Source organism: Rhinolophus hipposideros, assembly GCF_964194185.1.
Source record: "Rhinolophus hipposideros genome assembly, chromosome: 10".
Lineage (NCBI taxonomy): Eukaryota > Metazoa > Chordata > Mammalia > Chiroptera > Rhinolophidae > Rhinolophus > Rhinolophus hipposideros.
The window spans coordinates 22214475-22358653 of record NC_138056.1 but is presented as its reverse complement, the minus strand read 5'-3'; the positions used below and the strand labels follow the sequence as shown (position 1 = coordinate 22358653).

The 144179-nt window shown below is 37.6% G+C and overlaps 2 protein-coding genes across 3 annotated transcripts; one reads left to right on the top strand and one right to left on the bottom strand.

The window, feature by feature from the left end:
- Window positions 1–25560: 25560 nt before the first annotated feature.
- Window positions 25561–44576, bottom strand: APIP (APAF1 interacting protein). Of its 2 annotated transcripts, none has more exons than XM_081062937.1 (7): window positions 44346–44576; window positions 36344–36444; window positions 32132–32180; window positions 30864–30981; window positions 29384–29519; window positions 26499–26666; window positions 25561–25887 (listed from the first exon to the last, which is right to left on the bottom strand). In XM_081062937.1, the coding sequence occupies exons 1-7, from the start codon at window positions 44400–44402 to the stop codon at window positions 25788–25790; spliced, it is 729 nt and encodes a 242-aa protein (XP_080919063.1). In that variant the 5' UTR covers window positions 44403–44576; the 3' UTR covers window positions 25561–25787. The 2 variants fall into 2 exon arrangements, with proteins under 2 accessions (XP_080919063.1, XP_080919064.1); XM_081062938.1 differs by lacking the exon at window positions 44346–44576 and adding an exon at window positions 44123–44294.
- A 287-nt stretch (window positions 44577–44863) lies between these two features.
- On the top strand, window positions 44864–106565 carry PDHX (pyruvate dehydrogenase complex component X). The gene is made up of 11 exons (XM_081062936.1): window positions 44864–45122; window positions 60513–60593; window positions 71007–71107; window positions 78973–79172; window positions 82887–82985; window positions 84793–84967; window positions 87172–87319; window positions 93787–93845; window positions 96859–97017; window positions 101940–102004; window positions 105665–106565. The coding sequence occupies exons 1-11, from the start codon at window positions 44891–44893 to the stop codon at window positions 105921–105923; spliced, it is 1578 nt and encodes a 525-aa protein (XP_080919062.1). The 5' UTR covers window positions 44864–44890; the 3' UTR covers window positions 105924–106565.
- Window positions 106566–144179: the final 37614 nt, after the last annotated feature.

Below are 144179 nucleotides of genomic sequence, written 5' to 3'. Positions count from 1 at the left end.
TAAGCATGTTACAATGATTTTCCTCTCTAGGTCATGTTCTTATTTATAAAATATGGAATTTGTGTTGGTTCAGCATTTCTTAACCTTCTTCTGTCAGATAACAGACATAACAGATAAGATTTACATGCATGACACACTCCCAAGGGTGTGTCCCTCGTCACCCATAAGAGAGGCTGCGGGTTCTGTGCAATTCTCAGCAGGCTGTCTGTAACTCCACCCTGCCCACCTATTCTTTCTTCCCACCTGAAGAAAGAATATCAGAATGCAATGGGGTTGAAGTAGAATAGTGTGGTACGGATAACCTTGATGTTGTTCCAGTACATTTTTAAAAAAATCATTCATAATCTGCAGTACTTTAGTGTGTTTTAAAAATTACTTTTAACAAATTTTACAATGTCTTGACAACGTGATTCAGAACTGGTGGCTAAAAATGCTCTTTAAGATTACTTTCCACCTCTAAAGTTTTAGATTCTGAAAACGAGTCCCCCCAAAAGGAGTTTCAAAACATTTCTGTGTCAGTGCCCCTGTGATACTTGAAGCAAGAGCCCTCCTTTTATATGTAAATGTGAATATAAGTTGAATGTGTATTTAATAGGGGCTTCACCTATTATGTATGACCTTTATATGGAGTCATTCACCCTAATTTACCAATTGCCTACTCTTGTTTTATTTCTAATATTCTAGAAGTCTAAGTTATGATGAGTTGATTAAATAAAATGTAATTCCATTACATTACAGTGGCATTTCAAAAATATAGATAATAACTGTTAAGAGAGGAAGGGGTTCGGTGATCAGAGAATTTGGGGTCAATTAAGGATAATCAGATTTCTTTACTGCAGAACTTCTTAAATCCTTCAATCTAATCTGTTAATATGCCTTGTAAATCTCCAGGAGAAAAATTTAGTCTGCACTGTTTCCCAAAGATTTTAAACATGAAACCCCCATATGACAAATGTTTCTAGGAAAACACTTTGGAAAAGTCTGCCTTATAGCAATACCAGGTTTCATTGGTTCCTGAGTAGTTTGAGATCATTCTACAGTGATACTATCCATGCTGGCTTACCCACAACCAATAGCATTATGTCCCTGAGTGATGGACAGTGCTGTCTACTAATCGTGGTTCACACCCTTCCCCCATTACCTCCTCCCCCATCTATAGTCCAGGTCCCATGAAAGCAAACATACAGTGGCTCCACTCTAGGAAGTGTATTGCTACCTTTCTCAGGTACTGACAGACATTTGTTGGGTAATGAACCAGCAGTCAAAACACCCAGTTAGAGACCTTGCTCTGGCACCCAACAGAAAGGTAACCAGGGATGGGAGACTAAGATTTAATGAGAGCCAATAATTAAAATAGGAGTGATTATGTTTTTGAAATGAGCTGATTTTTTAAATGTTGCTTAGAGATGTATTTTTTAAAAATAAAATAAAGAACCTACCACCTATCCAGGCACATAGTTTGTGAGCATCTTAAACATGAGAAATTGGAAAGTAATATTATTAATGGTCTGATTTATTGATCACTGTAGGTCTGAACTATGCTATGTGTTTTACGCTCAGATCTTTGCCCATATGCCACCTCCTCCAAGAGGCGTTTCCCGACTATCATCTCTCAAATAGCCTCCATACTCTGTCACTCTCCATACCCTCATCAAGCTTTATGCTTTATAGAATTTATCCCTGCCCAACATTGTATTATTTTTCTTCTTATTGTTTCTCCAACTAGGATTTGAGCTCCATGGGGACAGAGGTTTTGCGTATTTTAGTCCATGCTGTATCCCTAATATCAAGAAGAACAGTGCTTGGAACAATACAGACCCTCAATAAAGTATTCATACAGGGAAGGCATAAACTAATAATCTCGTGGGATTCTAACCACAACCTTGTGAGCTGAGTCCTATTATTACCTCCATTTGGTCGTTGAGGAGACTGGACCACAAAGAGGTTAAGCCACTTGCTTAAAGACATAGTAAGAGGCAGAGCCTGTATTCAGATCTAGGTATGACTTAGGGCACGGTGTCCCTTCTCAGAGGGTGGTAACTGGCCTCTGTGGGGACTCATTAAAATGTAGATTATTGGGATTTACTCTGATATATTGAAATGGAATGGGTGGAGAGAAGGCTGGAGAATAAGGGGTAGAGAAAGGGATGAGGTGGAGAGAAAAGAATCTTATCTATCATAGACATCAGTTCCCAAACGGACCAGTGTGACCCCTTGGGACTCCTGTCTGAACCTTCCCAGGGAGAGGCTAGAAGGAGCTGTTTTCAGAAGCACCTCTGTTTGAGACCTGGGACACTTTGATGCCCAGGTAAACAGATAGTACCAATGTGGCCCCTCTCAGGTTAGCAGCTCTGGCAGCACCATGGCCCAGATACCAGGATTGTCATGGAGACCATGGAAGGAATCTTGGGAACTGGACATCATCAACACAGAACTAGAATAGAAAACAACAGGGCTGTATGCAAATGCCTATGGAAAATCACCTGGGGACACCCAGAAAACCTTGGGAGGCGGGCGGAATTTTCTAGGGTCTGAGGTCCCTTGTTCAAGGAGGTGTGGGCAAGGGCTAGCTACTGACATTTGAATTGCTATTGTAATAACAATTCCATTAGTTCCTGCAAATATTGTTTTTTTCTCTTTCAAGATCCCTATTTCTCTTGGTCTGGTTGAGCCTGGGTGGTTCTTCTCCCTCAGGTCTTGCTGGACTATTGGGCTTTTACCTTGATGTGAGCCAGAAGTCATGACAAAAGTGCAGCATTGATTTTTTCCTCTCTGGGGCAATCTATAATTCTTGGTGGTTTTTCAAATAGGAAAAATAATAATGAAGTTCAGAATAGAAACTACATGGAAGGATTCAGAATCAGCTCTGGAGTCCCACCTCCGGGCGTCCCACCTCTGTGGACATGGGTGAGCTCCTAAGAGAGAAAGGAGCCTTTTGTCCTCCCCTTGGTCCAGGCCCAACTACCTTGCTCTGCCTAAATTCCACAGTGTCACAGGATTTGAGTGAAGTTGCCCTTGATTTCTAGTAGCTGAACTTTCTTGAGAGGCCCCTCCAGTACTGAGCTGTTCACTCACCAGTCCTTTATTTATGTATTAGTTAGATGAAGTACACCCACTCAGATTGTGAAACAGCATTCATTGTTTTTGGCGAGTTGCTCTTTAGCTGTAGTCAAGAAGTCTTATTCTTGGGGGTTCAAAAGTGTTTCATATCAGTGTCAACTCTGTAGTTATGGCCCTGAGTTAAATCCTTGACCCAAGAAATGAGAAAAACTCCCAATAGGTGAGGTAAGTAATTAAGCAAGGGACCGCATTTTATTGTGTAAATTACACTACATTTACTGTAAAGCTAAACTTCCAATAACCCTTATAAAGTCCTTACAGGTAATGACTTAACCATGAAGAGCGAGTTCCAGGGCTGCAGAACAGAACACGTTTGTACTTTAAATGCTGTTGGGAAAGAAAAACTAGATTAAAATTGAAAAAAGCAGTTTTCCCAGTCTCCAGTCATTGGCTGGGGTTCGGGGGTGGAATCATGGTTTTCCCCTCAAACCTCCCCAGCACTGGGTTATGCAAATCTTAGGTGTAGCATGAAGTGAGCATGGAATCGATTGCAGTATGGAGTGTTTGTAGCATACGTGCAACTTGGCAGAATGTTCTCTCTCTTCTCCTGGGCGATTGCGCTCTTCATTTCCCTAGAAATGAAAGGCATGTGACCATGGCTTTCAGGCCCACAAGGTTACACACAACTCCAGGAAGTATGGTGACCATATGTGAATGCTGCCCCCTAGAGCTGAGCACAACACTGACCCCGAGTCCTTTATAATGGGGTCATTCATAAACCTGCCTGCAAAAGTGATGCTCTGTCCAGCTGGATATTCCATTCCAGTATCCTTTCCCCACCACCTGGTTCAGGTTAAATGATATTTGATGTTTTTAACCTCCATCGATTTTTACCTTTTCCTGTTCATCATGCAAAGATGGGACCTTTCATCCATGATGAAGGGTTGTGATATGTAACATCTGGCACAGGAGAAGCTGGGGAGTGAAAAGGAGAAAAGGTTCCAAGTGGCTCCAAGAAGCTGAAAGATGTGTGAGAATTTGTTCCGGAAAAGGTGGGAGAATTGGCTTTGTGATAGAAAATAGTGTTTTAGGTCCCAGATCTTATGTCTGGTGTTGAGTGGTAATAGACTTTGAGATGAAATGAGGGCAGGCCAACTAATCCTCCACATAAATACTTGTCTTCAACAGAGAAAATAAGTTTGCTATATTCAGCATAAAACTTGATTGCACTTGTCTCCTGGCCTTGAACATGCAGGGCTACTTTGTCCATTAGGCATTACAGGGATAGTGCCTAGGCAGGGGCCCAAGAACATTTCAAGAGCTGATTAAAATACCTGAGACCTGGGGAAGAAAAGAAAGGCAGAAAGGCAGGGAGCAAGGAGGCAGGGAGGGAGAGAGGGAGAGACGGAGAGACAGAGGGAGGGAGGGAAGAAAAAGAAGAAGAAAAGGAAGGAAGGAAGAAAGGAAGGAAGGAAGGAAAGAAGGCAGGAAGGAAGGAAAAAAGGAAGGAAAGAAGGGAGAAAGAGAGAGAAGAAATGTTTGGCTCTCAAATATGGAAATTGTGAAATCAGAATTTTAAAATGTTTAGTGACATAGCTGCAAATTATAACATACGACAATTTCATCAATTATTAAATTCAGTATTTATAAGCATCTTGTTATAATGAAAAATAATTTCTGGATTAGATTTTAATGTATCCAATGATTGTTGAGAAATCATAACCAAGTGTGAATCAAAAGAATTATTTGTAGAAAATAATTTCGGAAGCCAAATTAGAAAACACCTTTGAAATTTTTTTGCCCCTGAATTATGGTGGATGTGGGTATATTTAAATGTGTTTGATAAGATATAGGTGGACTTAAAAGGATCTTCAAGTGGCCCCTTGTGTAGATTATTTCCCCTCTCTGGGTTTAATTTCTCTACAATCCATGTTCTTTCTCTGATTTAAACCTTTAAAGGAAATTCTCCCCCAAACATTTCTTTGTTCTGCTCCACTGGTCTCCTGGACTATTTCTTTAGCAATCACACATAGAAGGATATTGTATTGGCTTGTGTTACAAACCACTTACATTCCTTTATTTATATTTTAGCTGAAGTAAGAGCCTTGGAAGGGAAAGCATTTATTCATTCATTCTTTTTTTTTGATTTGACAATGCTATTAATACCAGGGGTTGGGTGCTTGGGATACAAAGTTGAGTGACACACAATATCTGGCTCCTTCCTTCAAGATGTTTACAATCTAGGAAAGAAGACAGATAGGAAAGCAGATAAATTATTGCACAGCTGCTTCCTGGAGGTTGATTCTCTGTTGCTTCAACGGAACCTGGGTCCAATAGGTTTTCATTTATTTCATAAGTATTTTCTATGTATCAGTTACTATTCTCAACACAGGTGCTGTTTAACACTTTTGCAAATATTAATCCATTTAATTCTCAAGACAGTCCTGTGTAGTATTGTTATTATCCCCATTTTACAGATGAGGACATTGAAGCACAAAGAAGTTAAGTAATTTGCTCAAGGTCAGTTGCACACCAGGCTACAATAAGTAGCAGAGCTAGGATTTGAATCCAGACAGCCTGGCTCCAGTGTGCACGCTGCTGGTATCTAGGGTATGACCAGTACCAGAAGGGCGTGTAGAAAATGCGACATAACTAATTATGCACAGGTAAGATGAAACAGGCAGGGAAGGCTTCACACAGATGGTATTTGAATTGCTTTGTATGAAACAGGATTTTGCCCCGCAGATAAATTTGGAGTACAGGATTGAAAATTGCATTTCAAGTAGAAAGAATAGTTTGTGCCGTAGTGTATACATATGAACAAATAGACAGACACGATGATTTGTTTTAGCAGATACAAAGAGTCTACATGGCTTGGAGAGGATGTATAAAGATAGGATTTCAAAGGGAAGCAAGAGAAACAAACCCTTGGTCATTTTGAGGAGTTTGACTTTTGGTCAGTTTTGACTCTGGTGGGTTAAATGTCTGTGGTTTCCCTTCAATTTCACTCCTTCAAACCCAGGGAAGGGAAACCTTAATAAATTCAATTATGCAAAAGGAAACATTTTGTAAAAATATGCAAAAGAAAAATATGTGGAAGAAAATAGCACAAAGTCAAAAGTCAAGCAATATCTTTGGATAAAATATTTGCACCACACAGCACGGTCAATTTTTCTTAATGTACCTAGGGTGTTTACAAATCAATAGGGGAACTGTGTGTGGTGATGGATGCTGACTAGACTTATTGTGGGGATCATTTCATGATATATACAAACATCGAATCATTACATTGTACACCTGAAACTTACACAATGTTACATGTCAATATATGTCAATAAAAAAAGTAAGGGGAAAAATGTCCAACAAATCCAGAAACAAAGGACATGAACAGACAGTTTAAAGTACAGGCATCTAAGCATCTGTAAAGGTGTTCTGCCTACTTCTAAGAAGAGAAATGCAAATGAAAACAACCATAAGGTATAATTGTCACTGTTGCTTTGGCAAAGATCAAAAGGTTTAATGATACACTGGCCCGGCCGAGGTTTGGGGAAACAGCCGCTCTCATATATTCCTGGAGGAGTGTAAATGGGCACAACCTCTATGAGGGCAACTGGACAGTATCTATCATGCCTATGCATTTGTTAACCTGACAGTTCCACTCCTAGGAATTTATTTTGCAGATATATGAACACATGGATATGATGTTGTAAATACAAGGATATGTATGTGGCAACATTTTTTGTAATAGCAAAGGATTGGGAGAAAAAACCCTAAATGTCCTTCGGTAAGGAACTGGTTAAGTCCAGTTGATGTCTTTAAAAGAGCAAGTCTGTCCTATACGTACCTATGTGGCAGAATCTCCAATACGTAGTGAAAAAAGCAAGGCATACAAAAGTGGGTTAGGTTTGTTACCATTTACGTGTGCATGTGTGATTAAGGAAATATATACACATAGGCTTGCATATGCATTAAACACTTCTAGAAAAAAAAATCAAAAGAAATTGAGAACACCGGTTGCTTCTAGGGAAGGAAACTAGGTAGCCGGGGAGAGAAAGATTATGAATATCTAATTTTTATGGTATAATTTTGGTGTCTTTTGAGTTTCTTCTTTTTTTTCTTCACCATGTGTTTCTGTCTTTGATTTTTTTGGCCATGTGTTATCTTATTTTTGTTAACTTTTGAAATATTGGTTGACATCCCCCGCCCCTTATATCATTGCATTATTATGCATTTGGTAGGAGGATCGATTGATATGTTTCATAGATTTAATTTTTTATAAAACTCCAAACTCAGTTATCTTCTTGTGGGAAGGAGAGGAGGGAAAAGGTTGGCCAACCATAATCTGGAACTCCACATTGAATTTGGCTTGGGGAGGTGGCTGCTTCTGTCTGCCTCCTGGTGTGAGGTCCGACCCTTGGCCTCCCTGTGGGACTGGCAGGTGGGAGAGATCTGTGTCTAGGCGAAGGTGTGCTGCAGAGCCCGTTGGAGGACCTTTGTCTAAACACCTTCCCGAATGCTGGCTTTCTGGTTACTTAAGCCCAGAGATAAAGGTTGTGAAATCCTGTCTGGTCTCAGTTTTGGTTACAACGCCAGGTATGTGTTCACTGACGCATTCCAGCGGGCACATAATCTTTATTGACCCTAAGTAGAGCAAAACTCAGTTCTGTTGAAAGGGAAACATTTATACATCTATTTTTAGTGATGTATCTGGGATCAGTCAGCTTTGTTTTAATGTGCTTATGTAACCTTTCGGAGGACTGATTTCCTCAGTTAAAAAAGGGTGAGGGCAGAAGACCCAAGTGCCCATCTAAACAAGCTTGTGTTTAGACCTCCTGAGGATAATTAATAAAGAGAATAAAGGATCAAAGATGATTTCAACTGACAAAGCTAGGCCCTTCTAATTAATGAAAAGTGCCCAGTTGCCCTGCAATATTTGTTTTGCCAGGAGACAACTCCTATACTAAATGTTTAAGCGACTTCTTGTTGAGCTGGTTTCGGAGGATTAAGCTCAGTGTAACTTCATCTTTCCCAGGTGTGAGACACTTGTGTGTGCAGTAATACGATTCTGTACTGTCAGGGAAAACAGTGTGTCTTTGTCAGCACTGTTTGACAGTGTCAACCCCCTGAAGCATGACCTCACTCCCAGCAGGCCTAAATCCTGTGTGGTTACCACTTGCCCTTCTGCTGAGAGATGCTGTTCAGCCGCTGGCACCCGGTTGCGCTGGTCAGCAGAGTGGAGATGATGTGTGCCAGCCACAAAGCTGGACCTCAGAAAGCATCTCCTGCCCAATTCCTATGGATTCGGCTTTTAAGTGTGGGGCCATATGACCTCTGTTTTCATCAAGGGTAAAACCAAAATGCTCAGTAAGGAATCTGTGTTTGTTTTAGCTAGTCCTTGGGTCAATTCGTTCTCAGATTTTTTGGGTTGTGTCCTCCATAATGGTTTCCTGCCCAATGTTTGCCTTTTTTATATGTAATATGTACTCTAATGTGTTAAGTGTTAGCTACCATTTATTAATCATAATAGCTGATTTGTACTGAGTCCTAAGTAAATTTTATGTACTGCTCTATTACTGACATGGATTATTGCATTTGATGCGCACCTCTATGTCATGTTCATTTTACAGACTGGAATCTGAAATGCAGGGGTCATTGAGTAACCTGACCAAGGGCACATGGCTGGTAGATGGTAGATGTAGGATTTGAACCCAGAAGTCTGACGCTGGCACTTTTGCATATAGCCGCAAAGTTATCTACCTTCATTTGTTATATGACAAACGTATGACCACCCTGAGAGGCAGTGGTGGTCATCCCCATTTTATGGATGGGCAAGTAGAGTCTCAGAGAATTGAAATAAATTACGCAGATCACACAGGTAGTAAATGATCAATGCTAGCTAACTCAGATCCAAATGTGAGCTCTTAACTCACAAATAATCCGACCGAGGAAGGTGAATCAATCCCTATCTTGGTCCACATGGCACCTATCACATGTGATGGGCAGACAGATACAGGCCATATTGCCACTTGTCGGCACATGTCCACACGAAGAAGTATCAGAAATGAGCTGGGGATTATAGAAACTTGTTACTCTAAGTCTTGCTGCAAGGAGCGAGAAAAGAGTCCTGAAGGGATGGAATCTTAAATATCACAGGTCAAACCCCCAAATTTCACAGATGAGGAACTATTGCTTCAGAGACAGAAAGCAACTTCCACAAAGTCCAGAGGAGATGTTAGTGACCTTGCTGGGGGGTAGAGCCAGAGTTTCCTGACACACAGCCTAGTGGCCTTTTTTTACACCATTTTGTGACTACAGAGTTTTTCTGACCCTCGTATTGCAAAAATGCCTTGGGCGTTGTTCCTCATTGTATGGTTTCGATCAGTTCTCTTCTTCAATATGGCACTTTAAAGTTCTTTGTCTGAAGTCTTTATGCAGTTAACCCAAAGCTTATGAATTTGCTGATTTTTATGGTACAAAAACATTGAATGTAATGAATGTCTTATATTTCTACCCGATAGTTTTTCATTTAGGAAGTAGCAACTACGTACCATAACCTGCCTTGAATTTAGTAAATTAAAAAATCAGAAATCATATTCTCTCATTGGATTACTTGTTTATCCAAATGTACTCCCGAAACCTATGTGGATACTTTCTAGTCTTCCCTTCCCATTCAGATGGAAACATGAAACAACTCAAGAAGAGCAAACGAGGGACATCATAGCTAAGACTAAACCATAAGGTTTCCACATGTGATGGGCTGTGACTATCTTCTGTGTTCTTAGCAATTAAGCTTTGATATTCCTTAACTCCACCATCATTACCACCAAAACGAAGTCAAATGTCTTTATCACACGTTCTCATAGCACCCCATAGCTCTCTTTTGTAGCACTTACACTTTTCCATTTACTTATAAGATGATGGGACTAATTTCTTCTGGCTCCATTAGGGCAGGAACCTGACTGGTTTTCCTCGTACTGCTTCTCAGCACTTAGCACAGTGTCTAGCACATAGTAGGTGCTCAACAAATACATGCTGAATAAATGAATGAACAAAAATAAAAACATAATGCTTTGTTTTATTCCTGTCTTCACAATCCAGCAACCTAATGTCAGAATGTTTTATTCAAATTTAAATTGAGTAATAGAAATCTATAGAAAGATTTCATGTTATCATTTTGAGAGATTCACCTGTCCCATGCAGCTAATAACCTATATGAGGTATCAATGTACTTAGAAAGCAGCTCTAGCAAGGACTCCCCTTGAAATTTCTTTGTATGGCCATGAGGCTGGTATACAGTTTAACTTAAAATTTGCATCTCAAGCTTTAGGAGGCTTTAAAACCCAACAGCCAGACATCAGCAACAGTTGGTCATTATACTTTCTGACCATCGGGGTGAACATTCTCATAATTTCCATAACTACCCTGGCTAGCACATATGCACACATAGCAGTCCAAAGGCAGGCTCTGTGGTAAATCCAGCCATGTGGACATGGGCTGGTAGAGCCACTTCAGCAAACAATGGCAGGCATTAGAAGAAAGAGGAGCATAAAGGGAAGGTTCAGTCTCCTCCAGTTCACTCGGGTTAGAGATAGGACAAGTTGGGGCACAGCAGAAGAGGCTCTGGAGTAGATTTGGGATGTGAGGGAGGTCTTAAGGATTTTGAGCCAAATCATAGCGTTCACCCACCATCCCTGAGATAATGATCTGACCCTAAAGTTAATCCATAGTCTGTCAGTGATTTGGAAAGCCAAATCCACACAGATAGCTGTTGCCCTACCTGCATCCAGGAGTAGGACCTGACATGAAACCTGGTGTCACTACAGAGAATGGGATTTTAGTGACTGCTTTGTTTGTTTCAGCCAAGGCAGTAGAAAGGATGATCTCTCCCCAGTTGCAATAAAGACGGTGTAACCTGGCACCTTAACTGCTATTAACTGCCTTGCAATCTTCCGGTCAAGATCATTATCTGTAGGCTGGGTGTACTAGAAAGTAGAGTCTTCTCTCCTGACATCTCAGCAGGGATTATGATCCTTTCTGCTTACGGAACATGAGAAAGCCAGCCCTGGCAAATAGCTGAGACAGATTGCTTGCTTGAGAAACCAACTCATCAGACAGGCCTTCGTTTAAGTAATTGGTCTAACCTTGGGTTGACAGCGGCACAGCCAGAATTCCCTGCGTCTCTGTCTTTTCATACCAGACTTCTCCAATCAGTGGTCTATGCCTGCTTCTCAAGGTCTTCCCCTTGATACTCTGATATCTGGCTTCCATTTTTCAGTCTTCCCCAAGATAAGCCATCTCCCCGTCTGGATCTGGATTTGTCAGCACTGTCTACAGTTGACCCTGCTGTTTCTCTTAATGGTTCCCTACTGCCATACTTGCCTCCAAGGTCCAAACAGGGGCAAGAGGAAAACACTTTGTAGGCTTCTAACTTGAGGTGAGTCTGATGATGGATTTATTTATATGCTGCGCTGCCTGTGGGAGACAGAGTCCAATTCAGCCCCAAGTTCTTCATTGTGAGATCCTGGGCATATGCTTTGCTTACATTTCCAGCTCTGTGACTGACCACATTCTTCAAGCCAAAAGGTTGAGGCATCTGGACACCAAATGGCAGCCCTAAATGATTATCAAAAATGTCCCATTTATTACCCTTCTCCTTACATCTTATCAGAGGGGTGCATAGCGGAAGACTGTTGGTCGGAGATGCATAGACCCTGTAAGGTTTTATGAAGAACATGTTGAATTTTAAAGTTTAACGACTTTAGGCAAATTTCCTAGAATTCACCAATTTTCCTTTTTGCAAATTCAAAGGTGCCAAAAAAATTAAAAGCATAAAAAAACCAAACCTCTCTATATTAAGAAGTATACTTGACACTTTGCATACATGATCTCATTTACACAAACCCTTAAAGGAAGGATTTTCATCCCCACCAAAGTCACGTCACCAAAAAATGGTGGAGGAAGGACTCCACGTGATGTTTTTCTGAAGCTGGAGTCCATATTGTTAACAAGACTATGCTACACATATGTTTTCCTCAGTCTTACTCTTGATTTTTTTAGCAGCAGGTAATATTTTATCTTCTCTCTCCTTTTGAAACTCTCATATCTTAAACTAAACGTTATGCTCTTCTGATTTTCCACCTATTTCCTCTTTCTCTATTTCCTTTGTTGGTTTCTCTTCTTTTATACTCTAGAACATGCCCCAACATGTCGTGTTTCTTCACACCATTGGAAAGATCATCTATCCTCATGGCTTTAATGAACACTTTTCCACAAGCCCACCAGATTCTAAATACCAGGAGAAGGGAGACCAGATCTGTCTTATTCACTGGACGATCACGAACATCCAGCAGAATGCCTGACACGTGGGCGATCGATAAATATTGTTGAATAAATGAATAGATGAATGAATCACTGATCGGCCGAGATTTCTCAGATGCTGTTTTCCCGAAAGTCTAGACCTATAGTTTCCACTACCTGCAGGATATTAGTTTCCTGCCATTGCTATGAAATAGGGGTAAGAGTTTGGTGGAATCGGTGAGGGTTTCACCAATTTTCTTGGGCAGCCACACCTGTTGGACTCTCTCATGTTTTCCTTTGGGAGACAGGTATACAATCAAAGTGGAATGTACACCTTCTACAGGGGAGACCAGGAGCCTGGTTCCATCCAGTGACATGGGTTTGAGCTTTTCTGGGAGTGTTTCAGTGCAGCTACTCACTGGCATCCTTGCTAAGTAAACATGGATGGAGACGGATGGCTCCATCTGAAACAACTGGTAGCTCCTTTGAGGGTGACAATATCCCCACACTTATTGTGTAAATGCATCCTAGTGTTGAATACCCAGAGAGACTTAATTCCAAGTCAAGTCTGGGCATGGAAGAATAATGAGCTCATAGCTCTGAAGAGTCATGATCCTATCAGGGCCTCCAAATCTGTCTCTTAGTTGTCTCCTCCTACTGTCAGTCCTCAAATGTGCCCATAAACTTGGCTCTGAATGCCAAGTTGGTGGTTGTTCTTAGTTACTAGGGGTGTGGCCTATTGAGGATTTATTCAGTCTGAAATAATTAATCAACTGGCTTGTGGGAGGGATTACTTATCAGAGAGAGATTTAGAGACTGCATGTCATCTATTGGCTGAGTCATCCTGTCCATTTGTTTCATACCTATTGTATAGTATGTGCTCTGTGGTGGGCATTAACATGTGATTCAACAATCTTCACACTTCGTGCCCACTGTCATATGTCTACCTTCATGCTTCTATCCTAGGCCAATTCCATCCCAATGTGCCAGTCTTTCTCCTTTCAGGTACCTGATCAGACAGTTAGACCATTTGACACTGCCGATGAGTCTGTGTGTATTTTAACACTGGGCCACTTTTTCTGTCCATATGAAGTGTGTGTCCAGATTCATCACAAGATACTCTGCCCACTGGAAGTATTTTCATATCACCACTATCTTTCAAGGCCACCCTTGGGTGGAGATGTGGTACAGCTGCTGGCCATTTTGGGCTTGCACCCAGACTTCTCCCTTCTCTGCCAGCTGGGGAAGGCATCCACCACATGAATGTAGGTGTGAGCTAATGGAGAAGTGCTGGTGCAAGAATTACAAATGGCATGGAAGCCTGAGCTGTCTGCTATTGCAACTTGCTTGTGACCTCTGGCTCAGCTCATGCTTGATCCAAGGTGTACCACTGCCATCTTATGAATTATGGCTGGGCCTGTCTGAACTACGATTTGGTGAGTCTGACAAAACCCAGCTCATTATTCTGATGGGTGTGTTCCAGTTATATGGTAACTTGGTGTATTAGTCATAATTCTCCAGATAAATAGAACCAATAATATATATATGGAGACAGAGAGAGAGAGAGAGAGAGGGAGGGAGAGAGAGAGTTTATTTTAAAGAATTGGCTCACACGATTGTGGGGATGGCAAGTCCAAAATCTGCAGAGCAGGCCAGCAGGCTGGAGGCACAAGGAAAAGTTGCCATTGCCATCTTGAAACTGAAGGCAGCCTAGAGGAAGAATTGCTTCCTCCTCAGAACACCTCAATCTTTTCCCTTAAGGCTTTTAAGTGATGAGAGAAGGCTCACCCCTACTATGGGGTGTAATCTGCGTTACTCAAAGTCTACTGATTTAAATGTTAATCACATCTGAAAAATACCTTCAGAGAAACATCTAGGCTAATGTTTGACCAGACATCCAGACACCATAGCCTAATCAACTTGACATGCAAAATTAACCACACCCTTGGTATCTCCTTGGCAAATTCCGTCTCTAGCAGGGCCCAGGAGAACACCAGCGTTTTTCAAAAGGCAAATTTTCTTCCATTGCAGAAGCCCAGGACCTGCATAGTGATTGTCCCAATGGGACTTGCCATAAACGACATTGACATATTTCCCCACCACAGACTCTCAAACACTTGGTTAGTCTATGATGTCTAGGTGTCTGGACAAACATTAGCCTAGATGTTTCTCTGAAGATATTTTTCAGATGTGATTAACATTTAAATCTGGGTCTTCTGGGTCACATGGCCCAAGCAGCTGGGGCTGCTTGCCCTACAGTCTGGAGCTGCTTCAGAATTCTTTTCTGCTTTGAGTCCCACTCAAAGCTGATAGCCCTTTAAGACACTCAGAATATACACTGGGAAATGCTGCCTCAAGAACATGAGGAGATCTTCAAGGCATTGCGCCTCCTTTCTAGTGGGAAGTACAAAATGTAATAATTTGTCTTTCACTTTTGAACGGGATGTCCTAACAGGCCCCTAACCATTGGACCTTCAAATGTTTTCCTCATGTGTCAAACCCCAGAATCTTCAGAGGGTTTATCTCTCAACCACTGAGATAGTACTAGCAACTTTCTGCTCTCAGCTCATTTAGGACGTCATCGATGTGGTGGATAAATACATGTTCTGTGAGATATACAGAAAGTTCAAATTTCTTTGGACTATATTATGAGAGTGTGAACTAAAACCCCTCTGGGGGGAAACTGTAACTATTGCCTATTTCACATGAAGGCAAATTGTTTCTGATCCTCTAATATAGAAGTTGATGTTCCATGTTATGTGTCTGAGGCCATGTTAACCTTCTCTAGCAAAGATACCATCACTGGCATGGCAGCTGCAGTTAGGTTTGTGATCGTCTATTGTCATCCCCCAGGACGTCTGTCTGATTTCTGCAGGCATCCATCCTGGTGAGTTAAGTGGAGATAAACTGGGAATCACTACCCCTTCCTCTCTCAGATTGTCAAGAGTAGCAATCATTTCTATCACCCCTTCAAGGAAGTAAATTTCTTTTTATTTAGTATCTTGGCTGGAAGCAGGATGAGAGTAGGTGGCAATAAACAGCCTTCTATTTTGCATTCTCTATTACGATAGGTAGCTTTTACTTTACAGGCCAAGGATACAATGTGGGGCTTCCACCATCTTCCAACTATAACTATTCTAATTATACATTTGGAAATGACCAATAGGTGGGTCCATGGACCTAGTGGGCCCACTGTGAGCCAGAACTTGGGCAATAATCCACTTATAACGTGGCCCTATCTGACCCCAGATGGGGTCATGGGCCATGATGGCATGTTGGGTCTCCAACTGTCAATGTCACCTCCGACCCTTTGTCCTTGGGTATCCATCCCCCTTCTCCCTAAGGAAAAGAAATCAACTCTCCCATAATCAGCCTATGCTCCAGCTTTCTTGACGAGGCATCCTTGATTTGTTCCACTAGAATTCCCCTGGCTCCTGCCGGTAGCTGTAGCTGGGTGTCCCTTTCCTCTCTTATCAAACCTAGCACAACCCTTGCTGGGTTATTCTGTGACTGAACACTAGTTTTGCACCCAGTAGCCAGGAAGGGAGTTGGGAACAGATCCTGGGGGATTGTGTCTTAAGGGAAAAGGCAAGGAAGGACTACTAGCTCCTAATAGGGCGGGGAGTTCACTTCTGCAGGCTCAGACAGTTCAGAGAATTTGGGAATGAAAGATTTTCAGGGACATCAATGCTGATTTCTCCATCCAGTGTGTTAACATCCCATTGTTTCCCAACAAAAGCCTTGTCCTTGTTATGGCAGACTGGCTTTAGTTGGGAGTTGAACATTCTTTGAATCTCAGATACTCTGACAATGAAAACCCTCCTTGTTCTTCAGCTTTCTTTGCTGTCCTACTGCAGGAGATGAGAGTCTCTTGGCTACCAAGGAAGCTCTCTGGCTTTCACTGTTGGCTTTCAATTGCCTGTTCATCACTCTTAGCCTTTTGTTATCTTTTTCTAGAGGAACAATCACAGTAGCCATCCAGTTTCACTGTCATGATAGTGACTATTTCTTCCATAATTTTCAAATGCCTGATATACTGGGTACACTAGTGTATTCCCTTCCTCGGTACACTATCCCCCTTTACCATGAGTGAAAGTGTTAACAATTGGACCACCACGTTGAGGCAGGGACTATCGCCTCTACTACCACTAGATCCTCAATGCCAACGTGGTGGTAAGAGATTCAGCTCCCAAACTCTATCTTATTCCTACTTGTCCTGACCACTCTTGCTACTGTCACAGGCTGAGTCTCCCAGGAAGTAGACTCTGAGACCAAGTTTAGTGTACAGTATGTCTATTACGTCACGGTGTCTTTGGGATCAACACATGTGGATAGGGTGAGCAATTCATCCTGGTTTTCCCGGGACATTTTTGGTTTTAGCACTGAAAATCCAGCATTCTGAGAACTCTCTCAATCCTTGGAAAACCATGACAGTTAGTAACCCTACTTGTGGAAGGGAGAGGCAGAAGCAGGACTGAGCAGAGGGAGAAATCAAGCTGTACTGCAGGCTAATGGCCTCACTGACCCCATGGAGAAAGAATTCTAGAATTAAATTGCTCCATCAGACATGTCCAGCATCAGGCTGAAATGGCCAAGCCTTTATCCTCCTGTTTCCTCAGTCACTGGACACTGGCTGCCCCAGGGAGAGCATGGCCTTGGGTGAGAACAATCTCTGTTCTCTGCGGCTAAGACAATCTCTGACTGGGATTGACAGCTAAAGGCTGTTGACCGCACTCCAAGTCTTTCCATGAAAAGGGATCTGGCTGGTGCATTCCTCTGTCCAGTGCAAATGGATATAGACATATTCTTATAAGTGCACAGATCACCTGTGGAGGGGCGCACGAGACATCGGTAACCGTGGTTGCCTCCAAAGAGAGGAAGTAGGTGACCAGGAGAATGGAGTGGAGAGATGAATTATTCTAAGAATATGCTGCTTTGTACATTTTGAATTTTTCTATCATATTAAATGTATAGGTACATTACAAACATGAATTTAAGGTGAAAAATCTACTCAATACATAAATAAACATGGAAATAATTAAGAAATAATTCAGAACCTAAGGATATAAACTCTTTTTTTAAATACATTTTTTGGCCAGATATTTATTGAGCACCTATTATGTGCCAGGATCCAGAAGATCCTAAAATGAAAAATATAAAAAAACTCTTGTTCTTATGGACCTAAAAGTTTATCACACCCCTTCTTAACCAAACAGGGTAAAAATACTTATATTCTACCACGTTTATGCTCTTATTTTTCAATTTAAACTAACACAGCCAGCTAGGTAGAATAAGATGAATATTGTTATGGGATTGCCTCCCAGTTTTAAACAAAATCTGAATAATATACCCTCCAGCATAGGGCTAAAGAACATTCAGATTGTTTTAGCTTTAACTTTACCCTTCAACATTAATGCCTATACTTCTATTTCTTCCTTTCCTTCCTTGTTCCCCCCAATCATCTTTTTATGTAAATTTTTATATGGTCCTCAATCCTTTTCAGAATGAGTGTGGGTATATAGAAATAAAATATAAATGCTATAACACCATATACATGTTCCTGAAAAATCCATGCTGTGCTGAAAATAATAAGGCATGTGGGATCGACAAGGCGGAGGCAGACCAAAAAATTAATAGGACTATGTAACCAGGATACCAATGAAAACAACAATGTTACTAATAAAAATGGGAGTGCAGTTTGTTATCTTTCAGTGTTTGCAGCTAGCATCACTGTTAATCATTGGCTTCTTTATAATTCCAAGGGTTGTGGTTCCTCCTTTAAGATGTAGGTCTTAGAGGGCATTGTTTCTTAAAGACTATTTTCATCCAATTTGGAAATCTGATTCTGTCTGAAACCGTCTTCATTAATCCATTATTTGACATAGGGGGAAGTGTCTTCTTAGTGTCTTTATTCAGACCTGCCCCAGACAGGTTAACAAGAGTGAAAACACTGAGGGCTTGTGAAGCTACTAAATCAGCTTTTTTTTTTTCAATAAAGAATACATTTCTGGTACATGTGGGGTGCCAGATGGGCACTGGACTTATTAGGGAGACCACTTCGTAGACTGTGTGGATGCCTGACCACTGCGGTGTACACCTGAAGCTGAAGTAGAATAATAGTGAATGTCAACTATAATTAAATATATATGTATGTGTTTCAATAAATTAATTAAATAAACATATATAAATACATATTTATATAAAATATATTTATATATTTAATTATACATATATGTATATGGTTATGGGATGTAAAGTACAACATAGGGAAGAGAGTCAATGGTATCATAACAGCTATACACGATGTCAGAGGGGTAGTAGACTGGGGAGGTTATCACTTTGTGAGGGGTGTAAATGTCTAACTATTACATTGCTTTGTACACCTGAAATTTAAAAACAAAAAAAAAGCTTTTGCAGATTTTCAGCTTGCCACCCAAAGTTTTCATATTTTTCCAAGGTTTCTCAATTGTGAGAGCATGCCGACTGCTCTAATGTAACGCGCTGAGAAAAATTGTGAATGAACCAACACAACTTCCAGTTACACCAATATACCAACATCATTTATCTATTCATCAATTCTGTAGGAAGTAAGGTGCCTAACAGGCTGCGGTCTCACCAATCTTAATGTGAGTCAGCCTTTCATTTCATACAGTTGCGTAGCTTCTACTTCAGGCATTGTTACCAGTTAAGACTGTTACTGTGAAAGAACCCACCTCAAAATAATTTAAGTCAAAAAAGGAAAGTGTGTTAGTTCATCCCTTCCGACACCGAAGGCTGAAGCTGAATCCAACAGCACTGTTGGATCCATGCACTGAAACACGTTTTCAGTAGACTATTCTCTATTAGAATTCTCTATTTCTATAGCTGCTTTTTCTGCTTCTCTTTGTACGTTGGTTTCATTCTCTTCAACCAGAGACAGGTTTTCTCTGTGTGGCCAGGAGTGGAAGAAGGGCCTTGACCCTTCCGAGTCAGGAGCCTCATACTTGTAACCACCCCTGTGGGCAGGGGACTGGTGTGCCATGATTGGCCAGCCTGGTCATATGATTGGAGCCAGAGCACAGGCAGCACACTGTGATTGACAACGTTCCAGAACTTCATGGAATGGGGGGTGTTGGGTGAAAGTGGGTCAAATGAATGAGGGGAGCGGGGCAGACTCCAACAACAGTTGATCACTACATATCTACCAATACCCAAATACTAAAGAAGTACTGAGTATAAAAGTAGCTGAAATTAGGAATTACAAGATCCTTAGGAAACAGCCACAACATGGAAGGAAGTTTAAGTGATTCTGTTCAAGGTCAGTGTCATAATATTAAAAATGCTCACACGCTGAGAATACAGGCCTCAGGAGAGAAAGTATAAGTCGGGACAAGAGAGTAAAGGTATAAAACAAAAGACATGTGTTTAAAGAATAAAAAGGAAAACAAGAAAAAGGTAAAAGGTCTAAAAAAGTAATAGAGCAACTAAAATTTCCCTAATTAAGAATGGATGGATAGAAAGAATTGAAGTAAAAGGAAAACTAGTAGGAAAGCCTCAGTCCCCGAGTGTAAAAGCATTAAGAAAGATTACGAGTGATAATAGAAGCTTTAATATAATGGGAATTTGGTTTACGGTAAAATTTTCATTTCATATTGGAACTATAGGTGGTGATTTATTTCTTAAGTAAATAAGAAACATGCCTGAAGAATATGTGAATGGCATTGAATGATTGAAGATTAACAGCTAGAAGTAGTTAAGGCCTGGGTTAAAATCACTTTTTTGTAAGTTTCATGAGTCACAATCACTGTAAATGCTAAATGGTAATTCTTATGAAGTTACCTGGGGCAAAAATAATATCCTTCACAATGCCAGCTTTCACAACACAGCATGGTTTTAACAATGTCATTCTAGGCTCGGAAGGGAAATCAGCAACTTGAAGTGAGAGTTCAATTTTGCTTTCTGGATAAAAAATGGCCAAAGAGAAATTACAATAGGTTCTTAAACTCAGGAAAATGAGAGAAGACGCCTTTTTCAGAAAATTTCTATAAAAAGGACTCACGGATTGCTGATAGAACATTGATAAATGTAGATCAAAATGAGTTAATTCATTCCATTGTGTGATAAAATCACTAGAGATGCCATGCAATTAAATTAACTGCAATAATTGCTAAAAACAAGGGAATTTAAAAGGCAGAATTATACCTGACATCCTGTAAAATGGCTTTAAAAGTGCTGTTGGAAAGTGTCACTTAGGTACAAAGCCCTTAGAGATATGAATTTAAAACAGAATCAACACATTTCTAAGTTACATGACACAGGTTATCAAGATCCCATATCCGTGAAAAACTACTTGAACAAAGTGGAAAGGCAGAAATATGCAGGTTTCTCAGTGTGTATAAGTTCTTCTCAAGAATTGGAGAGGGAGATAGGGAAATAATTGCTTCTTTAATAATATCTTAATATTCTAACATTTTGATGTTAATCATCTCTATAAATAGTTACAATGTTTTATTAAACAGAGTTTTAGTAAAATGTCAGAGACTATACTTGAAATTGACATAAGGAATGAAAACAGATAAATCAAGCTGAAAATGTCGCTATGTACATTATCATGAACAATGTAAAAACTTACCAATCCAATGCATAGACTTGCCTTTGCGGAGAGGTATTTGCTCATCCAGGCTGGGCAAATGCCACAGAATTTAGAGCCAAAGGCCTAAGACAAATTCCCCCCTCTACCACTCAATGGCATTGCACAGGTTAACCTTACTGAACCTAGTATTTTCATTTGTAACATGGGTGCTTATTCGAAAAACAAACATTTCTGATAATCTACTACTAAATGTGGGCATGGGGCGATGGAAATTGATAGGACATGGCTGTGGTTCTCCAGAAGCTTGTATTGTTTGGAAGATGGTGATAACACTGCCATCACAGGATTGTTGAGAAGTTGATTAGACGAGTGAAAGTGTTTGCTAAACTACAGATTTTATGCTATTATTAAATATAATTAGTGAATAAAATGATTAAGTATATTAATAGGAAGACTCATTAAAAAAAATTAAAGACATTCAACAGATACCAGATAAGCTTGCTTTCTTTCTCCTTCCTTCCGTCCTTCCTTCCTTCCTTCTTTCCTTTAATTTTATTCTTCCCAATCCCTTCGTGATGTAATATATTACTGACTTGTTTATTTGTAACTCCCCCTCCCACTTCTGTTCCAAAAAGGGATTTAAGACTTTTCCAGTCCTATTTCATTAACTACATGACCAATTATACCCATAATATAAAAGCTAATATGACATTCATTCTTCCCGGGCGCAATTCTCTCCCAGTGAAATTGGAGAAGAAAGTGAGGCTGACATTTGATTTTATTCCTGATACCTATGTGCTTTAATATTGCCAGGATGCCAAGAGTCATTCATTCAACATCTGTTGACATCTCCTTACTATCCTAGGTTTGCAGCAATATCATTTGAAGGGTAAAGATTGCTCACTGGGTGTTGGGCAGGAACAGTCAGTGCCCTGGGGATGTCGACTCCATTCTCTCACTGGTATCCTTCTTGTGGTGTCTTTTGGATCGTTTATATCAAAGTGATAAGCTTATAGGTGGTCATCACTGCTTCAACTAGGGAGTCTTACATTTGACAACAACACAATAAGTGCCAACAACACAAATAAGTGCCTGCTTCAAGAGTCTGTCACACTAACATATTGTATTTCTTTGGGATAGCGTATTTTGCTTTTCATCCAGTTTTTACAAAATAATACAAGCCTAAATGAACATAAGATTTTCACACACACACTTTTTATATTTAGAGTATGGGAAATAAAAGTTTATTAATTAGAAGTTCAACTACACATGAGGAAAGAGAACAAATCTTAGCTAGCTAGTGAGTTCCAATCAGTGGTATTGAATGTTAAAGGTAATTGAAAGGGTGTACAACAGGTCACTATCTCTTTTCCTTATTTATATTAAAAGTGCTAGATAAAATTAAACCTGAAATCAACAATGAATATTTGAGAGACCAATGGAAAAATCTGTGGGTGATTTTAAAATACATTGTTCTAAATGAATGATGGCTTGATGGATAACCTCAAGAAAGTAAAAAAGTATGACTGAGAGCCATCGGTAAACACAATTGAAAGAATAAAAGAAACTAGGTTAGTCACAAATCACATGTGTATTTTATTTGTAATTTAAAGGGTTTATTTTTAAGGCCATTTTTGAGTTGGAGATTTCCACTTTACTCACTAGCTTTCAAACCTGACATACAGCTGTACCATAAATCTAAAAAAAAAAAAAAAAAAAAAAAAAAACGAAAAAGACCCCTTGGTTTCACTTGCAAAGATGTGCCCCTTATTGCAATAAAAAGTGTCAGGTAGGAAAATAAAAGGTACTTAGAAAAATGAAGTGCAGAGGGTTTATTGAGTGATCTCGGTACGTTTTTTTCCTTGGGAAATTTAACATCTGAATTTCATTTTCGTCATTTGTAAAATGGGGATAATAATACCTTCAAGGGTTATTATAAGAACTGGATGTAATGTACTGTATTGACCGGTGCTTCTCATAGTGCACAGGTTCCTAAAAGTAGAGACTGCTATGATTACAATTACACCTGCCCTACAATGGCTGCCATTCTAACGACATGAATACATGCCTTTTACCCTCATAACTTGTAACTACTTCTAAATCAGAAAGTTTCAAGATCACAGAGGAGATTAATACAGCGTTGATGATAAGAATGGGCTTGTTTATTCTCCAGCTTCTCAAGGCCAACAATGAAAAACTTGTAGAAGCTTATACAAGGAGGTAGTAAATGGAGAAAAACTGTTATTTTTCTTAAGTCAGGTTTATTTCATTTTCAGGAAATATACTTTGAAACAATAAAGTAACGCAATCAGATATCTGTGAAAGAGATGAACACTGCTTATAACCGTAAAAGAAGACCTATTTCAGTGATTATCCTCTAAAATATGATGATTCGGCTTTTTTGAGCTTTTCAGTGGGGGCCCGCTCTAAACTCTTTGGAACGTACTTTTTCCTCCTAATGCCACCTTTGGGCCTTTGTCCCCTTGTTGCCTTGCCTTTCCTTGGGGCTCACTCCAAACTCTCTGGAGTGTATTGTACCATTAATAATGGCCCTTGAGCCACTGCTTTCTGCCGGGGCCTGCTTCTATTTCTCTGAAGTGTACTTTTTTCTTCTAATAAACTGTTCTTTCACTACTTAAAAAAAAAAAAAGTGATGATTCACTGATTATAGATTACAGATCGATGGAATGAAAACCAAATTCCCTTTCTCTTGTAGTCCTGCTTTAAAGCATCATGGTGGAAGAATTTGAATTGCTTCTCGAAAAGTGCTATCATTGTTACCAGCCCCATATATGACCACCTTGACTAGAATTGTTGATGAGACATAGCAGTTTTATCAAAAGCACTTGAGCAAATTGAAACATAAAATGAAATTTTCCTTCAGATTATGATTGCCTTTCTGAATTGGGACACTCTAGGGAACTAGATTATTTTGAGGTACCTCTCATAAAAGAGAGCTGGGTGGGACCAAATGGCTTTAATATCATTTGCGAAACAAATGACAGACTCTTAACTAAAATATGTTAATCCCTTATTTAATCTGAGAGTGAGTGGAATGTCCTGTACTTAATGAAATAAAAGTGTTTGATCTAGATCTCTTACCAGTTTAATTCTTCATTCATAACCAACCCTTCCCCTCTTATTTAAAGAAGGAATAATTGAGAGAACAACAGTCACGAGTCACGAGGGTGTGTGAAGAATGCCCACTGCCCCTTTCCACAAATATGCACTGAACAGCCATGAGCCAGACACGGAGAATAAGCCAGCCCTCCCCAAGCTGGATCTGTATTCACCTTTAGACCCCAGCTCCTAGCAATCACATGGTAGAGATCATATTCTCCTTTACATTAAAAAAAAAAAATTAAGTAGTAGCCTTCCACCAGCTATTCCCCCACCTTGATTTCAGGCTTTGCAAATCTTTTCTGCATTTCCAGTGGTGAAAACACATACAATCGGAGAAGTGCTTTAGTATAGTTTATATGACTGACTTGTATGACAATTACCTTGCAGATGAGGAAGTGAGGGGTGTTTAGGAAAGGAAGTTCAGAGTTGGACCTCATTCTTAGTATATGACACACTGTGGTGAGACCTTTACATACTTTCTCTTAAATTCTACGTATTTATTATTCCTATCTGAGCTTCAATTTTCTCATCGAAAAAAGTGAAGCTTTTTTATCTAAAATAGCACCTACCTCAAAACACTCTTAGGAGGATTAAATGAGACTTATAGAAAGGAGGGTAATTAACATTTATCAAAGACCTACTACAGGTCAAGTACTGTGGTTTATTGTTTCACATACTTTATCTCATTCATTATCACCATTTTAAAAATGAGGTGAGGCAGAAGTGACCCAAACTATATTCCCTCTGTGGAAGAACCTCCACCAAGAACCCAGAAAACGGGTATTAAATATTGAGTATTTACAATGTGTCAGGCATTTTTCTTGGTTGTAGTGACAGACGTCTGTCTCAGGGAGATTTTTGGCAGAAGCATCTAGAAAAGGTTTGGGAGTTGGGGGAGGGTAATGACTTATAGGGAAGAAAAATCAATAGCATTGTTTTGGGCATTAGTAGGTTTAAGATAGCAATTAGACATCCAAATGGTGATAGAAAGTGGGCAGATAAGTGTGGATTGTAGAAGAGGTCTGGGCTAGAGATAAAACACTGTGAGTCATCAGTATGTAGATAATATTTAAAGCTATGGCACTGCATGAAAGTTCCTAGGAAAAAAGATGAAGAGCCTGGGTACCAACGGAGAGCCCTGAGGGCCTCCAACGGTTAGAAGTCTGATAGAGAAATATTCAAGAAAAGAATCATAAAAGTGAGCGATGAGGTAAGCAGAGAAGCACGAATCTGGTGTCACAGAAGCCTAGAGGAACATGTTTCAAGGAGTGAGTAATCACTACTAATGCTCCTGTAAAGTCACATAAAATAGAGAGAACGGATCACTAGTTTTGGCAAGAACAAGGAAGTGCTCATTCCATAATTAAGTGGAAAATTTTCAATGAATTCTAGTATCACCAGCAACTCTGAAGAGTAAGAGGAATTCCTCTGGGAGTGTATGCTAAAAAGGGAATTCATTTAAAGGGAAATATGTTGCTGTCATGAATTTTTAAATAAACATAAAAATATTCATTATAAAATTTTATTCCACTACAGTGTTGTTTAAAATTACGAGAATTGAAGCAAATGTCAGCCAATATCAGATGAGATTCAGGGCGATCATCTGTAGAGCATTTAGTGGCAACTTAATGGCATCACGGAAATTTTCAATTCATTTAAAAATACAGTCAAGTTTCATTTACGTATAACAATAATTAAGATAAGCTTTGTCTCTGTATATAAACTCCCATTTGGCTTATGCAATTCCATTTTCTCCAACTGGAAGCTGTGTAGGATCCAGTCCTACTTTCTTCATTGATACAGCAATATCAAACAAATAGTCGTAACACTCACACCTAAGAAGGAAAAAGCAAAAAGAACTAAAGGTGTTTAGTGAAACAGAGTTCTCTAATAATTACATTTCTCCTCCCCATTAAGTTAACCCTGTTTCCAGCACATTCTTTTTCTCAATTGTAGGCCAAAATTTCTTACTTTCCCCCCAACATTATTAAAACATGGAATGGAATCCTATTGAATCATGCAACCATATTATATATTTCTCAGGATATAAGAGGGAGTTTAAAATATACTACTAACATAAATTTAAATTTTTTACTATGTGTCACTTTTTGAAATAAATGTAACAAATCATTACATAACTTGGGTTAGCTTTATATTCCCTTCGGCCTTAACCTCCCAGAACTAGACCTGTATCTTTTTCTTTGTATCAAAGTGCATAGCACCTTGCCAAATAATAGCTTATTCAATAAATGTTTCTTAATTACTGAATACCCAATACAAGTCAAATATCTAGAAATAGTAATGACAAACCATTTAAATTTAAACCAATCTGACCAATAACACACACAAAAAATCACACTTCATTAACAATCATAAGACATATTTTAATCTCTTTTACATTTAGAGTGTGGTGACTTGTCCCAAATGTTCTCTGATTTAAACTTACATGGTTTTAGCCTTCTCCCATGTTTCTCCCCAGACATAGACTCCATGACGTCTGACCAGTACTGCACAGGAGTCTGGGTATTCATTCATTGCACGAGCCATTCGTTCTTTGAGGTCTTTCTCCTCCGGTGTATTCTCAATAATGGGTACCACCAACACATCATCATATCTACAAGATAAACAAGCCATTTTTTCCCCATGAAAACAAATAAAAGTATACACTTGTAAAATTTATAATTTTTTCAAGCAACCAGACATTCTCTTTATATCTGGAAAGCTACTCCAAATAGTGAACAAGATGTTGCATGTTATTCTGTGTATCTTGAACAAATATCTGTATCAAAAGACGCCTTGGGAATTTGGCAGGCATTATTCTAATCCTAAGTATAAGTGGCAGAAATCTGTACAGGATACCAAAACCTAACAAAGAAATTATCAAGATCATACAAGTATTTCCTTGAAGCAGAGACAATCATATTTTTAGCAGGAGATGGGAAATGATGTATCTCAGAATCAGAACTGTAGGAAGGATTAACAATTGAACTTCTAATTAAGAAGAAATTTTCCAATGATACAAAATCATTTTACTTCATCTCTGCAGGACCCCAAAGGTCAAGTAAATAAATACAAGGGTGATTTGTGGCACTGGGTTAGCAAGAAACCTCTGGAGATAACTATTAAAGGTATGATAGTTTTCAGAACATTCTTAAATCTGTATCTTTAGAACTTCTTTTATTTCCAACCGTTTTAGTAAACATATGTGACAAAATCAGAATATGTGTGTTCCGTTTTGTTCGTGTAATAACATTCAAGCAAAACACTTAATTACTGGTAAAGAGTAAGTCTATCCCTGAGGTTATTTATAACCCGTCAAAACTCAGACATGTTTTCCTTTATACAGGACAATCTCTTGCTTCGGTAATATAATATCTGCTTTTTCACTCCCTTTGTAATAGCTACACCAACACTCCAAAAATTCTAGCTGAAGTATTATCAGAAATTACTACGTTAGGGCAGGTACAGGCTAAGTAGCTGTCCTGTGTAACGTGGCCAACCATTACATTAACGTATGGAGTTGCTCATTATTTCACTTAAGTAAAATAGAGATAATTATAAAATATTCTTATATATGGAAGGAATGAATGGCTAATCTAAAATTTGTCCTAATATTGGCCAGGAGAACCACAAACTTATATTTTCCTATAGCATATAATGACTAGTCAGACATATTTTCAAGTGGCAAAATAATTTCACAAAAAAATAAGACCTCAAAACTAATTCAATTCAAGCTACCCATTTTACAGATAGGACACTAATAAGTTAAATGAGGAATAAAGCCAGGATAGTCCTTTGGCCATCGAACAGCGTTCTTTTCACTCTACCATATGCATGTTGCTTCCAAAAGGGAGGACAATTATATTTAAATATGGTAACTTCCTCTGGTAAGAATTAAGCATTTGAAAGGTGTTTTTTTTCTGAAGATGGACTTAAAAAAATAAAATAGAGAATATCAAAACACTCCTTTCTTACTTCATCCAGCCTTTACTATCCCTTCTTTTGAAAACTGGACTCAAGATTTTCCCCAAACTCTTATAAAATATTACTGCCCCTGAGCTATAATAACATCACTGCCCCTGAGCCATTACTGATTTCCCAGCCAGGCTCAAACAGAATCTCAAAGGACATCTCAAAATAGATTGTATTTTTCAAATTCTGAAACATTCAAAATAATATACCAAATGTATAAGTTACAATGAATAAGACATGACATCTTTTCATTCATGTCCTTTTTATCTCACAAAATTCCAAAGCTCTCTACTGTGCTGTTTCTCTACCCATCCTTTTACATGTTCTTCTGAGCTATTTTTATTTTTTCACCAAAGCAATCAAATGCTGATAAAATTGGTATCATACATAATGCCTTTCCTTCAAGGCCCAGATGTGGAAAAGGCAACATGGGACTATACTTTCTTTACGATGTCCTCTTTCATAATATAAATATTTAACTTTTGTAAATAGGTATTTCACAGGACTGAGGAATGCTTTAGGCACACAATAAATATTAACTATAATCAAATCAAATTAATTCTCAGCACGCTAGTTTAAACACGTCCATTCTATTACATGCAGTAAGACATTGCTGTAAGAACACTTTACAAAAACTGGCACCCTTTTCCTCTGTACAAGGCCCTTCAGGAAATCAGGAAGGGAGAAGACTCAGGAGTAAAAATGCCGATACATTCAAATGAAATGCTCTGCTTATACCTGAGCACCGAGAACATGTTTCTTCACATCGCTATCGTCTAGATTGATGAATAATTACTGCTTCTTTGTGGGCTGGTGGATTTATTTGATTTTATCCAGACCTTTGTTGTATACTATCTATGCCACTTTCCACAAAGAAAAAACTATAAAAATATAGATATCTACTTACATTGAAATAATGATAAAACTTTTACAAATATGAAAATATTCTAGAAATACTAACTTAAATCAAAATGAAGTAAAGACTTTAGTCAGGTCTGAAATTTCCTTCAGACAAAGTGAAGGTGGGGAGCTCTTGTTCTTTGGGTGCTTTAATACGGGGACATAATCTTTCCTTTGCTGTAGATGTCTCAGCCAAGGTTTTTTCATTTTGCTCTGACAAACATTTCATTATTTATGTTGCTAATGATTTACCAAGGCTGGGGTGAAAGTGGGGGAGGAAGAGGGGAGGCATCTGAGTTGTAACTGAGAATAGATCGGAGTATAAAATTAGGTGGGGTATTACTTAGCTTAGATCTCACAACAGTCCATAAAATGCATTTAAAAAACCCATAGTCTGTTTATCAGAAGAAGGAAAAATACTTTTCAAATTATTTAAGCAAAAACAGAAAAAGACAATACCTATAATACCCTCCCGAGGTACATTTCCTTATTCCTTTTATCATCTCTTGATGTGTAATTTTAAACTCCCGTCCTGGAAAGAGAAGGGTGGCCATGACAGCAGCTTTAGAGTGGGTATGAATCACTGCGCCTGCTCCTGGAGGAGGAAGAAAAAAGCCACATGCTCAGTGAAAACTAAATTATACCTTTTAAAGGAAAACAAATAATACACACACACATATTTATATACGGTTAGGGACTTGTTTTTCTTGGCATGGAATAAGCAATTGGCAGTTGGTAGGAGAGAGGTATGAAGAGAGAAATACTAATAGAGTTGGAAAGCTAAAAAATGAAACTTTATCCAGCATCAGGACACTTCACAATATTTTACACGTGCCCATGAAATATCTTTTAGATGGTCTGAAGTATGGCCATAATAATCATGGAGGCACTGGGCAAACGCCCTTTATATATGTTATCTCTGCATCATCTCAGCAATCTTAGAGGTAATTCTACCTCCCCCATTTAATAGTTAATAGAAGCTCAGAGATGTTAAATAAGTTGTCCATGGTCCACAGACAGTAGTGGCAGAACCTGAATTTGAACCCAGGTCAGTCTGACCCTTAATTACCAAGTCAGGCTTCAGAGCGCAGACCATATCTTGGTAGCATGAGGGATGGTAGGGATTTTAAGGTATAGATGTAATGAGTTTACCTAAAAAGGATTTGTATGCTATAAAATTCAGTAATGGCTCTTTTTGCAACTGGAAGTTTATTTAGCTTTATGCTGGGAAAGGTCCTTCATGCTATTAGAATCTGTTCCTGAAGTTTTATCATTTTCAGCAGTCACTGATAATTTCCTGGAACAGAACATAGCATAATTACTTACTCAATATTGATTTCATTCAGTGGTTATAATAAAGCATGCTGCTAATGACTTTATTGCTATGGCTGAGCCAGTACTTCAGTTATACTTTCTATTTTCACATTGCCTCCTAGGTTCAACCTTTCTAGGCTGGTTTTCTTCCACAATTTCTGGGAATCAAGACTCCTTCTTTTTATCACACCGCCAATTTTTCAAAAAGAGAGGACCCCTCCCACTGAAGTGAAGAAAAGGTCATGATTCTCCCTCATCTGTAAACTGATTTACTTCTACTACAAGTTCCCAGAGGTATAACTCTAAACTAAGAGCAGGAATCTGACTGTAAACATATTTAGTCAGTCACTTTGGCAATCTTAATGGAGTCAGACTGACCTAGGTTGGAATTCTGGCCCCTGTACTCACCAGCTGTTTAATTTGGGAGTATCTTCCCAGAGCTCTGTCCTCTCCTATGTAAAATGGACCTTCCACACAGGATGATGTGAGGACTCAATAGGTTAACATATTTAAAGTTCTTGTACATAGTAGGTATGCAAGAAATGTTAACAACAACAATAATTATTATTATTTAGGAGAGCCTACTCTGCAAATATTCTTTATGTCGAATATATTTTCTGCCTACCTCTCATTGTGTAAGCATTCATAAAAAGAGGAGTACACTGGCTTTTTTTTAACTTCTTAGAGGGTGGAGGTCCACTTATGTCCTGTTCATTGATGTCACAAACAAACATGTCTTCCGGCTATTTATAGAAGGCAGAAAAGAAAACAAGGCTTATACAATATCAATTAGAAATGTCGCCTTTTCATATATACATATATATATGTGTGTATATATACACATATATACACTCACACACATGGAGAGTGATAATATATATGTACATATATTCAACTCATATTTTAAATATTCGTATCATTATAGTTTCTCTCTCAAAATTTTTTAGCCATTTTGAGAACAATAATGTTTCCTATTAATAAAAATATTTTCAAGAGGGCTAAAGTATTTTCCTTTACAATTTGAAGAAAAAATTGATATGGAAAATTTAACATGTATATAATGACCCTGCTGTCATTTCATCAATTTAGCTTCTCAACTGTAATTTCATAACTATATTTCAGAGATACTATAGAAAGAAATCACCATTCTAAGATGGGTGTTACATTTTTTTTCACATTTCATAATATAAGAGTAAAAATATAGAGCAAAATTTTCTTATCCCCTGAGAAAGTTAACTGGCACTCAGAAACCATGGCAAATGAAATGAAATGAAAAACCCCAGTAATGCATGCATATTTCTGACTTATACATTTCATTTGCCAGGGTTTATTACAAACTACAGGGTCTATTACCAATGTTTTATGAATGAAGCATTTTATTAATTAGATAGAAGTTAAGTATTATGTGTTTGTTTTAACTAGATTTTCAGTATTATTCTAGCATTAATACAGAACGAGTCTTCTCAAAATTTTGAAATAAATTGAAATAGATTTGCTATTATTAAATAGGAGTCAGTTTGGTCCATTTGAGACCATAAGTCTGATTACTCTACTAGCCTGATAAAGACGGCGTTATAACACTGCAAAGTTATAATTCCCTGTTATTATGAATCAAAGTTGCACTATTCAATTTTGTCCTCTAGAGGTTAAATGAGAGTTCAAAACATACTCGATGCACAGAGGATACTTACTACCTTAAAAAAAGTTAACAGTTACTCAAAAAATGTTTGTTGATTATTTAAATGGTCACAATATTTAAATGGTTATTTAAATGGTCACAATATAACTACTCTTCAAAACTAGTATTTCTTTTAAAATGAATTCCATTTCACAAAACAATAGTCAAGTAGAGAAGAAAGACATTTGGGTTTAAGAAGAATCTCTTTACCGTACCCGAATCCGTTCCTTTTGCACTCCTGAAGGAGCAATGTAGATTTCATTGCTGGGAACACAAAATGCGGAAATTGGTATTTATTTCACTCTAACGTGCTTCTGCACAAAGAAAAAATATCCTTGCAGTCCAATCATTAATGTTCTTTATAAATCAAGTCATACGAGGAGCTGCTTGATTTAATTAATGGTACTAGTTATAGAAAGAATACCAAATATTTGAATGCCTTTGTAATACTGATGATACAGTAAAATGCTGATAGTTGCTGTTGTCTTCTATGTTTTCAGATATATTTCTTTATTTCTGTTTATGGGGCAAAAGCATTGGTAACCACGCTTTTATCTGGTTAGGAGAAATAAAATCTGAAAACACAAGTCTTTAGCATGAATTGTTAAGCATGAGCAAGCAGAGCTTATCCTAGTATATATGGCATACAGTTATTCCAATCAGGGGGAAATACGCTCACTAGAAGTATGTGTAGGTATCTGTCTTGCCAGGAATCAGGCAGGTTTAATTTTACTGTTTTAAATGCTCTTATTAGAAAACATGAAGTTTAGAGACCTCTGCTGGACAGTTTATTAAATCATTACAGCATTAACACTAGGCTACTTTTTGGGTGGAATGGTATGCTTCCTGTTTGAAAAAACACATCTATCTTGTGAAAATATTGGTTAATAAACCTAAAACAATTACAAAAAGTTAAAAATATAAAAAGAATGGCTACATCTGGAGATCTCCGTGCTGCAGAATGTCATGTTATACTCCACCACAAGGTGCTCTGAAATTTGATTTGGAAATCAATTTCAAAATCGTCTCTAAATTCTCTCCACCCTCAACAAAAGTCCTTTGGCTCATTCATCAGTTTCAGTTGCTGCCAGAGGGTATTAAAGAGCTGCCCCATGTAGGTAAAGGAAGGAAGTGCATGTGCATGCATGCTCCGGCTTCTGCCACTGAGGCACGGCCACAGGGCCACTGAGTAAATATCAACTGCTTCATAGTGAAAATGACGATGATAGCCTGTAGCGAACCAAGCTACCAAACTTGGGGTCACTAATAAACCTATAGACTTGGAACTGACAAAAATGTTAGGTGAAATAAAAGTTCCTTCAAGGGTGCAGTGGTAAATTAAGGTCTAGAAAATAAATGCTGGACCCGATAATGGGAGTGAAATCTAAAGCACAGTAAGTAACATTCAATCGTTTGTTTTCACAAAGTAGCTAGCGCTTTTGAGTTCTGTTGCATAAGAAAACGATAGAGTGACATTCCTCTAGAACCAGTGGGAATGAGTAGGGAATCATACTGTTAAAAAGGGCATTTTACCAATACCAGGGATCCAAATCTTTTGTCCTTGTGTAATATGGAAGAAACTCTAGAATCGTGTATGGTACGTGGTCCAATCACCTTCCCTGGTAAGTGGACTTGTAAGTCTTCTTATGTGGGAGAAATTTATGCAATCCTGGGAACAGACCCAAATAAAGTACAAAACAGTCTGCTAGTAAATAAAATCCATCTACAAAGAAGGAAAATCCAGGGTACTTATTCAGTTTACTTAAGTAATTTGGTACTCCAAATCTGCTTTATTACTGCCCTTGTAAAGTGGAAATTAGTTTAGACTTTGATCAACTTTGGGTAATTAAAAGATTAGGAAAATAGGTTTTGAAAAAATACATTCACACCTACAAAGAAGGAGGTCTCTGGAAAAAAAATACAAAAATGACAGAGTTTTTATGCTAGGAGGGAAACACGCCAAAGACTAAAAGTGAAGTAATTACTTGGTGCTGTAAGCCACAAACAAAAAGCATTTTGAATTTCAAGGTATTAAGTTTTGGAACTTATTTCTCTATTCTCCCTGCTCTTTCACTATGTGGTAAGCAGGGGACAAAACCCAAGAGTTCAGAATACATCTATTTTTACTTACTGTCTAGTCATTTTTAAAAAATCATTTAAATCTTACTATGCGTTAATTATTTTGTCTACGATATGGGTTCATTAACTTTAATTCTAATAGCATGCAAGAGGATTAGCATCTCTAACACATAAGAATATTACACTGCGGAAACAGGAAATGCTAAATGTAAATGGCAGGGACCTGCTAAGTATCCTAGAATTGCCTTCATTACTGTCATTTTCTTGGTCCTCTGTTTCCTCCTTCTGATTTAACTCTTATATGTGACTTACGCTCTCTTTTATATACATCTTTCGGTACTATATGTCAGTAACACAAGCTGAAATGGTATCAGCCAAACCAGGGAATCAGTAAATAATTTTATATTTCCAAAGAGTTTATTGTCAGTATTATTCTGGAAACATAATTAATCATGGGGTTTCTACTTCATTCCAAATTTATTTGCTCTAAGCATCAAAGAAAACCAAACTTTCACTAATAACATGAGAATAATATTGCTGATAAAGTATTTGATGTGGGCTTATGAACTCATTTAAATATCAGAGAGAAAAAAATCCATATTTTACTACAAGTTACCCATTTTACTGTGTAAAACACCAATTTAATAAGATTCCAAATACAGTGCCATAAAATTGTGGCTGTTTCCACCAGTGACCTCCAGGAGGAGCTCCTTACCCATTAAGAATCTAAGGAAAAAGCATTTTACATGCAGGATACAACTGTCCTGTACATTGATTGTAGTGCAGTACAAGCCATTTAATTTAAAAGGTGACAAGTGAGTTTTTTAGGGTGACCACACCCATTTCAGTATATAGATTAGTAAAATTCTTTTAGAAAGAACATAGTATTTTATGTCTTTATGATTAAAAAAAATTCTCTCTTGAGATCTGCAATGGCCCCTTCTATTTTCAGCTTCGCTGCTTTTTCTTTTCTTTTATAAAGAGCCAGTTAAAAATGGTTATTTAAACTCAGTTTGGTAGGAAGTTATATTTTGTACATACACAAACTATTTCTGCATGTGCAAACAAAAAGTTAACTAAAGGCAATGTTTAGAATATGACTTACTATAAATAAAACAGCTGAGAAACCGATACTGGGACTCAACTCTTAAATGGATTCAAAACAACAACAAATATTGTTTTCATAGGAGTTTGCTGGAAACAGGTCAACTCAAAAATTTTGGCAAAATAATGTGAAATCCTGCAAAATGCTGAGTTGACGCATTAGTACTGGTTTGACGGTAAGAGAAGAGAGCCATGGATGGATGGACAAGGTACCACATGGAATGTGACCTTTCCAGTGCATCCCTGTACACATAATTGTGACAGGTGTTGACTAAGGCCCCTCCTCTCATTTCCCACATTTCAATTAATATTTCCTGAGTTACTTGGTAATTTGAAGCAGATGAAATTACAATGGCATTATCCTGTGGTATGCTCTAAAATTCCTTTTGTTCCAAATGTTTTTTTTCACATTCCATTTCCTTTTACACAATATAGCGTCCTTGGGGGACATCACTATATATATACTCAATATTATATAAATATAGTAGTAACCCAATTTTTGTTAAAGAAAATGAATTAGGATAAAGAAATAAATCAAGCCCCTCAGTTTATACTCAGCCTCCAGACAATAGTATTCCAAAAACATTTCAAGAGAAAAAACACTTGAGAGAATGAAATTCCACAACCTCTGCTTTCACTGTAAGCTACTTATTTCTTCATCCTTTTGGAGGAGAGACACCGAATAAATCTAATGAACCAGTAAATACTATTCATTCCTTCTGTTTCAAGCCCAGTACCTGTTGCTTTGTCCTCTGAACAACATGGACCAGCAGCTGCTATGTCCATTAATAATGACACACGTGCATAGAGAGTCATATTGCTTTTCCTTTGACTCAATACGATGTAATTTTCAGGATTTCTGACGGCTAGTAATGAGTAGTTAAGTGACTTTAAAATATGTATGTGAACCTTTGAAACAAATCCGGTCTACCTACAGGGGACCCTTTACAATTCCAGACATAGGTATGAACATATTTGGCAGCATGTTATTTAACGTTAGTACTCCAAAGGCTGAGGACCAAGTTATTCTGATTAGAAATTGTGGCTCTTAAATCCTTAGGTTTTATTATATCTGCAACTTCTCTACACTTGTTCCACTCCGTTATGCAAATGCCTATTTCTCCAAGTAGAAATGAAAATACCTTCAGTATCACATAAAACTGTGCATCAGTTGTTCATTGGACGTAATGCATGCTAGGCCCTGTGTGGAGAATTCCTGGAAATGAAACCAGCCAGAAACTTACCCATGCTTCAAGCTAATGCCTCCTCCAGTCCCGGTGACCCAGCCCAAATGGTAGAACAGTTTGCAAAGCTCTGGAATCAGGTATCTGGGATGTTCCGTGTCCTTAAAAAGACAAGGGTTTTAAAAACACATCTTATTAAGTGATTATTCTAGCTGACATCTCTATGAAGCCAGTGTGAGGGAGCTTAAGAAAATCTACCATAGAGGACTGTGAAGGAGAAAACTATTATAACACATACTTTGTTTTTAATGTTTAGAAAGTGGATCTACTGTGCTAGTTGGCACCCTGGAATTATTCAGTATAGAGCCATGCAGTCCAACACAATTGAACAGGCTGCAAGAGCAAAGTGGGGAAATGCCTGGCATTTCTATCGAAATGGCTGAAATAAAATAGAATCTGGTGCTTAATGGAACATGCTTGTCATCCAGTAAATTTATTTACACAAAAACATCTCATTCAATTAAGGCATGATATGTATGATATACTATGATAGCTATTTGTTCATATTCTGTGTGTTGATTCAATTTTTTTTATTCTAAAAATGTCTTTTTCTCAAAATGAATGTATCGTTTTCTCTTATTACCAAAGCAACATATAGTCATTGTGGAATATAAAGTCAAGAAAATAACATAGAAAGCACTCACTCAGAAACAATCAATTAATACTTCCTGGGCCATTTCTATAAAGATGTGTGTGTACAGGAACACATATATGGTGTATTAAACCACCATATATGGTGGTATAAACCTCAAGCCTTATTTATTTACTTTTATTGAGGTAAAAATGACATAGAACACTATTTTAGTTTGAGGTGTACAACATGATTCATTATTTATATATGTATATAGTGAAATGATCAGCACAATAAGTATGTTTAAAATAAGGGCCTTATTTTTATATAACTCTAAGTTACTTCTTTAGAAAAAAAAGTTTTTCCATTCTTTTTTAAAGTTAAAATTAATGAAAACAAAAACAATAAATACCATGAATTCCATTTTTGCCAGGATGGAAACAACTGAAAATGCTGAATAAATCTGCTGAGCTGTCAAGAAAGTAACATCTCACAGGGGCCATAAAAGTAATGAGAGTAAGGTACTTGGGAAGGAAGTGTGCTCTAACACCATCATTTCCCCAAAGGTATTTCCAAAACTCCGATAACCTAGAGCTTCACTTCTGATAGCTATGCAAGCCACTAGAAAACGAGATAAAACTAGGGTGTGCTCAAAATGGGGCATCCATAGCTTGAGATGCCAAGGGACCGTACCCGCCAGGGGAAATCTACCCAGTGGGCAGAAAAGCACAGCAAGGAAGCTTGCCCATATAAATCTTGGCACTGGATAAAGGGGGAAAATATCTAAGTCCAAAGTTGGATTATTATTGAACAGACTGAATTTTCAGCTACTTTATACTGGATTTCTGAAATCACAGTGTTTTTCCAAATTCACTGTTAATATCTGACATATACATTTTAACTATAATAACATGATAATTTAATGGAGCAGACTTCAAAATATAAAATTAAAAACATGGGAACATGGAAATTTTTTAAAGTTCTGATTCAACACAGGCTTAGGAGTTAATGGACATAAAGTGAAATCCATTACTACCTCATTTTTTTGTTTACATGACTTTGGGTCTCAGTTTACTCACCCATAAAATGTGAACATTATGAGGATTAAAATGAGATGTAATGGATATAAAGCAGCCAGCACAATGTGTGACACAATGTCAGTTTTCCTTCCCATTTTAAAGAGTAAAAATTCTTGAATTAACGTTAATGGTAAAGCTATAGTGGTTTTTCTGATATCTGTTCTTACAAAATCCACCCAAGTTATCCGTACCCTGTATAATTTGCTATTTCCTTTCCTAGGGCTATAAATGATATTTAATTATATATTAAAGTACAGCTAATGAGAAGACTCCTGCAGTTTTCCAATCCTTAAAACCATCAATTTGCACAGCAAGTTGCAAGCATTATAGAAAATGGTCTGTTATTATGGGTCTCCCTTTGCCCTTTTTGTTCTTTCCAGCACTGAGGTATTGTAGCAATTAGTCAGCTTCATGCTACAGAAATAACAGTGGTAAGGCGGCCATTGCTAACAAAATTTCATTCAAGCATTCAAACCCACAAAATTACAATTTCAAGAAAAATAATCACTTAGCAGCGGGAACCAATAGAGACATTTGGTAAAAATCCAGTCATTCACATTATCCAGAGTAAAAATCTGAATAGATATTTTTAACAAGAATTGACAGAAAGTAAAGGTTTAGTTAGCATTTAGTTAGGAATGATAATTCCCATGAATGTCAATAACACTACTTGTCTATTATTGTTACATCTCGTTTTCAATTAGAATAAGAATTTTGAAAGATGTTATCTAAAGATGGGTTATAATCAACTGCTTACAGTCGAGATTCTACTACAAGTGATGGAGAAATGGTTAACAGTATACAGTATTTTGTATACAGTATATAATAAAAACATTAAAGTTTAAAAAGTTTTTGAATTGGTACTTTATTTTTCCAATTTTTCAATCTACTTTTTAAGGAAATCAGCCTCAATTGTCAGTGAGATACCCACTCATGACCAACCATGGCTCTAATCTCTTCCTCTACCCTTTCTTTCAATATAGGCATAATAGAGGCATGTATCGCTCAGACAAGACGTTTTCCTGGATTGTAATACAAACATAAAATTAACATGTGTCAAAGATATTATTTAACCCATCAATTAATGAGGGAACCAGAAATATGTTACAACTGGTTCCAAAGAGAATTCAAAACAAACACATACCCATATAAGCAATCAGGAATCCTGGATTTACAAATACTGTAAAACCGGACAATATCCATCAGGCAGCAATAGGTGAATCTTCGTAACACAACTTGCATTTTTATGAACAATATCCATCTGCATTACTGTCAGTATTCCACAATTTACAGAGTTGTGAAATAGTTCAAAGATAGTCCCCAGACACCTAGTAGTTTTTTTGGCTCATTTCAGTCTTTCACAATTTTTCCTGACACTGGCCTCAGGAAGGGACTGGATGCAGACGTAGCAACGTCGTCAGCATTTAATCTGTCTTTGTTTCCTGTTTCTTTCTGTACATCCGTTTCACTCTCCTCTCTGTGCATATTGGTTTTTTTTTTGCAACTTCACCTCTATTCAAAGGCCTAATTCTCCGTTCTCCCTTCACCACACTTCATTATTAGTCAAGCACCACCTAGAAATCGGAAGATCCTAAGGAAAGTCAGTGACCCTTTCTGGGTATCCGTTTCCTGGTACAACTAATCATCTGGATAAGTGATTCTCAGACTTCTGAATTTGATGACCAGAAGTTTTTGTTGTTATTTTTTTAAAAAATTTTAGAAACTTACATAAGTTTGCCAAGTTACAATATTAATTATATTTAACAACTACTATTGCCTTCTTCAAAAAATAAAGTACATTTTTAACATAAAAAGAGTAGGAAGGATAATCTCAGAATAAAAGGTAATCTTTTGAATGTAATTAACTTTGCAAAATTAACGTTTTCACTGTCCTTATATTGCAGAAGTCGAGTAAAAACTTTCAGAGACTGACATTTGGGGGAGGGTTAAGGTTATCTTTTCCTATTTGATCTCCTTAACTACAATTCCTCCTTCTTCTTCTCCAGCTACCATTCACTCTATTAGTACTAAAACGATATACTTTGATCACTGACTCCATTGTTCACAACATCGTATGCCCAAATACCACCTCCTTGGTCTGTTAAGTCCTGTTTTCTTGCCATAATTTAAATATTTCTTTTCATGTTTTTACATAAGTCTTTCAATTCTATTCAACCTACTAGTGGACGTCAACCACCAGGATGGCTCTTAACCATCCGCTGGTATTTACACCAGGACATACAGTCCCTTCCCACACTGTACCGGGGTTGGTCTGTATGACCCACAGACTATTGTAGAAGTGACAGTAGGTCACTTCTGAGATTGGGCTATAAGACGAAAGCTTCCACCTTGGTTGTTCTCTCTCTCAGATCACTTGGTCCGGGGAAAGCCAGCTGCTCAAGATGTTCCGCTAGCCAATGCAGAAGGCCATGAGGTGAAGAACTGAGCCTGTGGCCCACCATCAGTGAGGGGTGGAGGCCTGCCAACAACTCTGTGAGTGACCTGGAAGCTCACTCCAGCTACAGTCAAGCCTTGAGGTAAGTGTAGCTCCAGCTGACAGCGTGACTGCCAGCTCATGAGAGACCCTGAGCCAGAACCTGGAGCTCGGCTCTCCGGGATTCCTAATTTTCAGAAACTGTGTGAGACAATAAATGTTTGTTTTAAGCTTAAGTTTTGGGATACTTGTTATGCAGCAATAGGTGACTAAGACATATTTTCTGGCCAGCCAAGAATACGTTTTGTTTCTTGGCACGGCTATTGTTCATCTGCATGTCCAATGGTCCCAACTGTAGCTGTCAAACTCCTGCTTGTCAGCCCTTACACCAGGCTCTCTGCCCACTTCACCTGTGATTCCTTTTCTCCATCACAGCAGGAAGTGATCACTCTTTCCTTGAACTCTGTGCCACGGCATTTGCTCTATGTACCTTTCTTCTGGTATTTATTATAGAGCCCTCTCATTCATTCATTCAGCAACTTATACTGAAGGCCCTGAAGAAATGAATAAAAGCCTTATCCTGGAGGACCTCATAGTCTAGTAAAGAAGTTAACAGTTATGAAACGACAAAGCAATGTGTAATACAAGACAGTCCAGGGCATTACAGGGGCAGAAGCTACAGGTGGAAGGGAGCAGAAGTTAAGAAAAACTTCATAGAGGGGGGGATGGCTGAGCTGTCTTAATGAAGGACAGTGGTAATATGCCAGGTAGGTTAAGAGGAAAAAGGGCATTTCAGAGAGAACGCTCAGTAGTTGGAACAGGTTATAAATTAGGTTCTTGGAGATGGAGGGGAAAGAGAGGCAGAGTATAGAGGCTCTTTCATGCCAGGCACAAGAGTTTGGACTTCACAGATGACCGAAAACCATTGAGCAGTTTTAAATAGAAGACGACATGATCAGATCTTGTTTCTGGAACATTTCTACAGTGACAGTGGGGAGAAGAGGATGAAGGGTGGTGACCACGGAAGTAAAAGACCAGGCCAGTAAGAAGGCTGTGCAGAGTTTCAAAAGAAAATTGCAAGGGAGTGATGGTGGCGATGAACTCAAATGACATTTTAGAAGTTAAAAAAAGAAGGATGAACTTTGGGTGAGAAAATTAAGCGGAAGGCTTCAAGGACTTCCAAGTGTTAAGTTAGCTGGGTAGCTAAGTGGATAGTGATGCCATTCACTGGCAGGTGAGTCATCAATATTTATTGAGTACTTACTATTGGCAAAGCACTTCCTGGAAATTCAGCCGTGAACAAGACCAAGTCCTTGCTCTAAAGGAATTTACACTGTAGGGGATAGTTTTTTATAAAGTGAACAGAAGAACAAATATAAAATTAATTGTAATAAGTCGGGGGAAAAACCCCAGCAGACATAAGAGAAAAATAGCAGAGATCGACTTTGATTATGGTGGTTAAGGAAGGCCTCTCAGAGCAGGTGACCTTTAAAGTCTAACAGATGTGAAAAAAACAGTATGTAATGAATGAGTATGTGTGCACAAACAGTTGTGCTGGGGAGAGGCAAGCACTCCAGGCAGAGGAAAGAGCAGCTGTGAAGGCCCTGCAGTGAGAAAGTGCTTGTGGAGCTTAAGGAATAGAGACCGGTTGGCTAGAGCAGTGATGAAGGGTTGAGTGGTAGCCTATGAGTAGGGGCCAGATAGGGGCTTGAAAGTCATGCTGATGAGAACAGTCCTGCCAGAAAGGGAATTGATTCATGGTAAGAGAGACAGGGAGAGGGAGAGAAACAACTTCGGAAGGTGAGGGGATGGATCCTGAGCATAGGTGGAAGGATTAGCTTCTTCCATTTTGTGAAATAAGATGGGTTCAAGTTTAGGCAGATCTGCGGGTCTTGTGGTATGAAAGTGAGGAAGTTCATATTTAATGATTCCTGTTCGCTTAAGTATAAATAAAGTCATCAGATGAGTCAGAGTGCGGGGACAGAGTATGAGAGCTTTGGAAAGACAATAAAAGGTATCAACTAGTCATCTCCGGGCGCAGGACAGTGAACTACGTACCAGGGAAACAGAGGGTTGTTGGGCGTGTTAAGTGCCAATTTGAGGTTGAAATTTTGAATGTGAAGTGAGGCCGTGGAGCACAGTTGTATAATTTTCTCTAGCAACGTTTAGCTGCACAGTGCAATTACAAAGAGGATGGATAGTAGGGTTCATCTTGGGTTGGGGTTTTGCTAGGCTAACTATATTTGTAAATGAGGTCAACTGTAACTTTAAGTAAAACTGTTTCAAGAGACTGGGTATGGAAGCCAGATTGAAGTGGGTTAAGAAGTGAATGAAACTTAGAGGCCGAGCATTCTAAGAACTCTTTCAGTAGGGCTGTTATGAAGAGCTGGAAAGGGAAATAAAAGGGAAAACTGGTTAATAGTCTTCTTTCACATGTCAGGAGGTAAAATTAGGAAATAGGGAGATTAAAGGTACAGGAGAGCAAAGGCCTAGCTAATAGGTCAGTCTTTGTGGAGACAGAAGCTGGAATTAGAAAAACAGGGGAAGTATTTTATTTCCCTTAGACAGGAGGAAGAGTAAAAGCACAAGTAATATATAATACAATTGATATCAAGAATAGCTACACTCTCTTGAGCGCTTACTTTGTGCCAGGCACTATTCTGAAGGCTTTCTATGGACTTTACTTAATCCTTATTATTAAATGTATTATACTAAGGAAGGTTAATTTGTCCAAGACCACCCAGGTGGAGAAGCAACATTTGAACCCAGGCAGTCTGATTCGAGAGTTCTAGGTCCTTAACCTTTTCCATTATGATGTAGGTGGGAAGCAGGACTTGACACCTACTGGCTTCCATTTTCTTTGCTATTTTGGAGGCAAGGCCATCTGTGAAACAGGTCTGGGGTACAGGATGAGGGAAGACCGTCAGGTTTCAGGATAGCCACTTAGGGGAATGGGAATGGAAGCTTCCCCGAGGACTGCTGTGAGGTGCTCAGGGGCTAGCTGCAGAGGACATCAGAATACTTGAAGGGGGTCAGAACAGGTTCCCCCGCCCAAGATGTGCTACTTTGGCACGTTAATTATCCTGAGCTGAAGGCAACGGAGACCCTGTGGACTCAAAGAAACTTTTACCTCTCCCTTAAAGAACTTAAATTTGGAGTCTTGTCCATAAATTACCAGAAATAACTTTCCATGACCCATCCATAGGGCAAGGCACACTTCTAACGACTGAACGTCTGCTTTTCGTATCATCCTAAGAATGACCATCCTCCCCAAGGCGTCTTACCTCATCCTTGGCTCAGAATGTTCTACATACCTCATTTCACCTGTCTCTGAACCTGTCAGGTACGTGTGGTTCCCATACATACTATGTAATTAAATTTGGTTATTTTCTCTTATTAATTTCTCAAATTGATTTCATTATTAGACCAGCCAGAAAAAGAACCTGGAAAGCAACAACTTTCATCCTCTCCCACAACAAGTATGTCACAATAAGAATCTCTTGCATTTTATTAATTGATTGGGACCTTCAGCCCTCAGAAAGAACAAGGGCAGAGGAATAAGGGGGCTAATTCTCATCCCGGCCTCTTGGGCGGGGTTTCTCATGTTGTGTGACCACTGCTTGTCTAGTTTCCCTCTAGCCTCTAGGCCATCTCTCTTAACCACCCCTGTATCCCTGCCTTGCTTTACAACTCACACATCAAACGCTCTCCTCCTTATTTTCTCTTTTTGCCACGTCTGGATAGCCTAGTCCCGGGGACCAAGCGCCCCGGGCCTCGGCCTCACGTCGGCCCGCGGAGCGGCGGGGGCGGCGCGCAGGGATGGCGTGGGGACACGTCCGGTCCGGCCCCACCGCGCTGCCGCGCCCCACGGGCGTCCGGCCCCCCCAGGATACAGGGCACCGGCGGCCCCGCCCCTACCTGTGCGCCGCCTCGCCGCGAGCAACAGTCTCCGTCCGGAGCGCCACAGCCAGACATGGCCCGGACTGGGTGGCCCCCGCGGCCTTCTGTGTTTGCGCGGCTTGGCTCCCCGGCTTCCGCCTGGGCTAACGCGGCGGGGCCGCAGGTGCGATCAGGCTGCGCTGAGGGCAGCCCAGGGGCGGGGCGACACGGCGAAGGGCGGGCCTGGGAGGGCTTCGGGGACGGAGAGCCCGCCGCGCAGCCGCCAGACCGGGAGGCGGGCTCAACGAGGTTGGGGGCGGAGCTCGGGGGCCTCGTGACTCGGAGACTCCAGGCGCGGCTGGCGTCCATGGGCGTGGCCAACAGGGGGGCGGGGCTTGGGGGCCTCGTGACTCGGAGACTCCAGGCGCGGCTGGCGTCCATGGGCGTGGCCAACAGGGGGGCGGGGCTTGGGGGCCTCGTGACTCGGAGACTCCAGGCGCGGCTGGCGTCCATGGGCGTGGCCAACAGGGGGGCGGAGCTCGGGGGGCCTCGTGACTCGGAGACTCCAGGCGCGGCTGGCGTCCATGGGCGTGGCCAACCGGCTGGGGGGCGGGGCTTGGGGGGTCTTGACAGGGAGATCCGGCTGTTCTGCTAGGGCGGGTAAGATGGCCGCCTCCTGGAGGCTGGGCTGTGACCTGCCGATGCTGCGCTATCTCCTAGGCTTCGGCGGCGGGAGAGGCCTGGGGCTGGTTAAGGCGGCTCCCTTTGGCCGCGCAGCTAGTTGGAGATGGTTCCACGGCACGCAGTGGATGCGGGGTGAGTGACCGGGGTTCGCTCAGCTTCTCTCTGCAGCAGTGGGCCTGGGTCAGGGTCTTTCTATGGAGGTCCTGCGTGTGGGTGAGGAGGTGCTCGTTGCTCCCTGTTCGCTTGGCCTTTCCTCGGGAAGAGGTCCTCTGACTTGGGCGCCTGATAAGTGCGTGCCGCCAGGGGCTTTCGTGGAAGCTGGGAGAATCTGACTCCGTCCCTGGCCCCCTGGTGGGTATGGCTTCTGTGACCTTGCCTTGGCATTTTTGGGGAGGTGCGGGGATAGGTCCTTAAGGCCCTTCTCTCGGGTACTTTCTTCGTCACGTCCCAGGTCCCTTTAGGGTTGTCAAGCATCTCTGTCGGGGAAAAGCCGCCCAAGGTTGCCGAGATTCAAAAGCCACTCTTAGCTGTCATTAGTCATTCTCTTGGCCCGGCTCTGTTGGAAGGTCTCTTCCAGACCACTCTGTTTCCCCGACAACTAATAAAGGATTTAATTCGTAAATGCCTATCTCATCACAGACAGGTCTGGCAAAAAACATGAGCATGAAAGCAGGGAAATTTAGGAGGGGAATCATACCATGAAGTTTACTATAGAAAATTGGCCTTTAGTAATGATATTGACACAATTAACAATTCTTCCGGTATTTTATGGTAGGTAAGACAATGTTTTTCTTTACATGGGGTGGGGTTATAGGGATAATATTTTTTAAAGTGATGCATTCATTACCTGCCATACATTGTCACCCCACAGAATGAATTTTAATCTGGAAAATTATGTGTAGTAAACATTGCCTACATATTCTGGGCTGTCTGAGGCTCAGAAAAAATAAGTTACACCAAGTCACATGGTAAGAGGAATGCACTGAGATTTCTAAAGATTTGGTGATAGGAACAATTTATTTTCAGTTTTTTCAGATTGTTTCATAACATACTACTTGGAACTAACAGTAAATACTTCTTTAACTGTCTATAGCATTCTCTTTCCTCCCTCCCCAGTTTGTTAAATATTGAACTTTCCTACAGCTCTCAAGAGATTCTGTCTGGGGTGGGGCTCAGCAGTCTGCATTTTACACACAACCATGGATGAGTTTTGATGTTTTATGTTGTTTTTTGATGGGCTACTCTTTGAGACTCACTGCCTTAGAAAATCATGGAATAGTAAAAGTTCAATGTTGGAAATAATAGAGGAAGAGTGTTCTAACCTTGTTTGTACAACAGATCCTTTTGAGATAATTTGAAGGCTCTAGCTCCTCTACAGAGAAAGGGGCATATGTGGTTACACACAAAAATGTTCATGCAGGTTCAGGTGTTTTCCTTAGACCCAGTTTAAGGACTCCTGTCTTTAGAAACTCACTTAAGCAATCCTTATCTGATGTATCATGACATTTTACCTACCCTCTCTCCCCCCACCACACACAAGATGAATAATTTGTGTAACTCTGCTTGAACATCATCCGCGAGGGAGAGGGCACTACTGCATCCCCACGAAGCTGTATTGGTTTCCTAGTGCCTTCCTCTTTCACATATAAAGACTACATAGGCCCCACCTGGATAGTACAGGATGTTCTCCCCATCTCAAGGTCAACTGTTTAGCAACCTTAATTGCCTCTTGCTATGTAGCATAACATTCACAGGTTCTGGGTGTTAGGACCTAGACATCTTTTGGGGGTCGGGCGTGTTGTGGACATTAATTCTGCCTACCACAGAAGCTGTGTGTTGTTAGGTAGCTCTAAATTATTTGGAAGTTTTGGAATTTTTTCCTAACACTGAGCCGAAATTTGTCTCCTGACTTTCACCTACAAGTTTTTTATTTTGCCTTGCTGAATACATGTGGCTGTTCTTGAGCTATTTGTTTTACGAAGCATGACTTTACATGCTGTTTGTTAATGTTTCCCTGAGTTTGGTAGAAATTGTTTCATAAAACTAAGCAATTATTTGGTGATGTATACATTATGTGAATTAAGTAGGATTATTGAACTATTTCCTTTCCCCCCCCCCCATATATCTATCCAGAATTTAAACATCGGTCAGATGGAAGTACACTTGGAGTTTTGGTTTTCATAAAAGATGTTCATTGACATCATTTTTATGAGCTATAGCATATGCCATGTGCTTAGCACTTCCTATGACTCCTGTTCTCTTCCCACAACAACCTAGTAAAGTTGGCATTAGCTGCATTGTACTGGACATTAATACTAAAAAGCCCAGAGAATTTAAGTGGGTCTCCCAAAGGCACACAGCTATAATGGTATGAACTGAAGAGGATATATGTATACCAGGGGTGCCAAAAAAAATGTATTCACATTTTAAGAAAGGAAAAAACTATTAAAATTACACTGATGGGAACCACTTTGAGCTACCTAACGTACCTGCAATTACCTTCTGTAATTGCAGAAGTCAAACGTGACTTGTATTCATCTTTTGTTATTGGTATATATATAAAATTTACAATTTTAATACAGTATTTTCCTTTCTTAAAATGTGTATACATTTTTTTGGCACCCTCTGTGGGGTGTGTGTGTGTGTGTGTGTGTGTGTGTGTGTGTAATGATATATATATATATGTGTATATATATATGTGTGTTTTATATATATACATATATATGGTATATACATATATATATAGTTTCTATCTGCTTTAACAAATTCCTAACTTGTTTTCATTCTTTCAACTGAGATGCTTATTGAGAAGGCAGAGACTTACTGTTAGTCACCACTCTATTGACATTGAGTGAAGGAATGAACATTAGGCTACATGGTAGCCTGCTTGGAAATTAATTGGCCTACAGAATGAAACAGATTCTCTGTATTCTGGCACATGGCCCATTTAATCATACATAGCTTCTGGAAATGCAGTCCTAAGTTCTGTATAGGTCTTATCTTCAAGGTATAGATAGTCTACTTAGGGAGATACACAATGAGGGCATGATTTCAGCAGTGTTTGCAATGAACTCTGAGGGGTAAGTTCAGGTAAAGGAGTACAGAAGACAGCTTCCAAGAGGTGGCAGCCCTTCCAGGCTAAAAGAATAGCAGACACAAAGGCCTAGAGGCCAGGTGTGGTATTTACATAAGTGACAGCACATTTGTAAACGGTGTTTCAACCTAGTCTAGGCAATTAAATTTGAAGAGTTTCCATTGCTGCTCTTTCAGACTAAATGGCATGGTTTGGAATTTAATTAATTGATAACTAATAAGATGTTAATAATATTGGTTTTAAGTTGTCTCTGAGGAAGAATATATTGAATTTAAAATAATGTGAGTAGAAAAGTAAATGAGGTTCAACTTTGCTGTGTTTTGCCTAATATATAACTACAGACCTTGCATGTTATAGACAAATCTAGGAATGCTAAAAATCTAGGAAGTTATAAAAGGGCAGAGGTCCACAGTAGGATTTCATAATGGCAGCCAATCAACTGACCTACATCATTGTAGAAGAACATTAAATTTAGAAACTAGGGACTTTACATAAAAATCTAGATTTTTGGCTTCTCTTGAAAATTCAAAGTTAGGGCCTATCTGGTGAAGTTGGTTGCGACTGAGAAATGGTTGTTCTCCTTGGGGAGGAAATTGCTGTCTAGTTTACCGCTATCTCCTGCACTCTATTACCTCTCAGCCAGCATAGCAGAGTGGGCCTTGGTATATGTCATCATCTGTAGTTGTCTTTTCTTGTATCTTTATCTGTATAGAAAGCACAAAACAAAAGATAGACCAGGAAAATGGCAGAGAACAGATATTGTGTGTATGTAAAGGCAGAATATTCCTACAGATTTCATATGAAAAGAAAGCATGCCTGGATCTAACGAAATAAAATCCTTGAGATGCTCTTAGCCCACGTCTCTCTGCAGGTGTCTGCGTTTTCACAGCAGTTCTATAACAAACTACTTTGATAAGAGCTGGTAGGATGGTTTTTCTGCCAAAACATGGACACTATTTTAGGCCTGGTCCTTATTAAGTGCTTCGGTGCTGATACTGTTAAGACTGATACTGTTGTTTGAGTTTTCTTTTAACTGTGGAAACAGAAGCACATAGACTAGCTGAAGTAAAAAGAGAATTTAATAGAAGGATACGCAGCAGCACATGTGAAGTGTTGCTGCGCCATGGAGGAACTACGCTGATGACTTCATCCATTTCTTCTAGGACTCCCATTGTCTTCTTTCTTTTTCTCACATTTACTTTGTTTTTCTCCCCAAACTTGCCAATCTGCTTACTCATAGCTTTTCTTGCTCTCTAATGCCAGCTTGTCTTGCATTAATGCTGATTCAGGCTCTTCTACCCCATTCAATTTCAGTTTAGTTCAAGCGGGCACTATCATTTCTGTGATCTAATTCCAGATTCCCTGGAGAGAGAAGCTGATGGCCCCAATGTAGGTCCGTTGTGTAAGACACAGGGCTGATTCTTTCAAAGGCTGCGGTTTGGACATTTTCTTTAGAAAGGAAGTATGAGTTGGGAATCAGTGATTGTCATGTCTGATACCATGACAGTCTGATTAAAGTAGGACAGTATTTTGTTTCTAGGATAAGTAATGACTAAGCATAATGGAGGATTGATCACCTCAGCAAAGCAGATCTAGGCTACTCAGTAGTTGAGATGTGTGGCCACGCAAGGGAAATAGAAAGGGGATAAATGAGATCCTAGTAGAAGCAGCAGCAAGAGCAACTAAGAAAACTTGGTTTATCGGGAAGTACTTAGTACATACGTGCATTGCTTTAAAACATTTCATGATGTATATGAAAGTGGGACATTCCAAGTAGCCATTACATAATTGAACAGTCACTATTTGCCAGGCCTCGTTTTAGATTCTTGCATGACTTCTGATCATCATGAGAACCTTGCAAGGGTTGCTTGTTTTACAGGTGAAGAAAGAAAGACTGAGTGAGGTTCAGCTGTTTACCCAAGGTTTGTGAGTAAGTGAATGACTACTTTGGAGCTATGCGCATGGTGATATCCAGGTATCTTTGTTGGGTAGCTTAGAGTGGATTAACCTTTTGCTAATCAAGGGACTTCATACTAGACTGAGTATTTGTGTGTCCCCCTCAAACCCAGATGTTGAAATTGATGCCCGGTGTGATGGTATTAGGAGGCGGAGGCCTCTGGGAGGTACTTAGGCCATGAGGGGAGCCCCCATGAATGGGATTAGCACCTTTATAAAAAAGACGCCACAGAGTTCCCTAGCCAGACCTTGCTGTGAGGCGAGAAGGTGCCATCTGTGAAATAGGAAGTGGGCCCCTATCAGTCATCACACCAAATCTGTCAGCGTCTGTGATCTTGGACTTCTCAGCCTCCAGAACTATGAGAAATAAATGTTTATAAGCCACCAGTCTGAAGTATCTTTTTTACAGCAGTCTGAGCAGACTGAGACACTAGTCAGTGGGGTCACTAATGCAGAGCACGTGTTCACAGGAAGCATGTGCAGCTGAACAAAATTGGGTCTCTGCTAGCAAGAAGGAAGTCGGGGGAGTGGGTTTGGGAATAATAAGCATTTATTGAGAGCTCGCGACATCCCATGCGCCCTTCTCAGCACTTCCCATGAATTAACTCTAATACTCCCAACCGCTCATGCTGTGCTCTGAGGATAGAGCTCCAGTTTCAACCCAGGTCTGTGTTAACACCAAAGCCTGTTTCCTTAAGCACAGTCCGGTTTAATGTCAAGTGATACCTTAGGTGTAGACAGCAAAACAGTGTCAGCATGCTGAAGTTTTGTTTACCATGTGTATATTCTAAGTGAACACTTATGCCTTTTTTTTTTTTTATGAAATGAGACGTTTTAGTACTACATTGTGAAAGAGTATTTTAGTGACAGTCGTGGTATCATCATTTTAGAACAATTTAAGATAGTAAAATTCTAGACTGTGTTATAAAGGGTGGCAGGACCATTTAAGAGAGTGAGAGTATATGTTAATGTCCTTCTATCTGTACATTTCTAACATGATGTACTCTTACATATGCCTTATTGGTATTTTGAGTTTCATTTGCCTTTGATAAAATTTTTATGTTCCCAAACTTTCGCTAGACTCTTAAGTGGAGGGGGGATTTTTTTTTTTTGCCTTTGTTCCAAGATGACAAAATAAACTGAGATTCCTGTAGAATTTTAATTTTATAGTTTAATAACAGGAAGACTGGTATTGCAAGCAGAATCCTCTTCTGATGCTCACTCCCCTCTCCTTTCAGTCTCCTGCTTATGCTGCCCATTGGCAGAGCCCAGCCTGAGGCCAAACTGCAAAGAAGCCTACTTTTTTTTTTTTTGAAAATCAAATTATTAGTACATGCGCATGGGGAATTCACATAAGCATGAAAATTCCAAAGACAGTGGGGCTTCACTGGGTATATATGCCATTTTAGACAAAAGAGAAAAGCAGAGAACTGGGTGTTAGATTTCAGAAGCGAGAATGAGTCGTTTAGAGGTCGTTGAGGAAGAACAGAACACACACAGCAGAAACATTCTTGCTGGGCACCTCAGAAACAGTGGGACACGCGGGATATCTAGCTAACAGGCCCCTGCTTTACATCCTTCCGTCTACCATACTTAATTCAGAATTGGCTAAGGTGAATATATTAAGATTTCTTTCCTGGAGCAGGTTTTTTCCATCTGAATCTTTCAGGCAGGAAGGGGGGCAGGGGGCCTCAAAGGTTCTTTCTGAGTCTTATTTTTTAATAAGCAGCTTAAAAGTAATGTCCTAAAGGCAGCTTTAGGTTGACAAAACTGTGGTCCCATTCAAGTGTGTGCTCTGGTAAATAATCATTATGACTTTATAAATAGTTCATTTTTTAAAAAAGGTTTTCTTGGTTTTTCACCAGCACTATTTGCCAACCCACGAGGTTTAGCAGATAGTAGGATACTGACAACATGGATTCAGAAAAGCAATGATTTTAGTCTTGTGCTCAGTAATGTTTGTTGAATACTGAATGATGGGAGTATAACGGGTCATCTAGTCCAGTAAACCATCTGATACTTGTACCTCCTTTAGACCATTCCCTGCCCACTGATAGGCAAGGAAGCCTACTGAGGTAGCCCGTACCCTAACGTGGGGAGGGTTGAGGAGAGCCCTCCCATACCCACCTGACTAACCCCCATCAGTCATTACACCTTATTGTCTCAATTTTAGCACTAAAACCATTAAGTACCGTCATACAGATTTCTCATGGTAAGGGAGGTAAGGGAGCGAGTATAATTACTCGTGCAAGACTCAAGTGTAGTTTTCCGGGATTGTATCCCTCGCTCAGTGTCTTGCACAAGAGTAAGCACAGGGTTTTTATAACGGACCTGATTTTTAATCGGATTTTTCTGTCTACATTAGAGTAGCTCAATAGGAACCGATGTAGTTTATAAGGCTTTTGGGGCACTTTGGATAGGGAGAAATATTTTCCTTTTGGTACTGCGGCATCTAGTTTTGAGTTTGTTCTTTCACTTGTACTCCTAACTAGAATCATCCTTGACTCCTGACTTTCATGTACCACATCCAATCTATCAGAAATTCCTGTTAGCTCTACCTTTTCAATGTCATCTGACCACTCCTCACTATGTCTACCACTACTAACTAAACTGGTCCAAGCTACCCCCATCTCTAATCTAGATTATTACGGGAGTGTCCCGTTAGATACTCCTGCTACCACCCTCAGCCCTGCACAGACTGTTTCCCACGCAGCTTTCAGTGCTTCTTGTAATTGTAAGTCAGATCATGTCACTGCCGAAAACCCTCCAAGAGCTTCTCATTAAACTCAGAATAAAGTCTGAAGTCGTTACTGTGGTTCACAAGGCGCAATATGATACGAATGCTGTCCACCTCTCTGACCTCAGCCCTCGCCACGCCTCTCCTCACTCACTCCACTCCAGCATGCCGGCTCTTTGGTGTGTTTTGAATGTACCAAGCACACTCTACTCTTTGTTTTACAAGGCTCTTCCATCAGATATTTGCATGGCGTCCTCCATTCAATTCTACTTTTCTTTTTCAGGGAAGGCCTTCTCTGATCAACTGATAAAATAGTTCCTGCACTATCACTTTGTCCCCTTACCTTCTTTTCTTAGTTCATATTGTCACTAAACATTTATTTTCTGTCTCCCACTTGGGAAGGTAAGCTCCAGGAGAAGTGGGGGTTTTGTCTGTTTTGATTTACTTTTGTTATCTCCACCCCCTAGAAGATCACCCACCTAACACTTGCCAGGTACTGAATAAATATTTGTTGAATGAACAAACAGTTCTTGTCTTTCTCCTCCTTCACGCTATTCCTGTGCCATGAAATGTCCTTTCCGAAATGCCCACAGCCTGGCTTACCACCCTTCCATTCCTCTCAACACTGTTGGGATGAAGACAGGTGTTTTGAAGGATCTGGGCCCTACCTGTCTTTTCGCTCTCTTTGGACAAATGGTCTAATTGAGGACAGGAAACATATTCATGGGTATCATCACTTGATACTTAAAATCCCGTTATTTTAGCTTTTCTGTGAGGTTTATAGTTGCAACCATGTCAAAGCATGTGAAGTTTTTTGGGGGGTGGTGTGCAAAATAGACTTGTGAATATTAACTATATATGTGGAACTGCAAACAAGTTCTATTTTCTATTGTGGTTATTTCTCTCACTTGCTCAAAAATGTTTTCATGATTTTACATTGCTATCGAATGTCAAACCCATTAACTAGGTATTAAAGTGTATTATCATAATAGCACAGTATTATGAGGTACTGTGAGGTACTATAAACTACTATAAGGTAGCACTTCCAACATGCTTGTTTTACTTCCGTGGGCCACTGAAACGCCTGCCAGTGATTTTTACGAGAGTTTGGTTTTCAGATGTGAAATACAGTTAAACTAGAGGTTATGAGTTAGTGTCCTTTTGCTGTGAGAACAAGGCTGAATTAGGTAATGGAGAAGAGTGGGCTAAAAAGCGAAAAGGAACCTGTGGACCCATCTCATTACTGGAAGAAGGCATGGTAAGGAAGGATATTGTGATACCCCGAGCCAACTGTCTGCACGCCTTCAGAAGCCCACCCTCTTAACCATATCTGCGCTGCCTGTCAATCAATAGCCAACATGTTTGGGTTGGACTTCCTTTTGCCAGGCCCCGTGGTAAAGACGTTGTGTGTGTTACCTAATTTAATCCTCACAAAACTGTATTTTACAGAACAGGCAACCGAGGCACAGCATGATTAAGTAACTTGTAAGTAGTGGTCTATAATTTGAACCTAACCAGTTTGGCTCCAGTGCCTGCTATCTAAATCACTGTGGTATGCTGCTGCTTGTTAAATTTTCTCTTTTAATTACTCATTTTATTAAACAATAAAATATTATAGTACAGTAATACATGCATGTGGTTTAAGCAGTCAAATAGTACGAAAAGGCTTAGAACAGTGGGTCTGTGCCCCGTCTCTCCCTACTTCCCTAGTTGTCCTCTTCCTCAGAAGCGACAAGTTTTGTTTCTTCTGGTGGTTGCTCCTCTCTCTATTTCTGTTTTATTCAGTGCTACTCCCCATGTTTTCCCTCCCCCATTCTTCTAATGTAGTTCTTTTGTAATTCTTAGTTAAATTCAAATTCATTGTTGACGCTAAACAAATATTACACAACTGAGGATTGTGATACATTGTCCCATATAGTGATTGTTACCTTTATTTTACTTTCCCTGACATTGTTGTCTTTTAAACTTTTTCTTTGGTTTTCTGTGTAACTGCTAGTTCATCTCACACCATTTAATCGCTTTCAGCGCGATTTTCTGTATTGTCCGTCACATCAGGTCATCTCTCAGTTAACCTGTGTGGCGCTGCCCGTGTGTCCCAGGTCTGTAGGCTGGACCTCCATTCCAAAGGTTCTCTCTCTTACCCTCTGCAGAAAAAAATCACCAGTCTTTCAGTCTTCTGTTGAATGGGGGGGGGGGGGTTGTTACCCAGCACTGGATTTGGTTTTCTAGAATCTTATTAATCAATTATTACTCATCTATTTGCTTTCCTGTTTCCAAAATTGTATGCTGTTGTCCCTTCTTTACTCTCTGTGTGTCTAAAAATAACAAAAACAAAAGCACATTTTTACATAGTGTTAGATAAGTTTTGGAGAGGGAGTGAAATTGGGTCAATTTATTGTAGAAAATCAACATGTAGATTATAAGAAATAAAAGTAATGAAAAGCACTTAAAACATCACCAAATAGAGATAACTACTATTGTCATTTTGGAGTATATCCTTTGAGTCTTTTTCTGTGTACAAGCTAAGCAAGTAGAAGTTAGATTATGCCATATATACTGTTTGCGGGGCATCTTTTTATGTGTTTGTACCATGCCAAGACTTACAAATGCTGTTCTCACAGCCTATTTATTGTGCATACATTTTCTGTTGTCATCCATTGATATTTTCAAAGTATTTTTACACAAGTACCACACCAAAATAACTATTTGAACAAAGACGACTTACGTGACAAGCACCCATTAAAAAAATTGCTTTAGCTGCTTTGATTCAAAGCTGCATTGTTAATATTCTGTACCCTGGTGTTGATTTTTAAATGACCTGTACTTCATTCCGCTTTACTTATTTGGCCAGCAGGTGGCAGGATTGTTTTATTTGAACAGAAGTTTTAAAGGTTCAATTTTATTTAATGAGTTCTTGCCTTGAAAAGAGAGGTGATTAAATGAGCAGTATCTCTCCCTATTGGAAAAGAAGCAAATTAATGTTAGGGGAGCCACATTAAGAAAGTACTGGGTAATTTCCTCCTTCATTTGCTCTATCTTCATGAGTTTCGTGTTTGGATTATAGTCATATAGGTGGACGAGAGCATGACGCTCAAGCTGTACCATGTGTAAAACTGCTGAATTCCCTTAATTACTGTAGTCAGCTTAATAGAGTTGAGATCTGCTTCATATTAGCCACACAGCAATTTGTTCTGCATTTGCATGTTGCTTGCTTATATTAATCTTTTTTTAAATCTGGAGAACTTTTAGAATTTATGTATAGGTCATCAATTTAAAGCTTTGATATAAATGATTTTGCTGAAGTATAGGTGTTTTGCTCTTAGGATAAAATAAATACTTTAGGGAGCAAAAAACTAGAATTGGGTTAGTGTACTATATTTGATGTTGAAAATAGAATTATGCTGTAGAAAGATTGGAAGAGTAGATTTGAAGAAATGTAGGAATTGCTTAGAGAAATTGTTATAAAATTCAGTGATTGATAGATTGCTTGTGTGCCCAATACGGCAGGTAAAGCAGCAATATGCTAAGCAAAAATTTTAATTTATTGTGTCATTCTATTGAGGAAAAGAAAGATTACAACAATTCAAATTTTCAAAAAAAAGTAGATTTCTAATTTCAAAAAAAGTAGATTTGTGAGACTCTACTTTTAAAACCAGTATGTTTAAATATAAACTGGCAATGTAATTGCCCTAGTCATCTTAAATATTTTTTAAACTGCTCCAGAAGGACAGACTTTATAAGCCATTAGTATAGCTTGTTAGCTTGATAGAAAGGAGTAGAACACTAAAATGACTACAAAAGTGTTACATTCTAACTAAATTTGGGGTAATTTTTACTAAATGGGGTATTTTTACTAATTGAAATAAACTGTATGACCAGTGGAGGAAAAAAACACATTTTCTTTTTTCTTATCCATAGTTGTGCCCAGTTATTAGTAGGAAATATAATCGGTGCACATTTCAAGGCTTCCTCGATTTGACAGGAGAAAGGTTGAATGTACTGCTCACTGGAAGGAAAAGGGAAGGTGTATTTAATTTGTAACGAAATTAAATAATATTAGGTGTAGGTTAAAATTCCAAGGAGTCTAGAAAAGCCCACACTATCTCAATAGAATTGATGGCAGCCGGAAAGAGCGGATATTAATTACGTGCAGCCCTGTCACTCAAAGCTGATATTATGCTTGTATAATTAATTTTCCACTGGAAAAAATGCATTTGAAAAAGATGTGTATAATGTTCCAGTTAGAAGAGCACATATTAGAATGAAATATTATTAATAAATTAATGCTTATGTTTGATAGTTTGATATTATTTTCTTGCATGACAGTCTGAGGATAGATTGGTTCATCAGAAAATACATTTCACATTTTACTTTCTATAGTAATCCAGTATAATCAATCAAGAGATAGTACTGAATAATGGAGATGTCCAAAATGTCTTTCTTTGTTTTTTGTCACTTTAGTTTTAGAGTAAGGATAGTGATCTATTACACAATTTTATATTTTATTGTCATTATTCAGAGAAGCAATTTCAGTTCATCCATGAAGAGTAGCTGTATGAGAAATGGTTATGTTCTTTTTATTTTTAAAATAGGAAAAATTTTGAGGCTTTTGAGGTGGTAATTTGGAGAATAATACTTAATAAATGCAAAAGTTTTATAATGTAGCCCTTATATCAAGAATAATGGAAATGTGAAGGTTTCATTGGTGAGAGATTATAATAGCAGATAGAATCATAAAATAAATATGAATCGTATCATGGCAACTAGAACTAACATGCAAAATATTGAAGACAGACTTTGTTTTGAGAGAATTGATTTAATGTTTGTCATGTATTGAATCTAGACGTAGAATCATTGAAGTCCATTTATTTTGCTTCTTTGAAGTGGAATGCTGTTTGATATAAATTTAATATGTATGTGATTATGAACTATTCTATCTCATAATGCCAACCTTGAACTTTATGATAGAAGCAACATATTGGGAGTTGTAACCAGTGTTTTCAAGATGAGCAGAGGCCGGCCTCTTACATGGTGCTGTTGATTGTAGGTTTTTTGTTTGCATTTTTTTTTTTCCTTTGGTCACTATGAGCTTTAAAAAATTAAATGCTGAAGCTTAAGCTGGCTCTGATTCATTAGGCAAATGTTTCTATTTGTCTTCTTCAACAAACCATGTGAAAAATGAAAAAGGTACTAGATACTAGATACATAAATAATATAGGGCATTAGAAAGCTCATTTTATTATTTCCAAACATATTGACTGTATCAGGCTTTGAGCACTTTTTAAGAATTCTAGCAGTTAAGCTTAGGCTTGTTATGGTTTGCAAGGATTTGGACTTGCATCGCTAATGTCACAATGTAAGTTTGCCTGTGTGTGTGTTTTCCCTAAGCGCATTTCCCTAATTCTAATTCACTGCAGAATTTAGTGCTCCAATGTTTGATAGACAATAATGTGCATTATAGTCTGCATTATTTTCTACCCATTCAGTATCTTATTATGTCTCTTTTAGTCCACGGGGACTTATTTTGCTAAGGAAAAAAAAAAGATTTTTTAAAGCTATGATTGTAGTCATAATTTGCTTTTCAACTAGAGGGCGCTTGGACATGAAATGAAGCTGTTTGAATAAAGGTTACTGAGAGACATAATGCCCAGGTTCTTCAGTCTCTTCTGAGCTAACTGTGCTTTAATAATAAATCAGGAGTTAGGAAACTCACTGTGGCTATTTTTTCTCTCTCTCTTATTTCCAAGATATAATGCGCTTAAAGGTTACCTGTCCTCTTCTATATTCAGAATATTCATTGTCAGTAGAAAGAGTGGTTTCTTAGTACAGGAATTCTTTATGCCCAAGGTGGAGAAAGGGTTTATTAGGATATTTGATTGGACATAAGAAGAATACACACGTGTATTTGATCTGTCTGGTTTGCTATGTTTGAATTTCTGGGTGAGTATGCTAAAAATAACCAGTGATGAGTTGATGATCCTTATTGTAATTAATGATGGGCGGTGGTATAATGTAATAGAGGACAGCCTCATATCCCTTATCTGGATTATAGTTTTCTCATCGATGAAATGGGCATGTTTACTTGGAGTTTGGTTTGGGCTCTATGATTGTTGGGGTATTAGGAATGATAATTCTCCTTTTCTCTCCTTAGAGTTTGGGGCCAATTGAGAGAGGCGAAAAAAAGCTCATAGACATCAAAAGTAACAGTTGTAATGCTGAGGGTTTTATTGGGTTGGAGAATGTGACTTAGATCTGGGGCCTTCTGTTGTTGAGCTTGCCAGTACAAGTCCATGCTTAGACTTTGGGCTTTTGTTTGAGAGGGAGAGTTTCTGTATACAAAGCAAACACACATACCTGAGTTGCTTCCTCACCCAGTGGGTCCTGATGGACACAGAGGTGGGCTTGTTATCTGCCTTTGAAAGGTAGGTCTGTTTACTCCTAGTACATGGAGGAGCTGAAAGGAAACTGCAGGTTCCCTACAGTTTATGCAGTTCTTAAAGAAAATGAGGAAAAGGCTGAGGCAGGTATATGCTCTGGTCCTTTTCTCAGTCCTTTACAGAGGAGAGAATGAAAAAGAGAAAAAGGACAGAAGCCTCCTTCCAAATGCTTCAGAGATGGAACGCCTTTATCATGAAGCCATAGGAGCTCTCCATTTGAAATTACGGTATAATTAGTTCAGTTTCCCAAAGGAAATAGTTAACCTCGTTTAATATTAGTGTTCAGTATTCTTGTTTTTAACCCTAAAATGTCAGTGGGGAAAAAACCAAAACCATTCTGTCTTCTTCCACATTTAAAATACGTTAGATATACAGTGATATTTTGCTTTTGGGGGTGAGATAGTTGAATAATTAATAGGTTAGAATAGGTTCTATGGAAGATTCCATGGAATGTAATTTGTTACCATGGTTACTCATAGAGCTGGAAGGTGCTACTATTTTACTAGTGTGAACTTTATATAACTCGGAATCTAACACTGTGCTCCTTGACTATGGTCCTAGGGACGGTAGGTGACTATTGGAAGCACATCTGGCCAGATATATAGAGCATCGTCTTTTTTGATATCTAAGGAAAACGTAGCTGTGCTTCATTGAGAGGTCACGCTGGTTTGAGTCTACCTTTTTGGATCCCGGTAAAGTTGTGGTATGGAACATGATCTGAGATTAATTTAACCACTTTGGTTCGCTTGCCTGATCACCCTTGACAAAACAAACCTTTCTTTCACATTTACCAGCAAGAACCTTTGATTATAATATTAGAGGAAAATAAAAACACAACCAATTTCTAAACTTCTTAATTGTGATTACTTTGTTGTAGGCTATCACAACCCTAGTTTTTTTCCTTTTTTTCTTATTTGTCTTTTTCTTTGATCAATTTACTTGTAAATATATTTTTGCAGTGACAAAAAGGGAAGGAGAAGATGAAACATAAATCAACTTTTTTTTTTTTTTTTTAATTTTGCAAACACCTGGCTTGAAAATTTGCACAGAGGACTGGGGAACTATGAGAAAGGAGTTGAAAGAATTCCAAAAAAAGCTTATTTTTATAAAGTTGAGAATTTTATGTTCCATACTATTTACTGGGCACTTAATTTGACCAATTAGGAGTTTTTTTTGACTTTGAAAATATGATCTTTCTCAAATTGAATTTGGTATTAATTTACTTGAATTTTCTTATTGGTGACTTGTGAGTTGCATTTTTTTTTTTTGTGGCTAATTTTTCCGTTTTTCAATTTCAGCTGATCCTATTAAGATACTAATGCCATCATTGTCTCCGACAATGGAAGAGGGGAACATTGTGAAATGGCTGAAAAAGGAAGGTGAGCAAGTACATTACTAATGTCTTGTGTTATTTGATCATTTTGGGTTTTTTTCTAATCAGTTATATAATACATGATAAGTGAAATAAATTGGGTTCCTCTGCTAGTTAATCTAAATTTGTTTAAATAAAAATTTCCCATGGTAATGTAGCAAAGGTTTTCTGCGTTCAGCCTGTAACTTTTCACAAGCAGAGAATGGTACAATATTTTAAGGGTCTGTTTTCCAAGTTCTAGTCCTTATACTTAACTTTTAGTTTCAAAATCATGCCGATCCTCTTAAGTTCATTTATAGCTTTACGATGAGTGTGTGTGTGTGTGTGTGTGTGTGTGTGTGTGTGTTTCCTAGAGTTAGGCAAGTTGATTATAAATTTCATTGGAAAGAACAAATAAGTAAGAATAATGAGGAAAACTCTTGAAAAAAGAGCAGTGGAAGAAGGTTGTAGCTCTACTAGATATTGAAACATGCTTTTAAGCCCCCATAATTAAAACTGGTATTGGTACTTAAGACAGTATAATAGGACCGAATAGAAAATGAGGAAAGAAATAGTTGCAAATGGGTATTTTGTGTATAATGAAGGAAGACAATATTAGATTTATTCTTTATACTATGCCAAGGATAAAAAAATATATATGCCAAATTGCAAATGAATCAGACACTTAATGTACAAAAATGAAACCATCCATACAAGTCTTAGGGGGAAAAATGGTGAATTTCTCTGAACCTGAAAGTGAAATAAACACCTGAACTATAGCTCAAAATCCAAATGCAATAAAGGAAATGTCGATAAACTTAATGATAAAAATAATAACTTTTGTATGGCTAAAAACACAATAAGTAAAGTGAGAAAACAAGTGACAAATTGGTAAAGGGTATTTGCAATTTTTATCACAAAAGATTAATAAAATTTAGAGAATAAGAAAACTATCAACTCAATAGGAAAATGGGAAAGATACACGAACAAATGATTTTCACAAAAGGAATTTCAAATTGCCTTATTTAAACATATGAAAAGATACTTAGTCTTCCTACTAATAAGACATATGCAAACGAATACTACAATGAGGTAGCATTTCTTACCAATCATATTGACAGACATTAGAAAGTTTGACAAGTTATTCAATTGAGGAGGCTGTGCAGGGAATGAAGGGGAAGTGAACACTCTTAGACGTTGCTGGAGGAAATGCAGAGTGCTATAAATCCTGGGGAAGAGAATGTGTCAGTATCTAGACAAATTTGTATTTACCTTTTGGCCAGGTAGGTCTACTTCTAAGAATTTTATCTCAATGTTGTACTGGCAAAAGTCATTAGGTATAACAAGCAGCAGAACTAGACCTCCGAGAACTTCACTTAGAATTACTAGCTACATAAAAATGTATGTTTGAAATGATTAAACATGTAAGAGAAGGACTTGAAAATAATGGAAAAAGACAAACACGGTCTAAAAGGTCTAGGCAGATTTGAAAGGGACAGATAGAATTTTTAAAATGAAAAACATTGTCTTTAAAATTAAAAAACAAAGACTCAACGTTGAATTAAAGTGTGATTAAACATGAATGACCAAAGAACTTGTGAACTGAAGACCACTCTGAATTACCTTGTATGCAGCACAGAGCGAGGATGCAGTAGAAAAGAATGAAAGGGAAGTTGAGACATGAAGAATAAAATAGGAATCAATCAATAATCCAATAAGAGGAATTTCAGAAGGACGAAAAAAAGGGAATGAGGAAGAGGTAAAATATTCAAAGAACCAATAGCAGAAAATTTTCTAGAATTTGAGAAAGACATAGGTCATGTAAATGAAAGGCCCAGTGCTTCATTAGGAAGCACTTTGAGTAATTGGCTCTGCATAGCTGTTGCCATATTTTAAAATAATTATCAGTATCTAAGAAAGTTTCACCTTTGTAAATAATGTAATCAATTGAAATCTATTTTTAAGTTTCTTTTTCCTGAAAAATTACAGAACTTTGGCTGTGTCCATATTCAGTCTGATAGAGTGTTGGTGTCATTAAATAATAATTCAGACACAGAACACCCTTGCAGGGTTATTATAAAAAGATTAAATTTCTTCGCACTTTGAGAACTGATAGGCAAGTGGATAAGAGGATTTTTTGTACCACATTTATCTCTCAGACTTCGAGCATACTGGCAATCTGATAAGTTATTCACACCCATTAGAATATGTGTGAGAGTAGGTGTGATAAAGAGCCTGGAGACAAATGGTCTCATCATTCTGTTCATTTTTCCTTTTTATTACAATGTGCTATTTCTATATAGGACAAGCCAGGATGCACTTTAAGCCCATGGAGCATGTTTCCCTGAAGGTTGCTTGTAAAATTCTGTGTTTTGTCAGTTAAGGGGGAATGTTTGTTTGCCAACACGCTATAAATGAGAGCAATCTTAATCCTTGGTTCTCAGTAATTCACTGGCTTGTTTCCTAAATTCATCCCCTTTATGATTTAATTGAGCATAATTCACTTATTTTTATTAACATTTATGTACTGTACACATGGCTATGACTGTCTAAGTATGTTTGGTACTTGATTATTTATAATAACTTGGTTCAGTCATTCTATATTAAAATCATTTATATTCTGGCTGAAAACTTTTTGTGTATTTTTTGATCTTATTAGCTATGTTTTTGAAATGTTTTATCTTGAGATCTTTATGAATGTATGGTCATCAAAGAATTTAGACCTTCGAACATTAAGAAGATTGATAGTTTTTTCATGAAAAAGAATAGTGTTGTATGTAATTATGAATCTAATTTGTTTTTAAGCAAAGACTAATCTGATAACCTTTAATGGATAGCAGTTCGGTCTTCAAGTTTTCTTGAAAGTCTGAGACTCTGTAATTCACAACTACTATTACTAAGTTGTGTGTGTGTGTGTGTGTGTGTGTGTGTGTGTGTGTGTGTTAAGCCAAGGCAGTAAGGGTGCAATGAAAAGAACTCTGGCCTAGCAATCACGGTTTGTCCTTTGGGGTTCCCATTCTGCTTTGAAATATCTGGGAATGAGTTGAACTAGATGAGTCCTAAGGTATATATACCCTGGCTTTAGAATTCTATGATAACTCAATTTCATTTTCTTTTTTAAGTCACGGAAACATGCGTAATATAGCATATAAAGTACCCCCATCTTTGTTGATCTAATGAATGTTAGAAAAGTAGTTTTGTAATGAGTATCAGAATACTTAATTTCAGTCTGAGGGTTAAGTAAAGAATATGTATCATAAAATAGTAGAGAACACACTTGAAAAGTGCTAGGTGACACGTACAACATCTTTTGAAAGGTGAATTGAGCTATGTATAATTCCACATCTTTATTGCAAGTTTGTTATTTGGGAGGAAAGTGTGCTTCAGATATTTTCAGTTTAATTAAAGTAGATATAGTGCATTTTTTCATTGTTTGGAAGGTCAAATTTGTTACAATAGCAAAAAGGAAGCAAATATTCTTGTTGCCCCTTTTGTGAGAGAACAATGAAAAACATCGTTTTCTTTCTTGAGATACTTAAGAGCCTATCACGCAATACTGGAACCGAATGAGGCTGCTATAGTTATGTGAGGTACTTAGCCGCACACAGTGTCTGGGACACACGCTGGGCACTGCGTCAGTGATGTTTGCTGCTGCTACCCGTGGTGTTACTCCTACTGTCATTTATGTAGTATTCCTTCTGTCATGTGACTGGGAAGTTTGAATATTTTGAATAGTTTTGTGTAAGTCTTCGACTGTAATAGAGTGTACAAAATTCTGAAGTAAAACTGTCTGAAGGAGTCTTCTCACTGAGGTGTTATCACTAGGGGCACTAGAGGTACACGGGTCGGTGGCATCTACCGTAGAAGAGGCTTTGGTTTCTGCTATTTGGGGGGATTTGTATAACATGTTAATGGTGCTGAAAGGGAAAATTTTTGAAATGGGCATTTCACACATACCAACTTTTTTCAGTATATTATTTTGACATTTTTATTGAGGTATAATTTACATAACATTTACCTATTTTAAGTGCACAATCCAGTCACTTAGTAAGTGTATAGTATTTTGCCACCATCACCACAATCTACTTTGAGACTGTTTCTATCACCCCCAACATATACCTAGGACCTGGTTGCAGTCACGTTCTTCTCTCATCACTAGCCTTAAACAGCCCTGATCTGCTTTTTGTCTCTGAAATTTTGCCTTTTCTGGATGCTTCATATAAATAGAATCATATGATTTGTCGTCTTTGTGATTGGCGTCCTGCATTGAGCATGGCTTTGAGGTCTTCCATGCCGTAGCATGTATCAGCAGTTCATTCCTTTTATTGCTAAGTAGCATTCCATCATTATGCTTTCTTTACATTTATTGTTCGTATTTCTGTTATGTCAGCATTTTGGAATTGGTGAGTGGAATTCTAGATTTCACTGTTATTCCACAGAACTTTCCATGATGATGGAAGCGTTCTGTGTTTGCACTGTCCAGTCCAGTCACCACTTGCCACGTGTGTCAACGTGGCAATGGGCAACGCAATAAAACGGAAGGTCAGAAGGATGTAGAGAGCTTAGCTTTCCTAGCAGTCTCCTTCTCAAACTACTACTCCTGCCTTCAGCGTCCAAGGTAGACCCTCAGATGGGCTAGGAGCCAGGGGTCCTGGACCATGCGAATAATATCCTTTTTCCCATGTATGATAGAATGGAAGGAGTTGGCAAGTGCTGACTGGGGCCCCTTCTGTCTTCCCTGACTGCGGTGGGCACTGGGTGGATGGAACTGGCGGTGCTGCTTGTTTGTACTCTCCTTTAGTCAGGTTAGGGACTTCTTGTAGCAGGTCTGTCTTACTATTTTACTTATTTATTGTTTTCTGCCGTAGCGTCTTACACACTGTCATTCACATAGGGGCAGCTAATAAATATTTGTTGAATAAACAATTGAATTATTTTTATCTCTAATCATGGTTGTCATTATGGTTCGACGTAGCACTAAAAGATTTTTTTCTTTAATGACCATTAAAGTAGGTCTGATTTGGTTGATCTTACAGATCAAAACTAGCTCTCACTGCCTACACTACCACCACACACACCTTTTTGTTTTTGTTTTTCTTCCAAAGACGGAGAATGTATTCAGATAACATTTGACACGTATCTTTTAAAAGAAGACTTCTATTCTTAATTTTTGGCAGAACAAAATTATTTTGTGAAAGCCACAGGATGTGTTTAGTTACTAACATAAACATCACCATTCACTGTGTTTCATCAAGACTGTACTTCATACCCAGAATTTCAAGAGAAAGTGAAGCTTCTCTATACCCAGGCCTCAGCTCTGGCAGCTGCCCATCGGGACAAAGGAACAGCACGATGATGCTGGCTTCGGTGCTGGGGAGCGGCCCCCGGGCGGGCCTCTGCTCTGGCCCCTCCTGGGGCCCGCACTCTCGCTCCAGGCCCGCTCCACCTCGGCTGCACCACGAGGAGATGGCACAGGGACACTGCAAGGCTGCCATCTCTTTCTACAACCAGTCAGCCATCAGTGTGGCAGCTGAGGAGCCGTCTGTCACGTCACGCTGCCATGATGCTCTTTCCCAACTTCTCAGTCTTCTCTAGACTATGCCCTCGTTGCAGACAAAATCATATCTTGTTTTCATACCCAGCCCTTAGTACAACGCCTTGTACGCCAATATTGATTGAATGGTCTGTTTGAAATAACAGAGTATGGACTAGGGAGCTAGAATGAGTCTTGGTTTTTAATCAGTAACATACTTAACATTTTATTTTTATCTAAAGATATTGTAAAGTGTTATGTGAAGATGTATGTGAAGGGTTAACCTAACTTTTCCAGTTCCTGGAGTTTTTTTGTTAATATCACTGAACATTCAGAACCTTCCTGAGGATCAGAGAGATTAAGTCACTTGGTCAGGATTAGTAGTAAATGTCAGAGCTTGGACTCAAACCTGTGTCTGAATTGGAAGAGTTCCTTGTAACTACTCTGCTTTGCAGCTTTTCTAAATTATGGTGCTCAATTGTTGATCAAGGCTGAAAATTGAGTGTATTTGCAATCTTCATGGCTCAGTATTTATTCTCAAAATTTTTTGGCATTCACATTATGTTTGATTAATTGACAGATAGAACCTGAGTTTTGGGATAAATAAAGGGTAATGTACCCTTATATAATAATACAGTGTTTTAAACTTGGCTGTGGTTCCTTGGGAAAGTTCACCACACAATAGATCCTACCCTGTTTTTCTTTCCATTCTCTCTGTCTCTGCGTTCTCATATAGGTAACATGTATCTGTTATGTGAATAGATTATGTACATAAAATTAAAATAAAGAGGAAATAGTCTAAGTTTTTAAATGTTAGAAACATGCCACCAACCAAATGTTAGAAGCAAAAGGACAGTTTGATGTATACCTTATGAGGAGATGAGGATATGTGAAATTATTGCAGTTTTTTTCTGAGGGGTTTTAATCTCAAACTCATTATGTGTGAGGTACTAGCTGGAATCCTGGGTAATGAGGTAGAATATAAAATACTTAAGATGTCCTATTCCTGTTGTGGAGAAGCTCATTTACTTGTAAATAGAGGAAAACCCAATTTTAAAAACGTAATTAATAATGACAACATAACATCTAATAATGCAATTCTGATTCATTGCAAATCAATTACAACTACTGTAGGAATTCAGGAATAGGAACAGAATGATCTGCATTGATCTGTGGCTGAAGTAGAGTTTGTGGGTGGTTCTTACAGAATATTTGGAATTTGAAGTAGGCGAGCACAAGTGATAAAACATTTTCTGTTTTCCTATGGCCAGAATTTCTTTTCTAGATGTCTGGAAGAAGTATTTGATGGCTAGGTTGCCTAGTTCAATTGTTTTTTTCCCCATGGTTACAGCAGAAACATATAAGGGTGTGATTTTTTTTTTCCTTTTTGAAATACAATCTATTTCAACTACTAAAACATCTGTCATATAAAGAAAGATGTAAGCTTATGTAACCTGGCACTGTAGCCTTCTCTGGATGACATACAACGGTCCTGTTTGGTCTGATCTCATCCTCCTCATCTCTCATCCCTTCTCTCAGCGAAATCCTCCAAAGTTTCCTGTTCTCTTTGGCCCCCAGGGCTTTGGGTACTTTGTACCTTCTGCCTGGATCACTGCCCCTTCACTTCATTGTCTCCTCCTCATCTTTTCAGGATCAGATTCGATGTCATTTGTTTTTAGGAAGCCTTCTTTCTTTCATCTTCCCAAAACTGAATTAGATGCCCCTCTGAATATTTCCGTAGTGTCTTGACTTCACCTAATCCTCCTGCAATTTCAAATTGTCACCAGAAAGTAAGCAAGCTTCCTGAGGTCAGAAATCTTAACTACCGCACCCCCCTACCCACCCCACCCCCCACACATTTCTGTGTCCTCAATGTCCTAATTCGTTTTCAAATAAATATTTGTTGACCAGAAAAATCTCTTCAGGGTTAGACTAACCACCTTTTTAGACGTTCACTGGATACCATCTAACAGGTAAGTTTGTTTATTTCATTAAAACAGTGAATATTGGTGGTTGTGAAGTGTTTTAACTAAAAATAAACTACAACCATCTATGTGAAAGTCTTGGTATACAATGAAGTAGTTTCTGTTCAGTGAATTTTCGGAACATACTTGTTGTCTTAGTGTTTTAGATTTTCCTTTACATGCTTTTGTTGAATGTGCCTATTAATACTGCTGTCCCAGCTATTTTTGGTGTGTGTGTGTGGGGGGGGGGGGGCGGGGAGTGGATCTGTATGTTGCATGTTTTCCTAGCCCTTACTTTTAGTTCTGTTTTTGTTTTAGGTAAGCCATGTTTGCCCAGGTTTTATTTATTTATTTAATTCATTTTGATAATCTCTGTTTTTAGTAGGTGATTTTAATTCATTTATATTTATTGCAGTTACTGATATATTTGGACTTACATCTACAATTTTTTCTGTTTTTATTTGTTGTTTTTTTCTATTCATGTGTCTGCCTTCAACAGAACAATCGTTTTTGTTATTTTCTATGTTTCCTCAGCTTTTTTGACCACTGTAGATTATATTTCTATTATGTTTTTGGTGTATATCATTAAGTTTTTAAGACACATATTTAATTAAATTTTGCCAGTTAAGTTGAGTTATACAGTATTTTTTCCTCCTATTATATCAAATTCTTAGCATTCTTTAATATCACCTAAACATTCCCTTATTCATCTTATTCTTTCTTACAGTTTGAGTTTCACACCTTTTTAAACACTCAGAAATGACCTTGCAAATGATTAATAGTTAACATTTTTATCAATTTCTGTGGTAACTTGTTTCCTGTAGCCCAGGGGTTGCCGATCTGTTCACTTTTCTTCTTGATGAACTGCATTTTGTAATAATTCATCAATAGGTGGTAAATTTCTTAGCCTTTATATGTCTAAATAATACTTTTCCTTCATTCTTAACTGATGGTTTGGCTACAGACAAAATTCTAGACAGTTCTTTTTTCCTCAGCTTTGAAGATAGTACTCCATTGTCTTCTGACCTCTTTGCAGCTGCTAGTAAGTGTGCTCTCAGTCTGTCATTCCATTGAGGTACTCTGTTTTTTCCCTCTGATAACTTTTATGATTGTTTTTATTGTAGATAGTATGCAATTTCTCTGCAGTGTATCTAAAGTGGATTCATGTTTATACAGTCTAATACTCTCTTTTTCTGTTTAATTTTTTTTTATCAAGGTATTACTTGCACAAAGGGTAAGCTCAGTTAATTTTTACATACACATATAATCCAGGTTACCACCACTAAGATCAAGATATAGAATGATTCTAACAAGGTACCAGGGTCCCTGTGCCCCCTCCCAGTCAATACACCATAGATGGCCATTGTTCTAAACTCATTCAGAACTCTTCCATTTTGAGGGTATATAGATTTCTTTTCAGTTCTGGGAAATTCTCAGCAATTATCTTTTCATTGCTTCTCTGCCATTCCCTCCAGTCTTCTTCCCTTGGAACTCCATTGGGCAAACATTGCAGCCTCAGTCTATGTCTGACTCCTCTTTTCTATGTTTTATCTTTTTGTCTGCCTGTTTTAAGTTCCAGGTAGTTCCTTAATGCTATCTATAATTTACCAAGTCACTTCTCGATGTCTACCTAGAATATATCCCATTGATTCTTTTTATTTCACTGATTTTATTTTTTATTTCCAAGAGTCCTATGTAGTTTTTTCTTTCTACATACTATTTTGTTTTATTTCTGTATATTATTATTTTTTTCTATCGTTTTTGTGATGAATCTTTTATTTTCATTTATATTTCTGAGCATCCTTCAGATACTTATTTTAAAATCTTTGGCAGGTTGCACTAAATGAATTGCATCTGAAATAACTTTCTGTTTCAGTTATTGATTTTTGTGGTTTTCTTTCTTAGTATTAGATTTCTTCATGTGCAGATTACTTTTTAGTGGAAGGTTTTTGTTTGCGTTTCAGTGTCTTCCCACTTGTCCCCCACTCTCCCCCTCCCTTATCCCCCAAGTCAGGGATTTTGCTATTGATGTTGGCACTATTAGCAGATGGAGTAATGGAGCCCATAGTGCCTTGGCTCTGTCTTTGGTATCGAGGACTATTTTTGTTTTCCACCTTCCTAGACCCACAGTTCTTATTAAAGCCTCAGTCTAGTCACTAGGTGTTGCTTGCCCATTTTATCAGCCTCCTGTGATGAGCAGTCCTTTTATGACCCAGTCCTGGTTTTAAGTGGAGAATCTGATTTGAGTCCTCTGACTTCATGAGATCACTTTTAGTTCCCTTTACTTAAAAAGAAACCAGGACACTACCCTCATCCAACCCCACTGCCCCCCTAACCTGCTTCTAGGTCTAGAAAACAGCAAGTGAGATTCTGCTCAACATTTTTGAGTTTCTATACTGTTTCTGTTGCACAGAAATGTTTCTTTGATCTCAGCTGTGTCTGATTATCTCTCCTCCTGCTTATTACGCTTTATTCATTTATGCTTTATGATGCTGACAGGTTTTCTGAACCCAACTTACGATGTTAACCCAGAAGTGCTATTCATTGTAAAACTTTGCTCTTCATGGAATAAGTCAAAATATATTAAAAAGGAAGGAATTTGGGGTCTGGAGTTGATTTGCTCAGAGGAGGTTATGGATTCATTGCTGTTGTCTCTAAAATGTGATTTCATTTTTAATATTTGTGCAGTAATCTTTGTAATTTTTTTTTATTATCACAAATATAATTTCTGTCCATTATAGAGCTTTTGGAAAATACAGCAAAGCATACATATATACACACATGCAAACACACATGCACAATGAGAATTACTTGTAATTCCACAGCCCAGAAATAGCTACTGAATATTTTGGTATCTATTATTCATGTTTTACATATACACACACACCGACCCACATACTAATCATACTGTAAAAAACAAAACAAACTCAGTCTTGTTTTGTAGGTGAAGCTGTGAGTGCTGGAGATGCCTTATGTGAAATAGAGACCGACAAAGCTGTGGTTACCTTAGACTCCAGTGAAGATGGCATCCTGGCCAAAATAGTGGTAAGTTTTTGTTTGATTGTTTTCAACAGGATAAAGATTTCTTAAATGTAAAGTTACTTGAAATAAAGTTATCTTTTATTTTTACCTTTAATTTATAGTGTTGTAATATCTGCTACATAATACATTTTGAATTCAGATCTTAAAATATTTTAGTGTTAAGGTTTAATAATAGCCAGCGACGGTCAAACATGGAACTGTTTCAACCTTAAGAGTCATACTCAGTGTGTTGAGTACCAATTTCCAAGTTTCAAGTTGTAAAAGAAAAAAGAAAGAATGTTTTACTCTTACCACATGAACCTTAGAAATCCTCTCTTCATTGATCCCCAGGATCCCCAGGACTCCCAGTTATTGTCTGCTCAGCCCCTCTGTCTGGACAAGTGTCCTGTGCAGTCTTGTCTGTACATTTCATAACTGCATCCAGTGGCCTGGTTGAATTCTTACTCATCCTTACAATTTGGACATTTTTATAATGTAAAGTATATATTTCTATAAAAAGTTGTGTATATAGAATATTTCACGTATTGGAATGTAGTGGACAGCGTTGTCTGTTGATAGTATATTTTCTGTTCCATGAGCGTTTTTGTGGAGAATATGCTTGTGGATCTAGCAAGACCAGTCATTTCCTTTTAGATCTAAATTTAATTACATGCAATTGTTAAACAAAAGCTTTCCCAGCCTAATGCTTTTCTAAAAGAAAGGGTTAATGAGCCAATTGCGAGCCAGGGAAAGGACCAGGCCCTGGGGCACTAAGTGTGAACGACTGGCAGCAAAAGGATAGGTGGAGAAGGCAACAGGGCAGTCAGCTGTCCTGGAGTTGAGGGACTTTTAGGCAAACAGTTTGGGGAAGAAAGATGAAAAGTTGTTTAGAAAGAATTTGCATTGGCTATGTGGATAAAAGGGTGGGCAACAGTCCAGAAAGTTCATGCACAAGCAAGAAGAGGAGGCGCCTGGTGATAGGGAACCTGTCCATTCTCTGTCGATAATTCTGGAAATAGCTACCTGGAAGGTAAGTCAGTGTCACTGAATTGGTAATACACTCAGTAATGGAAGCAGTCTTTTATTGGTTTTGCCCAGTAGTTTTAACTGATTAACTGCTCTTGTCTCTTCCTTCTACCCTCTGGCCTGCTGTAATTTAATTTAGGAGTTCTCAGAATTTTCTCCTGGCATTTTGAGTGTTCTTCCCTGGGCGGTCTTTACTTTATAACTAATTTAAAATATGGAGCTACAACTTGGATACTCCAGTGAGTTTACTAGAAGCTGAAGTTAGTACAGCCCTTCAACCGAAATGTCCAGCAGTAGAAGAGGGGTTACTTAAATGACAGGAGTAAATACGCAGTACCGTGTAGCCATTAAATACTGTTTCTAGAAGAAAATGTGATTTCTTTACATATGTTCTACATTAATAAAAATTCAAAATACAAATTTTTGGAAAAATACTTTTAAAATTGTGTATGGACAGACAGTGGTTACAATCTTGTAGGATTTTAAGGAAAAATCATAAGTATAGAAAAGATTAGAGTAAAATGTTATGAAAATGTTGAGTGAGTGTCTTTGTGAAGTGGAAGTGGAACCAAGTGATCTTTCTTCCCTATTTTTTTCTGTATTTTCTAAATTTTCTATCAGGCATATTATTTTTAAAATGGAGTATTAGAGTTTATGTGAAAAGTAGGTAAATTAAAAATTTAAAGCTTGACTATTTAGGGTTACCTGGTATATTCACTGACGGTTCATGTGTGTTTCTTAAACTTCCAGAACATTTTATAGATAGTATGGTGGAGCAGCTAAGATTATAGGCTCTTGGAGTCACACCGCTGCCTGACGTATATAGCTATTAATAGTAAGTTCTGACAGCTATTTATTACGTAATAATTGGCAAACTCTCTTGACTTCTCTCTGCCTTTTTCTTCATAGAGAAGTGGAGATAATGATAATACCTACGTAATAGGGTAATAATGGAGATTAAGTGAGATAATACATATCCACTCATCATAAGACCTGTCACTCACCAAGTGTCAATAAATGTTGCTATTTCCATTATTATTATAATTATTCATTCAGCTCTTGGTGACCTTTATATCCCACGCCTTTCTGTTCATCTATTCATTTGTATTGGTTGTTTGTGACTAGAGACTAAGTATCCATTCATGCATGCTTCTGTAGTTTGATTTGTACAGATAATCTGCCTATCTATTAGTAGTCCTTTGTTGATGTGTTTTTAATTCTGAAACTCCAGCTCATCTCTGCTTTGAGCATGGATATAACACCGTCCTTTGGACAGTCTACCCAAAGACCACACTTTGGAATGTTATACTCTTATTAGATGGAGATCTGTATGTAGTTTTTATTTGCATTTCTTACTAGAAAATCCCTTTCCCTTTTTTCTAGTCTCTTATATTTTATTTTTTGCATTCCAATTTGTCAAACTTTTTTTGCTTGTCATCTACAATGTTAACAGCTATGTAAAACACATTGTTGAAGGTACTTCCTTGGAGGAAATGTGAATGGAGGGCTAAAATTTCTGTACTTTTATAACTAAACATAAATATATGATATAGCAGCTAAAATTGTTGGCTTGGAAGATCCACATATTCATACCAAAAATAGTTTCTTTGACTAATTTATGCAGCATTTCAAAAAAGAAAATGGTTGTTCGAATTGCCATATGTAATAAACCCAGCTACATTTTATTGTGTGTGCTTTTGGCAAGCTGTAACCCCTGTCTGGGTTGTTTGACTATGAAAATCTTCCAGAATTGATAGCATTTACCACTTAGCTGCTTAGCAATGCATTTCAAATTGCTTACAATGTCATATGTCAGCAGTGCCTATTCATCTGGCCCCCTAAATGCCCTGGAAAGGGGTGGGAGATGTGATTGATAGCACAAATAGCTATTTCCTTGCCAAAGAAAAGATTGCATGTATATTTTAGGGTCATGGCTTTGTTATTATTCCACATGCTTTTTGGATGATATGAATGGGAGTATATTAATGTCACAATGTATGCAATTTTATGGGGGGAAATGGAGAAAAGGTTGAGATGCTATTACTGGTTTGTTGGTTTGTTTGTTTGTTTGTTTTTAAGTCTCTCATCCCACTCCATTCCCAATCCCCAACCCCCACTATAAGTTACACCTTTGTCTTTCATTGTGGAATAATTCTCGTATTAGCATACATAATAAAATGATTTTTTATAGGAATCTATGAAAGAGATTTTATTTTGAGAATCAAGGAATTGGATAAGGAGCTTATTAAAGCCAAGTGATGGTATAAAACTCTGGTTTTTAGTTTTCCCACATTTCTGAAAGGATTCAAAATTACAACCTTTTTTGCTACTCACAGGGATTTATTTCCACAGTCTTTGAGAGTTTTTGCTTTCTTTTTCTCCCCCACAATTTTATTCATTTCTTTGTATTGAGTCTTACAACTTTTGCATCTGAATTCCATTTTAAATATAGAATAATATTTATTATATTTCAGTTAGAACCAGAAAAAAAACTTAGAAGCTCTTAATAATGTTAAAGAATATTTGCTCTCAGTGTAGATAATTTTATGGTTTATTTCAAATTTAATTCAGTTAATGGGAAAGTTAAATTCTCATTTAATCACTAGTAAATTACTGAGTAGAAAACCTTAAATTATTACACGCATAGCAGTTCATAAGCTCAAATTTATTACTCAGAAAATTGGACAACAGGTGTTTTTACATGATAAATTAATAAAATAGAATATTAGGATGACATATTTAGAGAGTTTATTAGAGATTGTCTTCAATTCCTTAGCTGTATCTCACTCTAATACTGTGTCAATGGTGTTTTTTAAAGGATGGCATTTTTCAATTTGGTTTTATTTTATTGTTAGGTATTCCCCCCTCCCCTTATTTTTATTAAATTGCCCACCGTTGCCTGCAAAGTTGCATTTTATAGCTTGAAAGTTTATGGATGAAATTTGAAGTTGTGAGACTTTTAATTGATTCTTCTCGGTGGGCTGATATTTTTAATTGAGAAAATATGCCCTCAAAGCTCAGAGCAAATTCTATTAAATGGAAGATATTCTCAGTTTTAATTTTTTCCTATTGAAATTGGTAAATGACATTTTGAAATGGTAAATGAGTCTCTGTTCCCTAAGAATTAAAAGCTAAATCAATTATAATCCACTTTATATCTTCTCTTTTGAGCTTGTTTTTACAAATGGTAATGCTGTCCTGAGGTGCTCGATGGTAATTTTGATCAGGTGAATGCAATCCACAGGTTGGGTGGCTGATCCATCCCACATTGGACACATGCTGTCTCCAATGTCAGCATGTGACTCCTGGCTCTGATACCTCATAGCCCTGTCATCTTGAGCAAGTTATTTAACATTTTTGTGCCTCAGTTTCGTCATCTATAAATGGGAATAATAATATCACTTAACCTCAGAAGATTATTAGGAGAATTCAATGAGTTAATACTGTGCTGGGACAGAGCCTGACACTTGAATGCCAGACAAACTGTTATTCAAGGACTTGATGAATGTTTCTTCTCCCCCTTTGCGTTTTAGCCCATCTTGTCATTGCTTTGTTTTCGCTTCAGTGTTTCTTATGTATATTCCTCTTAAACCCAAGTTTCCTTGGGTGTAAGTTAATCAGTATATATTAAAGAATAAGAACAATTTAAAACTGTGTAATGGTTCAAACCATGATGGAAAGTCTTTACCCGGTCAGGCAGTCCACTATGCGTGCTCCTTCAGGACTCACTCCGCAACTCTCAAGCTGTTCTATTTTTTAAAAGAAAAATATTTAAATAATTGCTTCACTTACTGATTGTGTTTTAATGTCAGAATCAGAACACTGGATTGATCAGAACCCCTGCTGGAACGAAGTTTCACCCCCTCACAGTTTCTCTGTCGGGAAATACTGACCTAGTTCTTTTGTCTCTTGACTTCATCTCCTGCCCTTTGGTGCACTGATGAGCTTAGGTGGCTGTAGTTAGCACATTCGCAGGAGATTTGTCACCTCTGGAGATGCCTCTGGTAAAGAGGCCCCAAACGAGGGGCTTCTGCCTAGGGATGGAATTTGTCCTCTGTAGAGTATTATGGAAAAATAGTTTGTCACAGGCCTTACCATCTGTTGTCTCAGATGTTGCTATTTACTCTCACGTGCTGCCCGCCTTAGGCCCAACTTTGAGGCATGAATTTCCAGTGCTTACCAAGGGGGCACTCCTCTGTAATCCAGTGTATTGTTTTGTTTTAAGTCAATCATTTGAAGGAAAACGTCATCATCATCATCATAACTTTCACATTTATGTAAATACTAGATGTCTGGTACTGTTTTAAGTGTCTTATATGTAACTCATTTATTCCTCGTAACAACTCTGTGAAGTAGCGACTATCATTATTTCCATTTTACAGATGAAGAAACAGTCATGGTGCGATAAACTTGACTAAGGTCACCTAACTAGTAAGTAGCAGGGCCAGCATTTAAAACCAGGAAGTCTATAGAAAACTGAGAGGGTAGGCCAGTACTTTGAAGGACAGATTCCAGATCCGATCCTTCCGCATTAATCAGCAGTTGTGACAGGGCTTAAGTATAAAAATCTTGCATTTGATAGTAAGAGACCAGTGGCACAAGAGTAGGAGAGGATTTTGATCAATAAGCCAGATGCCCAGGAAAAGAACTGGGCGTTTGAGGTGTCCTCTCACCCCGTGCGCTCTCCTGGAGTCCACCACATTCACTGTGCTCACGCATAGGGAGCAGGAACACAGCCTCGCTCGTTGGTTTCTAAACACAATTCGTAAAGAGCGTTATTTACTCTTCTGTTACTAAGTCTATGCCAACTTTAAATATTTGCTGACTACAACATAAGCAAACTAGTCTACAGGAAACTAGCACACCTCTAAAAGATCTCTTATTTCTAAGGGAATTAAGAAAATCAGAAAAATTGTCTTCATTTAGTGATTTTAATGATTTTAAATGGCATTATAATAGACATTATTTTCTTTTAACTTCTTTTATACATTTAAGTTGTGTGGTAGTATACACTTGTCCTTGTCTATTATTATGGTTGGGTATCAGGCTTCATGGTGTCATTTTTTTAAGTGGGAAAAATATGAATAGTTAAAAATAAGATTTATTTGATATTTAGATATGATAAAAGTGGAAATGTTATTCTAAATGCTGATGATCGCCTACTTGTGAAACATTCAGTTGGTAGAATATATATGGAATTGTTTATATGATTTATTTTAGGAAATGAAACAGGTGAGGTGTCAGTTTCTGATTTAATATGTGTCTGATTCAGGGTTCAAAAATCTATTCATTTTTTTAAAATAAATCTTTCCCCCTTTTTAAAAGAATGCTTTGCATGGGAGTGATGTTCTTTGTGCTTGGATAGTGATCCTATTTCACGTTCAATTTTGATAGGAATTAACATCAAGTAAATGTCATATCACAGTGCTATTTTTCTATCAATTTTTTTAGATTATTAATTATTTTACATTGCGATTTTGAGTTAGCAGTTCATAAGCAGGTAGACATTTTAGAAGAAGAAACAATGTTAACTTAATAAATAATCTTAACTCATCTTTTGATTCAGTAAAGACAAATGAGCAGTCCACAGAAGTAAGATTTTTTAGTATGTGACAAACAACTAAACAGATTGTTTTGGGGTTGTTTAGTGTTTTACCATAGGTTGCAATTTCTTAAACGTGTTTAGTTTTATATACCCATGTCTTACATACATATATTTCTTCATCAAAGCATTGTACCTGTTCTCTGTCAATAATTAGGAAACTTAGAAAGCTTCCTAACTCCCAGAACTCATGCCGTATTATTTTAGGAATAGTGCACATACTAAGCATCAAAATTCTTGTTACCCAGAAATGTCAAACTCATTCTACGAGTTATGCTTTTACTTATAATTACTATATTAGTGAACGTCCTGCAGCCTATCATTCAATTAGTCGTTAAATTACATCTGTAATAAATCTTATTTAAAGTAATTGGAAGGGAATAATAGAAAATTTTAAAGAAATGACATTTTCTTCAGTACTTAAGTTATAAAATATTGTCATCTGAAGGTTCTTTAGGGACTTTTTTAAATAGCTAAATAAGAATCAGTCCTTTATAAATTAATGCTGTTGAAATGCTTTAAATATGTTTATCCTAAGTATTACCTTTTTTATGCTTTTAATTGGCATTATCTATGAAAAAGTGTTTGGTTACTTGAGACAACACCATGTTTCTGATATATGTACTTATGAAAAATTCATGAGGTTTTATTTCTCAAGTATGTAAATATGTATACAGAGAAAAAGTTAAATACAGAGAAAGACGGAAATTACACTTCACTTAACCAGAGTAGTTAACCAATTCTGTCTGTACAATGGGATGTTCTTTCTTCCAGACCAAGTTTCCTGAAAAGATTTTTCATTAAATTAATTTTAGTAAATAGGATTAGTTTGGGGGAATTAATCCCTTATGGGCTCCTGGAATTCCTAAGCCATTGTGCAGAAACTGTGAAAGACAGTTGAGCTGTGTGACCACAGTCTTCTGTTTTGGATTTGTTCTGACTGACATCATTGGAAGATGGTATGACTAGCTCTTATGTATTTAAAGGCTGCCAGAAAGAGGAGATATTCTGGTTTTTTTCCTATTTCAGGAGATAGCATTAGTAACTGGGAGGGAGAGTGTGGTTAAGGAAGGTGTCAGTGGGAGAAGGCAGGGAAGGAAGGTAGGAAAGGAGGGGGAGGGGCAGGCTGTCTTGGAAGCAGATTTTAGCTCCAGTTAAGAGATCTTTCTAACCAGTACAGGATTGTCCAACACAGGAATAAACTTCTTCCTGAAGTCATGAGCCTTTGCATCTCTGTAGCTATTCTCTTTTTAAAATACAGGTTGAAGAAGGATCTAAAAATATACGGCTGGGTTCGCTAATTGGTTTGCTGGTTGAAGAAGGAGGAGATTGGAAACATGTTGAAATTCCCAAAGATGTAGGTCCTCCACCAGCCACTTCAAAACCATCCGTGCCTCAGCCCTCGCCAGAACCACGGATTTCTGCTCCTGTCAAAAAGGAACACACACCGGGGACACTGCAGTGAGTGTGTTTATTTGAATGATGATGTAAAAAAAAATGTTATGGCAACTTTCAGGGTATTTTAATCATGACAGTTAAAACATCTTTTTGTATATTAAGTAAGAAGTTACTGGTCTTCTCTTTTTTCTCTTAGGAATGAGTATTATACCATCATTGGTCATTCAACAAAGTTATTGCATACCTGCAGAGTTCCAGGTACTGCAAAGCCCTGCGCACGAAGTAGAGGACAAAATAATTCATGTCCCTGTTGAGCTTGAATTAGGTTTTAGGATTCCAGATGCAATTCAATATATAAAACTTCATATTGTGTTTCCATTTATAGATTCTAATTACTGCACTGTGAATTCCAGTTTCAAATGTATAATTGCTATAAAATGGAATTAGCATTTTAACATGCATTTCTTCTCCAGCTATTCTGCATTTGAGTTTGACGCAGATTAGAGCTCAATTTTGTCCAGTTCTGAAACAACACAGATACTTAGTAAACATCATTTTACTTTAGCTTTACATAGCTTTCATTTATGGACTCCGAAAATTCTAACAAGTTTCATTTGTTTATTTTAATAGTCTCTGTAATTCAAAATTATAGGAAAAAGTTATCTGTGAAGAAACAGTCCTAAAAACCACTTTGAACTTACATTAAAATGCAGACCCTTTCATTTTTAAATATTTTGTTTCCTTTAGTTTACCACTGTCAGTTCTTGTCAGAAAAAATTCACAGTGTTTTTGAAGTACTGAGTTTTAAATCCTCATTGTCACACAGTATTTCTGACTCCATTGCCTTAAGCCTTTATTTTCTCTTTGTTTTGCCATGAAAATCAGAAGGTGGGCTCACGGATGTTTTGTACTTACTGCTCTTCTCCCCTTGCAAAGATAATAGCGTGTATCTGTCATTCTGTCATTAGAGACGTGCATAGGTCTGATACCCCATGGTGTGGATTAAAAACCACCTGAGCTGTCACACTGCATGATGTTGGCCCACATAGTGACTTAGGAATTTTCTAAGTCATAGTGACTTAGAAAAAAAAAACATTTTTGAATTGGCTGGTGACGAGTTAATCTTCCACAAAAATCTAACATTTTAATTTCTCTTGAAAAACCTGAAGATTTGGTAGCACTGAGTCCATTGTCAGCGAGAGCAGTTTCCCTGAATGCAGCATGTGCCACACTTGTTCCTCTTTGTTTCTTAGCTATAAACTTATGGACCCAGCTCATTTTATAGTTTTCTTTATCTGACCACGTAGTCATTTGTGTTTGCTGCTATGCTTAAAAGTCCCAATGGAAGAATGAACACTAGTCATGTGATCTTTCAGTGTGTCTCAGTTTACTTGTCTGTAGAATCAACATAATTGTTTTTTGCCTCTTACTCTTCTGGAGTGTGCATAAAGTAAAAATGCTTTGTAAAGGATGCTATTCAGTGCCAACAAAACAAACAACCTAATTAAAATAGACAAAGGATTCAAATATGCATTTCTTCCAAAGAAGATGTACAGATGACCAATAAGCACGTGAAAAGATGTTTAACATCACTAATTATTAGGGAATTGCACATCAGAACTGCAGTGAGATACCACTTCACACTCATCAGAATGGTTATTATAAAACAACAACAACAAAAGCAAAAAAACCGGCGGCCGGTTAGAGCCAAGCTCTGAACAACAGGGTCCCTAGTCTCGATTCCCACATGGGCCAGTGAGCTGCGCCCTCCACAACTAGATTGAAAGCAATGAGCTGCCGCTGAGCTTCCAGAGGGGCTGCCGGATGTCTCAGTTGGTTAGAATGCGAGCTCTCAACAACAAGGTTGCTGGCTCGATTCCCCCATGGGATGGTGGCCTGCGCCCCCTGCAACTAAAGATTGAAAACGGCAACTGGACTTGGAGCTGAGCTGCGCCCTCCACAACTAGATTGAAGGACAACGAGTTGGAGCTGATGGGCCGTAGAGAAACACTGTTCCCCAATAAAAATTAAAAAAAAACGAAACAAAACAAAAAACACTGAGAAAAAAAACAAGTGTTGACAAGAATGTAGAGAGTTTAGAGAACTGTTACGCACTGTTGGTGGGAATGTAAAATGGTTCACTCGTTGTGAGAAACAGTGTGACAGTGTCTCAAAAAATTAAAAATAGAATCACCCTATAATACAGCAGTTCCTCTTCTGGGTGTATACTTATAAGGGTTGAAAGCAGGGGACTCAAAGGGATGTTTGTACAACCACGTTCATGAAAGCATTATTCACAATAGCCAAAAGGTGGAAACAACCCATTTATCTGAAAGGTGCTATATACATATACTAGAATATTATTCAGCCTTAAAAAGAAAGGAAATGCTGACATACACTACAACATAGATGAACCTTGAAGATATTATGCTAAGTAAAAGAAGCCAGGCACAAAATGACAAATGCCATATGATTTTCACTTTCATGCATTGGTTACCTAGAGTAGTCAGATTGGTAAAGACGGAGAATCGAATGATGGTTGCCAGGAGTTGGGCGGGGAAAGGAGAGGGATTACTGTTTAATGAGTGCAGAGTTTCACTTTGGGAAGGTGAAAAAGTTCTGGATATGATGGTGATGGTTGCATAATTGTGTGATTGTATTTAATGCCACTTAATTGTATATCTAAAATGGTTAAATTGGTAAGTTATATATATTACCACAAAACAAAATGAAGGAACAATATATAGTTAGTTCTTTATTGATGAGTGTGAAGAGCCACGTGAAAAGTTATAGAAGCTCTCTCCTTATGAATATTTACTCTTTTAAAAACAATATTTTGAAATAGTAACTAGTTAAATTTTTTAATGCATAATTACATTTATGTAATGCTTTTTTATTTTACTTTTTTATCAATTGCAGTTGACATTCAATATTGTATTAGTTTCAGATGTACAGCATAGGAGTTAGACATCTATATGATTTACAAAGCGATCCCTCATAAGTCTAGTACCCCCCAACACCATACATAGTATATTATTGACTATATTCCCTGTGTACTTTACATTCCTGTGACTGTTTTGTAACTACCAGTTTGTACTTCTAAATCCCTTCATCTTTTTCACCTAACCCTTTTAATCCCCTTCTGTCTGGCAAACATAAGTTTGTTCTCTGTATTTATGAGTCTGTTTCTGTTTTGTTTGTTCATTTATTTTGTTTTTTAGACTCTACATGTAAGTGAGATCATATGGTATTTGTCTTTCTCTGTCTGACTTATTCACTTAGCATAGCACCCTCTAGGTCCATCCATGTTGCAAATGGTAAGATTTCGTTCGTTTTTATGTCCAAGTAATATTCCATTGTATATGTGTACCACATCTTCTATATCCAGTCATCTATTGATGGACACTTAAGTTGCTTCCATATCTTGGCTATTGTACATTATGTGGCAATGAACGTAGAGATGCATATATCTTTTCAAATTAGTGCTTTTGATTTCTTCAGAAAATTACCCAGAAGTGGAATTGCTGGGTCATAAGTTAGTTGTATTTTAAATTTTTTGAGGAATCTCTGTAACTGGTGAAATTTATATGGAAATATTTTGATAGTAAAATAAACCAAATTAGTACAGATTATTCATCTGTGACTGCCCATGGGAGTCATTTTAGCTTTTGTATGTTTTCATTTTTCTGATTATCAGCAGAACTGTTGACATTTACATATATTTCAATCAAATGTAAGTGTTAATTGGTTCCACTAATCTTTATGTTTCCTTCTTAGGTTTCGTTTAAGTCCAGCTGCCCGTAATATTCTGGAAAAACATGCACTGGATGCTAGCCAGGGCACAGCCACTGGCCCTCGGGGGATCTTCACTAAAGAGTATGTGTGTGCTTTCTGTAATAACCAATTCCATTATTTATTATGATAACTTTTCCTGAAAGTATTTAAATAAGACCTTATTTAATATTAAGATTTAAAAGGAAGTACACTGGTTTTTTTGTCTTTATTGCTTTTGTCAGTGTAAAAATTGTATTCTATGCAAGTGTTGCTTTCTGAATAATTGCAGCATTACTGAAGAATAGTTCCAATTTAGTAACTAAGCCAGATCCTTAGAAATGGTGATAAATGTAGAAAATTAGACTGCAGAGTGATGAAACTTTATCTTGTTTTAAGTTTTAAGTATCATATCATCATACAATCACATTTAAATTTCTAAAACATGGAAATAATACTTTTAAAAATGATTTTGTTCTTATTTGTTTGAATTTTATTCACTTGTATGGTCAAAGTAATTTCCATATACAGTTTGGTCTCTTTTTGGATTTTCTTTTCTATTCTGTTGATCCGTCTGCCATGACTTAGTACCATGTTTTTTTTGTACCACACCCTTAATTATAAATATTTTATAATATGCTTTAAAATCTGAGAGGGCTATCCTTGCTCTTCCTCCCCCCTCAAATAAATCAGTTTTCTTGTCATTCTTATTTCATTATTTTTCCGAATGTATTTTAAACAGTTTAGTCCCACTGGCAGAGTTGGGCCGGAGAGCTATGGCATTTTTATTGGGAATGTGTCACATTTTAAATTAACTTAGAAAGAACTGGCATCTTTATGATGTTGAATCTTCCTAGTGAAGAACACTGATTGGTTTTTCCATTTGTTTAAACTTAGTGTCTTTCAAGAGTGTATTAAAACAGACGGTCCCTGCTATGTTGAAATTTAGGCTAGTGGGGAAGACAAAGATGAATTAAATAGGCATATGAACTAATGTAAAGTTGTTGTAGCGGTAGGTGCCATGTTTCTATTGGCAGTAATCTTAAATTTTTGAAATTGAGTTAATGTTTTCAAGCAATATGCTTTTTCCCTCTTTGACTAATTGATAAGAATTGAGGGCTTGACATATTGAGTAGTCTGATGATGTGCTTTTAAAAAAACAAAGATATCTTTGTCTTACAGAGTAATGCAAAGGCAAGTTTATTACTAGTTTAGTTATTTTTCATTCTAAATGGTGTTGTGGGTTAGGTTTATTACATTAGGTTGTGCTGATAACATATTGAGCAAAATTAACAATGCTGTGATTTCCTGGCCATAAACAAGCTAATTTGCACAGAATAAACAATGATTTAGTAAATATCCTAATGAAAGTCATTGGTACAATAAAGTTGACACTTTCTGAATGCCATGTGAGAATTATTTCACAAGTACAAAGAATGGTTTAATTTATGAATTGCTCATATGCCAAATGACACTCTCCCCCAGAAAAGACTAATTTCTTTTTTAAAAATAACTATCTAAACCTAATACTTTGATAAATTCCTAATTGTTTGGTTTTTGAAAATGTACAAATATTGTAGCCATTGGACAAATAATATGAATCAGCAGACTAGGTAAGACATAAGATGTACTTGTCTGGCTCAAATAATTCATTTTGTGTCACAGCCTTAATATCTATATACAGAGAGTGCCAAAAAAAATGTATACACATTTTAGAAAGGAAAAAATATATTAAAATTGTTAACACTGCATGTATACGCATAACAAAAGATGAATACAAGTCATGTGCATACATTTTTTTGGCAACCCTGGTATTTTTGTATCTTCCCTCCACATCTCATCTCCATTTTCTAAAAGTTCTCTTATAGTTTGTGTTGCTAATCATAGTTATCTAAGTCCCTCTTATTTCCAGGGATGCTCTCAAGCTTGTCCAGTTGAAGCAGAAGGGCAAGATCACTGAAAGCAGACCAACCGCAGCCCCTCCAATAGCTCCCACTGCACCTTTGCCCTCACAGGCCACAGCTGCGCCGTCTTATCCCCGGCCAATGATCCCACCCGTGTCAACTCCTGGACAGCCTAACGCAGCGGTAATGTCAGCTGAGTAGATTTTTATTTTTCAGATTTAAGTGAGAGAGAATAAGAACTATTACTGTATGTTTTACAAGTACCTTTAGCAATCTATTTTAGTAGTACTGTATTTTGCCGTGTATAATGTGCACTTTTTTTGCCCGAATTTGTGAGGGAAAATAAGGCTGTGCATTATATATGGGTAGTACTAATTTCGTATCTATATAAATGTTTTTCATTCTTTTATTTTTGCTTATGAGTTAAAAGTGTAACTAGAAGTCAGTAATGATATCTGTATGCAAAATAAGACCCTGGAATAAGATAATTAATTTTGTTGAATTTAGAATGAACTTACAATGATAAAGAGTTCTTGGCCTTCTATGATGCGTAAATATCATAAATTTGTTACCAGTAACTAAAATTTCTATTACCTTGTATCTGTTCTTGTGTTTTGTTATTATTTGTTACCTAAAATTTCTTGTAGCATAATATGTTAAAAAATAAATGCTAAAATTCCTTTATAATACAAAAAATAAGTACCTAAATGTAAACAAATAAAAATTTGAATTAAAAAATTAAAAGCTTTTTTCCCCTGAAAGTTTGGGGGAAAATGTGGGTGCGCATTCTACACAGGAGCGCAGTGTACATGGCAAAATACTGTATCTAAAAGTGATAATGACAGAATACTGCAGATGCTTTGTTTTGCTTATTTTCTAGCACAAACCAGATTTGTTTGTGCAGTGCTAACTTCCGAAAGGAATGTTAAAATTCTGATTCAATTTAAATTTACTACAAGTTCCACAACTTCAGTACCATATGTATGCTCTGTAATCATACTTTTCATGTCTTTTCTTCTCGGGTATGGTACCGGTAATTGGTAGCTGGCACTAGCTCCCTTTTGTGGACGTGTTTTGTTTTTTTGACTAAGGGAATTGATCGTCTCATTGTGAAGAACTCTAGAGACCATATAGCTAATCATTTCTTCTCAGGTATATGCAGTCTTGGCGGTTCTCTTTTGTTTTCAAATCGCTCATTTTCTTTCTGTCTTTCTTTCCTAATATCTTTCATGTCATTTCCTTCCCATCAGAAGAAATGTGGGATAATCAGATTTATTTAAAATTGAATGGACACTTAAAAAATAAACAGAGACAAACTATGCTGCTTTCTAATGGGGAAATATCAATACAATATTTTAAAAGAATCGAAAACAGTACAAATTTCATAGCAAACAGGTTTTTAAAATGTATATTTAAGATTCATGACTACATAGACGAAAAGTTTATGTATAATCAAATCTTGTTTTTCAAAAAGTAAGTTATTCAGATTAGAAAGATAAACCTTCAAATTTGTATGGTTTGTGGAGAGCATTTATTCCATTTGATCAAGTACTTTGCTAACAAAATGAGTAATTCCATAAGAGACTATTTGTATAAACTAAATCATCTGTACTTTCTGCCTCTGTATTACCCTGAAATGATTGTAATCCAGACCCAGAATGGAATGAAGAACAATATGGGATTATATGTAATTTAAGGTCCATCATGCTTTTGTTAGAAGTTCAAGGAACAGAATGGAAAAACTACAGTCAAGTTACAGGAAGATTTTATAATCTCATTCAAACTTTATATTATGAATTTCTAGGAAATAAGGTATTCATGTGATTTTTTTTTTTTTATTGACAAACCAAAATAGAAATAATTTGATAGGTCATCCAGTATTTTGGATTATCGTTTTGTATTTTATGTCATTTTTCTAAGTAAGAATTGCTTTTAGTTGGTTTATTGATTTATTACTGCTTTGAGTTTTATTGAGTAAGAAATGATGTTTATAACAAAAGTTGCTTACAGGTGGTATCTCTTGTGTGTGTGTGTGCACGTGCATGTACGTGTACACATATCTGTGGAAAACGATTAATTATTTGTTAGATTTCTTTTTAATTACCTTAAACATAGTAACATAAGATGTCCCATTTATAACTGAAACCACTGAATTTTTCCACTTTTTTCTACTGTCATATACTATAAAGTTTTCTCTACAGTCTTAACTATAAACTTAAAACTCAAATTTTTTACATTCCTCCTTATACGAAGACTTTTTAATAGTATCGTTCCTATATTAATCTTTAATTATTATCATAATTAACTGAGACTGGATTTCTGTTATGAAGTTGTTTTTTTGGCCCTTCCTTTTATGGTTTAATGGACAGATTGCCATTTCTTTGCAGGGAACATTCACTGAAATCCCGGCTAGCAATATTCGAAGAGTTATTGCCAAGAGATTAACTGAGTCTAAAAGTACTGTACCTCACTCATATGCTACTGCTGATTGTGACCTTGGAGCCGTTTTAAAAGTTAGACAAAATCTGGTCAAAGGTTAGTAAAGTTGAGTTTACTTAATGCAATACACATGCTAATATCATGAAATAAATATATAAAATGCACATTTTTATAGCTTTTTATTTTAATTACATCATCTATTTTAATTTCATCATCTGGGCATATTTTAGTGCTAGAGGAAAAATTGGTTCTCTTTTTCTATAAGAAATAAATTGGTTCCATAGTATTGAATAAATCATAGTTTTTTTTGTTTTGTTTTGTTTTTGAGAGCCCACTGGCCCATGTGGGAATCGAACCGGCAGCCTTCGGAGTTAAGAGCATGGAGCTCTAACCGCCTGAGCCACCGGGCCGGCCCTAAATCATAGTTTTGATAATTGAGCAAAGCAATCCTTAACATTTTAGAAGGTATAAAATCCAAAACTGGTTTAAGAATATTTTACATTATAAATATGTCTTAGATATCATTCTTCTTGATATGTTTTAATTTTTTAATTTCTTCAACATGCATTTTAGGTTATTAAATTTGGAGTGTTCCTCCCCCAAATCAATTAAAACTAAGGTTGCATTGAAACATAAAAATTTAGCGTGAACTGATATCATTTCTTTCCTTCCAATCTGTATGGCTTTTATTTCATTTTTCTTGCCTTATTGCACTGTCGAGGACCTCTGATACAGTGATGAATATAAGTCGTAAAAGCAGACATTCTTGCTTTGTTCTTGATCTTGGGAGAAAGCATTCAGTCTTTAACATTAGCTATAGGTTTTTGCAGATTTCTTTTTTCAGGTTGAGGAAATTCGCATTTCTAATTTGCTGAGAGTTTTAAGGAAGAATGGATGTTAAATTTTGTCAGATGCTTTTTATGCGTCTTTTGAGATAATCTTGCCTTTTCCCATATGTTAATATGGTGGATTTTATTGGTTGATTTCCAAATGTTAAATCAACCTTCTTTATATGAATGCTTCCTCATTAGTAAGTGAATAAAATTCATTTAATCATTAATTTTCTCATAATTGCTTGATTCCATTTTCTAAAATTTTGCTAAGGATCTTTACTCCAGTGCACATGAGAAATACTGACCTGTAGTTTTCTGTTAATTGAGATTTTTTTTTCTGTGTTATCAGCTCTCACAGTATGAATTGGGAAACATTTCCTCCGCCTTTCTTTTCTGGAAGAGTTTGGGTAGAATAGTTTTATTTCTAATTGTTTGATAGAATTTAGCAGTCAAGCTGTTGAGACTTCTGGTTTTCTTTATGGGAAGATTTTTAACTATGAATTTAATTTTTAAATAGATGAGTTGTCTATTTCTTCTTGAATGAGCTTTGGTAGTTTCTGTGTTTCAAAGAATTTGCTTATGTCATCTAAGTTATCAATTTATTGACATAAAGTTGTTCATAATATTACCTTATTATATTTCTAACATCTGTGTAACCTGAAGTGTTGTCCTGATTTTCAATATTAATAATTTGTGTCATTTAACTCTCTTGATCAGTCTGGCTAGAGGTTTTATCAATTTTATTGACCTATTCAAAGAGCCAGCATTTGATTTTATTAATTTTATTATTTCTGTAATTTTGTTTTCATTGATTTCTGCTCTCATCTTTATTATTTTCTTCTGTTTGCTTTTATTTTATGCGTTCCTCTTTTTCTGGTTTCTTTTTCTAGTTTCTTAAGGTGAAAACTGAGATCAATATAATAAACTTTGTTTTATTCCTAACATAAGCATATTATGCTTTTACTTTCCCTTTAAGCGGTTCAGAACTATATCCCTTGAATTTTGATGTTTTATTTTCCTTTTCATTTAATTCAAGATGTTTTCTAATCTTGTGATTTCTTTTTTTGATCCATGAATTATTTAGAAGTGTAAGTTTAATTTTCAAAAACTTGAGGACTTTTTTATCTTCCTTTTATGATTTCTAGTTTAATTCTGTTGTATTTAGAGAACATATTTTGTATGATTTAAATCTTCTTAAATTTGAGATTTATTTTATAATCATAATAGGGTCAAGCTTACTGAATGTTTCATGAGTATTTCAAAGAATTTATGTTCTACTTTTGTTTTGAGAAGTGTTTTATGAATGATGGTTGAAGTTGGTTTTGGTGTTGTTCATGTCTTCTTTGCCCTTACTGATTTCCTATCTATTTGTTCTATCAATTCTTGAAAGAAAAATGTTTAAAATCACCAATTATAATTGTGGATTTGCCTGTTTCTTCTTCTAGTTCTATCAGTTTTTGGTTCATGTATTTTGAAGGTCTGGTTTTAGGCACGAACACATTTAGGATTTTATTTGTTCTTAATGACGAAGCCTGTCATTACATGTCTCTGTTCCTGGTATAATGTTTTTTATCCTCAAACCTTTATCTGATATTGATATGGCCACTCCAGCTTTCTTTGAGTAGTATTTTGTTGTTGTTGTTTTCCCCTTCTTCCCCCTCCCCCCACCCACTTCAGTTCAAGCCTTTTTTTCTCAGTCTAGTTGTGTAGGACACAGCTCCCTGGCCCATGCTGGTACTATGAGCCTTGCACTCTCCCTGGCTGAGGCAGTTGGTCACCAGTTGGTCACTGGTCGTTGGTTGGCCACTCACAGCAGCTCATGGCTGTTCACGATGGCTGCCGGCCACTCACGCTGCCCACCGGCCACTCCTGGCAGCACACGGTAGCCTATAGCATCACACAGCAGCCCGCGGCAGCCCATGCCGACCTTTAGCTCATGGCAGCCCAGCCATTGTTCACAGTCTTAGCCGTAGAAGGCGCAGCTCACTGGCCCATGTGGGAATCGAACCTGAGACCTCGGCGTTAGGAGCACAGTGCTCCAACCACCTGAACTACCAGGCCGTCTATTTAATAGAACAAATAGATAGGAAATAAATAAGGGCACAGAAGATTAGTGTTTTTATATTAGATCTTTTTACATCTCTTTACTTTTAATGTATCTGTATCTTTATATTCAAACTGGTTTCTTGGAGACAGCATATAGTTGGTTCTTGCTTTATTATTCAATCCTACAGTCTCTGTCTTTTATTTAAGGTGTTTAAACCTTTCATATTTAATGAGTTTGTCCTTTGTTTTTCCTTTGTACAATTTGTGGTCCTCTGTACCATTTTGGCCTTTTTTATTTGTCCCATTCTCTTCCTATTTTTCCTATTTTCTTGCCTCCTTTTAGATTAGTTATTTTTTTATTTGTTCCCATTTTATTTTTTCAATTTTCTCTCTCTCTCTCTCTCTCTCTCTCTCTCCCTCCCCCCCATAGTTCCAATAGGAAGAATTTATAATATAATTCTTTAACTTACCACGTTCTACCTTCTACCTTCAACTTTTTATTGCACTACTTCATATATAATGTAAGAACCTTAAAACAATTTGTCTACATTTCATCCCTCTTGTCCTTTATTGCTATTATTCTCATAGTTTACTGCTACATATGATATTAGCCCCAGAATATATTCATAATATATTTTGCTTTTAGCAAATCAACCGAGCTTCAGTTTCACTGATTCTTTTCTCTGCTGTGTTAAGTCTATGAATCTTGGCTAAAAAAAAAAAAAAAAAAAAAAAAAGTTTCTTTGATAGCATGGTTTCCCCCCCTAGATTTCCATTGGAATGCTGCTATTTCCCTGTCTGTTCGTGCGCATTGTCCCGTACTCTGTCCTCTACTTTCCTGTACTCTGACAGTGGTTGATCACTTACATGCTTGTCTCTCCTCTCATCGTCACCCTTTGACATTCAGTTCACCTATTTTCTTGGCAACCATAGCTCCCTAACGGGCTCTAGAAAGTTACGATTTTGTAGTTTATCCTGCATTTTCTCTCACTCTGTTAGGGTGGGAGCAACATTCCCTTGTAGCATTCCACATTCTAAGTGAAAGCTGGATTAATAAATCAGTTTAGATGCAGTCTTTCAAGATTACATATGAAGATAACCTGACAGCTTTTAAAAGTTCAAGGAACCAAATGGAAAACTATTTAAAGCAAGTGATGAATATTTGAAAAGGTAACCATGAAAGCTCCCTTATAGGTCTCAAATCATACTGGTTTAGTTACAATGTAGAGGTTATTATGGGAATAATTTCCTGGTTTCTTCCTCTCCTGAGGCAGAAAACAGTACTATTTTAGTGGAGCTACAGATTAATGTAATATCCTTGCATGATCCAGGTTTTATATGTCCTTGCAATTAGGAATTTTTCTGGTGAGTCTTCAAAGAGCCTACATTATCTGTGTATCCTATGTATCTTTCTTATGTAAGTTTACAATATATAATACTCTATAAATATGTTCCACACTTTATTTTATAACAATATGCAAATGAGAATGTCTGATTATTTTTTACTCTCTTGTTCTCAATAAATGCCAACAGCAGTCTCCTTGCTTTATGTGTGAAAATGTCTGTAATAAAGAGTTAAAATAAAGAAACTTGTAAAAATATCCTTTGCACGTTAGATTTCGGATGCCTGTTAGACATGTAAGTGGAAATGTCATGTAAGAAATTGGATATGTAAGTCTGAAGCTCCAAAAACATCAGAATTAGAGGTAGAATTTGGAGGAATCATCATCATATAAATGGTATCAAAACCATGGAACTGAAAGTTCTCACCTGGGGACGTGCCAATTTATTTTTAGTTAAAAACTAAAAATACGTGAGGGACAGAGAGCAGAGGGAAACCAGAAGAGTATAGTGACAAAGAAGCCAGTAAGAGAAAATGTTTCAAGGTGAAAAAAGTGACCCACCAAAGAATACTTAATGTTGGAGTATGATGGGGGCAGAGAATTTTAGGTGAGGACTGTGGTTTGGGCAGTAGGTGGTTTGGGAAGTGTTCACTGTGGATACCTCTGGATAGTAGATACAGTGAGAAGGAAGCTGAGGGAGCTGCGAGAGGTATGCATAATGAGTTCATAAAAGATTATGTCCACATATTTGAATTTGTGCATGCCAAGTCTTTTGTGTGGTTTATCATTAAAAGTCTCTAAGTACTAGAAATCCATTCACCTGTCTATTTCTAAAGGTTTTAAACAAACAAAAAATGTGTGTGTTTGTGGAAATCTGAATTAGAACAGCTATGACTTAAACGAGCAGCCGGCAGTTACCATGACAGTCTGTCAGTATTTATGTTTATGGTAATTCATCTAATCTCCTTCTGAAATCTCCATCATGCCTTTGGTATGAGCGGCTGGCTGTTCACGCAAAATTCCATGATGCTATAATAACAGGGTCTGTGATTCCTGCCACATACCATTGACTCGATCTTGATCTTAAAGTCTGTTTCTAGAAGTTCTTGCAATAAAGAATCCATTGTAGGCTACATTTTCCAACGCTTTCATCCCCACTGGGAAAAGCAATAGTATAAATCAAATTCTCTAGTTATGATCAGCCCTATGGAGAGGGAGGGGACCTCGGCTTTATCTTAAAATCATTATGTATACTGGAAGGTAATTGATTCAAATGGATTCACCATAAAACTAGACAGAGAACCTCATTTTACTCATAACCGTAGGACCTACGCCAACATTGCTTCATCAGCATTTGCTATATCCTGTTTTGTTAAGTTAAAAAGCAGCTCTTATTTAATGCAGTGGTCTTAAAATTTGTTGTAGTCCAACACTCCAATAGTACAAAGAAATTTTTTATCTCCCCCCCATATGTTGGTTTCCTTAAAGTGACTACATGTACGACTGTTCTAATATAACCAGTGTATCATAAAGCATACACAGAATAAGGACATTTGAAAAGGATGACAAAAAAATGAATCATCTTGTAAATTTCCTGGTTAAACCTTGTTTCCCCGAAAGTAAGACCTAGCCAGACAATCAGCTCTAATGCATCTTTTGGAGCAAAAACTAATATAAGACCTGGCTTATTTTACTATAAGACTGGGGATAGCATAATATAACACCATACCATATCATACCATACCAGGTCTTATTTTACTATAATATAAAACCAGGTCTGATATGACATGATATGATATATGATATGATACAGTATAAGACCGGGTCTTACATTAAGTTTTGCTTCAAAAGACGCATTAGAGCTGATTGTCCAACTAGGTCTTATTTTGGGGGAAATATGGTACACACCACAGAGACCATTTGTCTCTTTAGAGACATGGGAGTTTATTCTTTTCTGATTGTGGTTATAATGTATCCTTCAAGTTCTTGTGTATGATATCTGAGCAATTTAAAATAATGTAATCAAGGCCCAGAAGTAAACTTTCACATTCATGGTTAATATTATTAGGTTGGTGCAAAAGTAATTGCAGTTTTTGCAATTATGTTTAACCTTTTAAACTACAATTACTTTTGCACCAACCTAATATTTATCCCAGGACCTCATATAATGCAAGTTTTTCTAACCAGGGAATCTTACTGACTAAGTAAGCCAACAAAAACCTGTTATGTTTCTCCCGATTGTTTGTCAGTATTAGTCCATAATTTACAATTTTGAAATCATAATGGTCAATGTTAAAGTTTATTATGAACACTAATTTTAATATGCTTGTTTTTCTTTCAGATGACATTAAAGTATCAGTAAATGATTTTATCATCAAAGCAGCAGCTGTTACCCTTAAAGTAAGTAGCAAACCCCACTCATTTTGGCTTGCAAAGTAGTCTCACGTCTTTGGATTGTATAGTAAATAGAATTCTTACTTTTAAATCACAAACATTTCATAATTGTATTGCTAAAAGCATTGTATCATTTAATCTTACTCCCTAAGTTTTACCAATGAATAAACAGAATAAAAAGGCTTAAAACTAATTATAGTAGAATAAAGACCATTTATTCAACAAATACTAATTGTGCTAAATACACTTCTAGGCATTAGAAAATATGGTAGTGAACAAAAGCCTACATATTTCCTACTCTCTACGTATATTCGAGTTAGGAGAGACAAATGTACATTTGATAATGAAAGTGCTGAGGAGGAAAAGCAGGGTAAGGTGACAGAATAACTAGGGGTGTAGTTTTCAAAAAGGAAGGCTTCTCCAGCAAAGTGAAAATTGAGACAAGGCTTGCAAACGGAGAAGGAGGGAGCCAAATGGATACCTGCTAGAAGATTGTTCCAGATGGGAACAGCAACCACAAAGGCTGTGAGGAGTGGATTGTGTCACTCACAGACGTGGCGCTGAGGATAAAGTGTGCCTGGAGTGGAACTGGCAAGGGCAGAGGGTAGCAGATGGGAGTCAAAATGTTAAAAAGACGATGGAATTGAGTGTGGCCTGAAGTACCCAAGGCCTTGGTGGCCATGGTGAGAACTAGGGATTTGATTAGGAATGAGAAGGAAGTCTTGGGAGGGTTTTGAGCAAAGAACTAATGTGATTTGACTTACACTTAGAAAAAGGAGAGATTGCTGTGGTCGTGTGGAGTACAGCTCGTGGAGAGGGAAGGGCTGAAGCAGCGGGCTGTCCTATGGAAGATGACAGTGGTTTGGACTAGAGTGGTAGGAATGACGCTGGGGTGAAGTGGAGCTTTTGGTTACATTTCAAAAGCAGAGCCAACAGGATTTGCTGACGGATTGGAGATGGGATGTGAGAGGAAGGACGAACATTTGGGCCCAAAGCAATGGGAGGCATGGAGTTTTCCATGAACTGAGATTGGGAAAATGGGAGAGGAGTAGGTTTGAGGCAGGGAATCTAGAGTTTGGTTATGAACATTCGTATTTGAGAAGTCTCATAGTGTCCCAGTGGAGGTGGCAGGAAGACCAGTGAGCAGTGCAGGCGTCTGACTAGAGATGTCAGTCTAACAGCCCAGGCTGTCTGACTTCCTGCTCATGCCTTCTTTCTATAAGTAGGCTACTTTTCTGGATTACTGCGTAGTAAGTGCTCTCTGTAAAGTACATTTATGAGGAATTTTTTTATGTCTTGAGCAATACAGTAATAGAGAATTTTAAAGGCATGCCTTTTCAGCTGTTCATATCTACATGTTCATATGGCTTTTGTCTTCTGACCAAATAATACTGTGAATTACATTAATGATTTTCTAATTAGGAATTATTCTTGTCCTACTTAAATGACTTTCTAGTGGCCATTAGTTGGTTGGTATTTGTTAATATTTCATTTCATAATTTTGTAATTATAATTTAAATTTTATGCTAGCTTTGTCAGGCTGTTTTTTTCAATGGCTTCATCAAAACGAATTTGGATACTTTTTTGCTTTCCTTTCTCTGTGCTTATTTCAGTATTATCAAGATTTTCATTTCTTGAAGTTTTATGGAATTCACCAGTAAAAATATCTCCTATGATAAAAATATCTCCATTTTCTCCTATGATATTTAGCCTAGTTCTATGAAGAGGAGGAAGCCTTGGCAACTTGCTCATTTTTCCCCTCACAATTATTAAGCTGTTTAATTTTCAACGTTTTCTTGAGTCAGTCTTTGAAACTTATATATTCCCAGAAAAATCATTCATTTCATTTGTATTCCCAAAGTCACTAGCCTAGAGTCATGTAAATTTGTTTCTTATAATTATTTTAATGTTCTCAGTGCCTGAGGATTTTCTGAACTCTGTCTTGCTTTCGTTATTGCATATTTATAGTCTGACTCCTTTTGTATTGTTTCATTATGTATTTCTTCATTTCCTTGGGTTTATCTTGATTAGAGGTATCTTGTTAGAAAACTTGAATATGTAATTCAGTATAATTATTTTTTATTAATAAAATTTAAGATTATAAATTTTCCTTTGAGTACAACTTAGGCTATGTACCATATGGTTTTGTTACGTAGCTTTCTAATTAAATTTATTTGCCAAATATTCTTCATTTGTGAGGGTTATTCACCTTAGGGGAGTGGTCAGAAGTTAGATAAGTAGTTAGAACCCAATTGTGGGTCTCCCTGTTTACGTGACATGCAGGGAGACATGGATCTTACTCTATAGCAAGCAAAGAATTTTTGAGAAGAGAGTTTTGTTTTTTATTTCTATTTTTCAGCATCATTTTCTCCTATGATATTTGGCAACGTTATTAGTGTACATTGTTTCCAGGCATTTAGTCATTACATCTGTTTTTTTTTTTTTCATCCTCAGTGTAGAGAGATATATATATATTCACTTGTAGGATACGTCCCATGATTATGAAGCTAGGAAATCTCTCCTAAATGGGGAAGTCATTTGTTAAGGGCTTGCTGATACTCCGAGGGCTGTGTTAGAAAGTCAGGCTTCCTTCATGCCATAGGAATAAGGGGGATGAAGGTCACTGCCCCTCTCCTCTCTCCTCTTCTCCTCAAGGTCATGTTGGTCAAATGTTGTTGAGGCAGGAGGTATAACAAATGTTAAATACTTTCTAGCAATCAAGTGAAACAAAGGAAGCCCTTTTTCTAACCATGACATAAAGAGATCAAAATATGTACCTCATCAGAATTTCCTTGAGCTTGCTTGAAAAAAGATCGTATGTTTAGTTATTCTTCCCAAACGTAAAAGACATGTAGCACTGAGATCGAAACCAATTTGTCAAACCGAATTTTTATTTATTTCCTTCTGTTTAGCTGTATTCACTTTCAGCATGCATAACAATATTAGTTATTTTTCTGTAACTGCCTTGGTCTAACACTGTTTCTTTAGTAGCATGTTGTTTTCTATTTCTGTTTTCTAGCAAATGCCAAGTGTTAATGTAAGCTGGGATGGAGAGGGCCCGAAACAACTGCCCTTTATTGATATTTCAGTGGCTGTGGCAACAGATAAAGGTTTAATTACACCGATCATAAAAGATGCTGCTGCCAAGGGTATACAAGAAATTGCTGCCTCTGTGAAGGTATGCCTTAAGAAATACTGTTGTTTCAAAGTGTTAGTTGAGCATTTACTTTCTGATAATGTCTTGTCGTGATCTGGTTACCCTATGAATAATATAATATACCTCTATCTATATATAATTACCTATCTATCTATATATAATTCCACCATGCACTTACATGGTGGAGAGTTCACGAACTAATTGTCCGACCTCGTATATTTATATATACAGGTGTGTGTATATAAGTATGTGTGTATGTTTCCAAGTGATTGTCAGTTATCTATATGGAGTTTTAAGTTTTTATCCAGGAATAACCCATTTTAAGAACATTTAACCTCCAGAAATTTAGAAATAACATACAGACAATTCAAGGTCACTAGTATTCCAAGTTACGGATGAGTGCTGTACTTCCCAAAGTCTAGATGACATTTTAGAATGATTTGAAAGTTAAGGCTTAAACTACACTTCTGTGAAATTGGTAATGGATAGACCTCACTGTTAACATCATTTTATTCTTAAAAGCTTATTCATTCGTTTCTAGAATTGAGATCACTAAAAGTACTGAGTATTCCAGAAGCAAAAGTCCTTTTTTTCCCTCCACGTTTCTAGAAAAGCAGTTTTGTAGCTCCAGTATGGAGGAATCTGATTTCACCAAAAGTAGCATGTTGAATAGGCAGGAAGACAGGCAGTAGGCAGCTTTAATACCCTTCAGCTTTGAAAATAATTTCTAAAGGTGTTTTTGGGAAGAAATATCACAAGTCTTGAAGTGTTAGCACTGAAAATTTCAGATTCATTTAGGTAAGTGATTCTTTTCTTTTTTCATTTCGCAAGGACCAGTTGTATATACTATAGTGGCAGAATAAGTTATAAGGGGGAGAAAAAGTAGAAGGTAAGACTTCTTTGGGGAGCTGACAATACATAAATGTATAGACTTACTTGCTCCAAATAAATAAATGAATGCAAGGAAACCGAGTTTAAAAATCATACCCTTGGGATCTTAGAGTTAGATGTGACCTTAGTGGAATTGACATTGTAAAGCCTTTCTTCACCCCTCTTTGAAAAGATTTGCGGAGTATGTTTCTATAGATAAAAATGCACCTTTTTCCTAATTGAGAGGTAGCATTAATTTGACCAATTTAAAAGTCATAGTAACAGAGGGGGGTTTACTAGGATAGTGCATGCCTTTATTCATGAAGGGTTTTCAGCAACAGTGAGAATACATGTATTAGTATTTTTGTGAAGTTCAAAAGAAATTGAATTTAACTGTAGCGTTCCAATTTCCTTATCTTTATACATGTTAAATTTCTTAAATTAAGCATTATATGAAGGTTTCTTTGATTTTGACCAATTTACCGATTTTACTACTGTAACGAATAGTTCTTAAAGAAGCTTTGTGAGCATTGTCTCTCTTTTGCATCCTGAAAGAACTGAAGTTGAGGTGCTAAAGAAGCCGTGTCAACAGCCTCCCTGCAGTGGGAAGGGCAGTCTTAACCCCGTGGAGTGACCCAGGGCCTCTGGAGTCCTTGGGCATTTCCTGTAATTCCTAGCAGCTTTTAAAGTTTGCTGTGCCCAGGCTGCTCCTTGACCTACCTGCTTCCCTCTCCAACCCTGCTACGTATCTACGACGAGCACTCCACTCTCTTCTTGTGATACACCAGACACTACGCTAAGCATTTCATATACTGTATTTTGCCATGTATAATGCACTCCCGTGTATAAATGAGCACCCACGTTTTTGGCCCAATCTTTCAGAAAAAAAACTTTTAAAAATTTTTTAATTCAAATTTTTATTTGTTTACATTTAGGTACTTATTTTTTGTATTATAAATGAATTTTAGCATTTATTTTTTAACATATTATGGTACAAGAAATTTTAGGTAACTAATTACAAAATACAAGAATATATACAAGGTACAAGAAATGTTATGTACCGGTAACAAATTAATAATATGCATCACAATCACAGAAGACCAAGAACTCTTTGTAGTTGATCATAAGTTCAACAAAACCGATTGTCATATTCCAGGGTATTATTTTGCATACATATATTGTTACTGATGTCTAGAGTTACACTTTTAACTCATAAGCATAAATAAAAAAATTTAAAACATTTATATAGATATGGAATTAGTACTACCCATGTATAATGCACCCCCTTATTTTCCCCCCACAAATTTGGGCAAAAAAGTGCGTATAATACATGGCAAAAGACGGTAATCCTGTTAGCCCAATAGTATAGTTGGAAGCTAAACTTCCCCATTTTTAAATTGAGGAAACTGAGTTGAACTCTTTTAAGAAATTTGCCCAAGATGATGCATTTAAAAAGCAGTGGAAGTGAGGATTTATTTAAACCCAGGCAATTTTCACTTCAGATGCCACTTTCTTAGGCGTTCTGTGGCTTCCACAGCTAAAATACCTTTCTGACATTTTCCTGTTTTATCGACTGCGTATGGTTTATACTTTATTTGTTGATGCTTCTATGTTCCCTACTCTCTCACATTGACTGTCGTGTTCATTGCCATATATCCAATTCTAGAAGAGTGCTTGGAAGATAGTAGTTGCTCAATTAATTTAAAAAAAATTATTTTCGATAAAATGTTTTACTGAAATTAATTTTCCAAGGAGTTTGTAGGTCCCTGGAAATTTATCTGTGGACCCAGCTTAAAAACACCTGTACTAAGTATTTACTTCTTGACCCTCAGTAATCCCAAGGATGTCAATGTGTGGTGCTAATGGCATATCTCAGCGAAGTTCAAGTTTGTATTTCTTAAGTAAAGTAATATAGTGACAAACCTTACATCCCACACTATTCTTAATTCTTCATTAATTATAGTAGTTTTAAAAGGCAGGGAAAAGTGTAACGCATTACTACCCAGTAACTTTTTTTAATGAATTTGTGAGACGTGATATATTTTAGAAATGTTTGCTAGTCGTCTCGTTTTACATCCTTCCAGGTAGATGCATTAGGTAAAACCTGCTTTGACTTTCAGTTCACATTTCACATTACCAGGAAAGCCCAGTGAGAATTAGGATTTTTGAGAACCAGCGATTCTCCTCAGAATCTGTTCTTACTCCAGTCTCTTAGAGTTCACTGATGGGAATATCCTGCTAGTGTATTTAAGGTCTACAGGGGTTTTTTAAAGTGTATCACGTGCTTGCAATCAAGTTTTTCAAATGAATATGCTTTTTATTTGTTTTAATGTGATGGCTCATCAGGATATGTGGAAGTCATCTGCCTTGAAAGAAATGCCTTTCAGAGTCCACATGATACGTGCCTGTTCAAATCATGTGAGCAGTTATATTGCTTAAGGCAGGAAAAATGCATTTGTAGATTGTTCTCTCTACTTCTGATGCTCTGTGGACTACATAAATCTAAGTCCATCTCTTCATTTTTCATTTTGGATCCAAATAGTTTCATAAGTAACTATATCCAAATAGTATAAATCTCTAGTTGTTTCAGTTGCAGTAAGTCACAGTGATACATTGAGGTCATTTTTAGATTTTTAAAGAACGTTATCTTTTCTAAAATTTGAATCATCTATGGTTAAAATTAAATAGCTATTAATGGTGGTTGTAATTGTACTTATGTTAGCTATATAATCCAGAATATTAAGTAAGCCATAGATTTATTTCATGTACCCAAATGACAGTAGCTTTATTTTTCCTCTTCTCTTCTCATAAAGTAATTTATTATTAATTTTTCATATATATAATGATTCAATCTCTATTCTCTTTTGAAGAATTGAAAAATAAAGATTAACAGAAGTGTTGTTAATTGCAAGTGCAAATAGATGAAAAATTAATGACAATTCTTTTTTTTCTCTTTTTTTATTGGGGAATATTGGGGAACAGTGTGTTTCTCCAGGGCCCATCAGCTCCAAGTCATTGTCCTTCAGTCTAGTTGTGGAGGGCGCAGCTCAGCTCCAAGTCCAGTTGCCATTTTTTTTCCGATCTTTAGTTGCAGGGGGCGCAGCCCACCATCCCGTGTGGGAATTGAACCGACAACCTTGTTGTTCAGAGCTCGTACTCTAACCAACTGGCCATTCAGCCGCCCCAATGACTTTTCTTAAAGTCACTCTCGGGGTGTCATCTGTCTTTCTGAAAGTTTTTAGAAATCAATATTGTCAAGAGTGATACGAAATTACTACATTTTTGTAGCAATGTAAACTGGACTAGCTCATTCAGGAAATGCTTCAACTATAACATCAAGAATCAAAATAATGTCCATTTTCTAGGACTTAGTAATTTCACTTCTGAGAATAATATGATATCATTGAAAAGAAACCAATGAACCAAAGTATCACACTGGGGAAATGACTAAGTAAATTCTGGCAGATGCAGTTCTTAGGTTATTAAGCAGACATTAAAAAGGTCGTTTATAAAATGACTTAACACAAAAGATTTTTAGAATATTGAAAAGTAAAATATAAAGTTCTGTTTGTTGCTGTTGTTTTTTTTACAACTTTCTGAAATTATATATATGTTATGGGTAAAAAAGAGCCAAAAACTGAAAGATGAACACTGGTATGTTGGTTGTGGATTTGTTGTCAGTGCATAATATATTTAAAATACTAGATTGACAAGAATGGCTTCTTCTAATATTTTATCTTACAAGAAAAAATTTATACACCACATAGAAAACACTGAAGCATTCTGCATAGTAATGGTGCACAAGATAATTCCAATGTTTGAAGAATTTTTAAAGGAAAGTGATTTTTCTAGATTTTTGATTCTCATTTTTAGCTTGTTGGGTTATCTGTGCTTGCTTGTTCATTTTTAAAAATTGTTTTAGAGAAAATTATATATCTTTTAAAACATCTTGTAAAGTCAAATCAAAGCATCTCAGAAATGAGTGTGTACCCTGTATAAATACTTCAAGTGACAAATACCCTTTACTGTGCATACCATAGTATTGGTTGACACACTGTTTGTATTTTTCTCAGGCTCTATCAAAGAAAGCAAGAGATGGAAAATTGTTACCTGAAGAATACCAAGGAGGATCTTTTAGGTAAAATTTAAACTCTTAATTATCAATAGCATCAACAGATATGAAACTTATAAAGTCCATATTAACTGGTTTTATTTATTTTCTGAAACATTTTTTAAATTTAAATTAAATATCACAAACTTTATTTAGATAACAGAATATGTGAAAATATATAATCAGGCTTTTGTATTAAAGCTAGTAGGAACCCATTAGGGTTAGTTATTTAACCCATTCAAAGGTTCATAGAATGACATTCAGAGTCTGAAATTAAAAAAAAAAAAAAAAAAAAAAAAAAAATATATATATATATATATATATATATATATATATATATATATATATATATATATAAATACAATAGATTTATAAATCTCAATTTTTTTTCTTGCGGTCTGGACCCTTCAGTTGTTACCGGCTCTATTCTTGTTAAAGTGTAACTTACACACAGTCAAGTACACTGCATGTAGCTTGAATGTTTTACAAAGTAAAGAAACCTATGTAACCAACCAAAGCAAGATACACTCTTTACCCTTCCTCATCATCACCCCCTTAAAGATAACCACTGTTCTGAAAATGATCACTGTAGATTTGTATTGCTAGCTTTCATCTTTATATAAATCCATATTCTTGGTGTCTGACTTCTTTTACTCAACATTGTCTGTGAGATGAGTCCCATATTGCTGTGTGAAGCAGCCATTTATCTGTTACGGCAGTGTATTCTGTTCTGTAGTATGCTGTATAAATATGCCAGTATTCATTTTGTTGTTGGGCATTTGTGTTGTTTACAGTTTGGTGCTATTACAAATAATGGTGCTATGAACATTTTCTTAGTATCTTATGGTGACTACATATACATATTTTTGTTGTGTAGACCTGAAAGTATAATTGCTGGGTTAAATATTTCAACAGATTCTGCAAACAATTTAACAAAATGGTTATACAAATTTATACTTGCATCAACAGTGTCTGAGAATTCCCATTAGTAATGTTAGTTTTTAAATTTTAACTATTCTTAGGGTATATAGTGGTACTGTTTGTGGTCAGGGAAATGCAAATTAATGATGTTGAAAATTGTTTTCATTGACCTGTCAGCCATTTGAGTATGTGGTAACTTACCAGACCAAGTACCTGTTGAAGTCTTGTGTCTATTTTTAAAAATGATTTGTAGAAGTTCTTATTTCCAGATACACAGACTTTTGTATATCAAGAATATATATTATTTCAAACACAATTTCCCACTCTGTGTCTTGCCTTTAGAACTTTCTTGATGGTATTTTTTTAATAAACAGGATTTCTGAATTTTAATGAGGTCCTATTTATCAATATTTTTCCTCATAGTCGGTGCTATTTGTTTTCTGTTAGGAATTATCTCCTGAAGAGTCACAAAGTAATTCACTTATGTTGTCTTCTAGAAGCTTTATAACTTTTCACATGTACATCATAATCCATCTGAAACTAGATTTTTTTTTATGGTGTAAAGATAAAAGTCAAGATTCTCTTTTTTTCCTTATGTGGATGTTAATTTGATCCAATGTCGTAATATTTAAAAAATGATTCCTTCTCCATAGTACTGAGAAGGTCTATGTGTTCGGTCTGTTTCTATGTTCTTTCTTCTTTTCAGTCGTGTATTTGTGTATCCCTTTCTCACCACCACCGAGCTATAACTTTTGATGTCGGTAATGAAAGTCTGTCTGATTTGTTCACCCTCGAGATTGTCTTTCCTGGCTCTGTGTATTTCGAAAGAAATCTTAGAAATTTTTCTTCCCCACACATACACACATACATACACACCTTTCTGGGATTTTGACTGGGATTGCATTGAATCTGTTGATGAGTGTAAGGAGAATTGATCTTTGCAGCATTGAGTCTTCTAGTCAGTGAACATGGTGTAAACCATTGTTTATTCAGTTCTTTGATTTCCTTCCTATGGCTTAAAATTTTTTATATAGTGGCCTTACATAGGTTTCATTAGATTTCTTCCTTGATATTTTTTGATACTATTGTAAATGGTATTGTTCTTCAATTTTATTTTATAATTACAGTGACTTGTAAATAAATATAAAATGAATTTTTATATTGACCTTTTGTCTAGTGACTTAGCTAAATTCACTTACTAATCTGACTGGTTTATCTGTAGTCTTTTTAAACATTTTTTTATTAGTTTCAGGTGCACAAAACAATGTAATAGTTAGACATTTATCATTTATATCCCTCACACAGTGATAGCCCTCTTGCCCCCATCCACTACCCTCTGACATCGCACAGAGCCTTTACATTTCCACTGTCCCTATTCCTAATGCTGTACTCCGCTTCTTGTAACTATATATATATGTATATATAAACTTGTAGTTGACATTCATTATTGTTCAGCTTCAGCTTCAGGTGTACAGTGCAGTGATCAGGCATCTACATCATCCCTGAGGTGGTCTCCCTAATGGGACAAGTGTCCATTGGCTACCCTGCAAAATCTTTACAACATTATTGATTACATTCCGAACCAAATTGACTTTCGTGTCCCCGTGGCCATCTTGTGGTTACCGACTGTTTTCTAATCCCCTCACCTTCCCCCTTATTCCCACCACCCCCCCATCTAGCAACCGTCAGTTTTTCCTCTATGTCTGAGACTGTTTCTGATTAGTTCATTCATTCTTTTCTTTAGATTCCACATATAAGTGAGATCATATGGTATTTTTCTTTCTCTGTCTGACTTATTTCACTTAGCATAATGTTCTCTAGGTTCATCCATATTGTCGCAAATGGTAAGATTCCATTCTTTATGGCTGTGTAAAACTCCATTGTATAAATGTACCACAGTTTCTTAATCCAGTCGTCTACTGATGGGCATTTCAGTTGTTTCCATGTCTTGGCTATTGTGTATCTGATAAGGGATTAATATCCCAAATTTTTAAAAAACTCACTCAACTCAATTCCAAAAAAACAAACAACCCAATTAAAAAGTGGGCAGAGGACATGAAGAGACATTTTTCTAAAGAGGACATAGGACATACAGATGGCAGACAGACAAATGAAAAAATGCTCAACCTCACTAACCATTAGAGACATGCCAAATAAAAACCACAATGAGATACCACCTCACCCCAGTCAAAATGGCTATCATCAATAAATCAACAAACAAGTGCTGGCGCAGATGTGGAGAAAAGGGAACCCTTGTGCACTGTTGGTGGGATTGCAGATTGGTGCAGCCCCTACAGAAAACAGTATGGAGGTATCTCAAAAATCTGAAAATGGAACTACCTTATTATCCAGCAATTCCACTCCTAGGCATCTATCCGGAGAAATCCAAAACTCTAATTTGAAAAAAATGTATGCACCCCTATGTTTATTGCAGCACTATACACAATATCTGTAGTCTTAGATTTTCTGTGTATACAATCAATTCATCTGTGAATAATGACAGTTTTAGTTTTTTTCACTTCTTACACCTTACATTTTTTATCTTGCCGCATGCCACTGCCTAGGACATCTGGTTCAATGCTGAATAGATGTTTATATTAGTGCATCAATATTTGTTTTTTGATACTATTGTCAATAATGTTTGTCTTTGATCTTTGACTTGATATAAGATCTGTAACACAATTTTTTAGTAAAGAAAAAAATGTATGCTTGGGGAAAGGGTTCTTTGAAGACATGCCACCTTCAGAGCTTTTTGTTTCCCCCTAGCATTTCCAACTTGGGAATGTTTGGCATCGATGAATTTACTGCAGTGATCAACCCTCCTCAGGCCTGCATTTTGGCTGTTGGGAGATTCCGACCTGTGCTGAAGCTCACTCAGGATGAAGAAGGAAATGACAAACTACAGCAGCACCAGCTCATCACGGTCACAATGTCCAGTGATGGCCGAGTGGTAGATGACGAACTAGCCACCAGGTTTCTTGAAAGTTTTAAAGCAAACCTAGAGAATCCTATTCTACTTGCCTAGCCCTCAAAGATAAAGCCATTACCCACAAACATAAACTATACGGAAAAAGAATTATGTATTTCAGTGTGAAGTGGATGAAATGTTTATTTATTTAAGGTGAAAAAGTTGGACCTGAATTGTCTGCATTTTCAGTTTGGGTTTAATGTTGTAGGAATAAATGATAACAAACTGTTACTGATGAAAGAGAACATTTAGTTAGATCCATTTTTAATACTTGGTGCTGTGCAAAGGCGGTGTTAAACTAGATGTAAATTAAATTATGTTTTTGACTCCTTGCAACATTTTAGAGTATTTGAAAATGTATGATAAATTGTAAACTCAAAAAATTGTTAATATTTGTACTTAATTGTATTGAAATTAGGAGTAGTCTTTAAAGAGATGCCCATTAATTTAGCAGTGGACCTCACTTTGACGAGCACTGCTCTAGATATACTTGAACAATTTAATATGTACAGAAGTTTATTCTGGATAATGGTAAATAAATAAGGATCACATTGTATTAGGGGTTGTGGCAACATTATTGAACTTTTTATGTATATATAGCCATATGTTTTAGAGTGCTTTCTATAATATCAGTCTTATTTTTTACTACTGTAACACTGTGAACTTCTAAAGGAAAGAATAAAAAAAATCAAAACTGGAGAGAGACCAAAATATTTGTTTATTTCAATGATAAACTATAGTTTAAATATCTAAACCCTCAGAAATAGCTGCTCGCCTTCATACTAAGTTGGAATATATTAAATTATGCTATTTCCTATCAAACATTTTAAGGTAGTGTTGATTTAAACACAAAATGTTTCAAGTTTGTCTTGTATAATAAGATGTGACAAAATACAAAAATTTCTATTGTGTTTTAAGTGTTTCAGACACAGATGTTTAGGGAAAACTTGAAGTAGATTAGTAATTTCCCTGGAACAGCTTAAAAGGGACTCCACAGAAGGAAAGAAGGAATTTAAAATTAATATGGCATTGGGGAAATAACAGATAAGGAATGTATAACTTTGGAAAGAGAGTAGAAGAGAAGGCTTATGAAGCAGGTGAGAACTATCCTTTAGTGAAATTTTCACTAATTATTGTAAAGGTTAGAAGAGCTTATGTCTCTCTTTTAACAACTCTGCTATAACTGGCAAAATAGCTGTACCGAAATTGGATGGTAATTTAATTAACCAGTCACAGAAAGGCTCGTGTTAGTATGTGCTGGCATGAATCACCAGAAAAAAGACTACATGGTACAGGAAGTGTGCTGTGATTTGATTGGACTGCTTATCCTCTAAGAAAAGAGCCTTCTAAAATAGAGCTCGTATCAATCGTTAGGAAGATGCTTGATTCCAATCAGTTTTGACAAGCTGTTTTTTAAAAATGGTATTCAAAACTTTTGTCATATTAACAGTTGTACTGAAAGTGATAACCAAATGCCTCTTTCAAAACAACTTTTATAAGTTACATTACTTGCAGTCAGTTTTAACTGAAATTGTTTTTTCCCCTAATTTGTGTATGTGAGGGGTAGAGCACGAGCCAGCCATAAATAGCCCTTGCCTTGGAGCTCTGTTTTCCACTGCCCGAGGTGCATAAACCGTAATGCATCTGTTTCCCTGTAGGTGAACAGGCGTTGACCCCTGCCCCCCAAGGTGCCATACAGCGTTGTGAACTGCCCAGGAGAAATGCTGTATAAACCGGAGACATTTTAATTCTTCATGGTCATCACAACCAGGCTTTTCATATAATGCATTGCTTCTCGTAGTTTGACTTTCCATGGTGTGACTTCTCAGCTGTGGGTGCAAGTGCTCATTCACGCTGACTACAGGTATTTTCTCTAGTATCTCTGTTCTGCTTAGGTTTATGTAAGGAAACTGTCATTTCATTTCTTAAAAGAATGCTATTGCACTGTCAGGTCCAAGACTAACACCGATTTGGGAAAGAAGTATGGTATCCTTGGTTTGCATCGTTATAGAGAATGAGCTGTGTGCTGCATGAGCCGGCTCTGTGTGTATGTGTGTGTGTGTATTTGTAGTACTGATAGGTATCACACAGAGGATGTAAAAATGAAATTTTATACCTGGCCATCTTTTTCCTCATTTAAACAGGGAGAATGACTGTAACATTGGGAAGACTTCTATGGAAAAGGTAATGCCCATTCCAGTTAACACCTAGGCATGAAAATGGCAATGAACATTAGAATTTATAAGTCAAAATGGCCCTGGTTGTCCCTGATTGCAATTTTTAGTTAACATTTACAGGTACAGTTTGTTTGCTCACTATTTTGTAGCAGATGAAAATCCTTCAGTATACTGCTGGTCAGACTCTTTTGTTTGGAACATGACTAAGAAATTTATATATACTGGTATAAGTACTTTATATATAGTGTCAGATGGAACTTATATTTTCTTTTTTCCATTTTGGACGTAATTTAAGACTACGTTGTATAGGCCAGCCATTTGGGCATTATGCTACAAGTAAACCTAGTTTCCTAACCTTTTATTGAAAGGTAGGTGGTGCTGTGAGTTAATGTATTATATGCTGAGTAGGAGAAAAATAAAAATGGCATTTAAATCTTCATTTTCAAGGAAACCTGTCCTTATTGCACATTGCATGATGATGGATTTTGTCTCAGGTGAAGTGAATGAATGAATGAACCAAGTGTGTGGCATGTAAGAATTAACCATTAATTTAAATGTGACATTATTAATGGGAAACTCTCTTTGGTCTCTGAAGAACGAAGGAACAATGCATAGTTACTTTCAGACTAGTCTGGCCACACTTGGCAAAGTTGGTTAAAAAGGAACCAGCTAGAAACTTCTGCTATAATGAAAGCATGAGTTGTTTAGATTCTGCACTAGTTCACGTGGCTGTAAAGAAAGGAGAACATGAAGAACATTGGACATGTCAGTTTGCTGTGGTGTATTGTGAACTTATGGGGCGGGTGTGTGCAGCAACAGCAATGCAGTTTCCCAGCCCCAAACACGGGGGCCCCCTGGTCCCCGTTACCAGTATACAGAAGGTTACGGTTCTGATAAATTATATGCAGCAAATGGTGTATTTCAGGAGACATTCAACCTTTTTATAAATGGAAGAAGCAATAGTCTTCCAATGATATTATTTTAAATAGTTTAGTGGATTTAAAATTTTTATTTTCTAGTGTCTCTATTGGTTTAAAGAGATGGGGACAGATAGGGTTGGTGGGAACGTATGATTTGTCTAGACTTGTAATACTGAAGACGTCATTTAATTGAAATGATAAGGTATAAAGATGTACTTTGAAAAATTATGATTTGCCTCAGTTAATGGCTACCTTATTTCTTTGATCATATAAAATTTACTTTCACATTTTATCACTTGTTTATATTTTTTGCAGCAAAGCCAAGCAGCCTTCCTAGCAAAGTAGCTATTTGTTTAACCTCTACTTTATATGCTACGCACAACTAAGGGAAACTTGGGCCTTTGTTAAAAGAGAAATTATTGCAAAATCATTAATTAGTCAGGATTTTCCTTTATTCATACCTAAAATAATTTATTTTTCTGAAATTTATTAGTTTATGAAATTCTTTGTTGGTCTTATGACTACAAAGTAGGTCTGTTTAAAATAAGTCTATTGTGATCAAATTAAATATTCATAGCACTTTATAAAGCATAATGTATTATATAAATCTAAGATGTTAAATTTTTAATCACATAAATTGCACTTATTCTACACTTTTTATCAGTGCCTCATTAACTGTCTGATAGGGAGTGGCATTTATCAGGAAGCTTATAGGATGTTACTTAAGGAACTACCATCCTTCCCAGTGAACTACTGGCCTTTACCACATACTTTGTGTCTCAAGTTTGCATATTTACATCAACAGTATTTTAAGCCTCTAGTATTTTAATTTCAATTTTATCTATAAATTACCGCACTCTCAGTAAAAACCTTATTTCTGTGCTTCAGTATTCTCTTAACCTATAAAATGAGGAAACAATAGGAAAAATTAATCACAGTGTTTGCTTATCTTGTTTAACCTCAATTCTATAAGGTAGGTATATCCTACTTTATAATCACCATTGCAGGCAGGATAAGGAAACTCGGATTATGTAAGGCACACAGCTCCAAAGTCCCAGTCCTGGTATTTGAACCTTGGAGGTCTGTGCAGTGCCAAAATTCGAGCTCACTACTTTGTAGATTACAGCTTTCCAAGTTGTGTTACTGCTGCTGAGATAATTCTTGTTAACAGGTAGCATTTTCCACTTATAATAACAGCAGGGTAATTCTTCAGTAATGACTCTAATGTGTTTCCTACCTGCTGACCGCTCTTAATTCCTATGTTCTCTGTAGTAGATTTCTTTGTGCCTTTATGGTACTTGTGTGCAGAAAGTGCTGAGGGATTTTTGTTTTCATTATGGACAACTATTAACTTGAAATGCTGAGGTAAAATGTTATAACCTGGAAGGCTTAGAAAAATACAAATTTAAAAACTTAGGGACTTAGTTCCTCTAAGGGTAAAAAAATGATGTAGAACATGTTACTTTCAATAAATATCTGCATCTGGTCCAGATTCAGAATCAAAAGCAGTTACCGCAGTTTTTATTTTGTAGGCTTTCGGCTTCTGTACTAACAGCCGTGTCAGTGAAGGTCCACTCTTGTATATTGACAGCCCTATCAGTCAGGGTCCAATGCTTGCAACCCACTGGATGGCAGAGACGTTCATTGCGTTGCCCATGCTGGATCTGTGTGCAGTCATCAGGGAAATAAGAAGCCACCCTCCAGGGTACAGGTCAGACTCAATTGCTGGGCTGGTGCATTTAAGGCGATCAGGGTGCCACTATGGGTGGGAAGCACTTGGGGTCTGTGTTGGGAGGCCTGTGGGGAGGTGGTCACCAGGCCACACTGGGGCTGCCATTCTGGGCACATGGCAGGGGCAAAGCACCACTGATGTGTACACCTGCTGACCAGCTGTGCAGCAGCCGGAACTAGCAATGTCCCTTGGGCGCCGTCTACTGAGAAAACATTGTGCTTGCTGTAAAGGAGAAATGCTTCAAAGAATCACTGGTTATTGTGGAAAAGGTATTGAAGGCTACCTCTGCATCTGAGAGACAACATATTTGTAACTGGCGCAACCGCCCAACCGGAGACTGGGAAGTAAAATGTGATCTCATAACCTGGAATAACGCCCCATAAGACACCTTATAAAGGGATAGCCGTCTATATTAGACCTACTTTGTGGGTAGAAATCTACCCAGGGTAGAGGTGATACTGAAAATGTCACTTTATTTCACATAAATTCCCCTCTTTTCTAGGTGAGACATTTATTAAAGTGTGAAACCAAAGAAAGTGTTGAAATACATTATTCATTCATTATTCATTCAATGGTGAGCATCTGTGCATGGGCACTGAGGATTCATAGCTAACAGCCCTTAATCTTCAATCGACTTAAACTGGTAAAATAATTGTTTAGATTATCATTTGGGAAATTCTCTACAGAACTTCTCTTTTCTAGGTGGATATTTCAATACAATTTTTCTTGTTATATAATTACGTAGTTCCCATTAAGTAGATGCAGATCTCTCTCTCTCTCTCTCTCTCTCTCTCTCTCTCTCTCTCTCTATATATATATATATATATATATATATATATATATACACACACACACATATATATATACACATATATATGTATATATATACACACATATATATACATATATAAATATATATGTGTGTATATATATATATGTATATGCTAACCATGAAAATATAATACAATAATAATAGGTAACTTACTGGGTCCCAGATATTCTGAAAGTTTTATATGTATTATTAACTCATTAAGCCTTCACCACAACCCCATCAGGTAATTATTAGTATTTCACAAAAGACACGTTACGTAACTTGTCTAAGATTACACAGCTGGCAGTGATAGGATTCAAGGCAGGTAGTCTAGCCCCAGAGCCTCACAAGACATTGCTTTGCTCTTTTAAAGGCATCAATTTATTAGGGAATTCTGGAATTTAGCACATTAAAAAGACATGAGTGGGGGAAATGCCTCTCCATTGACGTAGTGAAAACGGCTTGTTGAACTCAGTAGCGCCTCTGAAATAGAAAGAAGCCTGTGGCTGAAGCCACAGTAATCTAACATTTAGTGTTCTCTAGATTTTACTATGAATGAAGGATGTATCCCTTTAACCTTTAACCTTCAGATTCATGGAAGAGTGGTATCTCATGTGGATTAAGAACATCTAAATGTTCTTTTTTAGAAGGCAAGTTATTGGGTGATGACCAGAGAGTTCTTTACTTTTGCTCTGGGATAACAAGTTATGGAAAAAGAAATGTCTGATAATGTTTCTTTAAAGTTAATAAATATCTTTGTGGTTGAAAGTACGTGTTCTTTCTATGCAGATAGCAGAGCTTGGTAAGTAGAAATATCTCCTTGATTTTCCCCAGATTGTAAATTTCTTGAATATGTTTTGTTTGAAATACATCACTTCTCCACCCCTCATTCTTACTATCACCAACACAATTAGGAATTTATAAAATACAACACAAGGCTCATACCTTGTAGGATGCCAGACTGGGTTTCTCCCTCTCTTTCCCCTTTTGCAGTCCCCTAAATGTGTCAGTCTGACCTTCACCAAGCACATTCTTTTTTTAAGGGCCTGAGGAATCATGTTGGAACAATTTTGTGCCTCGGTTTCAAAAATAATACCGATTACAAAGAAATGGAAAGACATTCTGTGCTCATGGATTGGAAGAATCAACATAGTTAAAATGGCCATATTACCCAAAGCAATATACAGATTTAATGCAATCCGCATCAAAATCCCAATGGCATTTTTTAAAGAAATAGAACAAAAAATCATCAGATTTGTTTGGAATCACAAAAGACACTGCATAGCCAAAGCAATCTTAAGAAAAAAGAACAATACTGGAGGTATCACACTTCCTGACTTTAGCTTGTACTACAGGGCTACAGTAATCAAAACAGCATGGTATTGGCAGAAAAACAGACACATAGACCAATGGAATAGAATTGAGAACCCAGAAATAAAACCACATAAATATAGACAGATAATTTTTGACAAAGAAGCTAAAAACATACAATGGAGAAAACACAGCCTCTTCAATAAATGGTGCTGGGAGAATTGGATAGCCATGTGCAAAAGAATGAAACTGGACTGCTGTCTGTCACCATGTACCAAAATTAATTCAAAATGGACCAAAGACTTAAGCATAAGACCTGACACAATAGACGACAAAGAAGAAAACATAGGTACTAAACTTATAGACCTTGGGTTTAAAGAGCATTTTATAAATTTGACTCCAAAGGCAATGGAAGTAAAAGCTAAAATAAACGAATGGGACTATATGAAACTTAAAAGCTTCTGCACAGCAAAAGAAACTAGCGACAAAATAAAGAGGCAACCAACTGAATGGGAGAAGATTTTCGCAAACAGTGCCTCCGATAAGGGGCTAATATCCAAAATATACAAGGAACTCATGCAACTCAACAACAAAAAAACAAACAACCCAATTGAAAAATGGGCAGACGACCTGAAGACACATTTCTCCAAAGAGGACATACAAATGACAAATAGACGTATGAAAAAATGCTCAACATCACTAATCATCAGAGAAATGCAAATAAAAAACACAATGAGATATCACCTCACCCCAGTCAGAACGGCTATCACCAACAAGACAAATAGTAACAAGTGTTGGAGAGGCTGTGGAGTAAAAGGATCCCTCATACATTGTTGGTGGGAATGCAGACTGGTGCAGCCGCTATGGAAGGCAGTGCGGAGGTTCCTCAAAAAATTACGAATAGAATTACCATATGACCCAGCAATCCCTCTCCTGGGTATCTACCCAAAAAATATGAAAACATTTATACATAAAGACACGTGTGCTCCAATGTTCATTGCAGCTTTGTTTACGGTGGCCAAGACATGGAAACAACCAAAATGTCCTTCGATAGATGAATGGATAAAGAAGTTGTGGTATATATACAAATGGAATACTATTGGGCGGTAAGAAAAAATGATATAGGAGCATTTGTGACAACATGGATGAATCTTGAGAGTATAATGCTAAGCGAAATGTCAGACAGAAAAAGCAGAGAACCATATGATTTCACTGATATGTGGTATATAAACCAAAAACAACAAAAGAACAAGACAAACAAATGAGAAACAAAAACTCATAGACACAGATAATAGTTTAGTGGTACCAGAGGGTAAGGGGGTGGGCGGAGGGAGACGAGGGTAAGGGGGATCAAATATATGATGATGGAAGGAGAACTGACTGGGTGGTGAACACACAATGGGATTTATAGATGATGTAATACAGAATTGTACAGCTGAAATCTATGTAATTTTACTAACAATTGTCACCCCAATAAATTAAAAAAAAACATAAAGGGATTGGCATTATTTGCTAAATAAATAAATACATTAGGCAGAGAACAAAATAGATGTTTTCCATTATCAAAATTTGTGTAAGGATTTAAAGGAAACTTGAGATATAATAAGTGAGGCCAAAGCCACAAATGAGATAGTAAAAGACAATCAGACTTGGACTCAAGTATCTAGCACCATGCTTCACATACACTAAATGCCCAATAAATGTTTATTGAATAAATTAATAGTAGCTAAATAAATGATGAAAACAAAACAAAAATACCGATTAAGTAAAAGTGTTACCATTTGTCAAGATGAGCCCATAATGTGCTTTCTGTAAGATGTTCTGAGGCCAGTTTCCCTTTTGTGGTGAGTAGATATGTGAACATTTTATGATGGTAGCATTGACTCCTCTTATTTGGGGAGAAGTCTCTTTGTGCATTGACGTTTGCAACATTATAAATAAGACATCAAAACAGCTTACCTGACAATGCCTCCTTTTCTCATCTGCATCAATTGTGCTTTTTCATTAATGAAAAATTGCACTCTCTTGAATTGGAGGATAACTGTTTAGCAAAGTTTGTGCCTTATGGTACTCAGATCCTAATAACAGCTATTTGGTGGGCTTTTGCTTCTTCTGTTGTTTAAGAGAAAAATCATGAAGGAGTATGTGCGAGGTGGGGGGAGTAGAAAAATTGTAGCAAATGGAAAAATCCTTAGATTCTTGAATAGCTGCGTGGACAAGACAGGAGTAACATGAGCAGTCAGAAACCTGATGAAACCTGATTTGATCAGAGACAGGTCTGACCTCTGTTTTAAGAAAACAAGTTTCATTGTAATTTTTTTTCAGTACTGAAGGAAACTCCCTTAGTGGTTAGGTTGGCTATTGACATTGGCCTAAAGTTATCAAACAACAAGTCTACCGAGTAACAGAATTTGTAAAATTTCTGTACATCTTGGTTTGGTAACTTTTGTTTCACCTTTAGAAAGATATTCTACAATCACAAGCCATTTAGATTTAGAGATACATGTGTAAGAAACCCTGATGTTCATGGACACGTTCTGCTTGGTGATCCTTTGTTAGGTATCCCAAACATGTTCCCAAGTTGACAAGAAGACTCAGCTCGGTTGCCTACTTTGATGCCTCTGCCCGCCCCCTCTGCTTCCAAGGAGCCATGTATGTGGATTCAAGGCGAGGACTTTGATTAGGTTATGGTGCCAAGACTGCTATCTGTTCAGATTCTCGCATTTTTTACCACATGGCGGGTGTGATCAAATCAGCCTAAAGCTTTCTTCTTGGAGGGCAGCCTTCTTAGGAAGGGCTGAGTTAGACAGATTAAGTTATCTGCCTTGAGTCTTTAGGAAAATCTATTTTCCTTTTGGTTTGTGTTCTTGTACAAGTCTTTGTGTGTTCTTGTAATGTTCTTCACAGGGGAACGGTAAACTAAAGAACTGGGATAAGGGTGTGGGCCTCTCTATAGGATGGAAGAAACCAAGGAGGCTGTTCAACCTGTTTTGTTCTTCGTTTAGACAGTGCTGTGCTGGTAAATGTCTAACAACCAGCTCTCTGAGAAAGAAATGTCTATGCAAATATAATCAAATGTAAGTCCATTAGAAAGTTTACTGACATACAAATAATAAAATATTCAATGCATAAATTTAATAAAATATACAATGTTAAATGTAATGGGTAATGCAGTAATAATTCAATAAAATATACAATTCACAAATAATAAAAGAACATACAATACTCTATTGTAAATTTTATTTATAGCTCACTGATTCTTACAGAATGCATTCATTGATTTTTATGGAACTCTTGTGTCTGTAGCCAAACTAGTATTGATGAATAAGTTTGGTTCCGAATGTTGGTTGATATTTTTCTTTACATGAAAGAGTAAGATGAAAGTTAAAACAACAAAGACATGTGTTGAAATTTTACTTGTTTGTCAGTGAAGAGAATAATGTCTTTACTGAAATCAAACAATTTTCAAATACTGGAAGAAGAATTCCTCAAATACTGTGCTATTCACAATATACCAGCTACAGACATGACATATTTTTTTAAAAAGTTTATTGGGGTGACAATTGTTGGTAAAATTACATAGATATCAGGTGTACAATTCTGTATCACATCATCTATAAATCCCATTGTGTGTTCACCACCCAGAGTCAGTTCTCCTTCCATCACCATATATTTGACCCCCTTTACCCTCATCTCCCTCCCCCCAACCCCCTTACCCTCTGGTAACCACTAAACTATTGTCTGTGTCTATGAGTTTTTGTTTCTCATTTGTTTGTCTTGTTCTTTTGTTGTTTTTGGTTTATATACCACATATCAGTGAAATCATATGGTTCTCTGCTTTTTCTGTCTGACATTTCGCTTAGCATTATACTCTCAAGATCCATCCATGTTGTCACAAATGTTCCTATTTCATCTTTTCTTAACGCCCAATAGTATTCCATTGTGGATATATACCACAACTTCTTTATCCATTCATCTATCGAAGGACATTTTGGTTGTTTCCATGTCTTGGCCACCGTAAACAAAGCTGCAATGAACATTGGAGCACACGTGTCTTTATGTATAAATGTTTTCATATTTTTTGGGTAGATACCCAGGAGAGGGATTGCTGGGTCATATGGTAATTCTATTCGTAATTTTTTGAGGAACCTCCGCACTGCCTTCCATAGCGGCTGCACCAGTCTGCATTCCCACCAACAATGTATGAGGGATCCTTTTACTCCACAGCCTCTCCGACACTTGTTACTATTTGTCTTGTTGGTGATAGCCGTTCTGACTGGGGTGAGGTGATATCTCATTGTGTTTTTTATTTGCATTTCTCTGATGATTAGTGATGTTGAGCACTTTTTCATACGTCTATTTGCCATTTGTATGTCCTCTTTGGAGAAATGTCTCTTCAGGTCCTCTGCCCATTTTTTAATTAAGTTGTTTGTTTTTTTGTTGTTGAGTTGCATGAGTTCCTTGTATACTTTGGATATTAGCCCTTTATCAGAGGCACTGTTTGCAAAAGTCTTCTCCCATTCAGTTGTGTGTGTTTTTTTTTAATTAAGAACTTTTTTTTAAAGGTTTTATTGGGGAACAGTGTGTACTTCCAGGACTTTTTCCAAGTCAAGTTGTCCTTTCAGCCTTAGTTATGGAAGGCGCAGCTCAGCTCCAGGTCCAGTTGCCTATTGTTAGTTGCAGGGGGCGCAGCCCACCATCCTGTGCGGGAGTCGAACCAGCAACCTTGTGGTTGAGAGCCCACAGACATGACATATTTTTAAGTTTAATCTGCATTATTGACATTTGTCCATCACTTTCCTTAAATTTTTTTACTATTACAGTTGACATTCAATATTATATTAGTTTCAGATATACAGCATTAGACATTTATGTAACTTACAAAATGGTATCCCCAGTAAGTCCCATACCCATCTGACACCGTACATAGTTATTACAGTATTATTGACTATGTTCCCTATGCTGCACTTTACGTCTTTGTGACTTTTGTAACTCCCAATTTGTATTTCTTAATGCCTTCACAATTTTTATCTAGCCACCCAACTCCCCTCCCGTTTGGCAATTATAAATTTGTTCTCTGTGTCTCTGAGCCTGTTTGTTTGTTTTTAGGTTCTACTTATAAATGAGGTCATATGGTATTTGTCTTTCTCTCTCTGACTTATTCCACTTAGTATAATACCCTTTAGGTCCATCCACATTGTCATAAATGATAAGATTTCATTCTTTTTTATGGACGAGTAATAATTCCATTGTATGTACAAGGTGTGATCATAAAATATGGTGAATGTTTAAGAAAATTATATTCTAGTACAAGACACATTGCCATTAATTCTCCTCAAAATACTCCCCCTCACTTTGAACACACTTATCCCATCATTCTTGCCACTTTCTGAAGCAATTCTGGAAGTCCTCTTTCCTTACTGTTTTTAGTTGCGCTGTCATGGCTGCCTTAATGTCCTGAATGGATTCAAAATGTTTACCTTTCATGGTCATTTTGACTTTAGGAAAGAACGAGAAGTCACACAGTGCCAGATCCAGTGAATAAGGTGGACGAGGACACACCATAATGTTTATTTGACAGAAATTGCCATACCAGAAGCGATGTGTGACACAGAGCCCTTCTGTTGTGATCACAAAATACAGTGAATGCTGCTGCCGAGTGCCATCCAGCCGAAAGGCAGGGGTCTTCAATACAGAAGCAGCACATCGAACCTTAGTAACAGTGTGTGACATGTTTCAACGTGTTCAGTGCAGTCAGTCAGGGGTTAGCTACGGTTGAGAAATGGTGTGTTTTAAAGTATGGCGCAAATCATTCTCCATCATGACAACACTCCATGTCACACGTCATTCTGGGACATGGCAGTTTCTGTCCAATAAATACAATGGTGTGTCCTCATCCACCTTATTCACCGGATCTAGCACTGTGTGACTTCTGGCTTTTCCCAAACTCAAAATAATTCCAGACATAGAGAGGCAGCCACAACAGCGCAACTAAAGACACTCACGAAAGAGGACTTCCAGAACTGCTTCAGAAAGTGGCAAGAATGATGGGATAAGTGTGTGCGAAACGTGGGGAAGTATTTTGAGGGGAATTAATGGCAATGTGTCTTTTACTGTAATAAATGTTTTTATTTAAACATTCACTGTATTATTTGATCACACCTCATATGTTCCGCATCTTCTTTAGCCATCTTCTGATTGGGGCATTTAATCCATTTACATTTAAAGTAATTATTGTTAGATATACATTAGGTTGGTGCAAAAGTAACTGCGGTTATTGCAATTATTTTTAACCTTTTAAACCACAGTTGCTTTTAACCAAAAAAAGCAACTATTTTTATTATTGGTTAATAAAATGGTTATTGCCATTTTATTAATTGTTTTCTGATTGTTTTTGTAGTTTTCTGTCTCTTTCTTGCTCTCTTTCTTTTTTCTCTTGTATGTTGATGACTTTCTGTAGTGTTGTATTTGGATTCCTTTTTTTTTTTTCTTGTAGACTTTTGGTTTGTAGTTACCATGTGCTCCATATATACCAACCTATGTCTATAGCATTCTACTTTTAGTTGATGGTCACTTAAGTCTGAACACGTATTAGAATCATTGCCTCTTTTTAACTCACCCCCTCCTCACTTATGTTTTTGTCATTATTTTTTACTTCTTGTGTGTGTGTATTTGTGTATATCCCTTAGTTTACTGTTGTAATTATACATGCTCTTTCTACTTTTGCCTTTTTACCTTTGTATTAGCTCAGTTGTTGTTGATCCACTGCTTTTATTGTGTTTGCCTTTTGTCAGTGAGAATTTTTTTCTTTGTGATATTTTTCTTATTCATGTTTTTTTGTTGTTGTTGTTCCTTTTTCTTCTTAAAGAAGTTCGTTTAACATTTCTTGTAATACTGGTTTGGTGGTGGTGAACTCCTTCAGCTTTTTCTTGTTGGGAAGCTCTTTATCTGCCCTTCGAGTCTAAATGATACCCTTACTGGGTAGAGTAATCTTGGTTATAGGCCATTGTTGCTTTCCATCACTTTGACTATTTCATGCCACTCCCTTGTGGCCTGCAAAGTTTCTGTTGAAAAATCAGCTGACAGTCTTATGGGAGCAGCCTTGTAGGTAACTGCATTTTTCCCTCACTTTCTTAAGTCCAGAGACTTAAGAAATCAACAGTAAATCAAGTCCTGATTTTTAGCAGTTGCTGATTTCCATGGTATAAATGCTCTGATCTCAAGTTACCAATGCGATGTTACAGAATGCAGAGTTGGGAAGATGTGCAGCCATGTACCAATATATAGCATTTACCACCATTACATAACAATAGATATACATAACCCCAAGAATGTAGGTAATAGTAAAATGTTGTAAATGATTAACAAGTGATGAGTTTTAGGTATTTTTGTGTTTTATATAATTTATTTAATAAGATTATATAATTTAACGTTTAGTAAGGGCTTACAAAACTTAACATTTGGTTCTCACGAGCTGGTACAAACCAGCTTTAGCACTTTTCTTAGTGCTGGTCTTATGCCTTCCATCTCAGGTCAGAGGTTCTCTAATGGTAGTGGGGGCAGGGAGAGACATAAGCCAATATACCATGCTTGTTTAAATATGGAATCCAGGGCTCCGCCCCTGGAGATAAGTCAGGTGAGACTTGGAATTATAGATCAAAACAAAACCAGACCTCCCCAGGTGATTGTGATATGTGACTAGATTGAGGAACTATATTCCTCTGGCAAGAGTGCTAGTAGTCCAAGCCAGCTAGCAGTTTAAGCCCTCTCTAGGGTCCACTGGATTTGACGCAGGAATCCTGTTAAAAATATGTCTTTCATAGATGATGTATTACAGAATTGTACACCTGAAATCTATGTAATTTTACTAACAATTGTCACCCCAATAAATTAAAAAAAAAAAAAAGTCTTTCTTTGTCTCCTTAGGCCTTGTTCTCTGCTCATTGATTGTATCCCTTTGAAACCTCAAGGGGGAGAGGGTGGAATGGGGCTGAGGAGAAAGTTCCCATGTTTGAGATCCTGGGATTTGGCCACTATTTCTACCACTGTTAACATAGCAATATCTTGGCTAGCACCACTGCTATCCTGTGGAAGTAGAAATCAACCCAATTTCTCAGTTCCTAACCAGAAATTAGACTCTTAGAGACCACTGAAAAAGCAGAACTGGATATGAAAGGCTGTGTGGGCTAGTTAGCTGGAACCATGAGATCTTTTGCCTGGCCTCACTACTGATTCACAGGGAAGTTTTCTATTCAGTAGCCCACATTTTCAAACATCATTGCTTATTTAGTAAAGCTTAACAGCAAAGCATAATTGGCTCTTGGGTTGGTTTGGAGCTTAGTCCACAAATGAAAAGGAATGGTGTCCTCCATCATTTTTTGAAATTCATTCATAAAAACCTGAAATCAGAACACGTGAAGTGGAGAGAAGTTTTTTCGGAAGAGCTTTTGCTTTATGAAAATAGCCACAGAAAGCTACCTAGAAAATGCCCTTTGGGTAGTGTAAAATGGTGCTTACAGAAAACTTTGTTTATGTATATGTTTGTAACAATACACCGATGACATTAAACATATTGAAACTACATCCACCGTACAGTATTCAGAACCTGTCTTATATCTGTGAAATAGGAAATGTGACCCAAATGGAGGGACGTTGGGGGTTACATACTAGCATAAGGGTATGTTTGAGAACAGTAGCGGCACAAAAACCTTTTTCTTTGCTAGGCTGAGAGTCACTGCAGGCAACACGACTGAGCCAGCAATTTTGAAACTGCTTTTGTCTCTGTAACAGATCTTGGGCAGTGAAATTGCTAATGAAAATTGAGGAACTTTGCCTTGAGTGAAAGTTTAAATTTTTATATTATTAAATTTATTGGGGTGACATTGGTTAGTAAAATTACATAGTTGTTTTAAGTGCACATTTCTATCATACATCACCATATGGTTGATGTCCTTTTCCCTCTTCTATCACCCATTCTGCCCCCTTACCCTCTGGTTTAAACTTTTAAATTCCTGAAAAATCCATCATGAAATATATGTGTGTGTGTGTGTGTGTGTGTGTGTGTGTATACACATATATATATATATATGGGAAAATAAATATGGGTTTTGGAGTGGAGGCCAGTGTGTATGAAATCAGATAAAGCTAAGTTCCATGCACTCATAAAATCCTGATGTTAATTAGCTTCATCCAAACTTTCTCATGGAAAATTTCAAAAATCAGTGTCCAGAGGAAAAAAATAAAGAATTGTCCAGGGGTCGTTAGGAGTCAAATTGTTTTCCTGAGCAGTTTCCAAGTCATCTGATGAGCCTTAAGTCCGTTGGTGAATGGGAGCTATGCTGCAGATGTGACAATAGAAGATGATTAGGATGTTACTTGAGACTTTTTTTTTTTTTAAAGAAATGACATTTCCATCTAAAAGCTTTCTTAAGCTCTGCATGATTTCAAAGGGAGAAGTTCTAACTTGATATGACAGGCAGGCTGCTCTTGAGCATTGAGAACAGAGATTGGAAACAGAAGCAATGAAATCCATGTGATTTGTTTTATTGATTGGCTCTTGCCTCACATTTGTGCTGAGACAGTTTCCTCTATTTCTTCCTACCTTAGCTTCTCCAACTTGGAAACATATAATCTGTGCCACAATGTTCTCATGAAACAAAGGGAATCCACAGATCTTCTGATCCCTTTCACGACCTTCCCACCTCTTTCCCTTCCCCTCTGTGTTTGACATGTCACAGGTGGGCTTGCTGAGTTGTGTCTCTGCCCCTATGTGTACACTCCGTGTACAAGTGTCCTTTACACTGCTCACCACCATCTGAATCCCTCATTTCATGACCTTATGCAAAGAGATCCTGTTCTAGGAAAGCTTCCAGGATCATCACCATCTTGGAACCTTCTGCAGGCCACAGTAGAGAACAAGCACATCTCTCTGTGACAGCTTGAAGATGGTCATTGCTGTGAATCTCCTGAAGAGGTAAACTGGCACCGTGAATTGACACTAAGCTCTGACTAGTCTACCCATGCTCTGTGGGCTGTCACTGGGGCCAAGTAGCAATGTCAGATGAAGCAAATGGGGACACAGACTCTTACTAACGTTTCTGAATAGAGATTTTGTCATTTCATCCATGATACCATTCTGTATTAACAATTCTTCTGTCTCTCCTCTCCTGTCTACTTTAAGATAAAATTCACATTTCTTAGCCCAAGGGACAAAGCCCGTCATGCTCTGGCCATGACTTTCCATCCTCTCCCTTTATTATGTCCCTTTGCTGCATCCATATCTAGCCATCTGTTGTTTGGACTCCCCTGAAATGACTGCTATCTGCCTTTTAACATAAAGTTCACGTCAAGCATCACTTCTCAGCTTTTGGATGGATTGTTTTGGGATCTCCCAGGTTGGGTCAGGCACTTGGCACACCTATAAATGCCTGGCAATCTTACCTTAGAGCACTTCCTGCTTTGTCTAGTCCTGGCCTTTCCTGTCTCATTCACCATACTGGGTGCTTCCTTATAGCAGACCATGTTTCTTCAGCTCTCCCCCGCACCCAGTAAACTGCCCAACACATGGTAATTCCTTAACTAGTGTTTAAATGAATAAATGATATGTTGCGTTTCCTGGAAATTAAAATAATGGATCTGAAGAGAGGAAAGAAAAAAAAAAGATTGTCTCTGAGCTCAACTCCAAGGAAAACCAGAATTTTAACCTGTTCGGTGACTCATGTGACAGAAGAGAGAGAGACAAGAAAATATGTACCCCTGCCTATGATTGATGAATGCTGGAAGTCTGACAACATGTGACTCAGGTATTCCTAGGACTATAAAGCCTTGAGAAAAGGCAAATATTAGGAAGAGTTTGAAATAAAAACTTATCACTAAACAAACACAGAGGGAGAGCTGTCCTCAATAAGAAATAATGCCCTAAGAATGCATCAGGATTCAGAACAAATAAATCTAGAAAGAAGAGATTGCATCAAAAGGAACCTGTTTTGTTAGCTGAAAAGTTAAGAGGAATGATTCATAGCTCTCCTGGGTTACCAAGTATAGTACGTAAATCAATGATACGGTAGCAAAGAATGTACAGCTGCTTCTTATGTATGGGGTGTTTTTAGTTCAAGGGAAAGAAAGGAATTTCATTCTATGTGACAGCACATGTGCCATATAGCCATTTAGTTGGTAGCGTCAACGAAAGTATCAATATAGAGAACTCTCTACGTCAGCACTGTGAAGCTGCGTCAAAGAGCACAGTTGTGTTGGTCTCCCCCTAAAGGCAGCTGTTAACTTGTGGGCTGCTGGGTTGCATATGGACGACTATAACCGGAGTTGTGTTGTTCCTAGCTCAGCCCCACCCAACTTCCAGGATTAATGATGGAAAAAACCCGAAGGGCACAGGACTAAACAGCAGTGAATGTTTCAGTGAAACTTTTCTGTAGCAAATGAGTGGTGCCAAGAGGCCCCATTCAGAACCTTAGGCCCTGGTGCAGTGAGCTTAGAATCAAGATAACGTTATATGTTCTCATCACTGCCTTTCTGCAGTGAACTGGCAACAACTTTCCTGGTAGGGAGTCTTGCTGGACTTAAGGGTTCTTAATGGACCTATTTGTGGAATGAACAAGCATGTTCTCTTTTTCCTTTGCAAAGATTTTGCTGGGGTATAGACGTGCTCAGGGAAAGGCATTGATTTTGAGGAGGCTAATACTAGGAGATCAGAAGAGGGCAACTGGGACTTCTGACTGGCTGTGTTTTGAAGACCTTGGAGACACAGCTTCTTTCTTTCAACTAGTCTTGACCGTGGCTCTCTGCCTGGCCTCTTGTATTCTCTCATGCAGTAGCATGTGAACATTTGCCACCCCAAATCCCATAATACACTGACAGTTCAGTAGGTGGCAAATCTCTGGGAGTGTGTAACCCCAAACTGGCATTTTATCTTTCAGTGATCCTAGGCTTTGCTGCCAGAATCCTCCAAATGTATCCCATGGCCGTGAAGTCCCTGTGTTTGCCTGTGGTGACAAGTGTGCTGAATACCTGGGAGAACCCAGCCGGTGGTAAAGGACCCTGTGGCTCTGGTCTAGGTTCTTTGTAAATGCTGTTGACTGGCAGGTAAACTGATTCTCACAGTCCCGCTTTCACCTTCCAAGTGTGCAAACGTCAAAGAGGCCCACCTCTCAGTGCTGCCTGTGGTTCTGAGTACTTACCTTAGAGCCAGCCTGCCTACGTTCATTCATACCCCTGCCTCACCCCTTCTGTATGACACAGGTCAAGCTGTTCAACCTCTCTCTGGCTTTTTCCTCACCTGAAAAATAGGGGTTATAATTATAAAACTTACCTCATAGAGTTCTAGGGCGGATTAAATGAGTTAATCCATGTGAAGTGCTGACGTGTCAACACTATTATTTTGAAAACTTTTGGCATGCACAGATTCTCAAATCTTCAACCTTGGAGTTGCAAAGCACAGAACATATGGCTGAAAGAGATGTGACTCTCTAGCCAGCTTCACATTTTTAAAAAGTACGCAGCTAAAATCCAGACCAAAAACAGGTCTGTTCCCAAAGTCCAATGGCTGTTAGGGACAGAGCAAACACCTGCATTCGAGCTCCCTGCCATTGGAAGCAACTTTGGCACCATCCACGGTTATTGGGCAATGAGAGGATCAGATTGCCACAGAGGAAATTGGCCGTTTCCTAGTCTTGCTTGCTTAGGCCTTCTGAATGGGCATAACCTGGAGGACTTTATAGTTTGAGAATATATTCTCAGCTTTCTGAGTGTGTGAACTCAGGAAGAGACGTGAGGATTTAAGAAGGCAAAATGACAAATAGCCAATGGTGAGAGCTCCCATACTTCAAGGGCCATGGAGCTTTGCTTTGCTGGTGGCTGCATAGCGATGGAGGGGCTGCATCAGAGGAGATGGATGTGAATTCTCCAACTGAAGCTGAAAATGAAAATCAAAGACCTGTGGCTCATATACGTATTCAGTATGGCAGCATGGTAATGAAATTGGCTTCTCCAACCAGGCAGTAAAATGGGCGTCTTTATTTTATAACCATGTCTCACGTATTCCCACCATCCCTCCCCCAAGGTCATGACTGTCCTTGTCAGTCAGACCATGGCCCCTTGTTACTACCTCTTCCTTCTTTCCCCATTGGCTCCTTACTGACCCTCAATGTTCATTTTAATGTGATTAAAGTTCGATAGAAAGATTGGGATGAGGCACAGCATGAACTGAAAAAAATTAATGAAAAGAATTACATTACCCTTACAGACTAAAACCAGTCCGTAGGCCCAACTTGTAAGTAAATCAAATGTTATGCTTTTTTGTGGGCAACTATCAGTCTTGCTGGTCGGGTGGTCTCCTAGAAACGGGGATACAGGGGTACCCACAGGAGAGAAAGAGAGTCCCTCTCCAAATCTGCAAAGTGCATCCTTTCTTTATTTCTGTTGTATCAAGATAGGCTTTTCATCCCCAGAAGGTTGAGGATTCCTCTTACTGTTTTTCTCTTGGGATCTCAGAAACTGGCAGTTAATCAGATTTTATCACTAATTTGATTTATTCTTTATACCTCACTGAGTCCTGGCAGGTTGGGAAGTAAGTGGTGTTTGTTTCTAGGATTGAGCCTGCTGAGGTTTTGAAATGGCCTAGAGCAGCCCTAGTGTTGGTTACCTGGAAGAGAGAGGCACCTAGGAATTCTCTCTCTCTCTGAGGTCAGGACAGTCTCCAGTTGACCTCTCTCACCCTTTCTTTCAAACTAGGATGTTGCAGCTGAAGAGGAGGCTTGATGTGAAAATGAATAGCCTGAGAAAGCATAGCCGGATGTGAGTAAATTAAAGAATTGGGTTTTTTCCCTTGGGTAGACAGAGGGAAACCTAGCTTCTCTTAAAACTTAAATAAAAAGTACCAACATGAGTGAATGTAGGGGCAAGTCCAAAGCTGAGATACCATTTTTGCTCTAAGTAAATTCACTGAGGGGATTTCCTCCCTTAAAGAAAATGAATGATTAGAAACCACGACTTTCACCATCCTCCCTGCCTGATTTCCCACTCTCTTCTAAGGGGGGCTGTTGGAGGTTCATCAAAGAGAATAGCTTCCTGTCACTGGGTCGGATGGTTGTGGAAACCAGTGATTTGATACTCATTGGAAACTTTATTGAAAAGAACAGCAATTGACATTGGCTAAGGCACCTGAATGCAAGTCAAAGGTGACAAAATTGAGATGAGGTTGCAGTGAGGGGAATATACCACTGTCCCTTGTGTTACTATTAATGTTTCTCTGAAAATAAGACCGGTTCTTATATTAAGGTTTGCTCCAAAAGACACATTAGGGCTTATGTTCAGGCTTTGTTATCTCATCCTGAAAAATCATGCTAGGGCTTATTTTCTGGTTAGGTCTTATTTTTGGGGAAACAAGGTAATAAGCGTGGTGGCCCTGGTTTCTCAGAGGGAGAGGGATGTAGCTTTGGAATTGCCTGCTTCACGCAGTAGAAAACCCCAGCCATCCTGGGCATTTTCCCTGCTGACTGTGTCCTGAGGGATGGAACTTGCTAAATATCTCAGTAGCCCAAATTCCAGGTCCCTGTTCATTGACAATAAGTCAGCCAGCATTCTAACCCTACTCAGGTTCCTGATTACTTTGAATTAAGTGACTTGGAAAGTCCCAGAGATGTCTGATTTCTGGAAGTCAATTGAAAGTGAAACTTAGCGACCGGATCTCCAAAGAACAAATAAAAGTTAGCACCTTCTAAATGTAGCTTCTTGGTCACTGGGGTTTGTGACTATAGATAGCCAGCCCCGTGAGATGCCATGCCCCTTGGTTTGGGGAAAGGTACATGGCATCATCTCACAGAGAACAGTATACCTTTTATGTTCCCTCCAAGTTTGGCCTGCCCGAGAGAGATGTTGCTTCTCTTGTTATCGTTGCTTTCAAACACAGTTGTCTTTTGTTTTGCTCTTGCCATGGAAACGCATAAAAAGAAGCATGATTTCTTAATGATCTCCATTTTCAGATGCGTTTCTCTGCCAGAATAGCCGAGAGCATACAGCTACTGAGAATGAGGAAGGGGAGAGGGAAGCACAATGGTCAGTACTGGTCTGAGCTTCATGTCTGGAAAACAATGTACTCTCTTACCAGTTTGACATTTGGTTGGTTTTGTTTGCAAAAGGATACAGCGTGTGCACTATACTATTTTATTTTTTTCGAACACCGAGTTAAATCCACTCGGGGGTTTTTGTGTGTGTTTTGGCTCTCTTTCATGTAGCTTTCTGTCGGGTGGGTTGTTGACAATTACTTCTGCATGGTATGACACAGACTCATTCTGCTGGAATCCAGTTAAGTGGTCCTCAGGCTTTTGCTCCAGCTGTGGACATGTGTTTTGATTTACATTGTGTTTGGATGGACCGTGTGTATGCTTCATCCTATGGAAGGCATAATTTGCAACAGAAGACTTGGAATAGTGGCATCCCGCTTGCAAAATTATTGAAGAAAAAAAAAAAAGCCTTTCTGGTTAACTCCAAAATCTTCAAACTGCTGTTCAGATTGGTACCATCTCAAGTAGTTAACCGAGTGTAATTTTCAACCCTGGGTTTACAACAGCCTCTCCTGGGTGGAACATTAACCATTCCCACCCTCATCCTTTCCACCCCATCACTCCCAGTCCCCGAGATTCCCAAGATGCCTTGAGTCGGGGCACTGGGATCGATGATAAGTAGGTAGGTAGGTAGATAGATAGATAGATAGATAGATAGATAGATAGATAGATAGATAGATACTTTTAAAACACAGGTGAGTTGGAAGCTCAGCCATAGTTGAGAAGTACTGAGTCAGACAATGTAATCTTTTAAAGGCAATTTGCCCAAATGATAAATCGTAGATAAACCTAAGGATAGGAAGACAAAGGAGATACAGAAATAGCCAAATAATGCCCATGGGCTTGCTTCGTGGTTATAAATAACTGCTGCCTGGTATCATGGGCTAATTTGACTTTACATAAAGTTAATTGCTACAAAACTATCAAGTTTCATCATGTTTTTGAAATCAGCAGTATAGGAAAAAGTCACCTCCAGCTGTTAAAAAAAGAAAAAAAAAATGCTTTACTGGGCTAAATCTGGCCTGACACACAAAGATGGCATGTATTAGTGAGTCCACAAATAAGGCATTGTGCGTTATCTGGACAGTGGTTGGCCGGATCCCGGCAAATACAGCTTCAGTTGGAGAGGGACTCAAGCTTTCGAGGGCTGTTTGGCTCCTACGATAGATACACAAGCTGATAAATACGACTTAGTTTGTCGTAGGTTCTCATATAACACCTGACTTACACCACCTCGCAACATCTCCACAAGGTAGATATTCTTGTTCCCATTTTATAAATGAGAAACTAGGTATAGTTTGCTCACATTCACTCAGCTAGTTGGCAGGGATTGGCACTCAGATCTGTGTGGTCCCAAAGCCATGCTGCTGTCGCCACACCACTTGGTCTCATCCTCTGGGGAGTGGGCCATATTGGAACAATAAAGACCATGTAGCTGACAGCCATGCAACCACTTCAGAGAAATACGTTAGAGGCTTACATACAAGGATACGTTCATAAGACATGGGACAGCAAAGGGCCAAACACTCTTGTAATTACGGCAGTGATGACCGAAGAACTTGATTAAAAATATTTAAGCACGTACAGTAGAGTGTAAACCTCTGTTAAATGGGGTGGTTTTATTGACCTCTCTATTTTTCTGTGTGTTTGAAACATTTCATTGCTAATCATTCTCAGGCAAAGGAACATGGAAGAAAGTTGATAAGCTCTTCTGCATTATGAATTATTCAGGTCGTTTCCCATAAGCTGAAGGGCAGGTAATTGCTGATAGGACCTCAACAAAGAGATAAGGTGGAGAAAGGAATGTTTGCCAATTAACTACAAGGGAAAAAGAAATGTAAGAAATGATTAGATGGCCTGCCTCTGTGCTCTGTTGCTCTGTGCTCATCCGAGTACTGTATGTCTCTTCCAGCTAATGACTGAGAGGGGTTGGCTAACAATAAACTCTAGTAGAGACCTTGTTAGTTATGTGTATGATGCCAGTTGTGGGTGCATTGATTTTCACAAATTATATTAGTTAGTGCACATGAGCTGGCATTGCTATACTGAAACATTCAAAATGCTGAGACCAGCTGTTCCCAGTAGTTACTTGGTTTTTTGCACTGACCCTCAAAGACGATCCTTGGCTAGGAAAAGATTCTTCCAGATTCCAGCAGCTTTTCTTCCAAACAGGGCATATCTGATTTACACTTCCTTCCAAGTTCAATGTGATACAGAAGGTTGTGCTTTGATTTTGACTTTTGGTTCGTGGAAATTGTAAATGAAGTCTAATTTTCTAGTCTTGCACTTCAGGGTAGCTGACTCATCTCAGCCAATGTTTGTTGTGTGTGGAGGAGCTGTTTATCTCTTAATGTGTATGTCTCGCTAGTGGGAGTCATTGATTTTAAGAAAGCTACTAATATAAAGAAGCTGTGACAGAGGGAGTTCATCCAAGTTTTAATGAGACATCTCAATTCTTCCTCTGAGTTAAAAAATCTACTTTCATCTCCAGGAAAAGTGAAAATAAAAAGGGCAGTTTAAGAAACATGTATTGTATATGCTCACAATATTAACATTTAAGAAATCAAAGCCATATGTACAATATAATTCCACTTTTGTCTGAAATAAGGTATATAAATGCAACTAAGTAACACTCGAAGAATACACAAACTAGCATATTCACACTGCCTTGCTTTCTCTTGAACGTGGTATTTTAGATTATTTTTATTTGATTTTATTTTTTTACTGTTCTGTGTTTTCAAACTTTTCTTTATCTAGCCCGTATAAGTAGTTTAACAGGAGAAAATTACAATAAATGTTTAAGGTTCAAGAAAAAGAAATGACTATGCACTTACATGCTACAACTAGACCATTTCTAGTGATGGGATGTCTCAGGCTTCCTTCATTGCTTGCTTTGTAAATAAAGAACACAGTGCAGCCTGCGAGAGTAGCCACTGCGGTGGGCTGGAGTGACATGTATCCCTTGTGCAGCTTTTGCAGTGGAAAGAGTCTGCATAAACCTTTCTCCCCTAAGAAGGCTTCCATGAGTGAAGCTTCATGAGGAAAGGGGAGGAGTCTACAGGCAAGTCTGATAAGACTATCTTGTCATATCACCGAGCAGCGCGAGGGCAGGACGGTGTAATCGGTGTCGTGTCTCACGCAGAGCAGATGCTCAGTAGTGTTGCCTGACAGCCATGTCCTGATTCTCCCAAGACACCCTAGAGCAGACAGTTATGCATTCAGAGAAAGTCATTCAACAAGATGTAGTTAGTTGTCAGCAGGGTCAGCAGGTGCAAGCTTGGCTGCCCAGCAGAATCTCCAGGGAGCTTTTAGAAATGCGTTTCTGGGTGTCCTTCTCAGAGACTGGGGCTCAGTGTGTGTTTAAAGTGCTCCAAGTGATTCCCATAGACTGGCTTGTGGGACCTACTTTAGGACAAACTCGCCTTTGACAAACAAGGGAACTGAGTCAATGGAACTGACTTTATTTTTTTGCATTATGCTGGGAACTCTGCATGAGTGTCATCCTTTTTCAAGTGTATTCCTTTAGAAACATGTGGTTACTCACTACCTTTGCTCAAAACATTGCTAGGACTACCGTTTTCCAACTGCTTTCAGGGCACACAGGAGTCTTCTAACTGCCCTCAAAAATGATAGCACACTTTTAAGAGGAAAACAATGCTAAAATAATTTTTCTATTTTTGAAATAGTTGTTGACTAAGCAAGTTTTTGTTATATTAAAGTCTTGTTTTATGCAAAATTATTTTCAAAAGTTATTTCTAATAAACAGAAAATAACATTTATTACATTAATGAAAGTGATTTTAAATGTCATTTGATTATATGACCACTATTATAACATACTTAGAATAAATATTCTTGGTACATATTCTTGTTCTTTGATCAGTTTCTTAGACATTTTTTAAATATTTATTACTTGTAAAATGTAATGTGGGTAATTGTGATACATAGGAACGAAGTAAATCTAGAAAAATTATTTTGGTGTCAAAATGTAAAAAAAAATATTTTATTCGTGTGATATCTTGATCATAAAATTTTTCTGGCTTGAAGACATTACTTTATTAAGTCATACTTTTAGCAGCTTCATTTTTTAATGCTTAAATTGTTTTAATACATTTTATTTTTTTAGAGCAGGTTCACAGCAAAATTGAGCAGAAGGTACAGATTTCCCATACACACCCTGTCCCCACAAATGCACAGCCTCCCCCATTATCAACATCTCTCACCAGAGTATCGCTGAACCTACATTGACACGTTATTACCACCCCAAATTGTAGTTTACATTAGGCTTCACTCTTGGTGGTGTACATTCTATGGGTTTGGACCAACTAATGATGGTGGGGAAAAATCAGCATTTGTTGCCTCTGGGCAGTGAGGGCAGGGGTGATTGAGAAGAGGCTTTAGGGAAATTTCTGGGGTAATGGTAAAGTGCTATAGCTTGGTAGGTTTGGATTAAACAGCTTTTGTCAAACTCAGTGAGTGTATACTTAAGGTTTGTGCATTTCGTCATATATAAATTTTATATCAAAAACCCTTACATATTAATATGCATGATCAAGTATTTACGGTGATATGTGTGGACACCTGCAATTTACTTTGAAATGCATCAAAAAAAATAAGATGGCTTGATAGATGGAGAGAAGAATAGATATATATGTGATAATGTAAGCATAATAAAATATTAATGGTAGAACATAGGTGATAAATGTACAGTGTTCACTATGAAGTTATTTCTAATGACTGAAAATGTCATAATAAAAATGTTGGGGGATAAAGTGGCTTTCGTGTGTAATGTAGTCCACAAGATAGAAAGGACCAACTTTGTCATTTCAGCCCAGTCAGTACCCCCAGATGACAATTTTCATTGGTAATATTATCTTTTAATATGTGTAGATAGCAGTATAAAAGTAAGTTAATATCTCATTACTGTGACTACAAATAGAATGGCAGGACCAGTGAATACAGAAAAGAACCTGTGATATCTTTTCATTTTGTAAATGAATTTCTTCTGCGGTAAATTGAATTTTTGTTATCTGTGTGTCTGTATAACACATATAAATATATATATATATTTACACATGTACCTATGGATGTGATATATATTTATATGATATCCACACATATAAATACGCACACATATGTAATATATTTAAAGGATATACATCAAAAAGTTAGCCAGTTACCTCTCGATGGCGATATCAAAGATGGTTTTTTAAACATTTTTTTGGTTTTGGTTGTCTGTATTTTAAAAATTTTCTACGATGAATATTTCTTGTGCCATGTTGTAAATCTCCAATGGTGTTCTTTGTTAAATGCTTTTTAATGAAAGCAAACTATTTATTATATATATTTATGTAGAAATACTTTGACCTTTTGGTTTAATCTCCACCTCTTGAATTATTTTTCTGCGGAACGTACTTGTTTTTGTTTTTAATCGTGGTCAAATACACATAACAGAATTTACCATCTTAACCATTTTTACATGTACAGTTCAGTCGTATTAAATACTTCACGTTGTTGTGCAATCATCACCATCATCCATCTCCAGAATTCTTTTTATCATGTAAAACTAACACTACCCACTAACACAACTCCCTGTTCTCTCCTCCCCCCAGCCCCTGGCAACCACCGTTCTACTCCAGGTACCTCATGTATGTGGAATCATAAAGTATTTACTTTTTGTGTGACTGGCTTACTTCACTTGGCATAGTGTCCTCAAGGTTCATCCATGTGGTAGTAGGCGTCAGAATTTCCTTCTATTTTAAGGCTCAATAATATCTCATTGTTTATTTTGTTGATCAATTCATCTGTCCATGAGCATGTTGTTTGTACCTTTTGACTATTATGAATAATGTTGCTGTAAACATTGGTGTACAAATTCCCTTGACCCTCAGCTTTCAATTATTTTGGGTATATACCCAGAAGTGAAAGTGCTAGATTATGGGTCGTTCTATTTTGAATTTTGGAGGAACTGCAATACAGTTTTCCATAGCGGCTGCACCATATTACATTCCCACCAACATACACAAGGGTATGTGTCCACATCCTTGACAACACTTGTCATTTTCTATTTTGTTTTGTTTTCTATACTAGTGTCCTAATGGATGTGGAGTGGTCTCTCATTGTGGCTCTGATTTGCATTTCCGTAATGATTAGTGATGCTGAGCACCATTTCATGTGCTGATTGGCCATCGTACGCGTCTTTAGAGAAATGTCTACTCAAGATCGCTGCCTATCTTTTAATTGGATTGTTTCTTTGCTGTTGTGTTGTAGTTTTTTTCTATCTTCTGCATACATATTAGCCCTTTATGAGGCATATGAATAGCAAATGCTTTGTCCCATTCTGTGGGTTGCTTTTTCACTCTGTTGATTGTGTCCTTTGATGCACACAAGTTTTAAATTTTGATATAGTCCAGTCTATCTATTTTTTTTGTTGTCTCTCCCCTTAGTGTCATACCCAAGAAATTATTGCTAAATCTAATGTCATGAAGCTTTTCCCTATGTATTGTTCTAAGAGTTTTACAGGTTTTGATCTTATGTTTAGATCTTTGATCTATTTTAAGTTAATTTTTATAGATGGTGTTAAGATAAGGTTTCTACTCTATTCTTCTGCATGTGGATATCTAGTTTTACACCATTCATTGAAAAGACTGTCCTTTCTGCATTGGACACCCTTGTCAAAATCATCTGATCGTATATGTATATGAGTGTTTGTTTCTGGGCTCTCTATTCTTTTCCATTGGTCTATATGTCTGTCTTTATGACTGCACTACACTGTTTTAATTACTGTAGCTTTGTAATAAGTTTTGACATCAGTTAAGTGTGAGATCTCCATCACTGTTCTTTTTCAAGATTGTTTTGGCTCTTCGGGGTTGCTTGAAATTCCCCATGAATTTTAGGATGGATTTTTTCATTTCTGGGGAAAAAATAATTGGCATTTTAAGAGGGATTGCATAAATCTGTAGAGTACTTGGGTAGTATCGACATCTGAACAATATTGAACCTTCCAATCTATGAACATTGGATATCTTTCTGTTTATTGTTGGCTTCTTTACTTTCCTTCAGCAATGTTTTGTAGTTTTTCATGTATGTCTTTTGCTTCCTCGGTTAAGTTTATTTCTAAGTATTTTATTCTTTTTGATGCTATTGTAAATGGAATTATTTTCTTAATTTCCCTTTCAGGTTGTTCATTATTAGTATATAGAAAAGGAACTGATTTTTGTGTTGATTTTGTGTTCTGGAACTTTGCTGAATTTGTTTATTAGTTCTGTGTGTCTCTGTGTGTAATCTTTAGGATTTACACATACAAGATCATGTCATCTGTGATCAGACATAATTTTATTTCTTTCTTTCCAATTAAATGCCTTTTATTTCTTTTTCTTGTCTAATTGTTCTGAGTAGGTCTTCCATGATTATGTTAAACTACGTGACTAAAGTGGGCATTCTTGTCTTGTTCCTGACCTTAGAGGATAACTTACTCTAAGTTATCACCATTTAGTATGATGTTAGCTGTAGGATTTTCATAAATGCCCTTAAATATGTTAAGGTAGTTTCCTTCTGTTCCTACTTTGTTGAGAGGTTTTTCTTTATCATGAAATGGTGTTGAATTTTGTCAAAGGCTTTTTCTATATCATGTGAGATGATCATGTGTGTTTTTTTCCCTTTATTCTATTAATGTGATGAAATACATTGATTGCTTTTTTATATGTTTAACCATCCTTGCATTTCAGAAGTAAACCCCACTTGGTCATAGTATATAATCCTTATAATGTGCTATTGAATTTTTTTTCCAAGTATTTTGTTGAGGACTTTTGCATCAATATTCATCAGGGATATTGGTCTGTAGTTTTCTTTTCTTGAGTATTATGTCTAGCTTTGGTATCTGGATAATGCTTACCTCATAGAATGAATATGGAAATGTTCCCTACTTTTCAATTTTTTGGAAGAATTTGAGGAGAATTGGTGTTAATTCTGTTTTCAGTGTGTGGTAGAATTCACCAATGAAGACATCTGGTCCGGGGCTTTTCTTTGTTGGAAGGTTTTTGGTTATTTATTCAATCCCCTTTCTAGTTATAGGTCTGTTCAGATTTTCTATATCTTTGTGATTCAGTTTTGGTAGGTTGTATGTTTCTAGGAATTTGCCCATTAAACAAAAATTTTAAAGGGATAATTAGTAATGTAATCAGTGAGAAGTTTTGCTCTCATTCCTATTCTCATCCACTCAGTTCCCCCCTTCCTCTACAGGTAACCAATTATATTCATTCTTTGTGTACTCTTCTAGTATTTTACATACAATTTCTATAAATTGAACATATATACTTATTTAACCACCTTCCTAACACAAAAGTACCTTTTCTTTCCACGTAAGAATGTATTATGATGTCTTCTCCAAGGTGAGCTTCCAATGTGTGAATGAAACATACTTCACTGAATGAAAATGTATCTAAATTTAGAATTTTTAAGTGATAGAACTGTTGCCTCAGCACTTTGAAGATATAATTTCATTGTTTTCTGGCATGCATTTGTTGCTGATAGAAAGTCTTCTGTCATTTTGATTGCTCATTGCTTTACTTTTTTATTTCTGTTTTTTTTTCATATTTTTCATTGTCTTTGAAATTTTTGTCATTTTCATCAGAAATTGTTTAAATGTGTGTTTATTTTTACTTATTCTGATCTAGACTTGTGTACCCTTTTCTGTCTGAGAACTGAGAACTTGTGTCTTTTTTCAGTTTTGGAATTTTTAAAATCTATTATCTTTGTTTAAAGTGGGGATCACTTTAACCCCATCTTCTATATTTTTGCCTTCTAGAATTCTTATTAAATAAAGGCTGACATGTTGTAAAAATCCTAGAAACACCATTTATATTGTATTCCTTGTGAATAGTAGCCTTAGAATTGTGTAGCATGGCAGCCCTATTTTATATCTGCTGGATTTTCTCAATTTAGCCTCCATATTTTCTATCTGTTCATTTGCATTTGCCATCTGTTCTCTGTGATATAGTCTACATAGTTTTCTGAATTTTATCTTCCAGCTCACTAATTTTCTTAGCAGCTGTATCTAGTGTCCTCTTATTTCTTTGTTTTTTTGTCGGTATGTCCTTTTGGTCTTTTTCAAATCTGTCTTTTCTTTGTTGCACTGTCTTCTTTTTTATGCTGGATCTTATTTCCTCCTCTCCCCTTTCTTAAAACTCTTTAATTATTTGAAACATCGTACTTATTTTGTTGTCTCTTAGATTGTTCTACTAGGTCCAGCTCTGACGGTACTAATTCTCTTGTTTACAGTGCCTGATAACTCTTTCTTAGAGTAGCTTATTTTCTGTCATAATTTCATAATTTGTCATAGTACAACTTTCGATGGTGCAGGAGGCCCATGTACTCTGGATTTTGGAAGTATGTAATGAAATGTTTTATTTTAGTTTCTACTTCTAGGACTTTCAATGGTTCTACACCAATTTTATGTTAATTCCTTGGATAGGATTTCCATACAACACAGGTAGTATAAGTTCAATAGCCATACCTGTGTTTTCTACAAGCTAGAGGTGTTTCTATCTCAGGTGCAACTTTTTTCTTCACTTATGACTTTGGTAAATAGCAGGCTTCCTTTATCTTCTTTTGTACTCTTAAAATGAATAAATTCTTGAAAACTTTCATGAAAATCAAAGTCATACTATATATGCCATGGTAGATGTTTTCAATAACTATGTAATCACCTCTAAATTGCCTAACAAGTAGGGTATTATTTTAAATTTAATTTTGTATTTCCCATTTACTTACAAGGGGAAGTGATTGGACCATCTTGCTGTATCAACCTCACCCTGGATCCCTACAACACCCCCATACAAAGCCACAAGTTCACAAAAGTTGAAATGTTGTCCAGTGATTCTCAGCTGTCATTGGATACGGTGGATAGAAGTTTACTGAAAAAAAAAATGAACTAAGATCGTGGGTTTGCATATGAATTCAGAGGTAGCTTAGAAGTTTGGGGTTTTCTAACTGTGGGTTCCCCAAGCCCTCCTTTTGGTGGTACTGACAGCAACTTATGAAAAGTCAAGATGCTTCCATGTTGGGCATGGCTCCGAAATTTGCTTTGGTAAGTGACTCATTTGTAGAGCTGAATATAAAGTGGTGGGAAGTGAGCTACTTACCAGGAGAAAAATATAGTACTTTGGGGGTTTCTAATGGCTTTCCTGAGAGAAGGTGTCTACTGAACTGAAACAGCATTAACAATTAGAAGGGCGTGTTCTGTGTCTAACAGAAAACCTGGAGCTCTTATCATCTGAGGACTAGTAGGAAGGGAAGAAACTGGCACTGATTGAATACCCATCATGCGTGGGATCTTGAACCTAGTGCTTTGCATACATTATTGTTTTTAATCCTCATAAAAAAATCCCATTTTATAAATAAGGGGACTAAGGTTTAGAAAGTAGGACAGTTTCATTCACGGTCATACAGCCAATAAGTAGTTAATGGAGCTTGGATTTTTCAGCTCATGTTGTTTCTGAACCCACCAGGCCTAAAAGGATGTACACTAAAGTCATGAATTCAGTTCACTGCTGGGAAAGTATGTGAAGGACTTAAATTAGCAACTACAACACCTTAAGCAAAATTAAAGAGAAATTGTGTGCAGTGAAGGGAATTTTTTCTCTAGTGAAAATTTTTTTATCACTTTGTACTTCCTGTGTCTGATACTCTGTCTTCGTGGTGAGGCCGGGCCCAGTATGAATATCCTTGTGCTCCATGAATCTTCCTCATCTCTAATATATTCCTTCAGTATCTGGGTAAGACGGAATTCTGATGTCCAGAAGGAGACTCAGTAGACGTCAAAATGCTGTCATGTCATGAGTGAGAGCTTCTGAGCTAACTCCCATGAGCTGTGAGTCACTGCGGTTCTAATTATAAGTTGTCCTGGCTTCTCAGATAATGGGTTGGTCTCAATGGTTTCCAGGGAAAGATTAGATCAGTCCTGTATTTTGTGGATCTTGGGTGTTCAGCTAACGCATGTTGTTCTTTGTGGAAATGGCGAAGAGACTGGCAGGCAATCAAGAATTTGAGTGGTGCCTCTAAAGTTTTCACAGTAATTTGACAGTGCCTTTTAGCAAGTGCTCTCAGGGTTCAGATGTCAGCAGTGGAGTTTAGCAGTCCTGCTTCAGGTTTCAACACTAGAGTGAACAAATCCTAAAGGGGCTTTGGCACCATGAGGACAGTTGTACCCCATGGCTGTGATGGTGGTGATGGGTCAGAGACTTTAGACCCCACAAAACCAGCGACTCAGGGAATACCGCAGGGAAGAACAGTGGGCAAAACAGACAGCAGAGCCAGAGCAGGATAGAGAGCTAAGATGTCACCTGACCTGTGGAAACAGATAGCACTCCTGTGAGTGCACATGAGGCACCTGGTAAAACCTCTGAAACATGCTGGTACAGAATGCTGAGCCTGAAAGGGGCCTGGGATGTCCTACGTTTAATCAGCGTACTTTACAGACCAACCACAGCCCTGAGAGGCTAAATGATTTTCCAGCAGGACACAGGTAGTAAGATCCCACCTCTTTCAATCCCCCAATTAGCATCTTCAAGGCACAACAAACACCTAAGTTTTTCCTCCAAAATTGAAAGATATTCTTGTGTTTACCATTCAGTTGACTAAAATTGAGGGGCTTTAGAGGGGTCACTTTAAAAGATAGGGACAGCATAATTCAGTTGTAAGTCTCCAACTGTAGGATCTTCAGAACGTGTTACCACATCTAAAGCTCTGTATTAATACTGTTCACACAAATTTTTATAGAGGGCTCAGAGCTCAGGATTCCGAGGATGAATCTGCACTGAGACTCTTCCTTTTCTGTCCTGCCTATCTCCCCTTCCTTACCTCTGCGCCTTAGATGCTTCATCAACACTGACCGAATCACTCACTGAGACAACTCGTGATGGAGTAGAGATAAGAAGGAACCAGCAAAACGGCACAGGGATCTGGGAGCAGGTCTTAGCCTGAATTAAACTTGAAAGAGACCCAGACCATCTCCTGAGTGTAGAGGGTCCGAGTCAAAGTAGACCCAAACTTGGGAGCCAGGCAGAGATACGTTTTAAGGAGAAATGGAACAAGCAAGGGAGGAAGGTCTAAGGAAGGAAAAGCAGAGAGATTTCCTTTTTTCAATGCCTGCACTGTCAGCTGATAGGAGCTCCCAGAGCAATGGGCTAGGGATCAAGCTTGATGGGTTTGTTCTCTGACTGACCAGTGGTGTCTGCTCTAGACGACACAGGGAAAGAAAATGCACTGTGTGTGTGCAGTATGTGGCAGTATTACCAAGTGGTTCAAGATATAAGCTCTGCAGACTATGTCATCTCCACCCCTTACGGGTTATATCTTATCTCTTCAGGGTCTCCTTTTCCCAGTTTGTAAAATCCCCTAAAGATTTTGTGAACATTAAATCCAATAATGAAGGCACATTGCCCAGAACAATGCCTGGAACACAGTCAGCACTCAGTAAATGTTCGCTCTTATTACAGTGCTAGCTAGTCCTGATCTTGGACAATCGCCACAAACCGCTTTGGGGGCATCCACAATATGAAAGCATGAGGATCAGATTTAAAAGGCCATAGCAAACATGGGGTTCATTGGACAATTTCTCTTTTTCTGACAATACCTATAAGGTGTTTTGAGTCTAGAGTATTTAAAACAAAACTGAAAGGTATGTTTTGAACCTGAACGCTGGGGAGGGAGGCATGCTCTCAACCTAATCCACATTGGCGCTAAGTATGGGCTTTTGTTTAAACCACTCAGGCCACTTACTTGTTCTATGGTTATTTTTAGTCGGCACATTTTTGAAAATCCTCCCTCTACACTGGAGGGGGGAATGGAGATGATGTGAAAGAAGAGGCTTTTACGGAGCAGGTTTGGACTTCATGTTGTGTAACAGACTTTGCTGTGTGCAGATGGGGGTTGAAGGTGGCAGGTGGCACAACCTCTTCTCTGAACTACATCTTGTTGCCCTACTAGGACCTGGCAGCCTGTGAGTCCACCAGTTACTTCCCAGTCTCTGAACCAGAGGCTCTTTATTCACTCATACACTTGGTACTTCAGGTTCAGGAAAGGAGGAAATAGCCTATTGCTCCCTTCTGTCCCTTTAAGATGTATGCTCTTTTGCTAATCTCTCTCTCTCTCTTTCTCCCTTCCTCCCTCCCTCCCTCTCTCCCTCTCCTTCTTCTTCTCCCTCTCCCCCTCCATCTCCCTCTCCCTCTCTCCATACCCCATTCGCTGGGGGCTTAAACTTCTGCTTTTCTCTCTAACTCAAATCCCATTGTCATTCCCAATGACTCAGCTTTCAGGTGGACAGTTGTCCAGCTTCTGAATTCCTTGGTTCCTTGTTCCTCTCACATCTGATGACAACCCCTCCACTCTACCTCAGCCACTCACTTGTCTATTCATACCCTGCACACAGCCATGACCAGAACGTACACTACTTTTGAAATCCGGATGTCAATACCTTTCTCTCGCCATCACTTCCGACCTTCATCTCACCTTTTCTATCATTCTACTTTAACTCAGAGACAAACTTGGTCCCCACCACTCTCCCCCACACATCAGCTCCTGTCTTTACTCATATCTCATCTTATCCTAGCTTAGATTTCATGGCCTACCATTATAACCACTCTCTTGCAAATACCCTTAATTCCCTTGCCTCATCCTCTGTCCTAAACACATGGCAAAACTCCAACTCCTTAACAAATCCAATTTTCTACTTTTACCTTCTCTGCACTTATATCTGAACAACTGGACATTGCAGGAGAAATTGAAAGACTGAAATTCACTGGTTTCACTTAAAATTCATAATCACAAGTCTCAAAGGATGTCTAGCAATCATACCACTTTTCTCTAGAAGTCTAGCTTTCCTAATTTCCAAGGTGGCTATTTTGTACTCAAAACACACTCTCTTCTATTTATCTCTGGGTGTGCCTTCCCCCATGCTTCACCAAGGAAATCAAAGTGACCAAACATAACTTCATTTCCTTACTTTCATTTCCCTAAAATAAAAACTGCAAATCTGTCTAGGTGATGTCCATCTTCTACTAGCCTTCAGTTTCGAAGTACAATGTGTCTCTCATCTAACCAAAGGTCACTCTACCCTGTGTCTTCTCATTCTCACCAATATTTTACCTATCTCCTTTCCCTCCTGTGTCTCTAATGTTTCCCTCTCTACCATGTTATTCCCATCAGTAGATAAATAAAATGTAATAAGATTTATCTTAAAAGATAAAGAGAAAAATGTCCCCATCCCTCACTAACTTAACACTCCTTCACCAGTTCCGCTGTTCTCAGCCAATACTCTGTCCTATAACTTCTTCCACTTAATCTTCAACTCATTCCAGACTGGCCTCCGTCCCACTTCTTCACAGAAGTTGTTTTTATCAAAGTCACCAATGACCTTGAAAGTCAAGAGATACTTTTCTATCTTCTTCTTAATCAATCCAATTGAGCATCCTCTTCTTTAAATGGTTCCCTTTTTTGACCTCTTCTTACATCACCCTCTGGCCCTTCTCAGTCTCCTTGACTGGTTTCTTCTCATTTCCTCAATATCCTACCAATAGAGTCCCCAAGGTTCAATCCTGGACATATTTTCTGTCTATCTACACACTCATCTCAAAGCTTTAAATGCCGTCTATGTTGGCATCTCTATGCTGAGGGTCCCAAATTCATGTGTTTCACCTTGATAGCTCTCATGAGGTTCAGACTCATAATAATAAAAATATTAACAACAATAACAACAACAAAAGTGACTAACACTTAAGTGTTCACCACATGCCAGGCCTGTTTGAAGCATTTTACATGATTGAATCACTGATCCTCATCACATGTCTTTGAAGTAGGTAAACTGTCACCCCATTGTATAGATGGGAATATTGAGACCCGGAATGCTTGTGTATCTTTCAACTCACAATTGGTAAATAGTAAATACGGAATTTTAAGCTAAGCAATTGAGTCTATCTACTAGGCAGAAAATTTGATACCTATCCATTCAACATGCTTTCATGACATGTTACTCAAGAAAGAAATCTGAAAGCCATTTTGTGTTACTTTTTTCTCTCACTCTCCCCATTTAATCTCTTTGGAATTCCTGGTCATTTTAGCTTAAAAAATGCATCTCGAATTTAATTACTTTCCATTTCTGCCACTACCTAGTCCAGGGTTTGTCTACTTTGGCACTATTGACATTTTGGGCTGGATTATTCTTTGTTGTGTGGGGCTGTGGTGTACAGTTTTAGGATGTCTATTAAAAGCCATGGCCTCTACCCACTACATGCCAGCAAAAATGTCTCCAAACACTGCTAAGTGTCCCCTAAAGGACAGAGAACCCCTAACTTAGTCCAAGCTCTCACCATCTCTTGATTGAACTATAATAGTCTCCTACTTGGCCTTGCTTCAAATTTTATTCCTATTTTTATTTTGTTGTCTACAAAGCAAACAAAATAGAAATAAGGTTGTTATTCTTATGTCTGAAATGTTTTAATGCTTTCCTATTGAATTTAGACAGAAAAAAAAGATTAAGAAAAAATAGCAGATTTTTAAAAGGCTTTCAATGATCTGGCTTCTGCCAAATTCACCAGTCTCATCTCATCTCCTTTCCCTTTGCTTCACCCAAATAGGACTTCTTTCAGTTCCTTGAATCAGTTGAGCTTTCTACCGACTTACTCTCCCCTCTGCCAATAAAGCTACTGCTTCTCCCTCTCTTCGATGGATGTGTGCATGTGCACGCACACGACACACACGTGCACACCACACACCCTGCTCACACACACCCCACCACATGCAAACATCCGACACATACACATATACCACAGACAAACACACCCACTGCACAGCCCACATCCATACACACAGTATACACCACACGTTACACACACGTATATACCATACAGGTTACACCAACCTGTCCTTGCATTTCAGAAAATTGGCTGCTTGTCATCCCTTAGGTCACCGCTTTAACGTCACCTTCACAGAGAGACCTTCTCTTATCACTCTATGCAAATATGTTCCCCTTTGCTCCCTCCCATGATGCCCCACGACCACACTGCACTCCGTTTCCTTTTTTAGATCCCTCCTGGTAGTTGTATATTTATTTGTACATTTTCCACCCCCCACATTAGACTGTAAGTCCCATGAGAGCACAGATCATGGTAGTCGTGTTTACTGTGGTGTTCCCAGCACGTGGCACAGAAAGACACTCAATTCATCACTCGATGGGGAGGCTGATAAATGCATATCAGTTAGAATGGTTGAATAATTTCAAAGACTCCCACAAA

Excerpts from the sequence above, each read along its gene's own strand:
- APIP (XM_081062937.1), bottom strand. The coding sequence starts at position 44,402 with ATGTCTGGCTGTGGCGCTCCGGACGGAGACTGTTGCTCGCGGCGAGGC. Across the intron at positions 36,445-44,345 it reads CGCGGCGAGGCGGCGCACAG|GACACGGAACATCCCAGATA; the intron begins GTAGGGGCGGGG and ends TGTCTTTTTAAG. Across the intron at positions 25,888-26,498 it reads TGGGAGAAGGCTAAAACCAT|GTGTGAGTGTTACGACTATT; the intron begins GTAAGTTTAAAT and ends TTTCCTTCTTAG.
- PDHX (XM_081062936.1), top strand. The coding sequence starts at position 44,891 with ATGGGCGTGGCCAACCGGCTGGGGGGCGGGGCTTGGGGGGTCTTGACA. Across the intron at positions 84,968-87,171 it reads CTGGACAGCCTAACGCAGCG|GGAACATTCACTGAAATCCC; the intron begins GTAATGTCAGCT and ends ATTTCTTTGCAG. Across the intron at positions 97,018-101,939 it reads AAATTGCTGCCTCTGTGAAG|GCTCTATCAAAGAAAGCAAG; the intron begins GTATGCCTTAAG and ends TATTTTTCTCAG.